Raw genomic sequence first — 142,712 nt, forward strand, 5'->3', positions numbered from 1 at the left:
GAACATCTGGAGGACCACAGGTTGACTACCCCTGTCCTAACCAACTCAGCTGAACCCCACTGAAAGTGGGAAGTACCATGTCCTTCAAGGCCTCTATCTTGTTGAGACTCACCAGGAGATTTGGATACAGAGACGAAGAACTCGGGAAGGTCACAGGTCGAATAGCTCAGACAGGACCCGGAAATCCTCTGAGAGCTTGTTCCACCAGGTGGGGGCCAGGACAGAGAACAACCAATATCAAACACATGAAAAGGGCATAGGTTTCATCTGTAAAGAAAGTGGAAGGTGTGGGGGTATCTTCGGGAACAGGAACAATCACGGAGAAGGGGATTCTTTGGGGGCTGGACTGCACCTCATACTGTGCAGGGGGTTGGACTAGATGGCCTGTATGGCCCCTTCCAACTCTAGGATTCTCTGATTTCCTATGCGATGTCTGTTCATGTCTCTTTTAAAAGCCCGACAAAGGTTCCATGCTGCATAAAAGCCCACGCTCACATGTATATATTAATAAGGCATTTGGGGGCTTGTTTTCAGGATGAAATGTACCAATGAATGTCATGTATTCCGGCTTTGCACCATTAAACTCCGCCACATGTTGTCTCTCCGTTACTTCAAAAGTCTCTGGTCCAAAGGGAGCTATTTACTTGCAAAGCATTCTGATATACGCTTGACTACAGCCGACGGCAGGCTGCTGGCTGCTGCTTCAAAGGCTTGATGGTTTGGAAATTCCAGACAGATAAATTGCTAAAAAACACCTCACATTTTCTGAAACCCACCCAGCGCTGCTCACAGGAATTTTTAATTTATCCAGAGCAAAAATGAGCAAACAGATTTTGTAAACCTTTATACTGTCATCGTTTCCTCCTCCTTTTTTTCTTTTTCTCTGTGTGTGCTTTTAATCTTTTTTTTTTCCTTTTTAAAGATGTGTCAGCCTTATGCATAAGAGGTGGTTTAGTCACTTTGCCTGTCAGGTGTTATGGAACACTGGCCTTTGATCAAATGTGTTGTCTTTTATATTTAATGCCTATCAGTTATCACCTTCCTATTTACCACCCTTCTCAACATGGGTGGATAAACTGAGGGTCTCTATCAAAGGAAGAGAACTTCAAGGCTCATCCGAGCATAGTAGGGGGTCTAAATTAACCCCTCACTCCAAATCCAAAGGGTGTGAGCACTCAACATGCGATGAGGATGAAGATTAATACCCACCTTTCCTCAGAGGCTCAAGACGGTGTACCTGAGGATATCACAGTTCGTCTTCACAACCTTGTTCAATCTGAGATAAGAGGAGCTCAGAGACAATTGTGTGTGTGTTTATTTTTGCTGGAATATCTGTATCTGGACCGTCTCTGCAGGCCCAGTGTGGCCAACAATGTGCTAACAGACAAATCATATTAAAATCAATGGGAAGGGAGTCATAAGATTTATTGTAAACAAAAAAGAAAGATCTGCTTGAAAATATGCCCAGGTTCCCACTGTCCCCTCAATTTACTTCTTTATCGCCATTGTCACAGCTGATTTCTGGTGTGGTCTGTGGTGTTTTCAAGGCTAAAGACTTCAGGGGTGATTTGTTAGATATCCCAACCCAGGTATTCGTTGCTGGACTCCCTTCCAAATACAGACCACAGCTGACCCTGCTTAGCTTTTGTGTTCTGATGGGGCTAGCTTGGGCTATCCAGCTTAGCCTGTGGAAATCGAACCAGTTTGGTGCAGTGGTTAGGAGCGTGGATTTCTAATCTGGCAAGATGGGTTTGATTCTGCACTCCCCACATGCAGCCAACTGGGTGACCTTGGGCTCGCCACAGCACTGATAAAGGTCTTCTGACCGAGAAATAATATCAGGGCTCTCTCAGCCTCACCCACCTCACAGGGTGTCTGTTATGGGGAAAGGAAAGGGAAGGCGAATGTAAGCCACTTTAAGACTCCTTTGGATAAGAAAAGTGGCATATAAGAACCAACACTACTTCTTTCTTTCTTTCTTTCTTTCTTTCTTTCTTTCTTTCTTTCTTTCTTTCTTTCTTTCTTTCTTTCTTTCTTTCTTTCTTTCTTTCTTCTTTTCATGCAGGAATGACATAGCAACACAGCCAACGTTGTACATCACTCCATGTCCATGCCTCTAACCTTCCCGTTGGTTGCCAGTACCTTAAATTGAACCCAGCCAGTGATGAGTAGCCAATGGAGTGATTGCAGAACAAGATGCATACTTTGCTTAGCTGCTTATATAACCCAGCTACAACATTCTGTACCAGCTGGAGTCTCCGAGCTGATTGCAAAGGCAGATGTGAGCTGCCAAGGAATTTTGTCTCGTCTGTTTTCCTACCACCTTGTGGGTCAAAGAATCCTTTCCCTGAAATCTCTAGAAAGATACAGGGTAGCCACGCTCCCAAGTCTCTATCAACGTCTAGGGGTCAAACTCCAGCTAAGGTGCAAACTGGCCTTTTCATTGTCCATGCCTAAAATGGGCGGCAGCATTTCCAAAATGTTGACGGTTGGGTGTCCTTGGGCTTGCCATGGCACTGATAAAGCTGGTCTGACCGAACAGTGATATTAGGGCTCTCAGCCTCACCTCCCTCACAGGGTGTCTGTTGTGGGGAGAGGAAAGGGAAGGTGACTGTAAGCCGCTTTGTGCCTCCTTCAGGTAGAGAAAAGCGTATAAGAACCAACTCTTATAAGAAAAGCATATAAGAACCAACTCTTCTTCTTCTTCTTGTACCCTCAAGGGCACAGTGAGGAACAACTGATTGGTGAACTTTGTATATGAGAAAGGGTTTAATTCCAGGCCACCTGAATTTGAATCCAATTAGTATTGTCAAATTCCCAGTAGGGCCTGGGGTTCTCCCAGGGTTACAGCCCAATCTTCAGACAAAGACCACTTTCCCTGAAGGAAATGACAGATTTGGAGGGTGGACGCTACAGCATCACATCCCCTGCAGACCTCTCTTTCCCAACCACTGCCTCCCCTCAGGGTCTGCCCCCAAATTTCCAGGAATCTCTGAATCTAGATCTGGGAACCCTACATCTACATGCACCTCACCACAGTGATTATCATGGACTTCGGGGTGGCACCCCCGATATGGTATTGCTGCCAGAGCAAGCAGGAAGTTGACTCTCAGTATGTTTTTAAGCAACCCATGTGACCAGGAAAAGGAAAAAAAGATTCGTCTTACAGGTGGCAGACATAGGATGCTTAGGGCTGATCCTGCGTTGAGCAGGGGGTTGGACTAGATCAGGGGTAGTCAAACTGTGGCCCTCCAGATGTCCATGGACTACAATTGCCAGGAGCCCCCTGCCAGCGAACGCTGGCAGGGGCTCCTGGCAATTGTAGTCCATGGACATCTGGAGGGCCGCAGTTTGACTACCCCTGGACTAGATGGCCTGTATGGCCCCTTCAAACTCTATGATTCTATGATTCTATAGCCATGTCTGGAATTGTTCCTGATGACCAGAGGAACATCATCATCGGCTCCCTCCTTCCCTTTGGCAACATGCCAAACACGCCAAACATGCCAAACACGGATCAGAGGGGTGAGCAAACGTGTTACTCTTCTAAATCCAGCTTGTACCATTTGACACTGTGATTCCCCCTCCCCGGAAAGAAATATGGTATTATTTGACCTAAAGTGACCACATATGGTAAATCTTTTTTTTCCCCCCCTTTTACTCTTAACATGTGTTTAATACCTCCGTGGCCTTCTTCCCCATAACTCATTACATCGTGTGCTCTCTCTCTTTCTCTCCTTCTCATTTTCTGCCGGTGCAACCAGTGTTTCCACATTCCTGCCAAGCCGCTTCAAAGACGGCTGTGAAGTTTTTTTGCACTTGAATTTTATTATTGCTCTCCTCCGGTATCTCCGGCGTTACGGCGATAAGAGCTTTCCTGCGCCAAAGGCACGAAACTGTACAAAGCGTCCCATGCTAACCTGGTTAGGTAACATGTCGAAAAAGGGAGGATGTTATCTATGGAAAACAGCCCTCCAGATTCTATCGGCCCATGTTTGGCAGGGAGAGAACTTCCTATGGTAATGCTTCTCACACTTTCCCAGACTTTTCCCAGGACCAATGAAGGCTTCAGCCCCCTTTCTGTTGTTAATGAATCATCTTAATGGACTTCTGTAGCAGAAACATCCATTACCTTTTGTGCAGCAATGATTTTTTTTTTTAAAGAAAAAAAAAATTAAATGTTTAAGTAGGCCATAAATGCCTATCAGACCAACCACTGTGGGCTGGTAATCTATAACTATAAATCACTGGTAAATCATTATTGTCCTGCTTAATTAACACCCTTAGGGACTTCATCCTTAGGGAGCCTACAAGGGGCATTCATGCTCACCATATGGGTTAAGTGTAATTATGCGAAAAGCATTAATCATTAAGAACTTCGAAAGGATTGGAGAAGGGCTATCCCCGGTTGGTTTTTCACAGGAAAGTCAAAGTTCATACTTTAAAAAAACAGGAATCTGGTGGCAACTTAAAAACTAATGATTTTTTTTTTAATTCATGCATAAGCTTTAGTGACCAGTGTCCACTTTATCCTCTGATGATTTATTCTAGTTCATGAGAGTTTACACTAGAATATAGAAACAAGCATGGTGTCCTGCTTAAATCATTACGATCTGAGATCTCCAGGTTCAAATCCCCACTCTGCTGTGGAAGCTTGCTGGATGACCTGGTGCTAGGCACATACACTAAGCCTAACCTACCTCACAGGGTTGTTGTGAAGATAAAATGGAGAACGTTGTGAGCCACTTTGGGTCCCCATGAGGGAGAAATGTGGAATGTAAACAAACAAAGTATATAAATTAAAAAAAAACATAAAGTCTTGTTAGTCTTTAAGGTATGACAAGGCTCCTGCTTATTTTTGCTTGACAATCAGCAGGCGACTGGTGTATGTGTGGGTGTGTGGGTGTGGAGTGTGCAGGTTAGCTGTCAATGGCTTCCCTTCTAGAAAACCTCATGTGATCTCATACCCCTCTGGAAATTGCTGGAAATTTTATCATTACCATAGAGTTCTGAGCAGTTCCTAGAGAAGCATGGCATTGCTCCCAGCTTCTCCCAGAAGTGACATCATGCCTTCAGCCTGATGGCTTGTTTGTTTGTTTTTACTTTTATTTTTCTTCTGCCATCTTGAAATCCAGTGCCCCATCTAGTGGGCTAGCAACTCTAAATCTGGGCTTTTGCCCAAACATGACATCAACAGGTACTCGTTACCATCTTTAATTAAACTGCTTTGGAAGTAATATACGTTTCCATGATAAACAATTTCTGAGCCTGAGTACACAGAAGCACACTTGCCAGAGCTGAGGAGTTCTCTTCACATGGCGAACAGAACCGGGAAAGCCACCAGACAAAAGAGACCCATAGCTTCAGACAGGGCAAATCCCAAAATCGCATATGAGAACAACAGCTGCTTCTGGTGTAGCCTATGATTTGGCTCCCAAAGACTGTTCCAGCACCAGCACCAGAACCTGCCACTCCTCCTGTGGCAGCACCAGCACCAATAAACTTGGCAGCCGTATCTATGTGCCTGCTGACTGCACTAGTTTGGAGCTTCCCTGGTGCTAACTGGCTGCTGGTCTTCCAAGGTCCAGTAAGGAAAGTCTTGTTGCCCTTGCCAGCCCTGCTTTCCGACCTAGACAACACTCAGGCAGAAATTGGTCCGTACAGGATGTTTGAATCTGTACGCATCAACACAGGTGAGCTGGCGGCAAGCTTGACACAGGTGAACGTGGTTGGTGCGGTCCTTGCTGGGTGCTGCCGGCCGGCCGGCCGCGGGAGCTCTGTGGGTGCGAGTTGGGCCTCCTGGTTTGTTGCGGGAAGACTGACACCAAAATGTAAAGCAATGCAATTCCCCCTCCCCCAATTCCCATGGTGGTAAGGGTCAGGACAGTGGGAGGAGACACTTTGTACACCCCCCAAAGATCCTTATGCTCTACAACCTCCAACTTCCTGGTGATCCCTGGCCCTAAGGAAGCCCGCTTGACCTCAACCAGGGCCAGAGCTTACTCCATCCTGGCCCCCACCTGGCGGAACAAGATCCCAGAGGAGATCAGGGCCCCGATGGAATTTGAACAGTTCCGCAGGGCCTGCAAAAGGGAGCTGCTCCACCAGGCATTTGGTTGAGGTCGACCTGAGCCACCGCTTCCAATCGGCTCCACTCAGCCTCCCTCCTACAACTGTCACTGCAGATTCGCCCACCCACTGGGCCAGGGGTAGTCAAACTGTGGCCCTCCAGATGTCCATGGACTACAATTCCTTCGCTAGCAGGGGCTCATGGGAATTGTAGTCCATGGACATCTGGAGGGCCGCACTTTGACTACCCCTGCACTGGGCCATCAGTACACATCAGCTTGTTCTCTCCAGTGTTCTATTGTTCCATAATGTTTTCCATTGTTATTAATGTATTGTTATAAACTGAGCTACTTGTATCGTTCCTGTTTGATGTAAACTGCCCTGAGCCTTAGGGGAGGGCGGTATATAAACAAACAAATAAATGTAAAGCAATGTAAACCCACCCACCCCAAATTCCCTTGACAACCCTAGAGGCAAGGGTGGGGACAGTGGGAGGAGAATGCCCACCCAAAGAGGCAAATTGACATACTTATGCAATCCTGAGCACAGCTTCAGCCTTATAAGCCATTTTATCGTATGGACTGCAATTCCCATGAGCCCCTGCAAATGCTGGCAGAGGCTCATGGGAATTGTAGTCCATGGACATCTGGAGGGCCACAGTTTGACTACCTCTAGCTCGTGTTTAGGATTACACCATGGCATGGTTATCTCTGGGGGATAGAGATACAAAGATTCTTTGCTCCTGTTCACGGTCTAGCTATATCATGGGCTCCATGCATTTAATTATTTGGTCATTTTGTCTCTGAAGCAGAACATAAACATTATCGGCAGGGGAGGTTGTACTGGGTCTGGAATCTGCTGCTGAAGCGACATCAGCTTCTCAATGGTTTCTTAATTGCTGCTCTGCTGATCAGGGAGGAAAGTGGGATATAAATAAAAATAAGCCAGCAATGGAAAGGCCTGCCATGTACTAGCAATCTTGAGATTGCTAATTTTCAGTGCATGAAACTGCAGGGCCGTTAGTCCTTGGACAGAGGATCCAAATGCCTTTCCTCATTGCTCAAGAATCAAGGTAGCGTGAAGCTCTGACCTAGGAAATGGGTTATCCCCTGTTCTGGATAGAATGGCATCCCCCCTAAAGCAGTAGGTCTGCAGCTTGGGGGTGCTCCTGGACCCAAACTTTCTGTTGTGTGAATGAGTGGCAGCAATGGCCAGGGGTGCCTTTCACCAGCTTGGGCTGGTGAGCTAGCAACGACCCTTCCCAGACAGAAATGGTCTTGCCACTGTGGGGAATGCTCTGGTAACATCAAGATTAGATTGCTGCAATGCCCTCTCCATAAGGCTGCACTTGAAGACTGTCATTGCCTGATTCTGTATCACAACCCAGGACTCCTCAATCTCTCTCTCTCTCTCTCTCTCTCTCTCTCTCTCTCTCTCTCTCTCTCTCTCTCCAAGAATGGTCCTGGGAAAGGCCTGATAAATACACTATATTGCTTCAAAACTTGCTGCATTTCAGAAAGCCGCATGAGCTGGTTCTGCCACCGCTACGAAGACAGCCTATTGGCTTTAATTAGTAAGAAAATAGGTCACCATTTCCAGTGGTAAAGCTATTCCTGAGAAAGCACACATGGAGTGGTATGTTTCCTTATTTCATAAGCTCGATTTGCATTATGCTGAATCTCATTTGCTTGAATGGCCTGGGCGACATTAAAGAGAAAACCAGATGAACTGGCGTGCTATATAAGACAGGGTTTTGGCTGACAGGGACTTGCGCCACCAACATAAAACTCAGTCCTAGATTGTCATCCCCCCCATACCCACCGCTGCTCAGTATATATATATGAGATGTGCATCTTTGTTCAAATAACGTATACCAATTAAAATCTAGGTCCCTCTTGAGAGATCGTGTAGTCTAGAGCAGGGGGTTTGCTGGCAGGGACTCATGGGAATTGTAGTCCATGAACATCTGGAGGACCACAGGTTGACTACCTCTGGTTTAGGGGGTTGGTGTGTCAGATTAGGATCTGCCAGGGAAGCTCATTGCCAGACCTTGGATCAGTCATATACTCTCAGCTTTTCGTGAGTCACTGCTCACTTCTTCAGCGAAAGCCAGAAGTAAAATAGGAAACCCCAAGTCTCTCCACACCCTCCACCTCTTAAAAGATGCCTGTCGTTCAAACCCACGCAAACAGGAAGGTCTTGCTGTGTCTCCGGAAGATTTCTAAGGAGGGAGAAGTGACTCAGGGAAGTTTCTGCCCTGCCACAAATTTTGATCGTCCTTATGGTGCTCCTGGACTCTCGCTTTTTTTCTGCTTCTACAGATGGACGAACATGTTTGCCCTGTCTTGATCTATCACACTGGAGCAGAATTAATTTTTGCTATATATTCCGTCATGTAAGGAGTTCATAGTCTGAGGAAGAGTGCTTGCCCTCGAAAAACCATGCCCTGAATAAATCTTTGTTGGTCTTAAAGGTGCCACTGGACTCTGATTTTACTGGAACAGGGTTTAAAAAAACAAAAAAAGATTTCAAACGATCCAGACCGGGCTTTGAAATAAATGGATTTATTTAATTATGGAATTGAACTCGGAAGGAATGCTTAGCCAAGGTGCCTGCATGATAACAAAAAAGGTAGTCAGCCCACTGGTAGAATAGGGGAGAAGTCCAGAGGAAATGGTCCTTGAATTTGACACAGGTGCAGATGGGATTCCAAACTTCCTGAGAAAAGCTGGAGTGAAGCCAATCTCATAGTGCACCAGGAAAGCAACAACAACAACAACAACATCGACCTTTGTTCTGCACACAATCCTAGCCCCCATACTGCCATGCGAGTTGAACACCCCCCCCTATAGAAGTCCATGGAGATTCTCACACCTCTTTTGGTATTCCTGAAGCAACACAGGAGGAGCTCCCATAAAATTTAGAGGCAGTCCCCTTCTTTTGTCTTCCACAGAAGGACATAAACACGGCTGACGGAACCTGTTCAGTGGCTTGCCATAGAATTTAATGTAAGGGGAAATTTCTATGCAGATGCAACTTGCTGTAATCTCTTCCATCTTGATCACACCCAAATTGTTTTCTTCAAGCTCAGGCACAGAATTCTTCCACCTGCAATAATGAGAAAAATCTGGGAGGAAAACACACACACACACACACGAGGGTCATCCATTGGATCAATTTGCTTTGTACGATTCCCTTGACTTTATTTTAGAGAGCTAAACTTTCATCACGGTAAGAAAGGAGCCAGAATCCAGGAGCACCTTACACACTTGGTGGAGTTGTTAAGAGTGGCAGCTTCTAATCTGGTGAGTCAGGTTTGATTCCCTGCTCCTTCTCCACATGCAGCCAGATGGGTGACCTTGGGCTTCTCACGGCCCGTGATATAGTTGATATCAGGGCTCTCTCAGCCTCACCTCCCTCACAGGGTATCTGTTGTGGGGAGAGGAAAGGGAAGGTGATGTAAGCCACTTTGAGACTCCTGGTAGAGAAAAGCAGCATATAAAAACCAACTCTTCATCTTCTAACAACAGTTGTGGCAGAGGAGGAGCTTTCGTGAGTCACTGCTCACTACTTCAGATACAGTAGAAAAGAGTGAGGGTCCCATAACACCTTAAAGACGAACATTTGTGGCGGCATTGGAGCTTTTGCCAGTCGCTGCTCACTTTTCTCTCCTTGGAGATCTTCAGGAGGCACTGCAAGGCCTGTCTGCTTGCCTGGATTCCAAGGGCAGGCATCTTTTAAGGGGCGGAGTGTGTGGATTTAGGGTTTCCTATTCTAATTTGGAAATTTAAATGGACTCCGGGGAATGGTAGAGGACAGGAAGGCCTGGAGGATCATTGTCCATGGGGTCGCGATGTGTCGGACACGACTTCGCACCTAACAACAACAAATTCTAATTTGGATTTCTCTGAAGAAGTGAGCAGTGACTCAGGAAAAGCTGAGAGTGTGTGACCGGTCGAAGGACATGCAGTGAGTTTCCCTGGCAAAGCGGGGGGGCTGATCCAAAGGGAATGCAGGAGAAACTAGAGGTGAATGGTCCCAAGCTGTTGGAAATGGCCTTTGTGTGCAGCTCCCATTCTTGTATTCCGGCTTAGCCGACGATTCATCAGCATTAAACCCTGGTTTAGAATCCCAGTTCCTAGGACAGAAACCAACCTCCAGTTCGTTAAGATGGTCACATGAATACATCAGAGCTAATTGGAAATGTAATTTACTGGGGTGGAGTGAGGAAGGGAAAGCAGAACAGATCTATTTCTAAATCAAATGTACTTTAGAGCTGAAGTTGATTTTCCGTTGGTTTTATGTGAGACATGCACAAACCAGTGTAGGCTATGAAACAGACAATCCAGGACATTGGTGGCAGCTTGTTCTGTTCTAGAGTTTTTTGTTTTGATTTGTTCTTGTTTTGTGCTCCACATCTTCATTTCATGGAATCCTAGAGTCGGAAGGGGCCATCCAGGCCATCTAGTCCAACCCCCTGCTCAATGCAGGATCAGCCTCACTGATAGTCTTCAAGCAAAGGTTGGATACACACTTTTCCTGGATGTTTTAGGATGCTTTGGACTGATCCTGCATTGAGCACAGGGGGTTGGACTAGATGGCCTGTGTGGCCCCTTCCAACTCTATGATTCTATAATTCTATAATTCTAAACTGAAAATGGAGCTGAAATAAAAGTTAACATGACAGGCTAAATCAGTGGTCCCCAACCCCTGAGCTGCAGCCTGGCGCTGGGCCGTGAAGGCCTTGGTGCCGGGCCGTGGCTCCCTCTTCCCGCGTCCCCCAGCAGCGAGAAGCTCGCCAGGCCGCAAGCAAATCGGCTGCCAAAGGGTGGTGGATTCAAATCTGGAGAGCTGGGTTTGATTCCCTGCTCCTCCACATGCAGCCAACTGGGTGACCTTGGGCTTATTACAGCCCTGATAGTGCTGTTCTTATAGAGCAGTCCTATCAGGGCTCTCCCAGCCTCACCTATCTTACAGGGTGTCTGTTGTGGGAGACAAAAGGGAAGACGATTGTAAGCCACTTTGAGACTCACTTGGGGAGTGAAAAGCAGGGTATGAAAACCAACTCTTCTTCCGACCTCCTCAGACTGGCCATTCTACATGCTGGGGGCCTCAACGGAGAAGACCTGTACACGGACAGTTGTTGATTTTCCTCATTTGCAGAGCTCTATACTCAGGAAACCCTGCTCGGATGAGTAAAGCCCTCATGGCAGAACAAAACAGGAGTGGCAGTGCTGCAGACATGCAGGACAAAAGCCATGAAGGGCTTTCTGTGTGGTAGCCATAAGAAGGATTCTCCGGCTTGTAGGAACTGTGGAAAGTAAGAGGCCAAAAGAGGGATTCTTGGGATCTGCGTGAGAACCATGGGAAGCATTTTATGACCTCACCTTCACTTGTATGTCGATAGAAGAAGAGTTGGTTTTTATACCCCGCTTTTCACTATTTGAAGGAATCTCAACGCGGCTTAGTGGCTTTCCCTTCCTCTCCCTGCAACAGAGGTAGTTGGGGCTGAGAGAGCTCTGAGAGGAACTGCTCTGTGAGAACAGCTCTATGAGGACTGTAACTAGCCTAAGGTCACCCAGTTGGCTGCATGAGTTAAATGGGACATCCAGATTAGAGGCCATCACTCTTAACCACTATACTACACCGTACAGATTAATGTGAGCCATGTATTCACCCCTGCACTGCTATTTTATATGGTCTTGGGAGCTTTCAATAGCAAGACAAATGTATAAAACCTCCCGTGAGTGTCCTAATCATTGTGTCTATGTACTGCCTAGGAAGTTCACAAACTAGGAGCAACTGAAAGAAAGAGAGAGAGAGAGAGAGAGACATTTGACTATTTTGAAAGCCTGTTGAACTTTCCCCTTTTTTAATTTGTGATAAAAGAGAAGGTCAGTGCTTTGGTCTCTTGTCTTCGTATCACTTTCATTGAGGGAACACTTAATAATTCAAGAGCCGAGATGCTGCTTGAAAGAAGAATGCACATTGCCAAACAGCCCAGGTCACTCACAGTTTCCCTTGCCAGCCACAAAACCATAAGTCATGCGCTCTTGCAAGTCCAAATATGGCATGTGATTTACAACGATGACATAATTCTGAATCATATGGGCTTGTTCAAAGCTTGGAGAAAAGGATGACTTACATATATGGAGGAAAGAGTCCTATTCTTTAAAAAAAAATGAAGGAACATATTTTCTTTAGCTTTCGGGGTGGAGAACAAGCAGTCAAGGCAGCACTTCGGGGACTTCTCAACCAACGTGACAGAGGTTTGTAAAATTATGTGCAGAGTGGAGAAAGTTGACAAAGAGAAATTTTTCTCCTCCGCAAAAACTAGAACTTTAGGACATTCAACAAAGCAGATGGGCAGCAGATTTGGGCCAGGCAATAGGAAATATTTCTTTGCATAGCTAGAGGTTAGCATGTGGAACTGTCAGAGCATGTAGCGATGGCTACAGGCATAGATAGCTTTAAGAGGATAGGTAACCTCCATGTTCAGGGGCAGTCAGCCTCTGAATTCCAGAGCCAGGAAGCAACATTGGGGAAGGCCTAGGCCTCTATACACAGGTGTTAGACCTCCAGAGGACCTGTTGGCCGATGTGTGAGACAGGATGCTGGACTAGATAGACAATTGATTTGATCCAACAGGGCTCTTCTTATGTTCTTAACCATATTAAGAGCACTAAACCTCTGAGTACCAGAGCCAGGAGGCAGCATCAGTGGAAGGCCTTGGCCTTTGTGCCCTGTTATTGGACCTTCAGAGGACCAGTTGGTCACTGCTTGAGATATGATGCTGGACTAGATGGGACCCCTGGTCTCAGCTACCAGGGGTCTTCTTATGTTATGTTCTTAACAGAAGAGAAGAAATCTATAGCTAGATTCAAGTTTCTCAAGGTATAGCTTGCTAGTCAAAGCTTATACCCCATGAATCTTACTAGTCTCTAAATCTAGTGATTTGAATCTAGCTTTTCTAGTGCAGACACACATGGCTACACTCACGACGTATCTAGGTACATAATGCCATGAGTTCTTTAGTTTCTTATACCATGGCAATAAAAATAGGAGGAAATTATACCAACAAATTTCCTCTTTTCTTTAAAGAACACCGGGGGGGGGGGCACAGGGGGATGAACCATCTGCAGCATTTAAATTAAAATTATGGCACAATTTCATAAAAATCAGCGACCACATCCTAAAACATTGCCAAATTCTTTGCAGTATGTAGTACCTCTGCTTGCAAGAGCAGACTTACGCACATATTGTCTAACCACAAATGGCTAAGATCCAAAATATTTCAAGGAACAATTCCACTCAACTCAGTATGTCTGGATCTTGAGGTCCTTGCATGGTGCCTTCCTGTGAGACCCAGCCTTGGCCGAGGTTCAGATGAATAGCCATGTAATCCGTAATAGTAGAATAAAATATGAATCTGGTAGTCCCTTAAAGACCAATGAGGTTTAGTTGGTGGGGGTACATGGGGTGGGGGCAGTTGAGCTGTTCCCCACCCCCCCCCCAGCCCCGATCATGGAACTCCCTCCCTCAAGATGCGGAGATGGTAGTATCCCTGGCTCTCTACATAAAATTAAAGACTTTTCTTTTCCAGAATGTATACCATTTATAACTTGTTGGTCTTACAAGGTGCTACTGGACTCTGATTTTACTGTTGTACCGACCACAGTCCCCAATAATTAATCTATGCAGCTTTGTGAAAGATTTTGTACACTGCTACACTACCCTGTAGCCTGGGTAGGAACGTCCTCTTGAATAATTCACTTTTGCACAGTTTGTGGAAAGCCAGGAGAGCAGGAGGCTTGTGGCTGTTCCACAAGGCTGGATCCACAGCAGAGAAGGCAGAGAGCTCCAAATTCACATCGTCTTCCAATCCCAACTCAACACAGAGCCTTTTCTTGGGCCAGGTGTAACACTTTAGCCTCAGCCATTCTTTTAGGCAGAGTTTAAAAAGCAGCATATTCAGACAGATGCTGCCCATGTAAAACAAGCCACACTGTGCTTTTTATTGCCCCTTCTTACACAGATATCTTTACAAAACAATTACGCTCTGCTTAGTTAAATAAGGTGGGATTTCCCAATCTCTGTAAGGTTTCCTTCCTTTTGAATAATGACAACTCTGAAATAACAGGAAAGTTGGCAGAATAGTAGATGACTTTAGTTAGTTTGGGAGGGGACCACCTAGAGACTGTTTTAGCTGTTGTTTCTATTTTTAAAAATGTTTAAAGACATTTCCTCAATCTGTTAGTCTATCTATGGGTCCAGGAATTTACAGCCGGTTTTTGAGCAGGATTAAAAGAAAGACAGCACCTGCTATTTTACCTCAGAATGGTTTGGGGACCTTTGGGTTAAGTTTATGAGACCTTTCCAGTGATCTTGTTTTATGCTTGTGTCGGTTGTGAGCCAGCTCTAAGGACCTTCAGGTGGAAAAGGCAGTAGATGAATACTGGAAATAATTACATACGGCCGATACAGATCTGGATTTGCAAAGATATCTGATGTCACACTTATTTGCTGTAAGAACCAGAAAGTGCTGGTATCAATTGGCAGAGGTGTGCTTGTCACCCTTGGGGGGATCTAGAGCTAGTCAAGTCATCTGTTTTGCTTTCATATGATGTTTTAGTTGGGTTGGGGTTAATCTGAGGGATTCTTTGTTTCAGGGGCCCTGGTGGCTCTTGGCAAGCTGTTGCTTCATCTTTTTTATCTCGTTTCCCCCAGGCCATTTCTCTGTGGTTAGCCATGGAAGTCTGTATGCCACCCTTCACTCTCGGTGCTGAAAGGGTGACACACCCTCTCTTTCAGTGGTTTGATACAAGAATAATTGCAAGCAGATTCATGCCTGAATTGCTCTTATGCCAGCTGTTTGGAGATTTCTGAAGTAAAACTAATCTTAAATGGCTACATGTTGTTATGCTAACCTCTGGAGAACTGGCAAAGAATGCGAGATCCTAGGTTAGATAAAGAAATAAGACAATGTAAGAGGGCCAGTGCGGTTTAGTGATTAAGACTAGGATCTCTAGGAGATGCAGGATAAAATCTCCTCTCCTGCCATGGAAGCTCCTGGAGTGACCTTGGGCTAGTCACACATCTCTCAGCCTAACCTACCTCACAGGGTGGTTGTGAGGATAAAATGGAGGAGAGAGGAATGAGGTAAACCACTTTGGTTCACCAGTGGGGAGAAAGGCAGGGTACAGATGAAGTAAATAAATAAATTACTTGAAGACAGGAGTGGCTCTCCAGATGTCCATGGACTACAGTTCCCATGAGCCCCTGTCAGCATTCTCATGGGAACTGTAGTCCATGGACATCTGGAGAGCCATAGTTTTGGCCACCCCTGCTTTAAGAGAAGCTTCAGTGAATGTCTTCATTGAACATAAAGGTATGCCTATATGGGAGAGATATGAGGGAAAGCAGTCAAATTTTTCTTTTATACAACCCCCCACTTCAAACCCTATAGTGTTCTATAACAGTGCTGAGTAATGCTGTAACTTTCCTGACTGGTATTGAAATTCAACTGATATGCTAGAAAACAGGACATTACATGGAAAAAGTATATATAAAACAAGTTTCTGTTGGGGGGCCGTGCTAACGTGACTGCTAAGTTAAGAAGCAGGGACTTTTTGGTGACAGTGTCTTTGTTGTTCAGCTCCCTACCCAAAAAAGGCCCAGCAAGCAACCTCTCTTCTTGTGTTTTGGTGACTTTAAAAAACATTACTTCAGAAAGCATTTGATGATCTAAACTGAATGTTCTTTTAAAGGACTCGCTTGTCTTATACCTATGGCTTAATGCTGATTTCATTGCTATTTGCATAATTTGTAAACCATTAGAGGGCTGGGGTTGTGCCTAAGGCATGGTAAAACACCAAGAATTAAAAACAAACATGCCTAAAAAAAATATTGAGTGGGAGAAGCGCAATATCAGCTTCAAAGAGACATTTAGTGACTAAAGGCTATAAAGCTGAGTCCCTTAAGGCTCAAAACTGTTGAAACTAGATTTAATGTGCCTGCAATATTTCAATATTAACCATTAAATAAAAACCCTGGAAGTAAATCCCTTTGGTTTCAAAGAGACTATCTGGAAATAAGTGTGTTTAGTACTGCAACCCTAATCAAATGGCACTGGAGCCAAAGGAACTATGCTTTCCTGGAAGATAGTGGAAGATAGCCAGAGTTCAAGGCCAAAGCTAGACATAACGGGCATATGTGGGTACCACTGGTCTATGTGAAACGAAGACCTATCGCATGATCTCATCATACTAAGAGTTTACTCCGCCTCCTACAACCAACAGATAATGTAGTGTAGTGGGAGAAAGGGAAAATTGAACGTAATGACATCACTTCACACTTCTCTGTTCACTAAATTTTATTGGAAGAATGGTGAGAAGACATCTGAATCAGCAGTAGCCATGTAATGGCTGGAAGAGGAGGAGGAGGAGGAAGAGCTGGGTTTTTGTACCCCGCTTTTCACAACTTTAAAGTTACCAACAAGATAGTTTTAGAGAGGAGCAAACCAACTATGTCATTAGAAGGGAAGATATTATGGCTGAAGCTCACTTACTTTGGACACATCATGCAATCAAACTCGCTAGAAAAATCATTAATGCTCGGCATGGTCAGTGGCAAAAGGAAACGTGGTCGCCAAAGGATCCGCTGGCTCGACACGATCAAAGACGATACATGGATGACCATGAAGCAACTAAAAGAAGCAATCAGAGACAGGGGCGCGTGGCGAAGACTTTCCTATAGAATCGCCGAAGATCGGACACGACTGAACGGATAACATCATCATCATTGCATCATTTCACAACCTGAAGGAGTCTCAAAGTGGCTTACAATCGCCTTCCCTGTCTCTCTCCAAAACAGGCACCCTGTGAGGTAAGTGGGGCTGAGAGAGCTCTGAAAACTGTGACTAGCCCAAGTTCACCTAGCTGGCTGCATGTGGAGGACTGGGGGATCAAACCTGGTTCTCCAGATCAGAAGCTGGTGCTCTTTACCATGACACCACACTGGCTCTCATGGTCCTCAACATTCTTTTCAGCTTCTATGAGCTCAACATTTTGTTTTACTAATCTTCTCTTTTATAACATAAAAATTGGAATATTTTTGATTGACAGGTGGACTCTTCTAGGCATGATTCTAAATTACTTCGCCATTTTCAAGCTTTCTTGGAAAATGTTCAGGAAAAGAGCATTCGCTTCTGAGAGTCCGCTACATCCCCCTTTCATAACAATGGCACATGGGCAAATGGCCTTATGACACAGTTTGCAGCATTTGGTGAGAGTTTCATCTAGGACGGGGGTGGCTGAACTGTAGCTCTCCAGTCCATGGACTACAATTATCATGAGCCTCTGGCTGCATTCACAATTACATATGTACTGTTCATCTGCTTATGAGACAAACCACATTCAGTTCATTTATTTATCTGCAGAATGTATATCCCACCCTTCTGCTCAATCAGAGCCACAGAAGGCAATAATTAAAACCAGAACTTTAGAAAGCATATCATAGAAACATTTAAAACCAAAAATAAAAAGCATATATTAAAAACAGAGAGCCAGTAATTTACTGTTACTGCTCAGTTATCCAATCTTCTCTGTACACTCCCATATCCTAAAGGACAAAATTGTTTAAGTATCTCAAGTGTAAGATTCCAGAGTTGTCATGACAGAGATTAGGCATAAGCTTCCTTACCACTAAAGAAAGGATCTGTCAGACCTATAAGTGACTAAAAGATTCAAAACAAAGAAGAATGGTTAGCAAACAAAAACCCTCTATTGTACTGGCAAGGCTGCCATACTAAATTACCTGCAGGTGTTTCTAATTCCAAAGTCATAGAAGCTAAAAATGTATTAGATTTGATTTTTAAACAAGGCATGTCAAAGGATACGTCTTCTTTATGCCCTTTCCTGGGAATGACTTTTCATCTCCTGTTTCTGTACTAGAGGCCCTCTTCATAAAAAAAGAAAAGAAAATCAGCATTTTCCCATGTAAGCAGCAGGTGATAGTTCTGGCTTCCATACCCAGCTAACTTGTTCACAGTCAAATCTGCTGTGTGGGCTAGTGGAAGGTGGTTTTGTTCTGCATTTTTTCACAGCCATGAGAAAATGACAAATTATTTGATTACAAGGCCTGGAATTCCCAGTTTCTTCCCCTACCCGCAACTTTTGAATACCTGTAACCGGACACGACTGTAAATGCATTTCAGTAGTATTTTTTCGTATCAGTTTCCTGGGGGGGAAATGGCAGAAAAATAGTATGTTACTGTTTTGATGAAGGAAAACAAGATCTAGTGGATGCCCAGTATGGGGTTTGATAGTAGACTAATATGAAGCAGTAATATTAACGATATCAACACCCATAAAGTGGACACAGGAATTATTTTCATAATTCCATGCTATCAAGTCACAATTTATGTATTTATTTATGTATTTATTTATTTATTTACTTACTTCTTTATTTAGATTTTTATACCGCCCTTCCCTACGGCTCTGGGCAGTTTACATAAAACATTTTGAAACATTTACATAGAACACTCTCAAAATCAATATAACAATATAGCAATAACAATAACATACCAACTAGAACAGTATTTTAACAATAACGTTGACACTCCCTCAGTAAGTTCGGTCCTTCAGTCTGGGGGGTGGGGGTGGGACCTGTAGATGTTATTGAGTCAGTCGGCCTCACCAAATGCCTTGTGGAGCAGCTCCCTTTTGCAGGCGCTGCTGAATACTGGAAGTTCTGGCAGGGCCCTGATCTCTTTGGGGAGCTCATTCCATCAGGTGGGGGCCAGGACTGAGAAGGCCCTGGCCCTTGTTAAGGTCCGACATGCCTCTTTAGGGCCAGGGATCCACATGGGGCAACCCCACAAGGGGTTTTCAACACAGGAGATGAACAAAGATGGTTTTCCATTGCCTTCTTCTGCATAGCAACCCACCCGTCTTGCTAGTCTCCCATCCAAGTATTAAACATAGTCCAACTTGCTTAGATTCCAAGCTCAGATGATCTCAGGGAAGTCTGAAGCATTCAAACTATTGTTATCTTCATGGGGATTTTGAAATAATTATGAACATTGTAACAATTCTACAAGTGTGTGACTTTCCTGTACACATCTTAGTATATATGTGCTGGTAAGTAGTAACTGTTAATTAATTAATTATATATATATTGTATTGTATGAGCCTCTTGTGGCGCAGGGTGGTAAGGCAGCTGACATGCTGTCTGAAGCTCTGACCATGAGGCTGGGAGTTCGATCCCAGCAGCCGGCTCAAGGTTGACTCAGCCTTCCATCCTTCCAAGGTCGGTAAAATGAGCTTGCTGGGGGGGGGGGTAAAATGGTAATGACTGGGGAAGGGAATGGCAAACCACCCTGTATTGAGTCTGCCAAGAAAATGCTAGAGGACATCACTCCAAGGGTCAGACATGACTCGGTGCTTGCACAGGCGATACCTTTACCTTTATATTGTATTGTATTGTATTTATACACCGCCCTCCCCCTTGCAGCTCAGGGTGGTTTACATATAATACAGGAAATAAGAAGTACATTATAATTCAGAGTAATATCAAATGAACAACAGTAGTAACAGTGGTTGCATAATAATTAATAACTGATATAACACAGTTAACATAGCAACATTAATATTTTAACTGTTGGTCAGTTCAGGATTCAGTTGGTCAGTTCAGGAAGAAGACAAGTTCTGGGGGACCCAGTAGGTGACTGTTGGTTCAACTGGCCTCAACCAAATGCCTGGCGGAAGAGTACCCTTTTGCAGGCCCTGTGGAACTGAACTAGTTCTGGCAGGGCCCTTATCTCTTCTGGGAGCTCATTCCACCAGTTGGGGGCCAGGATAGAGAAGCATCTGGCACTAGTTGAGGTCAAGCGTGCTTCTTTGGGGCCAAGGATCACTAGCCAGTTGGAAGTGGCGGTATGTTGAGCTGTTATGGGAGTATAGACAGTGAGGTGGTCCCTCAGGGACACTGGACCAAGACCGTGTGTGGCCTTAACTGGCCAGTTTGGTGTAGTGGTTAGGAGTGTGGACTTCTAATCTGGCATGCCGGGTTCGATTCTGCACTCCCCCAGATGCAGCCAGCTGGGTGACCTTGGGCTCGCCACAGCACTGATAAAACTGTTCTGACCGAGCAGTGATATCAGGGCTCTCTCAGCCTCACCCACCCCACAGGGTGTCTGTTGTGGGGAGAGGAATGGGAAGGTGACTGTAAGCCGCTTTGAGCCTCCTTTGGGTAGGGAAAAGCGGCATATAAGAACCAGCTCTTCTTCTTCTTCTTAAAGGTGATTACCAAGACCTTAAGCCTGATTCATCATTAAACTGATCATTTGTTATAAAATTATAGGATTCAGTATATTCACTGAATCAATAACTTTCCTTCTAATATACATATTACCTAAAAGTGTAATTTTTTAAAAAAATCCTGAGTACAGGTTATATTTTTTGGCCAATATTTTGTTGTCCGGTTTACCAAAAACCTGCTAGTTTGACTTATGTATTTTAAGGCGCAGTTGAAAGAACAATTTAAAGACATATTATAAATATCCTCTTCAATAAAAGAAATTATATTTGGTTTTAGAGTCTCACCTGGCTGCAATTCACATTTACCCCTATACTGAAATAAAAGTGTTTTTTTTTTAAACCTCCCTGGAGTGTGCAGCTTCATCTAGCAATGTTATTTAAAATGACATACCCTTATGAATCAAACAAACCCTGAATGTTTGATATGAAGTTCTTAAACAAGAGCTGCAGGGGTTTTGCATAAGTATTTCCTGTGTGATCTGAAGATTACCTAAAGGCCAAAAGAAAGGTGTATGAATTTGAAAGGCTTTGTTAATTCCCTCTCCTTTTGTTGTTTCTTCCTTAATGACAGTACTTTCTTTCATGTAATCAAAGCTCATCAAAGCCCAAGGCTCTACTGGCTCTCAAATACTAGGTCCCTGTATTACCACGGACCTGGTGGGCTTTTTAATAACGCTGGGACAACTGCAGAAAGCAATAGTGCACTCCATATCTTTTCAGAAAGGGGGGATTCAGCAGGAAATTCTTCTCAGTTCCCATTGAGAGTCAATGTGCAGCACTCAGATTATAAGGCATCAGGTCCCATATATTACTATGAATATATATATATATATATATATATATATATATATATATATATATATATATATATATATATATATATATATATATATATATATATATATATATATATATATATATTGTATTTAGGGTATATATATATACCCTAAATACAACACATACAGATCAGGGCAACCTTTGATTTACAAATCAGCCTAATAAAAGCCCAGGTCACAAAAACAAGGTGCATTTCAAAGGCTAGTCGCCCAATCCAGCACACCCTTCCTTGAACACCCCCCCCCCGGCATGTGCGCGTGCGCGTGCGCGCGCGCCTTGTAGAATCCCATCTCTCCCCTGATCTGATTGGCTGCCTGGCTCAGTCAGCGGCCCAAACTGATGTAAAACGGCCGGCGAGGGGCAGGTGCTTGCGTCTTGGGACGCCTTTCAAATTGTGCCGCGGAAGGCGGGAAAAGCGGTTGGCTGGAGTGGCGGTTTTCGCTGTTGCTTCGTCGCGCGGCAAGAGGGACGCGGGATGGATGGAGGGATATTCTCGCACCCTTCACTCCCATTTTGAATACACGCGCGCGCGCAGCCCCCCACCACACACACATACTCTGCCTTTGGCCACGCCATGAGTTTCCTCAGAGAAACGGATTGGTCCGTCTTTACTTTATTGCACCAGCACCGATCTGAGCTCCGTGAAGCTTCGAAAAAAGCTCTTGGGAGTAAAGACGACCCCCTTGCTTCCATTCATCGCGGTGAAATCTCTAGGTAACGACAACAAAAGCAATTCTAATCGCATTTGCTTCGGAGTAAGTCCCATTAATAAGCTTCATGGCGCTCACTACTGAGTAAGAATGCCAAGAATTGTGCTGGGAATGGGAAGATGCCCTAGACTTAAAGCATCAGGAGTGAGAGGCGTGGATGTTCTTTCTACAGCCTTTTCTATTGCTGTGCTGTGGTGTGCAAAACGGTTGACCTTGTGGTCACCTGCACTTTTATGCACTTCAGCTCCTCCATCCTGGGGTAAACACCTCACAAAAGAGGGGGGAAATAAACTCCCATCAGAATTCCATTTATATCTCATCTAAAGCTGTTAAGAGGCACAGACTCCCTTCAATCTCTCATCAATATAGGGGATATGAGAATCCCTCCTTTAAAAATATCAGGAAATCCTGGTAATCCACAGGGCTAGCCTTCTGTGCACACAAAAGCGGTAAATGCAAATATTCCCCTGTTGGAAATGATTTGTAAATTTATGAGCTTCAATTCTTTGTTCACTGCCTCCGTCACATGGAGTATCTGAATTGATCCTCCATTGTGAGCATTTTTGTAGTACCCAAGCAGGACTCAGTCATTTTCATATTCATCTGCTAGACCATGTATGGCGAACTCTGCATTTTGGATATCCCCGCTGGGCGAAAAGGCTTTGGGGATGTACTCCATGGTGTAAGCTGTTGGGTGGACCTTTCTCTAAAGGCAGAACACCAGAGGCCCCCACGAACCTTCAAATGCCCAGCAATTTCCGGGGAATATATATAAACACACAGACACACCATCCTCCCCTGAGATTCCCCTGAAGGGGACCCCAGAGAGGCTATTTACTCCTGCCTGAGCCTCATAGGTGTCAGAGCATTGGTTGATTAGGCTGCTGCCACCTCTGGATTCTGGTGTGAAATCAGCTGCCCACCTTGTCCTTGGCATGGACCCTGAGGATGTTGTTGAGAATATTATGATCTTGATCAGAGTTTTCAGGCAAGCTGGTCCAGAAAGTTTTCAATGGCCATGAGGCACCACTCATGTTCTTTCATTAGAATGTCTGATTCAGGGGTACATTGGGATTCCTTGAGTATGTTACATTCTATAAGTTTGTTCATACGGCTTATTAGCTAAGTTGCTACTTGCCAGTTCCGGGCTAATTCCCTGGAGATTTGAGTGTCAAGCATGGGGAAGCACTCACCATATCATATAGCCATAGTATCCACCTTCCACAGCAACCATTTCCTCCGGATAAACTATTACTGTAGTCTGGATATCAGCTGTAATTCTAGGAGATCTTCAGGCCCCACCTGGAATTTAGCAGTCCTATTACTAACATACAGTTGCACCTTGTTTTGCTGCATAGAAACACAATTCACTTCCGATCTCAGGCCCAGGTATGCTAACAGACTAAATGAATAGTTGTCAGTGTGCTTCAGTCCCAGGGGAGTCGTATGCCCAATTTTTAATTTAAAATGCCACATGAATAGACAACATGATTGCCAAAAAGCGACTGCAAAAGCATTAGTATTTTAAACATACAGTGTTGCTGATTCTATGGTGTCAGACTACACCTGGAATACTGTGTGCAGTTCTGGAGCCCTCACTTCAAACACCATATGGACAAAATTGAGAGTGCAGAGGAAAAGAGTGAGGATGATCTGGGTTGAGAGACTTGGGAATGTTCAGCCTGGAGAAAAGGAGGTTGAGAAGGGACATGATTGCTCTCCTTAAGTATTTGAAAGGTTGTCACATGAAGGAGGGTAGGGAGGGTTCCTGTTGGCAGCAGATGATAGGACTTAAATTATGTGTAGAACATTACTGGCTAGATGGAGGGGGGGGGGAGAGAATTCAAAGGCAGAGTCGTTCAGCAGTGGAATAGGATGCCTAAGGAGGTGGTGAGCTCCCACTCACTGGTAGTCTTTAAGCAGCAGCTGGACAGATACTTATGGATGCTTTAGGCTGATCCTGAATTGAGCAAGTGGTTGGACTAGACAGTTGGAAGGGCCCCCTCCAACTCTAGAAATTCTATGATTCAATTCTGACTGGCAGCCTGTATGGCCCCTTCCAACTCCAGAGATTCTATGATTCTATTCTGACTGGCAGCAGGTTTCCAGGGTCTCTGGCTGAGGTTCTGCCAGCTCTGCCATCTGACACACTTTATATGGTTGCCAACTCTGTGGGTGAAGTCTGAAAGGGTAGGATTTTGTATACCTATGTGGGGTATAATGCCATAGAGCTGAAAGCAGGGAAACTGACCTCTTCTGAAGGTTAGCTGTAATTTTGGGAGTTCTTCAGATTCCAAATGGAGGTTGGTTACTCGACATTTTTAAAACTTAGAGCTACCACTGACCAAATTGGAATCTTCCGGTACTGAACCATTGCCTTTTCTTTTAGACCAGTTTATTCACTCCGCAGGAATTTGGCCATCTCATAATACTAGGGTTTCCAATTTCTAAGTGGCACCTGGAGATCTCCCACTATTACAATTGATCTCCAAATGACCAAGATCAATTTCCCTGAAGAAAATGGCTGCTTTGGAGGATGGATTTAATGCTATTATATCCTACTTAGATCCCTCCATCCTTAAACCCCACCCTTCCCAGGATCCACTCCCAACGTCTCCAGATACTTCCCAACTCTACAAAATACATTTCTTACATATACAACTTGCATGCAAAATAAATATTTCTCCACAATAGTCAGCAAAGGAAGATGAATAGGAAGGCGACTGTAAGCCGCTTTGAGCCTCCTTCGGCTAGGGAAAAGTGGCATATAAGAAACAATTCTTCTTCAAACACACTCAGCTTAAATACTGTTATAGAAACCAGCATCTGCTCCATTTCTTTAACAAATGTCATCGAAATCACCTCTATTCATACGTCCAATCAATCAGAAACGAGCAAAAATAGGTATCTCAATTCATTCCAAATGTATCAGAGGCAACGGTGTTTAGAATTAAACTGGGAAAGGAGGGAACATTTCATGGCATTACATGAAATCTTATTCTTATTCTGCTCATTTGTCAAGGCTATCCTGAGCCCTCAGGATAGGTGGAATATAAATAGGTATCATCAAATACCTAAATAAATCCGCACAGCAAAAAATTATTTCAGTAATACCAAAGAAGAGGCAATTACAAGTGTTGGAGCACAAAGTTATAAGAAGCTCATGTTCTTAGCTCTGCTCTCTGCTTAACTCAGAAACAAATTATGTACAGATATATATTTTCCAAAAGTAGCATCAGTAGCACTCTGATTTTCTAAACTGTGAGTCTACAAATTTGAACTCCCAGCTACTTTATTGGGCTTTTTCATATAACAGGGTATTGAAGCATAGGTTATCAGCACAACTAATTCTGAATGCATTCTACTGAATACAAACAATATAAAAGATTGCCATTTTAATATATTTGGTTTAAGCAATTTATTTTCATAATTTAATTTAACATAATTTTGATCTCTGTATTCTCTGTATTCAAATGCCATGCTGGGGTTAATTTGGTAACTGGGTTCTCTCCCCCCCACCACCCCTTGTTGTGAAATAATGATTTAAGTGCATTTCTGTTTGTGCTGCCAAAAAAAAAAAATGCTCATGCTGTGACCTGTTGGAAATGAGCTGACAGGCTTTATCCTTGTGTGATACATCTGTAGTGTCTTGCTGTTCCCAGCTTAGATTTCTCTGTAATTAATGCCGAGTGCTTTTTAAGTTGGCATGTTTGGCCAGTAATGTATCTTTTTTCCGTCTTAAAGGTTACTTCATCTTCAAGGAGCTAAACTGAAATAAAGAGCATATGTGATATGTTCTTTTGAGCATGCCGTTCATATCCTTGCCTTTCTCCTTTAAAGTACTCTCAACTACTGTTGGCCTCAAACCCCAGAAATTAAGCTTGGATGTGAAATCTGGATCTGTTATTTGGCACTGATTACTTAGCCATACATTTCTAAAGATGAAACAGAAACTGTCTGGCTAAATTATCTGACTAATGTAGAACTGTGATAAAATTCAATACACATGGGGCAGAAACAATCATTACAACTGCAGAAACTGAAGCAATCAGAAGGAATTTATGTTCTTAACTCAGCGAACAGGACCAACAGGAAATCGGGCAAATCATCAGTCCAATGGACCCCATCTGTTGAATCTATCCTTTTCTGTTTAATTTTCAGCCTTTTCAACCTAAAGCATAGCTTTTCTTTCAGTTTTCATGTGAAGACTGAACATCAGTTGTTTAAGCTCTTTATTCCTTCTTCTAATAAATACTAGCCCTCAAATAAAAATCATTCCCAATATCCTCCTTGGTATCATATGAAAAAAATACAATCATCTTCAAAAAGGACTCTGTGATTCTTTAATTAGGTGGAACGTATTCTGTGTCTGAGATTCATTGTGATACATGCCACCAATGTGCTCCTGTTTAAGAAAGTACCATATTCTTATCCACAATAGAATGTGAGCATTCAGGGTTAGAACAGCCATGATCCAAAGAACCACACAACTAATTCTTGCCAAAAGGGGCTTTGGACTTAATATTCTTTGAACTGCAGCCAGACTCCCTTTTTCCACTGTCACATTTTCATGAGAAACCATTTTTGATACTGAAATCTCTTAAGTGGTTTGTAATATGGAATGGGTGTGTGCTGTACAAGTAAAAACATTCCCTGAGCTCAAGAAAGGAGTCTTTAAAAGTTTTCTGTGTTTCTTAGGCTAAAAATGGAATCTATACCTGAATTAATATAAATTACCGCAGCATCTGTGGACTGAGAGCACTCTTTGCAGCATAGTCTTCCAAAAGTAGAAGGCAGGAAAAGTGGAATTTAGGAGGGAAATCTATTTTGCTCATAGGAAGATCAACCTGCTTTTTTTGTTATATGAGGAGTGCTACCAGTGTTCTTAGTTCATTTCATGACACATTTTATCTCCCCGTCACACACACACATACACACACACAATGTTGCTATCCAGCCAAAACCTTCATATAATTAAAAACCACAGGCACTCATTCAAAGTGTCAGATCAAAAGGTTAATGTGCTGTGGTAGAGAGGAAGTACTTATATTATACCCTTGAACATTTTTTGAAGTTTGCAGCATTTAAAAACAAGTTAAGTCAAACTCTGGCCAAAGCTAATATTACATCATTTGATTTAAAACATTAATCATAGTTGTTTTAAACCAGTTGATCCAACTGTTTGGCTGGCTAGGGGGAAAAAACAACAACTCATGAGGAGTGGCTTATAATATACTTTATAGTGCTAAAGCTCAAACATACAAAATGGCAACTAGGGGCAATTAAAGCAAGACAAAGTCCAGTATGGCGTTTCTTGCAGTGTCAATTAATTAAGACAGTTATGCATATCAGAGTTTCATTGTAGATTTTGGCACCGATTACATGCTGGATATTCAAACTGAAATTATATCTCATAATTTATTTCAGCTCTGAGGTTCTTAGAGCAATTGAAAATGTTATTGAAGATGTTATCACAAATCTGTCCAGAAATGAAGCACCTGTTCTCTTGTTGAACAACAGATCAGATTGGGATAACATTCAGTAAGTATTTTTCAATATCCTTCATAAATCTGATCAATTTCACAAATTTATCTTGTCTCTTTATACAAACTAAGTCATTGTGCAGTTACCCCTCTTTTCACTTCATTTTCATTTTTTTGTAATGAATCTGCAAAAAACATAGATCTGTCAGACATTGCAAACTTTGACTTGTTTGTGAAGAGAGCAAACCCAGTTTATCCTTGGCCTTGTGCATTTCCTTTGCCTTTGCATCTTGAGCAAGAAGCTGATTTTGAAGCTGTTGTGGTTTGGAACAGAATCAAAGTTTTTTGTGATTCTGAAATTGGAATGCTTTTAACTCACTGCATTTTGTTTGTGTCTGAAAATTGATTCATGGGTTTCCGAATAGGAAGTCTTCAATCTGAGTCCATATGTGTGTGCGTGGGTGTGGGTGTGCGTGGGTCTGCGTGCGTGTGGGCAGGGAGGAATCACACACAATTTAGGATAATCCAAGTTCATACTTGTCACAAACTGGAGTTGGTTCATGACATCCAAATTCAAACTTGCTCTTTTTAGTGAGTGCATAGTGGTTAGTTAATGCATAATATTGACATTCATTCACACAACTGGCTTAGCACATGATATTATGACTAAAAGTCACCATGGGTTCACTAAAAAAAATCATGAGGATATGTCCTGAAGGTAAAAATACAAATCTTGAAATAGTAGCTCAGAAGCTCAGTCATATAGAAGCCACAGAGACACAAATGAATAGCCAGCCCCTCTCAGGGTCATTCAATCAGAATTAGGGAAGCCAGACCACCTGGTCTGGGTTGGAGTTCCCCACTCAGTGAACACCTCCCCTCCAATTAACCCTTCCCAGGGAAGAATCCCAGAAATTAACCTGATATACCTACATAACCCAGAAGTGATGTAGGCTTTAATTTTGGAGCAAAATTCTATGATGGAAGCTAATTCTACCACAGAGTTTTTTGCCCCAAAGCCAAAGAACATTGGGATAATTCCTGGCTTTCCTACCCCCCCCCCCATTCCCCAGTAGCTGCTCCAATGGACCTGCAACCCTAGGATATTTCTATGGAAGTTTGAGGGGACGATCTTCAGCCAATCAGAATCCATAAGACAGCAGACTAGGTAGAAACCTAATGAAAGAGTGAGGTTGGAGGTAATAAGTGGGTTGGTCTTCATGAATCAGAATGCTGAAGAGCTGCTGTAAGGCATAAAGATAAGAGTTGCTGATTTTTCATCATTACTGACAATTTCAAATTGCAGTTATAGTTACACAATTATTGATAGCTATGGCGTATAGAAATCTGAAAAGGAGAATGTCAGTATATGTAGTATCCTCATCTTTAAACCGCCCGTGGCGCCACGGGCGCCACGGACTAAATAATTCGGTAAGGGGTGTAGAGGTGGGATTAGTCCGTGATGAGGAAGGGTCCGGATTGGACCCTTCCTCACGACAGACAATCGGAGGGACCAATTGGCAGGCGGAAGCGCCTGCCGATTGGTCCCTCTGATTCCCAGCTCCAGGAACTGTGAGCCGCGCTGCGCGCGGCTCGCAGTTCCTCCCGGCCTGACGCGGCTCGCTGCGTCAGGCCGCCGACCCAGGGAGCCCCTGGCAGTCGCGCGAAGCGCGCCTGCCGGGGGTTCCCTGCCTAGCGGGCTGACGCGGCGAGAGGCGCAAAGCGCCTCTCGCCGCGTCAGCCCGCCGCCAACAAAAGAAGCTCGGCGCCGCCGACCAGCCCGCCACCGCCGACCAGCCTGCCGCCGACCAGCGCGCCGACGACTACTGTAAGGCCCTAGCGCCCGCTGCATTCCCCTGCAGCGGGCTTGATTACTAGTTATACCATAAAGTGACAAGCTGTGAATACTGTTAAGGATATACATCTTATGCATTAGAGTCTGTAGAAAACAGTCAGGAATAGGGATTTGTTTATTTTATACTTATTTAAAATAATTTAAGCCTACTTTTCATTCAATAGAGTTAGGACCCAGAAAGGGTATGACAACATAATATAGAAATTCCAATAAAATAATTAAATCAGCATAATGTTTAAAACAGCAGACTGAATGGCCCAGACTAGCCAGGCCCAGACTAGCCTGAGCTTGTTAGAGCTCAGAAGCTAAGCCATAGGAGACCACCAAGAAAGATCAAGGCTGCTATGCAGAGGAAGGCAATGGCAAACCACTTCTGTTCATCTCTTGCCTTGAAAACCCCATGAAGAGTCACCATAAGTCAGTTGCAGCTTTATAATACTGAATTGTTTTTACTAATATCAATTGCAGATAGGTTATACTGATAATCTCAGCTGAAGACTTTTGTAGACTAACTGATATTATAGTTTTGCTGTTTTATTTTAGGAACGTTGTTTATTTGCAAGTTTACATAGAAAGACAGATTTAAAGAATTGGATAAGTAAAAAAATACAGCTAGCAAAAAACATTGTCCACAACAAGGACACTACTTCACCTGCCCCAAATGCCCTACTAAATCTTTTACAGAATATCCAGGAGGATATAATTACCTGAAATGACCCTGAATTTAAGATGACCTCCCAAAAATGTTATTGTCCCAAAACATTTTTATGAGACATTAACTTGCACAGGAATGTAAAACAACCCTATTCTTGTACTAGAATAAATATTGTATTATTAAAGTTATTTGCCTTTTATTGATCAGTAAAATTTAGAGGCTTAGGGCCTAACTTTTGATTCCTGATAGGCATTCATTCATTCATTCAATTTATATACCATCCTCCCTGGAGGCTCAGGTTAAGCTGCCCATCCATCCCGCATATCTCAGGACAGCCACGCATTCTCGGAAAATGTCCCGTGTCCGAGAGCTTTTTTCAAAAGTCCCGCTTGGCCTCGGGCCAGCGTTAGGACTGGCGGCCAGCATGGAGGGAGGTGCCCCGGGCGCATCTGCAAGCAGGAACTGGCCGGGTCTGCAAGCGGGAACTCACTGTGTTCCTAAAGGCTGGCGGATGGCGGGGCAAGCGAACCAGCTTTTCAGGCCCCCGCCGATCCGGATGTTTGCGGGAGAGCGGCGGTGACGGGGCAGAGGGTGCACGCAGGGACGGCCTAAGGGCTCCTGCCCTTCTGACAAAAGGCAGCGCAGCCCCGGCGGCGGCAGGAGACGATGGACGCGGCAGCGGCGGCCAAGGAGAAGGGCATGCCAAGCCCGTCCAGCAGCGGCGGCTTCCAGGTGTACTGGTGGTGCTGGCCGCTGTCTGCCTGCTCAACTGCCACGGTAAGGGCGGGGTGGGGTTTCCTTCTGGGCACCATCCCTCCGCCAAAACGAGGCTGGGGGACGCAGCTCATCCTGCACACGCCTCGGCCAAGGGCCGTCCGCAACGGGTTTGCACTGGAGTTAGGCTGCATAGGATTGCACGCTGCTTGATTGCTGAAATCAGTGGAGGTCCTCCAGGAAATGTCTGGTGGTGCTTGCATTGGCTGGGGATCGGAGGTTGCAGCACCCGCTCTGTCCAGCCCCCCCCCCCTCTGGACACCAAAGTGTCCCGCTTTACAAATCTTATAATCTGGTCACCTTACTCAGGGCGGTTTACATAGAACGTAGAAACTATACAGGAAACAATCCATAACATATAAATAACCATAACATTAATACTACTAAGTGATAATTGTAACAGTATAAACAGTACAAACAGGTCCAGGCGTAGAACGCATTCATGCATTTCTAGGCGGGAGGGAGCACTCATTAAGTGTGAAGTGATGTCACACCATTGCTGGCAGCTTGCCCTCCACTCACCATCTTTCCCTTCCCAGGATTCTTGCTGGATTCTAGGCACTAATTTCTGACTGTAGAAGAGAGGGGAGGATAATTTCACAGGTACATCCTCTCACTGTAACCCCCTACTTGGACCCCATGATATTCCTGAAGGTCACTGGCCAACGGGGAATACAGGGGAAGTGGCATAAATAACTGCAGTGGAGAAGGGAAGTCAAAGAAGCCAGTTTACATGCAGCCCTGTTTATGCTGCATAGAATCCAAGACAAAGTCTTGAGTCCTAGTACATTGAGAAATAACATGACTCATCTTGGTGTGTTGTCCCCTCGACCCTTTTCTTATTCTTCTTGGCTTATTAATTGGCTTATTAATGGTGTTAAACTAAAGACAAGATGCTAGGTGATCCATGATTTTGTTTTCCCAGCATTTAAAACATTAGAAATATCAGCTTGATGGCATCCTGATTTAAATTGGTTTAATTATTCAACTCTCATATGATTTTCCAATCCAAATTGTAGATGGCATACTCTGCGCACAAATCTCTCCCCTACAGGCTATTAATCTTGGAAGGAAAAAAGAGGGTTGCTGCCTTTTTTTCCTTCCAGAGTTATAATGCCAATGAGGCAGGAGGTAGGAAGTTGATTTCAAGTGGCAAAACAGCGTGAAAAAAGAATTAAACCAATCTGAATTGAGGCCCAATACAACTTTTTCTGTTTAAAAAACAGCTGGGAAAGGCAGCATGTGGTCTGATTTTAGGCACTTACTGACATGAGAGTTCATCACTGCAAATAATGCTTAGCATTTATACAGTGCTTTTAAAACATTCAAAGTATAGTTAATAGTTCGAAGTATAGTTAACCTTAGTGAGTATTACAGCAGGCCATATTCACATTGGGGCACTGACAAAATAAATAGGTTAATGCCCGACCCACTATTTTGAACTCCTCTTATGCTAGTTATATTACTTATTTGCATATGAGACATATATATTATACTAATTGTGTTTATATTTCGATATGATGCTTGTGATAATAGTCAGATGTTTTATTTGATTACTTTATTGGTTACAAGCTTCCTCTGAAGGCTGAGTAGCAGAAAGATTAAATCGAAAGGACTTAAATAAGTGAGCCCTGATTACTGTCGATTGGATCTGGCCTAGTTTTTCACTCACTTTACTAAATTTCCCTCTTAGGGTTGCGAAATGCCTGCTGAGGGCAGAGGATTTCCCACCCCCATCAGCCATTGCCTGTTGGTACACTAAAGGCTGCAGAAGAAGAAAAAATAAATTGCCACCTGTGATGATATGACATCACTCTCTTGAATAATCCAAAAATGATGTCAGTACTCTCTAGGAATAGCTGGAAACTCTAGTAAAACTGGGAAAACCTGGAAGTGATGTCACACGATTGCTGGCAGCTTGCCCTCCACTCACCATCTCCATCCTTTCCCAGGATTCTTGCTGGATTCTACGCATAATCAGGCAACACTACCTTAGCCTCATATGAGCTTTGTTTCCTAGCATAGTTTTATTGATGGTTAAAGCAGATCCTACCTTCCTTTTTCTCCAATGAAAAAATTGGTTGAATCCAAATGATAGAGCACCAAGCCTAAACCTAAGGAACTATCTGAATATTTCTCTTTTTGGGACTGCGTTACAAATGGTAAACAAATGCTTCTTATTATGAGAACAATATCAGATTTAAAGATATATAACAGATTTAAAGATATATAGCAAAGAATAGAGTGACATAGGAATTGAAATAAATAAATGTATTGGCTCTTGTGCAGTTTTATGGTGTGTGGTGTCTTCTGCCACCTTAAGGATATAAAAAGAAATGCATTTTAAAAGTGAAAATGTAAATGTGATCATGTAAAACAGAAAACAATATAAGACATAATAGCATCAAGAAATGTTTTGTTGTGATTATATTAGGGTTGTCGGACTGTCCCCAAAAACCACTGGGAATCTGGGAGTAGAGAGAGAGCACATGGGGGTGCCATTGGTGATGGTGTAAGGTCCCTTCCAAGAGATACCCAGAAGTAGCATCAGTTGTGCCAGGGATCACCAAAAATGCTACCATAGATTTTCCAATGATTCCTAAACAGGACTGACATCACTTTCAGGGTTTTTTTCAGAAATTATTTCACACCATTACCAACAGAGACTTAAAAAAGAAATGTATCTTACCAACCACTAGAGTACCTATTGATAATGGTTGCTGGAGGCCAGGAAATATCCCACCTCCTGTGGGATATTTGATCATCCTAGTTACACCTATCACTAGCCCCAGAGATTTCCTAAACATATATTTAGGGTTGCCAGATACTCTGGTATGGGCAAATGTCCCCATTTTCCCTTCAACTTCTGCTCAGACTGGACGGATGCCATGACGTGCTCATGTCACCTGAAAATGACACAGGCATATCAAGATCGCTGGAGAGTGTGTGTGTGGTTTTGAGGCAAAACTCTACGGTTAGAAGCTAATTCTGTCTACAAGAAAAAGGAGAAAAATCTTAACCCAAACAAGAATCCAGGAATCAAAAAAGGTTAACAAAAAGGAAAACGTCGGCCTAATGAGGGTGCACCATAGAGTTTCTAAAATATGAAGCAGTTATAAAAATGCCAGTATAATACAATATAAATTAAAAAAAAACAAAGGCTTTATTTATTTATATACTGCCCTCCCCTGAGGCTCACTGACTAATAAGCATTTTGGCGCCACCTTTATCAATGGTCTGGCATATATATATAAGTAACAGCATGGAAGAAATGTATAATGAAAATAGACAATGGACACTATGTGGACTGCTGAAAGAAATATAATGGAGGACTCAAATTTCTCAAAAATAGGCCCAGGTCAAGGCAAGCTGGACTTATATATATGCCAGATCATTGACAACAGTGGCAGTGCTCAAATGCATTTGGTCAGTGACATTAAGGCACTAGTATATTCATAGGACTGGATTTTATTTGAGGCTTTGTATAAAGCCTTTGGGAGTTTTAAATTTACATTATTAATAAATAATGGTATTTTTATGACTGCATTGTATTTTAGAAACTCTATTTTTTCAATTCACCATAGATATTGACTATTTAAAATATTACTGCCAGGCAGGCTTCTTTGCCACTTTTGATCACGTTGTTTATTAAATGGCTGTTAATAGTTATATAATTTGAAATGCAAAAGGAATAAAGAAAATAAATTAAGGAAATTATATTTCCGTGGTGCATGCAAGTCTAGCATTATATGCCATATCCTTCAGAGTTTGTTGTTATCTTACAGGCCACATTTTGTGTTTTGCATGATAATGGGGATTCTAGCGTATAAGACAAAGAATATTATCTTTAAAATTGATTTACAAAATCACAGGTTTAAAGATTCTGTAGGTTTGCAGATGACATCTAATTGTACCACAAGGAAAATGAGAAGTGACTGTCCCAAATCAGCCCCAAAGTTCGGTATGTAAAAAAAAAAAAATTCCTTCTAGATATCGATGTAATTTACCATGTTGTAAAGAGCCTCTTGTGGCGCAGAGTGGTAAGGCAGCAGACATGCTGTCTGAAAGCTCTGCCCGTGAGGCTGGGAGTTCAATTCCAGCAGCTGGCTCAAGGTTGACTCAGCCTTCCATCCTTCTGAGGTTGGTAAAATGAGTACCCAGCTTGCTGGGGGGTAAATGGTAATGACAGGAGAAGGCAGTGGCAAACCACCCCGTATTGAGTCTGCCATGAAAACACTAGAGGGCGTCACCCCAAGGGTCAGACATGACCCAGTGCTTTACCTTTTTTATGTTCTCTGCAATACACTAATTTGTATCCTCTCTATATATAAATGTTACATGAACCAATTTAAAACTGCAGTGTGTGTCTGTGTATTTGTACACATATTCCAGAGGGGTAGTGACGGTAGTCTCTTGTAGCAAAATAAAGCAGAAGTCCAGTGGCACATTAGAGATTAATAAGGTTTATGCCAGTATGAACTGCTGTGAGTCAGAGCTCATTTCCTTAGATGTTATGGGAAGGAAACCATTCTGGAAACCTTTATAAGAAAAATGACACAGACAGGGAGAACAAGGAAGAGTTGGAGCAAAGAGAGGCTTGGTAAAAATCCTCTCATAAATCTTTTGTGATTCCCTGTGTAAGAGACTGGAACAGATCTGGTTATTACACAATGATGCTGAGAGAGATCTGGCCTCTCAGATAAGTAAGCTATATCAAACACAACTAATCAAGGAAGAAGCAGTCTGGAGCTTAAGAAAAATAACTAACGCTAGTGAAGTGTTACAGAACAATACCGTATGTAAAGCCAATTAAAGTCTCTAAAAGGTGGGTCCAGATGAACTATTAGAAAAATATAGTGAATAATTTGCTTTATATATATATAGCATCCCTACTTCCAGATATATTATATATAGCATCCCTACTTCCAGATATAGCATCCCTACTTCCAGATCATCCAGAATCATAACATTTTATTCATATTTAGAGTCCAGTGGCAACTTTAAGACCAACAAATTTTTATTTCAGATACAAGCTTTCGTGTCCACACACACTTCTGAGGATATGTGAGTGCACACTGCATTCTAAATTTGTTCTGCTGCTCTAGACCAACACGCCTACCCACTTGAATCTATTTTGTTCATATGTAGCACATGATGTTCTAGCCATAGCCCATTGAATGAGATCTTGTTATGTGAACAGGCTTCCATATGTATACCACATGCTAGATTTAGGACCTATAAGCATAAACTTCATTTTTTCTCTCTGTGTGCACGAATATTTTAAAGTAAAGTATTTTAAAAGAGTTATCTATTTGAAAATGCACTTAACAGCAAGCCAATGTTTTTAACAAGATGGATATTTATAAATTATGTTTTACATTTCAGCACTATTCCTTAAAATATTATCTGTCATCTATAAGATGGTGCAGACCAATATTTATGCAACTAAAAGGTAACAATAATATTTGGGATATTTAGATATCAAAATAAAATATATACTTTAAATTAGCGATCCCCAACCTGTGGGCCGTGGACCACATGTGGTCCTTTGACTAATTGGTGGGCCCCGAAGGACGCCTTCTCCCCCCCCCCCCGGCCCTTTACTTCATCCCCCCCGGCCCTTTACAACACACTTCGGGTGTCATTGTCTCCCATCGCTCCCAGATGGGACTATCTCGTTGCAGAGAAACAAGCTCAGGGTTCCCATTGATTTGTCATTGTCATGAGTTAAAATTTCCATGAAAATAAAATATTCCTTATGTTCATTGCTGTGGTGTGTCTGTATCTTATTTTGAAGGGATGTTTAAACATTACCATAGCGATCAGAGAGCGTTAGGGCAGTGGTTGAGAGTAGAGGAGTAAACTACCCCCCCCCCACTGGGCCTCAGTAAAAGGCGTTGAGTGGTCCCCGGTGAGTGGTCCCTGACGTTGAGTGGTCCCCGGTGATAAAAAGGTTGGGGACCACTGCTTTAAATTACATTACATTAAGCATGCTAAGCTTTACAATACACTACTGATAAATCAAGTATTCCAAACTGTTTGAACATTACTTTACATTACTAATCCAAAAGAGGAACCTGTTCCTATTTAATGGATATGCACCAATAAGTGTTGTTTTAACAGTGCAACAACCTAACTTTTATTACCTACTTTGCAAAACTTGCTTGTGGGCTTTGGAATATAGATTTAAATGATCCTTCAGTGTAGGGACTAATGTTGGGACTAATGGTCTTTATGACAAAGCTGAGCAGATTTCTGTTTTAAATGGTCCGTATAATAATCTGCATATTTTACTTAGGTGCTTTTTATCTGTTCTGTGATTATTCCATTCTCTAGGTAGGGAGGGCAGGACAGAGTTCAGACGGAGACAGGCAGATAGCACTGGAAATCTGATAAAACTCAAGACCAGTACTTTCTTTAGAGGCAACATCGGAATGGGTCCACTAAAATTTTGTTTATTTATTTACATTTTATCTTGACAGAGATATATTTTATACTGATACACAATGTTTTGGCAACCAAAGAGTTGTGGACAACATTATCAATGATATTTCTTGTATGCTCAAGATACCAAGGAGGAGTCTACATATTGTTAAGTATTACATAGCTATGATTTGAAAAAGTTTAAAATGTTTGGGAAAGGGCAACAAATAAATCTTTCCTTACTCTACACTTTCTGATTTTTCCTGCATTATTTTATCTGCTGTTTCAAGCTGGGAATAGGATCAAATGAATGAATAAAGGTGGAAGCTTAGGAGTTAGTTATTAACAATTCTTATGCAGGTTGCTGATGCCCACAATAGCCATTTTGATAGTGAAAGGGTTAGAGGTAGTGGAAAACCTGATTGGATCTGCAATATTTTTCTGAGACAACCTCCTTAATTTCTTATGATGAGTTTCCTTCCACATTGAGAATTTTTATTTTCTTGTTTCATGGTTCTGGATGATTATTGATTTTATTTTGCAAGCCATCTCGAACTCCTTGGCTATGAATTGGTATAAAAATAATATAAATAATCACATCAACATGCCCTACATCTTCTACGTGTACGACGGTTATTTACAGAGCTTGTAGTTCCAAGGCTGCCTAGTAGTTGTTTTAAGAGAAATCTGATCATAGGAAGCAAAGAATCATTATAGAATTAATGTTGAATTTATGGCTGTGTAAACATTCTCTCCCCCCTTTATAATATACTGTAAAAGTAATATAAATTTTTATGTCAGTACACCAGGAGCTTACTTAGAGATGTCTGCAGAAGGGAAGGAAGAACCATGTTTCCCATGTTGAACTCCTTGAATGATATATCCCCATGTATCCCCCATGTTGTATGTAAACCGCCCTGAGCCAAATGGAAGGGTGGTATAGAAATCAAATAAATAAATATAGGAAGAACCCTACTGGATCAGATCAGAACCATGGCCCATCTCATCCAGCATTCAATCTCACAGAGTAACCTACCAGTTGTGCTGGAGGAAAGGGAACTAGAAGAAGAGTTGGTTCTTATATGCCACTTTTCTCTACCCGAAGGAGGCTCAAAGTGGCCTACAGTTGCCTTCCCTTTCCTCTCCCCACAACAGACACCCTGTGCGGGAGGTGAGGCTGAGAGAGTCCTGATATCACTGCTCGGTCAGAACAGTTTTATCAGTGCTCTGGCGAGCCCAAGGTCACCCAGCTGGCTGCATGTGGGGGAGTGCAGAATCAAACCCAGCATGCCAAATTAGAAGCCCGCACTCCTAACCACTACACCAAACTGCCTCTCCATACTAGATAGATAGTCTAACAATTTGGAATGTATAATATTTGTGGAGTATATTAATGATTGAATTGATGCTTTCTGTGTTCCAGCTGTCGACCAGCAAAGGATGTATTGCTGGTAATTTAAGTTATGTTGAGGAAGATGGCACAAAAGTTAATTGTACCTGCAATACAATGGTATGTATTGCTGATTCAGTGAATTTGATAGAAGCATGTTGCATTCAGGGCTAAGCCTGGCACTGTTGCTCTACCTGGGGTTTTCAGTATACCAAAGAGAATAAAGTATATGCAGGATCCAGAAGCAAGGTCTATAAACCAGTACATGGTCAGAGATCCAAATGTCCAGGTGAACGGTCAGGCCTGGGAACAGGTGTAGGATACAGGGCCTGGGTCCCAGGGTTCAGGAGCAAGCACAGATCACCAGAGTCAAAAGTACAATACAGAAGTGTCAGGGTAGAGCTGTTTGTTAAGCACATCAGTGCACAGAGGGATAGTAAGCAAGGTTGCTTACATGCCAAGCCTAACTCAGTGTGTTCCTTTTATCTTCCTTCTTTGATTGATGCCGTCCCCTGAGGCCCAGGTGCTGCTCCTTCTATTTACGTTCGCCTTCTTACAGCTGCACATCTTTTACTTTCCCTATCAGCCTGTCAGTCCTAGCCCTGCAAGGACTCTGCTCCAGGAATTAATGCTGATCATTGCTGAGCAATCAGGTGGGAGCTTGGTAATCCCTCCTGCTTCTATACTCTTTTGCAGGGATTCCCAACCAGGGGTCCATGGACCCCTGGGGGGTCTCTGGGAGCTTCAGAGTGGGTCTGCAGCCTTTCCCCTCCTACCTTAATGGACTTGGCCACAAGCTAGGGAACTAACTCCCTCTGCCCAGAGAGTTTGGTGGGTAGGCCATGGGTGTATAAATCAAAGTGGAGAGGTTGATTGTATTGTGGTATCGTGGGGTCTAGAATCATAGAGTTGGAAGGGGCCATACAGGCCAACCTCCTGCGCAACGCAGGATCAGCCCAAAGCATCCTAAAGCATCCAAGAAAAGTGTGTATCCAACCTTTGCTTGAAGACTGCCAGTGAGGGGGAGCTCACCACCTCCTTAGGCAGCCTATTCTACTGCTGAACTACTCTGACTGTGAAATTTTTTTCCTGATATCTAGCCTATATCGTTGTACTTGAAGTTTAAACCCATTACTGCGTGTCCTCTCCTCTGCAGCCAACAGAAACAGCATCCTGCCCTCCTCCAAGTGACAACCTTTCAAATACTTAAAGAGGGCTATCATGTCCCCTCTCAACCTCCTTTTCTCCAGGCTGAACATTCCCAAGTCCCTCAACCTATCTTCATAGGGCTTGGTCCCTTGGCCGTCTTCTCAGCTCCTGCCATTCTTTCAAGCCAGCATGAGGCAGAGCTGTGATAGTAATAGTAAAAGGAGGGAATGAAGGGAGGGTGAAAGGTGTTGGTGGTGATGTTACTTCCAGTGACATCTTACTTCCAGGGGGCATAACAATGGGGGGGGGGCAGCTGACATCACTTCCGGGGGTCCTTGAAGCTTGAACATTTATTTCAGGGGCTCCTCCCCAGTCAAAAGGTAGAAAAAGGCTGCTCTACTGGCTCCGGAGAGGCTGGTGGGGATGTTGGCCTCAGTGGCGTCTCTTTCTTCGGACGAAAGAGCAGCCTGGCCATAACTAGAAAGTGATCTTGCTTCCCAGTGCTTCCCCCGTTGGGTCTACTGTCAGATCTGGCTACTCAGGTGGGGATTCTGTTGGTGTGGAGTCTGATTCTGCCAATTCCTCTGAGAAAGAGGTGGTGGCAGCTGACTGGCCCATGGCACAGCATGTGGATTTGAACACAAGAGTTCTGACAATCTAATGTGTGTACCACAACTTCAAAAAGCCCCTGTTCATTTGAAATCAATCAGGTTTTCTCTTTGCCTTCAGTTAAGCAGAATCAAATGATAACATTTTTTTCAATATAATGTACTGATGCTAATGCTACTTCATGGCTAGAAAAATCTTTCAGATTGTTAGGCTTCAATACTAATTTATTCAAAATACAGGGAAATGATACTTTATGGCACAAACTTCAGCAATCTGAGTGCTGTCATCTTAATTTGAATATTTTGTGGACCCCCTGAACCCTCCTCCTCCTTCCTCATTGGTGCATACCATGTGCCAGACAGCCACCTTTTGAAGCATGGGGCAAGATGTATATGCCATGTTGAGGCCTCATGGTTCATAACTTTTAGCCAGTGGCTGACTGAACAGCAGAAAGGGGCCCGAATCCTCTGGAGGGGCTCATAATAACAGTTGTCCTTCTTGCCCTGACATGTAGAGCCCAGGCTAGTCTGATCTTGTCAGATCTCAGAAGCTAAGCAGGGTGGGCCCTGGTTAATATTTGAATGGAAGACCACCAAGGAAGTCCAGGATCATGATGCAGAGGCAGGCAATGCTGAAACCACCTACAAATGTCTCTTGCCCAGAGAATACTATGGGGTCACCATAAGTCAGCTGCGACTTGACAGTTTAAAAAAAGAGCCTCTTTTAGAACTAAAACAGAACATCTGCCTAAGTACATACAGTTTTCACAGAATTACTGTAAACATAAAAGACTTCAAACTAGTTATTGTAGACATTATTTCTTCTGGAATCCTCATATTTAAGCATGTTCAATTGTTCTATCACACGCACCTGCAATGATACTGTAGTTAAACATTAAGACCACACACTTCAATTTACTGTGCCAATTTCTTCTTCTGGCCTGTTCCCCCCCCCCCATATGTTTGCCATATTGAAGTGAATTCCTGTATGACATATGAAATGTTAACAAAGATTTTCATAACTCTAAATATCAGCTGAAGAACAGTAAAGCAAATGGAAAATACAGCATAGCTAAAATTTCTGTAAACATCTGTCTTCAGGATATTTAACTTTTAGCACTACTGACCATATGAGTGTTCCACCATAAAATATGGCTGTAATATTTGGAAGAGTATCTAGTAGTACAAGATTAATAACATTTTCCTGGGAATAAGCCCCACTTGAGTAGGATTCTGAATAGGCTTATTTAGGCTGTGATCTTTAGAATGGCTAATTTAAGCAACCTTGAGTTCAGTGGGACAAACTTCTGAGCATACATTTTTAGAATCGGGCACAAACCAGGAAAATACTGTGTTGCCAACACTGTTGCTGATGTAGGTGGGCCCATCTTCTTTCTAATGACCAAATGAACATATGGCCAACCACCTCTGCCCTGGCCTGAGAGTCATTTGCACAGTAGGTATCTGTAGAGCAGCACAGTGCTGTACAGAGTGGGGGAAACCCTCCCACTTTTCCCAGGTCCAGGATCCAACTGCATGGCAGATGGCTGACTCCCTAAGCCCAACTTTCCTCCACAATCAAAGGCAAAGCAATTATATCATCATGCCCAGGCTAGGATTCACCCATGCATTAGGAGGCTTACTTCCCAGGCTTTCTTCCTGGGCCCACCCAACCTTTATGGACGGACAACGTGACTTCAGCGCAGAGCCTGCTGCCCTGCCTGAGTCCCAGGAACCATTGCAGGGTTATGGGTGGCTGTGTGTACCCAGGTCCATCCTTCTTCCTACCACAGACAAAGGCAGGGCCAACCCTGTACATAAATAAACAATGTAGAAAACTATTCTGGTTATTAAGGATTGGAAGAGAGATTTCATCCCATTCCCTATTATTACATTATTTTAAATGTATATGTTTTTCCAGTTGTAATTATTCCTTTCACTCTTGTCATTTCAGACAGCCGTACCATCTAATGTTGAAGGAATGAGAAGTATCCTTTAGACAAAATGTCTGCTTGCACCCATCAAGGGTTATAGTGTTAATTTTTCTTTAACGTATGATATATATAATGAATTGTGAGAGAAGATACATGGATTATAGTATTTATCATTTCATTATATGCTGCAATGAAGTTTGACTAATATTAGGTTTAGAGCCTTAACAGTATAGATTTGAGCACCGATGCAGAATTTATTCTAATTGTAGAAAAAGATGCAACATTTCAGAGACTCTTGGATGACAACTTCTGCAATAAATTATCCCCAAGTATAATGATTACGGTATGAAATTAAATTTTGCCCTTATTTGCATGACATTAAGATTTTTTCTAAAAGTATATTCATTTTGTTGTTGTTAGGTGCGAAGTCGTGTCCGACCCATCGCGACCCCATGGACAATGATCCTCCAGGCCTTCCTGTCCTCTGCCATTCCCCGGAGTCCATTTAAGTTTGCACCTACTGCTTCTGGGACTCCATCCAGCCACCTCATTCTCTGTCGTCCCCTTCTTCTTTTGCCCTCGATCGCTCCCAGGATTAGGCTCTTCTCCAGGGAGTCCTTCCTTCTCATGAGGTGGCCAAAGTATTTGAGTTTCATCTTCAGGATCTGGCCTTCTAAAGAGCAGTCAGGGCTGATCTCCTCTGGGACTGACCGGTTTGTTCGCCTTGTAGTCCGAGGGACTCGCAAGAGTCTTCTCCAGCACCAGAGTTCAAAAGCCTCAATTCTTTGACGCTCGACCTTCCTTATGTCCCAACTTTCGCAGCCATATATTGCAACTGGGAATACCATAGCTTTGACTAAATGCACTTTTGTTGGCAGGGTGATGTCTCTGCTTTTTAGGATGCTGTCTAGATTTGCCATAGCTTTCCTCCCCAGGAGCAAGCGTCTTTTAATTTCTTTGCTGCAGTCCCCATCTGCAGTGATCTTGGAGCCCAGAAAAATAAAATCTGTCACTATCTCCATTTCTTCCCCATCTATTTGCCAGGAAAAGTATATTCATAATCAGGCTTATTACATGCATCTTAATTGAACATTGTTTCTTTAGGGAAAAGGTGTGCCAGATATAAACACAAGGCTTCTAGTAAAAAAATTATGGGATTCATGCCATGTACCTATCTTTGCTCTCATGGATGCTGATCCACATGGTGAGTGTAGGAACCACTATAATAGAATATCAGTTTTGAGGATGTTAGAGAAAAGGGAATGGAGACAGTCTATTTAATTGTCATCCCATCATTATATCTAATTGTCAACATGGTCTCATTTGTAGATAATTAAAGCTGGAGAAAAGACAGATCTTTATACAAACCAGGAAAAAACACAGGTTTGCAGAAAAACCTAAAATCTAAAGGAACAAAAATGTGTTTGCGGGGGCTAGGGGATTAAAACTCCTACGAAATACAAGCAGTGCCTGTAGGAAGAATGCCTTATCGGTGATCATTATGTGCATAGCTAGGGAACCACAACAATATTGGCAGCCTACAGGAACACCGTAGGTTGGGGCCAAGTGGGCCGAAAGGCCTGGCGCTGTCAATTATGCACAGCACCGGCCTGCCCTAACCCCTGCTGGTGCCCGAAGTATCCCGGGGACCGCAGAAGTTCCCGTGTTCCAATAACATGGACCTTCCATGTCCCTGGGCCCGGCCATGCCCACGCTGGTGGCGGGGGCATAATCAGGGATTTTCCCTGATGTCCTTCCGCCGCCAGCGTGGGCATTCTGGCCCATGCATAATGGGTCACATAGAGAGAATAGCATCTAGAGGTGGGAACAGGTAAGACTAGAAAAACAAAATGTTGAGCACTGTTGTAATAAAAGATATATCTTTTCAGCTCTAAGGTCATGTATTTATTTATTTTCCTATTTTCTTACATTTGTAGTTGTACAGATAAACAATTAAATAAACTGTTATGGGCATATTGTTTTAAAAAATGTTTTAGAGATGGTTGTGAAACAAAACAAATAATGACTTGTTATTATTTATGTTCAGTTTTATACTAGTAAATATGGGGAAGCGGAGTTGCATAATGTATCATGCTTTAAAAGCAGACAAAGCCTCATCAATTCTGTTTCTTTTTTTCCAACTAGGTATCGAAATAATGTGTGTCTACAAGTATGGATCTGTGGTAATTTTTTTTCTCAGTTTTAAATTGAAACTATTCACTGTTTGACCTTCTACCTGAAATATGGAACCTGCTGCTACCTGATCTTTATTAATGCACTCTTTTTGGATTAGGAATGTGGGTATACCTGGGACCAAGCCTTGTATATGTTTTAATTAAAACAAGCATATATTTCCCTTCCCATTGTATGTCTGCTCAAAACCCCCGGAGCAAGCTGCTTTTCTTGCCCTGCCAGTCGAAAAGCAGTATGTGTATTGGGAGAAGGAGAAGTGGACATACAACAGCAAGAAAAAGGGTTGAATATTATTCTTTTATTTCTGATCACAGTTTTTGAGTTGCTTTTTAGTTGTTTTATTGGTTTTTTAAAAGCATCCGGGAAGAGTCCTCGTGCTTTTTCTGATTGATCACGTAGAATAAACACTTCTTTTCTCTTTCTTTTGTACATCAGTGAGAAACACAAGATTCCAAATATAATGTTTGCTGTCAAATGTGTTACTTTCCCCTCAGTTTAAATTCAGCACTGGTTATAATAAAGTAGGTGTGGGTGTTTGTGTGCTTACATTTGTTTTGTTAGATTTGTTTAACTGCAGAAGCATAAAAACATATAATGGATGGATGTAACTATAAAAAAGCAGGAAAATCAAGTGGAAGTCAGTGAACTATTATAGCAAAGTGAAACCAGTCAGAATTATATACCACAACACTGAACAAATACAATTCAGGGAAGGGCCATAGCTCAATGGCAGAGCATTTGCTCACCAAGCAGGTGAATAAGGGAATAACAGGTGATGTGAAAGACCTTTGCAGAAGACCCACCTAGAGTTCTACTCAGACTTTTAGTCTGAGTAGAAAATACTGACCTGTATGGACCCAGGGTTTGATTCAGTACAATCCAACTTAATGTCTTCAGATGTACAATTCATCCATTGTATGTTCCCATAACACAGTTTTATCTCAAATAAGCTGCTTCATAAATATAGTCAGTAATAATACTACTTGAAACCCTGATTTTCAATTAAATAACAGCAAATATAAACAGAATTAAGCACAATTTTGTTATTATATACTTTAGTCAATGGCATTTGAAGCCCATCACCTCACAGTTCCAGCTATAAGATGGCTTGGGCTCCTTCCATCAGATTTTGACAGGTTAGTTGGTTATTTTCCTGAAGAAAGTCATCATTAACCAGCAAGGAATCTGCTTTAGATCCCAGAAACTGAAAAAATTCTGCTTTTATTTTTTTAAACACACATTGGTAGATGTTAAGATCAAACTGTTAAAACTCTCAGTGCCAGAAATTAACTGAAGATCCTGTTCTGTCATAGCATACTATGTTCTGTAATTTTTAACCGCTGTTTACAACTTGTTCTCCAATCACAGGTGACACTCGAAACGATATATCTATGACTAGGCCAATGCGAATATAATTAACATAGAATTCAGCATTATGAAAATTATAGCGGCTGTTTGTTCCCCAGAAGCGAGTTTAAAATTCCTAAGAATACAATGAAAAACTGACGAGTGCATGGCAATGTCTGGTGAGATCTAAAAAGCTAGAACGAAGCAGGGATTGAAGTTTCAGAGCTCTGCAAAACTATTTTCTCCTCCCCATATCAATAAAATACATAATGTCCAGACAAATAATGTCCAGACAGATAATGGTGTGAGACGGAGGAGGTCTTAGGCTTCCCCACATGCTGTTCTGCGGATGGGAAATAGCCTTGGGATGTATAATTTGACATGTTGGAAAACTATATATTAGGGCTGCAAACCACCAGGTGGGGCTGTGATCTTTTGGGATATGCAAGATCTGCAGAGTGAATGATTTCAAAGCATTTAAAAAATGTCCTACAGATAGTATCAGAGGAGATATGTACTTAACATATTTAGATTAGGAACTTCCTGATATTTTCAAATAATCTCCTCCTATGTCCTAATTGGCTCAATTGGAAACTTTCTGCTCATTTGAGTATGCTTCCTGCCTATTTTCTCTTGAGAACATTAGTCAGTTAGATTAAGACTCACACTCTTTTCTCAAAAATTATTTTAATCAGCTGGTAGAATCACAGAATAATAGAGTTGGAAGGAACCTCATGGGTCATCTAGTCCAACCCCCTGCACTATGCAGGACACTCACATCCCAATCACTCATCTACTGTAACCTGCCACCCCTTTGCCTTCACAGAATCAGCCTCTGTTTAAAAATTTCCAAAGATCTAGAACTCACCACCTCCCGAGGAAGCCTGTTCCACTGAGAAACTGCTCTGTCAGGAACTTCTTCCAGATGGTGCTGTACAGTCTTGCATATTTATACTCTGCAGACATAAGACTACAGTGATCAGTTCCCCTGGCGAAAATGGCATCATGTTCCTACTGACTTCCCTCCCCTTCTCAAATTCTGTCCATCCTAGGCTCCACCTTGAAGTGTTTGAGTGTTTCCCAAATCAGAGTTGGGCTGTATATTATTCTGCTAACTACATATTCCCTACAATGTGTAATATGTCCCCTTAATCTCTCTGGATTTCTTTTACGAAGCAATGTCTCACTATTCTTATTTGAATATGTTGCAGTTCTCAACATTAGTATTTTAAAACAGTTTTGAAAAATAAACAATCTGCTTTTTTAGGCTGAATATTCCTAAGAGTGCACTGATTCAATTGACTAAACGAGACCAAAGTAAACTAGCCAGTCTGCAGATGAGACCTTACATTTCTTATCACCCAGCCTGGAAAAAAGAAGTATGTATAAATCATGTTTTGTTCTTTTTCTTTTATCTTGAATACTCCAATGAGCCTCTTGTGGCGCAGAGTGGTAAGGCAGCCATCTGAAAGCTTTGCCCATGAGGTTGGGAGTTCAATCCCAGCAGCCAGCTCAAGGTTGACTCAGCCTTCCATCCTTCTGAGGTCGGTAAAATGAGTACCCAGCTTGCTGGGGGGTAAATGGTAATGACTGGGGAAGGCACTGGGAAACCACCCCGTATTGAGTCTGCCATGAAAACGCTGGAGGGCGTCACCCCAAGGGTCAGACATGACCTGGTGCTTTACCTTTACCTGAATACTCCAAGATATTATCTTATGCTCATAGAAAGCTCTGCAGATATACAGAGAGGTTTTGTGTGTGTGTGTGGGGGGGGTGCCTTATAGTGTCTCTGGGCAGACCAGTATGCCTTCACACCCTTGGCAACCCATTCTGCCTCTTATAGCCTCTTATAGCCTAGTGCTGTTTGATGTCCTGTCCTTCTGTGCAAATGATTGCATCCCTGAGGAGCTTGACTTCACATAGAGTATGGTTGACTAATTTCTGCCATGCAAAGTGTCCTGAATAGCCATATCTTGGTCTGACCTCTGCTGATTTTAGTGAACCAGAAATAGATGGAAGCTGGAGATCTCCTGGAATTACAACTGATCTCCAGAGGGCCTGCCATGGAGAAAGAAGTAGCCAGCTTAGTAAATTTCTAAAAGCTCCCAAGAGTGCTCACCCCTCCCCTCATGGGGACTTTCCTGCCCGAAGTCAGGTGAAGCGGGAGGGGTTAGCATTCTTTCCTCAGTCCTTTCTATGCCGCCTTCAGGGAAGGATGCCTAAAAAAAAAAAAGTGAGAGAGAAAAGGATAGGAGAGAAATAGGAATTAAGCCAGTTTGGTGTAGTGGTTAGGACTTCTAATCTGGCATGCCAGGTTCGATTCTGCGCTCCTCCACATGCAACCAGCTGGGTGACCTTGGGCTCGCCACAGCACTGATAAAACTGTTCTGACCGGGCAGTGATATCAGCTCTCTCTCAGCCTCACCCACCCCACAGGGTGTCTGTTGTGGGGAGAGGAATGGGAAGGCGACTGTAAGCTGCTTTGAGCCTCCTTTGGGTAGAGAAAAGCGGCATATAAGAACCAACTCTTCTAATAATAATAATAATCCTAATAAGAACAAGGTGAAGTCCTTAATGCTCTTACTCTTTTCATGGCTTTGTTCAAAAATGTGCCCAGTGAATTTTAACTTTCAATGCTTTTATTTTCAGTTAGATATTATGGCGGTATCTAAAATGAAGGCTGAAATCCAAGCGTTGACTTCTTTTTCATCAGATTACCTATCCAAAGTATATTTGCCAAACAAATTGCAGTTTGGGGGGTGGATATGAATATTTAAACAACCTTTCAAAAGGCAGGTTTTGCTCAGAGCTGTTAAAACAGGCTTCATAAAAATGACTGTCATTCTGGATGAAACACTATGAAGATATTCAGTTAAAAATTGTGAAAATGTTTTTGAAAATTTCTTCTTGTACATCTTTAATTTTTTTACCCATGTCCTCACCTGTGTTTCCTGTACTTCAGAGGTGTTTTAAGTTTAACAGGTATTGATCACATGGTGTAAAACAAATAAATACCTTACATTTTTGAAGTCAAACTTTGATTAGGTCTCATGACGTAAACATGAAATAAAATGGGGTTACTTGTCCAAACTCTGGATATCCAATCTTTATTTTTAGCAAATTAAGCTCCGTTTCAATGTGAAATAAGAATAACAATACCATACATTTGATCCCTTAACAATTAGATGCAAAGGAATTTTCAGCTGCCCTGTTAAAAAAACAATTCGACTGATTTCATCTGTAGAATTATTAAATTACTTACCACAAAAAGAATAAAGAAAAACCAAGTGTATGCAGTTATATCTTTATTATTTGGTTGGGTGCATGTGGCTTCAAGCATTATCCTCTATCTAGTCTTTATCTGCTTGGGTGCTGCTGGTCCCTGCATTAACATATACAAAGAAAGTGGGAAAGTCCAGTGAGCAAGAAATGGGAGAAAGGCACGAAACCTCCCACAGACTCAGGGCACAGGGCAATGTGGTAGCAGCCATTCTCTGCATCTCCCTCACATGATCCCCACAACTTTCTGAGGAAGCATCTTCATACCTCAGTGCCAGAGCACACACTGTGAATGCAGAAGGCCCCAGCTTCAATGCCAGTCAATCCTGGCATTTGCTGTCTGCAGGTACCCGGGACAAGCCCTTTCACACGAGTACCCAGAGGGAACTCACCGGCAGGGGCAGCTCTCGTGCAGCAGGGATCTGCAGCCTTGGAGGGACATGGAAGGAAGAAGGTGTGGTCAGGGGTGGGGGATGGAAGTTGATTGGCTGACTGCTGGACAGACAGGCAAGCTGGTTGGAGGAAGAGGCACTCAGGGGCAGGACAGCCACTCTGAGTGGGTGTTAAGCACTGAGTGGCACTTAAGCCATGAGACATGCTCCTCCTCCATGGCCTTACCAGAAATATATTATGTGGAACATAAGCTTTAATTTCAATGCATACTTCTTCAGATACTAAATGCACATAAAAGCTTATATCTTGAATAGAAATTGGCCTTAAAGGTACCCCTGGATTCAAACTTTGTTCTGCTGCTTCACCAGCATGGCTGTCTACCTCAATCCAGGTTATAGGATGTTACTGATGGTGTGAAATCAGCAGTGGTTTAAATTTGTCACTGTTGGACTTCAAATGGAATTTCCCATCCATATAATTGGCAAGCCCTGCAATTTTCTGCTAGTCCTTATATACAATGGGAATATGTATCTCTCTAAAGACACCATTTGAGCCTCTTGTGGCGCAGAGTGGTAAGGCAGCCGTCTGAAAGCTTTGCCCATGAGGCTGGGAGTTCGATCCCAGCGGCTCAAGGTTGACTCAGCCTTCCATCCTTCCGAGGTCGGTAAAATGAGTACCCAGCTTGCTGGGGGGTAAACGGTAATGACTGGGGAAGGCACTAGCAAACCACCCCGTATTGAGTCTGCCATGAAAACGCTAGAGGGCGTCACCTCAAGGGTCAGACATGACCCGGTGCTTGCACAGGGGATACCTTTACCTTAAAGACACCATTATATTTTCTGCAGGAAGCCAAGCTACATAGTCTTAACAGCCTACTACAGTCCTTCCACATATTGGATCTGTAAGGGGACTACATAAATGGGGACCTGTTTTATCCTGTTGGCTGCCTCTTATGGGCAGAATGGGCACATCCAGCCCCTCAAAGAATCAGAAGCATCTAGCAGAGTCCTCAGCATCGTTTTGAAGCCATGTTTGAGTCTGTGGTGGAGTGAAACAGTGTGCATGGCTTGCTCAAGCTCTAATATGAGGAAATCAATTATTAGATTCTGTATTTTTAAATGATTGATTCCTTCTTAAATTTTGGTACTTCGCATGGCAGGAAACAGTAAGAGTCCAGTAGCACCTTGAAGACTAACAAAATTTGTGGCAGGGTATGAGTTTCGTGAGTCACTTCACTGCCCACTTCAGATACAGCTAGAATGTGAGTCCATCAGTCCTATATATTGGAGAGTGGCGCGATTTCAGATGCTGAATGACAACAGCAGGTTTGATATGCAGAGGGGAGGTAGGCGTGGATACATCAGCATTGATGAGCCAAGAAACCTAGGTCTCCATTTAGCCCAGGAGGATGTGCTGTATCAGTTGCAACTGAGCAGTCTCTTTCTAACTCCCCTTTGAAATGCCTTTGTAAGAGAATTGCCTCTTGGGTCAGCAACTGAATTCCTTTGAAGGTACTGACTTAGGCTGATTCTTTAACTGCCATCATTAAAGAAACACTATTGAAGTACCTCTCACTACAAAGGTGTTTTTTCCTCTAAAAGCAGTGGTTATATATTTGAAAGGAAAAGGGGGGGGGGAGGAATCATATATTCATGGCACTCTCCCCCATTTTGGCTAATCCAAGGCAATTATTGACTATTCTATATAAAGCTTTGTAACAAAGTATCAATGTATTTTGAATATTTTAATGATGTTCACTGCCCTATGTGGGAAGGCAGCATGCAAATCCAATCATTATAATTAACTATATAATTACTTATTTTATACACTACCCTCCCATGTAGCTCAGCACGGTGGACAACATTCACATCCATGAAACATGGATATGAAGAACCTTCAAACACTAAACAAACCAGTGTTAAAATCTCAACATCTCACCACAGCCCATCAGCTTTGCAGTATAACCTATCAGAGGACATATAGAACCCTAGAGTTGGAAGGACCCATCCGGGCCCTCAATGCAGGGTCGGCCTAAAATGTAACCTATCAGAGGACATTCTCCGTGGGGGGGGGGGCTGTCCAAAAGAGGGCCATGTGATGTCAATAATGTCAATATCAATAATAACATTGTTGATGATGATAACAATAAACCCGCCAACCAACACCTGAGATTATGCTGTTTTCCAGCAAGAACAGAAACTCCCAAATTCCGCTGTCGAGGCCTCCCAAGCCTCCCTTTCCAATCGCAGGGGCAGTCAACCTGCGGCCCTCCAGATGTTCATGGACTACAATTCCCATGAGCCCCTGGGGCTCATGGGGATTGTAGTCCATGGGCATCTGGAGGGCTGCAATTAGACTGCCGCTGCTGTTTCTCCGCTGCTGCAAATCCACTTCTCCCCTTCCCGGTTCGCGCCTCCCGGCAGGCCCCGCCCACCGCTCCGAGCCACGCCCGCTTTTATGCCGTGAGGGCCGCTGGTTACCTTCGGCGAGGGCGGGTCGGCGCGGCGCATGCGCAGTGGAGAGCGGCCTGCGCGTCTCCGGGCCGGTCGGTTTGTGGCGAGCGGCGTGAGGCGTCCGAGGGCCGAGCCTGGGTTGCCGCTGCATCGCGCTTCTCCCTTGGGCCGTTTCCTTCCGAGGCCTCGGGACAGCTTCGCGGGTAAGCGGGAGAGCCGAGCGCGCCGCGTGTCTGCCTGCCTGCCTGCCGCCGGTGGCCTCTCCGGGGACTCCCTTCTCTCCCTGGCGCTCGCCCGGAAAGCGCTCCCGCCTGGGCTGGCTCTTGCATGCCTGGCAGGGGGGACCCGAGGGTAGCCGTCTCGCTTTGTCCCTTAAAGCAGGGGTAGTCAACCTGTGGTCCTCCAGATGCCCATGGACTACAATACCCATGAGCCCCCGCCAGCAGGGGCTCATGGGTATTGTAGTCCATTGGGCATCTGGAGGACCACAGGTTGACTACCCCTGCCTTAAAGGCTAAACCAGCTTTAGTGCAGCATGAGCCTCCCTGGACTACAGCCCGCTTCTGGAGATGCTATGAGCGGGGTTAATTCTGCGGGTGGTAGTGGTGGTGGTGGTATTTTGCTGTCGCAGGGGTGGCCCAGCCGTGGCTCACCAGATATCCAAATCTGGAGCGCAGTGGAACCTTTAGGACAACAGTTTTATTCAAGGTAAGAGCTTTTGTGTGCATGCATAGCTCCTACATTGAATGAAACTTTGTTGGTTTTAAAGGTAGCTTGGGGTAGTGGTTAGGAGCGTGGATTTATAACCTGGCGAGCTGGATTTGATTCCCCCACTCCTCAAGCTGGGTGACCTTGGGCTCGCCACAACCCTGAGAAAGCTGTTCTGACCTAGCTCTCTCAGCCTCACCTCCCTCACAGGATGCCTTTTGTGGGGAGGGGAAAGGGAAGGGATTGTAAGCTGCTTTGAGTGGCATATAAGAACCAACTCTTCTTAAAGGTGCTACTGGCCTCTAAATTTGTTCTGCTGCTTAAGACCAACGTGGCTACCCACTTGAAGCTAGATGTCTGTGGGCTTCAATTACCATGGGCCCCTGCCTGCACGTACTTGCAAGCACTCATGTTAACTGTAGTCCATGGTCAATTGGATAGCCATGCTTTGGCTGCCCCTGCACTGTTTCCTTTTGCAAACGTTAAGCTTGCATGCGCAGCAAGGAAGTAGAGCGGCTGTATGTGTTGTAAGTAGGGATGCCAATGCCAAATTGGTGCTTGAAGTTACCTTTCATTTCTAGACAACAGAATTCAGTTTCCCTGGAGACATGTCCTAAAGTGTTGTGACAATTGAGCATCCTCCCCACATTCTGCCTTCTCTGGACCTCACACCCAAAATCTCAAGAAATTTCCCAAACTGGTTTGCATGGGTGCATGCAATCTGATCATCAGATTTCCCAGCATTAAGACAATATGACTTAGAGAAGCACATGCTCATCTTTGGTCTTGAAAGGGTTTGTAAACGTTAAACCAGAAGGCTGGTGGTACCTTCAAGACTGACAGCATGAGCTCAGATCAGATACACAAAAGCTCATATGGAAATAAATGTTAGTCTTCTAAGGCAGGGGTAGTCAACCTGTGGTCCTCCAGATGTTCATGGACTACAATGTCCATGGATTGTAGTCCATGGACATCTAGAGGACCACAGGTTGACTACCCCTGTTCTAAAGTTCCACTGGACTTGTGGTTTTAATTAGCCATAATAAACTAACATGATTATATCTCCAAAATGTAGTGTTAGCCACATATTACCAGTTTATACTCATTTTATTTATGTCGCTAGTGAATAATCTTTGTATTTTGCTTGGTTAGATTTGAATTTTACATAATTATGATCTAGCTGGTACATCCTGTGTTTTCTGTCTCATTGTAGCCTGACCTGGCTAGCCCAGACGGGCCTGATCCCATCGAGCTCAGAACCTAAGCAGGGCTGGCCCTGGCTAGCACTTGGAAGGGTGATCTCCAAGGAATATCAGGGTCGTGTCGTGGGATCAGGCAATGGCAAACCAACTCCGAACATCTCTTACCTGGCAGCCAGATAACCTTAGGATATCCTGGCTGTATGACACACAAGCCATATGATAATGACAAATTGTGCTTGGTTTATTTCTCAGTATTCTGACTGTCCAGTGAGAATCAGCTCACTGCATCTGAAGCAGTGGCTTGTAGTCCATGAAAGTTCATGCTGGATTTTGTTTGTTTTTAAGGTGCCACTAGGTTCCTGCAAGAGCCTCTTGTGGCGCAGGGAGGTAAGGCGGCCGACATGCTGTCAGAAGCTCTGACCATGAGGCTGGGAGTTCAATCCCAGCAGCCGGCTCAAGGTTGACTCAGCCTTCCATCCTTCCGAGGTCGGTAAAATGAGTACCCAGCTTGCTGCTGGGGGGGTAAAACGGTAATGACTGGGGAAGGCACTGGCAAACCACCCCGTATTGAGTCTGCCATGAAAACGCTGGAGGGCGTCACCCCAAGGGTCAGACATGACTCAGTTCTTGCACAGGGGATACCTTTACCTTTAGGTTCCTGCAACACACTATGGAACTGTGACCCTAAAGGTGTGAACTTCTGGGGGAAAGTTTTTTGTTTTCTTTTTTCTGAGGACCCTGGCTTTTTTCAGTAGAGAAACCAAACTTATTTGGGGGAGTACAGAAAAATAATCCCGATTCCTCCCTTTTTAGTTTGTGTGAAATGGGTTAAAGCAGCGAAAGATGCAGCAGTTTGCAGCTCTCTCTTTAGTATTTGCAATTTTGCTTGGAGGCCTTTATGGAATTTAAAAGTATTTAACAGTATAAATGTGTCCGTTAATACATCTTCATATGTGAGCTATAAATGATGCATTTTACATTGCTAAAGACCCAAATATGCACAGGTTTGAGAAGAAAATCATTGTGGCATATATTTAAACCCCACCCCCACCTCAAGTTTGTTTTTCCCTATTAAAAAATGGGGGAAAGTAGGTCTTCTCCTGCCATGGCTTCAATGTTTTTGAAAATTTAACACTCTGTATGGCCCTTTCCTCAAAGAGTAATTGGTTACTTTCTGTCTCTGTCTCTGTTATCCGCAGGGCCAATATGAGTTTGTTTGGGTCAACGTCAGGGTTTGGAACTGGGGGCACCAGCATGTTCGGCAGCACCGCTACAGATAACCACAACCCAATGAAGGTATTTAGGCGTTCCTTGCCTGGGAAGAGACATCTCCCTTTTCCATAGAGTCCTGGGCACAAACATTGAAATAGTATCTCCGTGTTTAGAAGATAATGTCAAGGAAAATGGGGCCACTTAGTGATTTGATGCATTTCTTCCTGTTGGAAATTTTGAACCTCTGTCATTGTCAGAATGACACTTTCAGTCGCTGTGCATATTCTGACTTGTGTTCCAGGACATTGAAGTTACTTCGCCTCCTGATGACAGCGTTGGTTGCTTGGCTTTCAGTCCACCAACATTGCCGGGTAATTTCCTTATTGCAGGATCGTGGGCAAATGATGTGAGTAACAAATGAAAGAAGGTATCGAAGCTAGTGATGTACCCTTCTTTACACAGCATGTTCCAAGTACAGATGGATTCTTGTTGGGGGAGTCGAGGGGTAACCGATTTAACTGAGTGAGAGCAGAGGGTGTACCTCCAACCACATCTGCTGGAGAAACTGAGTTTGTAATGTTGCATGGACGGTCTAGGAATGCAGACACTTAAAACTTGATACTAATGGCATTGTTACTTGCTATTTTAAAGAACTTATTAAAGATGAGACAAAAACTGTACACGGGGAGAAAATTTGAGTGCAAACTAAATGGAACGTAAAGAGAATACTTTTATCCTCAACTCACAGATTCTAATAGTTGGAGCAGGAGGTCACCTACACTACTGAATGTACTTGTCTGTTGAAATTGTATAAGTTGGGACATTTCAGAAGAGTAGTCATGTCTAGCAGCAGCCCATGCTTAACCTGGGAAGAAAAATCTTTTCCATCACTGTAGGACTATCTTCTGAGTAAGAATGCATGGAGTCAGGTAGCCCAACATTTGTAACACAATCGACTCTTTCACTATCTTTTGAGATAAGACATTTATTGCTGTGTGACTTTCATTGGCCTGAGTTTACTTCATTACAAGCTGCTTTAATGTTGTGTTTTTGAGACACCTGATTCTATCCTGGCATCCATAAGAATATTGCTGTGAGAACCACCGTGGCCCAGTGAATAAGGTTCAACACTCTAGCTTTTGGGCCACAGTGGTTCTTATGGTGAAAGTTAATAGTGGGCCTCCCCTGTTGTAATCCAACAGGTCTTGCTCATCTCAACGAGAAGAACCATAGGGATGTCACCAACTGTCTGTCTGATGGAACTTATTTATTCATTTTAATTGTTTCAGTGATTTTAATTGTATTTAAACAACGTTGTAAACTGCCCAGCGATGGCAGTGCCAATAGGGGCAGTCTAGAAATCTATTAATTCTATTAATAAATAAAATTCCATCTAGAGCAGGGATTTGCTCAGAGGCCAGCGTTGACTCTGTTGACCTTGTGCAAAAGGAAAGTCATCAAGGATGTTTAATGCAAACACTTGTATATATTAAAGTGGTACATTGATGATTCAGACATAAACTTTTTCCCCCTTTCATTTTAGGTTCGTTGTTGGGAAGTCCAGGATAATGGGCAGACTATTCCAAAAGCCCAGCAGATGCACACAGGGCCTGTGCTAGACGTCTGTTGGAGTGACGTACGTACCTTTATTTCACAAGGAGTGTATTGGAAATGTTGAATCATAAAACCATAGAGTTGGAAGGGGCTGTGCAGGCAATCTAGTCCGACCTGGCAGTCTCCAAGCAGAGGTTGGATACACACTTTTCTTGGATGCTTTAGGGTGCTTTGGGCTGATCCTGCGTTGAGCAGGGGGTTGGACTAGATGGCCTGTATAGCCCCTTCCAACTCTATGATTCTAACCTGAATATACTGGGGTGGGGATTCAAAACAATTGACCTAAAAATTGGGCTTTCTGGTTGCCGTTCCCTCTCCCTTTCTGTTAAGCATGTGTCCGTTTAAAATTAGAAGCATACCTTGCAAGCCAAGAAGGTTAATAAGTACCCCTTCTCAGTGCTGTCACCAGTTTGAGTGCCCCCCAGTGGTTATATGATATTTTTCAAGATTTGAGACCAGCAAGATTTTTGGAGTATAAGTTTCTGAGAGTCAAAGCTCCCTTCATCAGATGTCTCATACCTGACAAAGCAAGCTTCGACTCCTGAAAGCTGCTACCCCGAAAACCTCAATGGTGTCTGAGGTGCTACTGGACTCGAATAGCTGTTCCACTTCAGATTAACATGGCTGCCCTTTGAAATGGTATTAATTCCTCCGTTATTTGTGCAAGCATTCACGTTCTGCTTGTGGATTTCCTGGAGCCATCTGGTTGGCCACTATGAGAAATGGGAAACTGAACAAGACGGACCTTTTCACCTGATCCATCGCAGATTTTCTTACCCGTTTTGTTTTTCCCCTCCTTTCTTCAGGATGGGAGTAAAGTGTTTACAGCCTCTTGTGATAAAACTGCCAAGATGTGGGACCTCAACAGTAACCAGGCCATACAAATTGCACAGGTATGATGCACAAGGATCAACTTTTTATCCAGGTGCTGTATAGAGAATTTTATCCTTAAAACACAGTACTGCAGAATTGCATAAGTGAAACATGTGTTTTTTTCTTCAAAACCTATGAAAGATTGGCACTGACCCAAAAAAAGGGTTTTGTTTGGTTTTTGCTTTCCCATCTCCCAATTATACCAATTCTGTCAGTTTGAGTGGTTTCACCAGCAGCCAGATGTTCATAATCCAGTCTTTGCTTTTCGGTCCTCGGGAAGATTTCCAGTGACGTGCTAATCTCCTTTCGAAACTTTCTTTTTGTTCAGCATGAAGCTCCTGTTAAGACTGTCCACTGGATCAAAGCACCAAATTATAGCTGCGTAATGACTGGAAGCTGGGATAAAACACTCAAGGTAAACTGTGCCGACGAGGATATTTGTATCTCAGGCCAGATTGCAGATATGTCCTGCATTGCATCTGGTGTAGTATAGCGGGACTAAGTCTTCGGGGCCTCCACTTCAGATCCCCACTCACCAAAGAAAACACGGTGCTGTCTTTGGGCCAGTCATTCTCTCTCTGCCTGATTTACCTCCTTTGGGTTGTAGGGGGTAAAATGAAGGAGGAGGGAAGAACCAGTATGTGCCATCCTGAGCTCTTTGAAGGCAGGGTGAGACAAAGGTAATTAATAAATCAGAGCCAGCATGGTGTGGTTAAGAGCAGCAGTGTCTAATCCAGCAATCTGGGTTTGATCCCCCGCTCCTCTACCTCAGTGGTCCGCAACCCGCGGCCCGGTGCCAGACCGCAAAGGCCTTGGCACCGGGCCGCGGCTCCCACTCCCCGCCCCCCCCACAGTAAAACTTACTGCGGGGGGTGGAGAGGGAATCAGGGCCGTGCATGCACAGCCCGGCCACGCATGCGCACATGCGCCATGCGCGGCCGAAATCGCGCATGCGCGGCACTTTCTCAACCTCAAAAAGGTTGGGGGCCACTGCTCTACATGCAGCCAGTTGGGTGACCTTAGGCCAGGCACAGTTCTCAGCCCCACCTCCCTCACAGGGTGTCTGTTGTGGGGAGAGGAAAGGGAAGGAGATTGTAAGCCACTTTGAGACTCCTTTGGGTAGAGGAAAGCGGCATATAAGAACCAACTCTTCTTCTTCTTCAGTAATATCAGGGCTCTCTCAGCCCCAACTCCTTCACATGGTGTTTGTTGTGGGGAGAGGAAAGGGAAGGCGACTGAAAGCCGCTTTGAGACTCCTTCAGGGAGAGAAAAGCGGCATATAAGAGAAAAGCGGCATATAAGAACCAACTCTTCTTCCTCTTCAGTAATATCAGGGCTCTCTCATCCTCACCTCCCTCACAGGGTGTCTGTTGTGCGGAAAGGAAGGAAAGGGGATTGTAAGCTCAGACTCCTTTGGCCAGTGAAAAACAGGGTATAAAAACCAACTCTTCTTTTTCATCAAAACTTGGGGGGCTATGTAACGCTAAGATGACGAAATCTGGAAATCTCTTGTTCAGAGCACAGTTGAGCCATGTGCTTGCTCAAGCAAGGCACTGCCCTACCCTCCTGGCCCCTTGCCCCTCATTCAGTGACAGGATGATTCCGGTCTCCCTTATTTCTGGAACAAAGGGCGTAATATGAGCTGTGTATGGAATGATCTGTGAAAACTGTGTTATAAATGCGAAGGCTGAGAATGGCGTTTTTGAGTCGCTCATTGAGATTATCTCGAAGAGGTGACAGTGGAGCTAAAATCTACCAAGTCCAAATACTTGGGCTTCGAGAAGCTGATCTGCATTAAGGTTACAGAGCCATTCACAGCCGTGTCGATGCAGCCACTTACTTTTAAATTTTTTTTTTTAATTTACTTGATTTTTAGGCTGCTCCTAATCAGTTCAGAAAGTAGTGCTTCCATCAATAAGTTAGTGGATTGGGTCAGTTCTTTCTGCCAGGTTTATGGTTGAGGACAGGGCATGGAAGACCATCTGGGCCTCCTGGAAGAGAGCATCACTGGGCCAGGCCATTGCCACTGGTGGTTGCCGGCATTGTAGTCCCCTATGGCGCACTGAGAGACAGCCTACAGCAGTTGGGGAGGGGGGAGATCATTTTGCCACTGGGGGGAGATCTATAATTTTAATGGGGATATTACCGATTTTTTTTATTGTGGGGTTTTAATATGTAACCTGCTGGCTTGCCAGGAGTGGCGTGAAATAAATCAAGTAATAATAATATTTCCCCTGGGGAGAAGAGGGAAAGAGGGACCCGATTCGATTATTTTGCTTGCTAGGTTTGTCCTCAGCCATGGGGTTGTTGATACTGGATTCACGGGGGAGAGTCATACCCATATTTTTAATTTTGTGTTCTGTTTTGTCCAAGTTTTGGGATACACGATCGCCAACTCCAATGATGACCCTGCAGTTGCCTGAGCGGTGCTACTGTGCTGATGTAGTAAGTAAATTAGCTTTTGAGACCTTCCACTTCGGATTTGGTAGGAAATGTGCTGCGTGCCGTTAGAACAGCATTTTACTTTCTTCCTTTGTATTCAGTGTGGCTGTTGTGAAAAGGAAATGCATCATCCACAGCTCAGTGCGAGAGAATGTCATGAAATCAGTTGTCTGTAGAGAGGGAGTTTTCCCTTTCTGCAATAAAACAGTTGTGAAGTTGCCTTTTCAAGTTGTGTTAATGTTTGGTTCAGGCGATTATCTAAACTGTTCTCTCCACTGGAATCTTTTTTTTCTCTAGGTATACCCCATGGCTGTAGTGGCTACTGCAGAGAGAGGCTTGATAGTTTATCAGTTAGAGAATCAACCTTCAGAATTTAGAAGAATAGAATCACCGCTTAAACATCAGGTAATACCTGAATTTAAGAATTAGTCTCCTTTGTGTTTGGAGAACTGGACCTTTTATTTTTTTTGTAATGGAACAGGAAATCATGGAGGGAGTCATATGATTTTGTTAATGCTCAAATATGTTATCGATCTTTCTTTGCAATAGAAATATTTTGACCTATTTTTGCACTTGAATTATTTTAAGATAATAGGCCACATTCTAAAAGCTGTCAGCACAAATAATTTTGCCAGACGGCAGAGACTAATCACAGGAACGCATCAGTTGCTGTCTTCTTTTTGACTTTAGAGAATCCCAAGTCCCTTGTGAGAGGGATTTGAGAGATTTGATATTTTGAACACGGTCAGCAGAATTCTTCATTAGAAGAAAATTCTGTTTCTTCCCTTTATCTCATTTACCACAAGGTGGTGTAAATCAGATGCCTTAACTATCATGAAAACTGTACTCCTGCAATAACGTCTTTCCACCTGGTCGGTGTGTCTTGAGCTGGCTTTGATGGGAGCTACGGTATATAAATCAAATCAAATATAAATAATAAGCTGAACATTTGACCAGCCACTCATTAGCATAGGGAGTCCTGCTCAGCAGTGTGGAAGCTGCCCAGTCTTGCACTGCCCATAGCCCATCTTAAGATGACAGCAGTTCTATTTTGCTCAGAATGTGAATTGCTCCACTGAAGAAGGGGAAAAGATTAGAGCAGGGGTCATCAACCCCCGGTCTGCGGCCCGCTGGCGGGCCGCAAAGGCCACGGTACCGGGCCGCAGCCAGCCACGCCTGCCTTCCCCCGCCGGCAGCAAGAAGGAAGGGAAGAGGCAGGCGCAGCTGCCGGCATGGCGGTGATACAAATGTGCATGCGCATTAGCGCCCCCTAGTGGCGAAAATGCGCATGTGCGTTAGTGCCACCTGGTGGTAAAAACACGCATACGCGGCAATTGCGCGTGCGCGTTTTCGCAGCACCCGGGCCGTCGGCTCTTCCCTCACTCCGGAGGCAGTCCCTGACCTGAGAAAGGTTGGGGACCGCTAGATTAGAGGGAACATTGTACTTGGTTCTTTGCTTTAAGATGCTTAGGGCTGATCCTGCGTTGAGCAACGGGTTGGACTAGATGGCCTGGATGGTCCCTTCTAGCTCTATGATTCCTATGAAACAACTGCTGAATGCTCATACTGTCCATTGAGACACACATGCCTCAGATGAATGTTTCAGTTGTTTCGTTTCTTTCCCACTTTAGCATCCAGGTAGCATTATGCTTTCCAAGAAGCCGAGTAAAACAATCAGATTTCAGGCTCTGACAGCCATTCCAATGAGCTATAAGTTAGTCTAAAAGCATTAAACAACATTGGTTCTCAGAGGGTCTGACCAGAACCAGTGGGTTTAAATTAATTTAAAAGAATTTTCGGCTAAACATCTGGAAGAAGTTCCTGACAGAGCGGTTCCTCAGTGGAACAGGCTTCTTTGGGAGGTGGTGGGTTCTCCTCCTTTGGAAGTTTTTAAGCAGAGACTAGAGCACTATCCGGAAAAAATGTTGACTCTGAACTTAGGCAGTTTATAAGTGGGTAGGCAGAAGGGATTGTGTCAGTGTTTGGCTCTTTGGCTCTTCCTTAAATGCCCAGAGTAATGCCGATCACCACTGGGATGGTAGGTGAATTCCCTCCAGGCCAGGCTGAATTCTGGAGATTTTTGATGGGGGAAGAAACTGGGCATGAAACTGGGGTCACTGTGGGGAGGCAGGTAGTTGTGAATTCCTGCATTGTGCAGCAGGTTGGACTAGATGTCCCTGGAGGTCCCTTCCATCTCTGATTCTAACTAGCAAATGTTCTCTGAGGCCTTAACAATTCAGTCTCTTTCGTGCTGTACTGATCATACTGCAGATCAGGAGCTTTCTTGTACTGACCTGTCTAAAATGCACTCTCTTTCATCTAGCATCGCTGTGTGGCGATTTTCAAAGACAAAGTGAACAAGCCGACTGGGTTCGCCCTCGGAAGCATCGAAGGGAGAGTAGCCATTCATTACATTAACCCACCAAATCCGTAAGTGTCTTGCAACTCATTGCGAGCCGCTTCCTTTTGTCTTGCAGGAAGCGTGGTGATTTTTTGCAAAAGAACTTCATTGTTGTAGTGTTATTCAGTATGAAATTGGAGAACTTACATGTTTTCTTTCAGTGCCAAAGACAACTTCACTTTCAAGTGTCACCGTTCCAACGGCACAAACACCTCTGCACCTCAGGACATCTACGCCGTAAGTATCTTCTCGTGCTGGCCGTCCTCATTGTGAAGAAAGCGGGTATCTGTAATTGAAATGTGCTCAGCAGAGCCAGACCCCCAGGGTATTTTTGAATGCAAACTGTGACCGTTCCCATACTATTGACAGAGAACTCTCCATAAAAATACCCCGTTTCTATGGTTGGTCCTTTTATGATTAGCCTGTTTTAATGAATGGGATGTGTTGAGCTTTGCGGATACAACTCCACTTGAATCTCAGTTCTATGGGGCTCAGTATCTAGAACAGGGGTAGTCAAACTGCGGCCCTCCAGATGTCCATGGATTACAATTCCCATGAGCCCCTGCCAGCTTATGGCAGGGGCTCATGGAAATTTTAGTCCATGGACATCTGGAGGGCCGCAGTTTGACTACCCCTGATCTAGAACACTGTTGGTGGTGGATGGTACTCGCAGGTTGCAGCTGGTTTACAGCAACCCCATGAAGTTTTCAAGGCAAGAGCTGTTCAGAGGTGATTTGCCACTGGCTGCCTCTGTATCACAACCCTGGTATTCCTTGGAGGCTTTTCCCCTCCATTTACTAGCCAGGGCTTGACCGTACTTGGCTTCCGAGATCTGAAGCCAGCAGGCTAGCCTGGAACAATGTCCTTAGAACACTGTTGGCAGTCTCTAAAAGTCATTAGGATCACTGGAGCAGATCTTGCTGTTGCCTGAGTGTATTTCCGGGGGCTTGCCTCCACTTTATATTGGAGCATGAGTGACTTCCAAGCAGTCCTGTGGAGGAAAAATCAACAACACTGCAGTTAGGGGGGTTATATTCTGTGGGTGCAGCATGTTCACTACCACCGGCCTGTGTGCACCCCAGCCCCCACCCCTGGCCCCATGCGACAGCAGAGGGAAAATGGAAAGGAGCTCAAAGAACAGTGGACAGAGGGGCTGCCTGTCTTTGATGGACTCCTCCCTCTGCCAAGAAGAAGCAAGTTTAAGGGCAGGAAGGGGCTTCTGGGAGGGGGTGGGGAGCAACTATTCCTTTCTCTGGTGTTGGAGACCATGGTTGGTTTGGTTGGAGCCATGTCAGAAGAACAGGCCTGACCCCCATTTGTGCTCTGCCGGCTGCCTCCGCAATGGAGTGCTGCAGATGGGCAAGTACAGCAGTTCCCCCTGGACCCTTATCTCCTTTGACTATCTCAGCTGTAGAGCTAGTGGTGGTGCCAGGCCTACTGTTTTGCAGGAGGACTCAGATATTTCAGGAGAGGAAGGACAGCAGTCCTCCATCCTGGCCTTATTTTTTCCTGCTAGCTGTCTTGTTTGTTGGCTGTGGCTCCTTAAATTGTGAGAAACTTTAAAATGTTCATATGTAAACATGTATGCAACACTTCTTGTTTAATGCGACAATTTGTGTCACTTCAAAGGTAAATGAAATAGCTTTTCATCCCGTCCATGGCACTCTGGCGACCGTAGGGTCTGATGGTAGATTCAGCTTTTGGGATAAAGATGCGCGGACCAAGCTGAAAACATCGGAGCAGCTGGACCAGCCCATATCTGCCTGCTGCTTTAACCATAACGGCAACATCTTTGCATACGCTTCCAGTTACGACTGGTCGAAGGTAAGCTAGCTGTAGCTAAAGTCAGGGAGTTACACGGCCCTTCCCAGAAGCTTGGATGGCTGCTGACAATCAGTACACGTCACTGGAGCCTACTTCCCCTTTTCCTGAACAGACAGAGTCTCTTTCTCCGCAATAGAAGAATGAGAAATGATTGATTTGATTGGCTGGCTCCTGCGTATTACTTCTGTGCCCACTTCTGAGGTTCCTTGAAGCCTGAAAAACATTTCAGGAGATCTCCTACGGCCCAAAGATTGAAAACTGCTGGCTAAAGTGTAAAGAGCGGCTTTGGAAACATCCAGTGTCACTGACGGACTAAAGTAGCCAGTAGGAGAAAGGACGTTTCCAGTTCTGTAGCTCTGTGGGCCATTGCACGTCTGCAACCAGGCTGACCATGTAGCCTTACTTTGTTTTGAAATAAGCAGGCTTCTGTGTTCTCTGTTGTTATCGAACTGAGAACATCTGCAGAGTGTAGTGAGTTCAGTAACATTCCAAATTGGGGGTTGGGGAGATTTTGAGGTTTTAAAAAAATTTCTCTTAAATGTTTCTATTCATAATTATTATTTTTCCCCGCCCTATCTCCTGAGACGGGGGGGGGGGTTGGATTTTGGGGGGGGGGGTTCCATCGCAATAAAATCACATCCAGTTTAAAATACAGCTAAAATATAAAATTCCTAAATTAAATACAGCTAAAATGGGGAACGGAATGCATTGCATACTGGCACCCAGCTATTGGTGGGGAACTTGACACTGGGTTGCCATTTTCTGTAGCAGCCCTGTGTTGATTGTTAGGAAACACAGGGGCTGCTTGTTGTTGTGGTTAAGACTGGAGGCTTCTAATCTAGAAAACCGGGTTTGATTCCCCCATTCCTTCACATGGAGCCAACTGGATGACCTTGAGCCAGGCACAGTTCTCTCAGAGCTTCTTAGCCTCACCTCCCTCACAGGGTGTCTGTTGAAGGGTAGGCAATTGGAGGCCACTTTGAGACTCCTCCGGGAAGTGAAAAGCGGGGTGTAACAACCAACTCTTCATCAGTCAGCACTGTGGCTTGGCCTTAATGGGCTGTTTCCTTTAGCCTTGCTCAGTTTGGGTTGTGCTGCGTCCACCAGCAACCTCATAACTCTGCACAAAACTGTTCTGAACCAATTGTGGATTTACTCGGGGGGGGGGGTTACCAAGCCCCAGGGCAGCTGATTTTTCATAACAAAGTCATCTAGTGCAGGGTAGTCAACCTGTGGTCCTCCAGATGTCCATGGACTACAATTCCCATGAGCCCCTGCCAGCGTTTGCTGGCAGGGGCTCATGGGAACTGTAGTCCATGGACATCTGGAGGACCACAGGTTGACCACCCCTGTCTAGTGTATCGGGACAAGTTCCACAGTACACAAGTGACTGCCTCCTTCTCCCTTTTGCTTTTGCATGAAAAATCTAATGCAATGAGCCAACCGTCTATCCTGATAGAAGTCAACCAAAGTTTCCATGGTACTAGTGAATGTCTAGTAACTATACAGTTAGGGAAGGGCATCAGGAAGGTTGTGCGACTCAGTGTACATTCTATTTGCAAAAATTATCCTGTCAGTTCTGTGCTGATGATGTTCCACTGGACTCCCTTTGCAGGGACACGAGTTCTATAATCCGCAGAAGAAGAACTATATTTTTCTGCGTAACGCCGCTGAAGAGTTAAAACCCAGAAACAAGAAGTAGTGAGTATCATTCGGAGCATCCATTTCAGCACTATCTTTTTTGCCGTGTGCTGCCGTTTGGGTCTTCAGGTTGCCTGTTCTGGATTGGTAGCTTGCTGCTCAGCAGGGACTCTGCAACTAATAACCAGGCACTTCCTTGTAGGCTGGAAAAAGATTTTTTTTTTTTGCTGCACCAGCTCTGCCTGACGCGGGCATGAAGACGTGTTGATTTCTTTAACCGTTGAGGTAGCCCTGCGTTGGACCAGGAAGAACTGCTTGCATCCTCAGTAACTTTGACAATAAAATATATATTTTACAAACACTTCAGGGGAGAAATGTGTGTTGCCGTCATTGTGGGCAAACTTGATTTTTCCCCCCTCGCTTGAGAAGCTCCACCAGGGACGGGCAAATAACCTGAAGGGGGCTTTGTCTGTTTCACAGAAATATGTTTCATTTTGACCTGCAGGCCACCTGGATGAAAACGTGTGCTTAAAACGTGTTGTGTCGTTTGTATTTTACATCGCACCTTCACTCGTGCGAGCGTGCCGGGGCAAAAACCCCAGGCGGAGACAGAGTATGCCTCTAGAATGATGCATTCCAATAGTTTCAGTTATTCTTTTCACAGTGGCCTCCCCTTTGACTTAAAATGCCAGGGGGCATGATTTTGAAATGTGAGTGAACCACTAGGAACTTAGGGCATTCTTGCTAACCCTGTCTCAACAGGGGGAATGTCCTTAGAACTGTTCCGTGATTCCAACCCTTGAGGCCTCGGTGTCAACGTAGATCTTCTGCGTCTGCTGTTGATTTCCTCTGGTCCTGCTGTATGGGTCCCTGAGCATGCAGTGCAAAATCTGCTGCCTCTTGGGCCTTGTGGTATCGAGGCCAAGGAAAACTGTAGCTTCTAGAATGTTTGGTGTGAATGTGCCACATAATGCAACTAGTATGGTGACCCATTTCGAGCCCTGCAGGGCTGCCTGTGCAGCTATTTCCAGAGGCCCTTCCACAAAGGAAGAGCTCTCCCAGTCCAGCTATGCCAATTCCAGTAGCTTAAGACAGGCAGACAGCTTCAGATGACCATAGACTCATAGAGTTGGAACCAGTGTGGGAGAGATTGTGTGGAGGCTTCCGTAACGGTCCTTTAGGCCAGGTTTGTTCTAGTTAGAAATGCCAAAAGATTGTATTTTGGGGGGGGAAATAAAACCAGGTGCCTATTTGTGTTCATAAGGAGTGGAAGGGAAAATAAGGAGGACTGGAACATATACTGAGTTGCTTCTTGCTGTCCAAAATCTCTGTAAAACTCGTATGCTGTATGAGTTGCTACAAATGAAATAAAACTGTTAATTAAATGCTTTTGCATGTGAAAAGCTGTTGATATGTTTAGTAAGCTTTAAAAAATGTGTTGGGGGTCAGACAATGGAGACAGTCGAATTTAAGCCAATTGTTTGAATGTGAATGAAGTCATTCATTGGTATCTCTTATTTAACAGTATCTTTTATTTAATGCCAAGTGCTCATTCTGGGCTGTCATTTGGGCAACTCCACTGTCATAGCCAGGTAACCATGCTGCATGCTCAAGAGCACATGAATTAATAGTCCTCTCCCATTTGTCAATATGGAATGACACAACGCAGCAAAATAAATCAAAAGCGATCTTCAGAAAGCCTTCCAAAGAAGGATCTCCCTGTGGGAGATGCAAATTGCACTTCCGTACATTGGGCTCCATGTGGGTTGTTGTGGTAAAGGGTTCTTCAACCCTTTCATGTGCCAGCACAACATCCCTCTGGGCCCATAGATCCCTGATACTGCACATGAGCAGGCTAATGGCTCAAACAAGCGTCTGACCCATGTGGAATGGTATACATGCCTACAGGTTTTTGTTTGCTTCATATCTCACAAGCTAGTCCAAAGGTATGCTGGTGACTGTCGTATTTTGGAAGATGCACACATTACCTGTGCATACACTGCACTGCTGACAATTACGGGGAATATTGTGTCACAAAGGTCTGAGACTAAATTGATCTTTATTAGCTAATTTTGGTTGCCTTCTGCCCAGGGGCTCACCAGTATGTCTGCCCTGCACACTCAAGCATTGGTGTCAGACAGACTTGGTGGGGAGCTGCTGTCACCTTAAGGCCAGAAGACACTCCTAAGTACACCCATCAGTGCATGTGGGCTTATCTGAAACAGGTGGGAGTAGTATTTATAATTGATTAAGGCCTAAGTGGGCGGGGCCAGTCCGGGTGATTAGCCCCTCACCCGGACTGACAAGAATTCCAGCCATTCGGGTGAGTGGCCAATCGGAAGGTGCAAAGCACCTTCCGATTAGCCCATTACCCGAATGGCTGGAGTTTGGCGGGGAGTGGCTTGGGCAGGCCCACAGGGAAACCAGGGACTCAGTGGGCGACGGAGGCTTCTCTGCGGCCCTCAGAGAAGACCCGCCGCATCTGAAAGCTGGGGACTCAGCGGGGAGGGGGGTGGGTGGGCGGCCACCCCCCCTTTCAAAGCCCGCTCGTAAGTAAAAGAGAAAAGGCACCCAGCTTCTCAGCAGGGCAGGCTAGAGTAGAATGACAGGCTTCCCGTCCAAGTTGCAAATCTGTCCAATTTGTTCCCCAAGGCAAGGCTTCTAACTTATGAGCTAAACTGCTACTGCACTGGGAGCTGTTCTTTTAAAAATGTTACATCGCTGAGCTTTGCAGACCCATATTTCTGTTCTGACTATTAAAAAGGCATTTTTCATTTTTGCAGTTAACTCTTACGGGGATCAATCACATAGCAGGTAAAGAGTGTACGTGTGTGTGTGTGTCTGTGTGTGACCCATGCAGAGCAAAATTCTTGGCTTTAATAGAGCTCTTCCCCGCTTATCTGTTTTAACAAAGCTGACCAGGTACATATTTCCCTTTTTACCGAGTGGTGTTACATTTACCTTTAATGCACAGTGAAATCCACAAGCCGTGTCCTGCTGGCTGTTTTTGGGGACATACGGTACGGCAAAAGTTCTGGGGTAGCAAAATGGATGTTCCCTGGTGTTTCTGGAAGTTCTCTTACCAATACATGAGCTAGATTTGGGTTCATTTGCACCTCAGAGACCCAACACAAACATACGGAGCTGAGGTCCACTGGTGGCCATTAATCACAAGGTATAGGTGGAGTGCTATATCTGGGGCTGTGATGCTCTGTATTCTTGGTGCTTGGAGGCAAGAGTGGGAGGGCTTCTGGAGTTCTGGCCCTGCTGGTGGACCTTCTGATGGCACCTGGGTTTTGGCCACTGTATGGCACAGAGTGTTGCACTGGGTGGGCCATTAGCATCCGACATGGCTTCTTTTTACATTGTCAACAAGCTGTGAAGGGGACTTTTGGAAGGCTTATACCCTAAAACTGTTGTTGGTCTCCAAGGTGATATTGGACTCAAATTTAGCTCTTCTATTGCAGACCAACACAGCTACTCTTTGACATTTACCAGTGTCTGTGTCTTAGGCATATTTAATGGCTAGACTTCTTTGGCGAGTGGTGCTGACGTGTCATTCAGGGGCTCACACACATTCATTCATGTATTCATACACCACAAGATCTTGCTTGTCCTTTATACATTGGTTCTCCTTGTGACCAAGTCCTCCAAAGCTGTCTTGTGAATCTGTAGTGAAGGTGACACTTGGCCCAGCTTGCATTTGGCTTGAAAAACAGGTTTTCCTTTTGCCTCTGTTGACAAACAAGGACAGCGTACAGAAAATCCAATATTAGCCTGCTAGCTTATAACTGAAAAGCAGATTAAGGGGCTATCTCAGGTTTACAAATTACATTTATGTACGGTATTAAAACCCTTTGTGCAAAATGTTTTCTTGGCAGGGGTAGTCTTATATTCAGGGTGTTCTTTATTTTGGTAAATACAGGATCTTCTTGTGTGCTTCATGCATCAGAATGTAAATCTGAGTTTGCAAAATGCTAAATAGTTTGATAATTGAGTGAACTGGAATTTGGTTAGCTGGAGTGCATAAAAGAGCAGTCCTGATGATATAGGAGATGATGGCACAACATCCACTTCAAGTCCACATCACAAAGATAGTCTTAAAAAAAAAAAACCTTTTGTAGGCTTGTAGCCTGTGACAAATCACTGAGATCTTTTATTTGCCTTAGTAATCATTTTGCCTGGGTGTTTCACATGGAGTTCTTTACAAGCTTTCTCCTTTGTATGATTCCTTGGGCTTTTCCTTTACAGGCCTCTTTAATACAGAATCATAGAATTCTAGAATCATAGAGTTGGAAGGTACCTCCTGGGTCATCTAGTCCAACCCCCTGCACTATGCAGGCACTCACATCCCTATCGCTCATCTACTGTAACCTGCCACCCCCTTGAGCCTTCACAGAATCAGCCTCTCCGTCAGGTGGCTATCTAGACTCTGTTTACAAATCTCCAACGATGGAGAACACACCACCTCCCAAGGAAGCCTGTTCCACTGAGAAACCAGTCTGACTGTCAGGAACTTCTTCCGGATGTTTAGATGAAATTTCTTTTGAATTAATTTCATCTCATTCGTTCTGGTCTGTCCCTCTGGGAGACAAGAGAGAACAATTCTGCTCCATCCTCCATATGGCACCCTTTTAAATACCTGAAGATGTATTATAATACCTTCATTATTTAATCACCCTTTCCACAATTAACTAGTCAGCACCTTAAACATTCTTATTGGGTTCTAGAATGTGCTGTCCCAGTCCATTCTGCTCACATAGACCACTGACCAGGCACTATGGGGGTTTCACCAATGTTGTACATCAACACAGGATGCGCACCAAAATTGTCTTGCAGTTCAACATAAAGGGCAGCAGTGGGAGGCAAACAGGACCATTTCCTTCATTATGGACCTCTGTGTGGTTGTTAAAAACATTCCAAGGGACAAAGTCCTGAACTGAATTGACAAACGAGGTGTTAGAATTCTAGTATACCTGCAGTCATCCATTTCACCCACTGCTTGGTGATGTGAACAGTTTCTAGCTGAAGGTCTGTGCCTGATAGTGCACTTTTTGCTGTAATGTTACCTACATGTGCTCTATGTTCTAAAACAAGTTCCTGCCAATATATCTATTCTATCACGTATTTTGAAAAAAGAACAATATGCTGCAGTGCCCATGATCCCATGCAATATCTCATAATCGTGTCAGCCGGTGGGAATTTGGGGAGGGGGACACATGCAATCCAGTTCAGTAAAAGTGCTCTCCGACTGATCTTCAGTCAAGGCAGGCTCGCTTGCGTGGCTTTCTCAAACAGCGGTCTTGCTACTTATTTTGTCTGTGCGAAGCTTAATGCTGACAGCTCGTAGCAGCCCCTTCTCCATCTGCTCAGCCACTAGTTGCGCAAGCTTGAATGAGCTAACCTCTTGGACTGTTCCACGTTCCTGGCAGCCTTGCGGGGCTGGAGATGCTGAGTTTTCTGAATAGCCAACCAGTCTCAGGTTACGAACTTTAGATCAGGGGTCCCCAACCCCCGGTCCGCGGCCCGGTACCGGGCCACAAAGGCCATCGTACTGGGCCGCCAGCAGCCGCGCCTGCCTCCCCCCCCCTGCAGCGAGAGGGGGGGAAAGAGGCCGGCCGGTGGCCGGCGCGGCAGCAACGCTAACGCGCACGTGCGGAACTGCCAGGCATGCGCGTTTGCGCCCCCTGGTGGCCAAAACGTGCATGCGCGGCAACTCTGCGCATGCGTGTTAGCGCCACCTGGTGGCCAAAACGCGCGTGCGCGTTTATGAGCAACTGCGGCAGCCAGGCCGCTGGCTCTTCCCCACCCCCGGAGGCGATCCCCGATCAGATGAAGGTTGGGGACCACTGCTTTAGATGCAAGAATCTGCAGCTCACAAGTTCATCTGTTTTGTGAAGGATAGAATTGAGGTTGAGTTTTAAGACTGAGTACGGAATTTATTCTCCTGGTTTTGCTTCCTGACTCTGGGATTCAGAGGAGGTGAGATCATAGAGGTTTATGGAGACAAAATGTGTAAGGGACAGTCACAAGTGTGTGAAAACAAATTGCTCTTGAGTCCAAAATCCTTGCAACCTTCTTTTTTCAGTTCTAAAGTTTCTTTATTGTTTAAAATAAAAGCAGATTATCCACAAAAATTAGTTAGCAACTACATAAATCAAATATATATATCATAATAATATCCTCCTCACTCTTCCCTCGCTAATAATACATGTTGCACATCTAACTAGCTTCCTTGAGATAGTCCAGGTAGTAAGACCATTGTTCTTCAAATTCTTCTATCCGTCTTTGATTAACCATGCAGGTAAGTCTAGCCATTATGCAGGTAAGTCTAGCCATTTTGGACGGTTCCGTTACTTTATCTAGCCACTGAGCAATGGATGGAGCCTCCATTGACTTGCAATTCTTCGCCCATCCTTGCAACCTTTTAACAATATCTAGGATCAGGATTGTGTTTTCATGGGTAATTCTGTAGATCCGCTTCTGCAAGGCTTAAATGGAGTCTTTCCGAAAGAAACGCCTCATGTTGGTATGTGTAAGGCTCAAGCGTAAGGCTCAAAAAGGAAAAGTGACATTTTGATGATGACACCTACAGTATAATAGGAGGTAATGGAACTTAGAGCCTCTTGTGGCGCAGAGTGGTAAGGCAGCAGACATGCAGTCTGAAAGCTCTGCCCATGAGGCTGGGAGTTCAATCCCAGCAGCCGCCTCAGGGTTGACTCAGCCTTCCATCCTTCTGAGGTGGATAAAATGAGTACCCAGCTTGCTGGGGGGTAAAATGGTAATGAATGGGGAAGGGAATGGCAAACCACCCCGTATTGAGTCTGCCATGAAAACACTGGAGGGCATCACCCCAAGGATCAGACATGACTCGGTGCTTGCACAGGGGATACCTTTACCTTTTTAATGGAACTCAGATACCTCCAGCCCTTACAAAGAGTCTGTTCCGTATGTGCTGACAGCTCCAAGGCTAGCATCATTTAGGCGTACCGCCACCTAACCTGCTTTCTGAAATACAATCCCTTTTTTCTTTTGTCCCTTTTTTATTTTTCAAGGTGCCACAAGAAGCTTGTTGAGGAAGATAACTCTACCAGGAAGTCAGTTAACCTTGCTTGCCTGTCGGGCTTCTTGCTCACGTTTTTTTTAATTGCTGCAACCAAAGGAAGTGCTGAAGTCACCCGCTTCCCCCCACCCCTTTTATTATTTTCCCCTTAAAGCTGTCTACAGCACCTATGTATATTTAAGGGTGCACAGAGCTGGTCAGCCTGAATACTGTCCTCAGGCTTTAAATTGAATGGTGGGACAATTTCACAACAGGGGTTAAGTGCAACAAAGTCTTTTTTTTTCTGAATCCATTTAAGGCTAGGTATAAAACCACGAATGGCGTCCCGGATATTCATGGGAGAAGCTGTGGTTCAGCGCTGCATTTGCCCAAATCCCCACGTTCAGTTCCTGCCATCTCCAGTTACAAGGATCAGGTTGAAGCGGATGGGAGAAACCTCTTCTCCAGACCCTTGCGAAGTTCTGACAGTCCGAGAAAACAATCCTGACCTCCATGGACCAATGATCTTAATTAACTTCCGTGCATTTGGAAAACCCTTTCAGGGCCATCAAGAACCCCGTGGTGTAGAGTCCCCAGAAGATCTTATGATCGTCTGGCAGCCAGACTTTCCAGCTCTCTTGTATTATCCAGGCACACCCCAAGGAGGCAAAACAGAATTGCAGCCCTCAACTCTGGGTCTTCTGTTCTTGCAGACGACAAAAAACATTCTGCTGTTTTGCTCCTCTCATGCGACTTTCCAACCTAGTGGCAAGTCCTGCCTCCCTTGGAAGATAGTCTGGTGTGTGTGTGTTCTCATTGCAAAGACAATTGCCAGGCAAGGACTGCTTCTCCACCTCTTTCCTGGTGTTAGGTATAATCCAGATTCAAAACACACTATATTGCCTTCACTCCTTTTTGGTGGTTGTGGAGCGGCCATATCTTGGACTGGAAAAAAATATATATAAGTTCTTTGTGAAAGTCATTTGCAAAAGCCACTTTGGGTTCTCATGGGGGGGGGGAACGGGTGGGAAAAAGAGAGAGAAGTAAGAAGTAGCAAATCCTGTGATCAGGAGCAAGCAGGAGAAGGTGTTTCCAGTTTCCCAAAGATGGAGACTTTTGGGAAAGAGTTGCCGACCCTGGGTTAATAAATTCCTGGAAATCTGGGGTGGAGCCTGGGAAAGACAGAGTCGGAAGAGGAGAAGGAGCTCAGCAGGAATAGGAACCCCTCCAGCCCACCTTGTGAAGCTGTTGGTCTCTTCAGGAAGTCAACCAGAGTTGGCCGTGGTCAGCATTGGGATGGGAGACCACCAAGGAAGTCCAGGGTCGCTACTCCCCAGAGGATCTGGCTAGGAAAATTGCAGCCACAACATGAAGAGTCATACTGCAGCCCCCCTACTCCCCCCAAAATTCTTCACTGGCCTCCTGGATCCTTCAACTCCCCCCTGGTGGGGCCTACCCCGAGGCTATAGTATACTAGTAGAGTCCCCCTCTTTTCCATTACTCATTTTTTGGACATGCATGCATGTAGGTTCTAGAGCAAACTTTCCATTGGGGCTTTGGTGAAGGACTGATGGACCGTGATGTACACACCAGTGGTTTGGGACACAGTAAGTCCCTACAGTGTATAGAGGTCTGTGGCAAACAGCGAGGAGTTCCCTGACAAATCGATGTGGAAAAGTTTCCAAACAGCAGCCTGGAAGACCATTGCCCTACAATGCTTCTCAGCTGTTGAAGCCTACATTTACTTTTCATAAAACAGCATAGATATCTGCGGTATCAACTTTTATGGCTTGGGATGCATTGTTTGCAAGCAAAGAGGTTCGCCCCAGTGTTCACAAGGAACGGTCATGCCACCTGACCGGGGGAGGGGGGTGTATGTGTTAAGCCCAGTCAACTTGACTTCCGTCATCATGTAGATCCTCTTTCCTGACTGTGAGTCAGCTTGTTACAAGACAGAAAAATAACCCATTTATTCAAGTCCTCTGGTTGTTTGCTGATTCAAAGGAGCTCTCTCCCCAGTCTCTGCAGGATCACATGAAACGTGGGCTTGGTGTTCTAAGGCCTTATTCATACCCAGACAAAACAAATGCTATTCACTTGGGCCAGGCTTATGGCCAGTTGCTTGCATTCCCTTGACTGACATTAACACTGATGTGCCAGTGGCAATAGTTACCAGCACATGCCATGTCTGAGATCTAATTGAGTTCTTGGTGACAAGATACACAACACCAGTGTGGATGCATCTAAAGCACCTTACCTGTAACTACAGGCTGGGACATGAAATGCCCTTTAGTGAGGGGACTGTGGCTCCATGGTAGAGCATTTGCTTGGCATGCAGAAGGTCCCAGGTTCAAACCCCAGCATCTCCAGCTAAAAGGACCAAGCTGTAGGTAATACGAAAGAGAGACCTGAGAAAAATGCTGCCAGTTTGAGTAGACAATACTGACTTCAATGGACCAATGGTCAGATTGAGTATAATACAGCTCCATGAAGAGGAAGAGTTGGTTTTTATGCCCCACTTTTCAAAGCAGCTTACAATCGCAGTTCAAATTGTGTGCAGACGACTCACTCCCACCTGATTAGCCCATCCTGGAGTGTGTGGCCAATAGGGAGAGAGCACTCTGCCAGTGAGGGCCAGTCAGTTCAAACTGCGTGCAGACAGCTTAATCCCTACCTGATTGGCCTTCCCTGGGGGTGTGCCACCAATATGGAAAGAGCACTCTGCCAATGAGGGCCAATCAGTTCAAATTTTATTCTGGAGGGTCACAGTTTGGCCACCCCTGGACTGGATAGTCACTTTGATCCATAGATAGTAAATATATCCCATTGGATCTGACCAAGTGTGCTTATATCTTAAATAAAGCTTATACCTTAAATAAATATTTGTTGGTTTTAAAGGTGCCTCTGGACTCAAACTTGGTTCCCTTTTAATGCTGTTCAGCATGTCAGATCTGCTGCTCCCTTGATCTGGGCCAGAAGATGGCAGCATTTCTATCTGCTGCATTCATGACTTGGGACATCTTTTCGCTTTTGAAGTGTTAGATTGTACTAGGCCTGATGATCCCTCCGTTCAAGTCCCTCATGTCTTTTCCAAAGAAGAATACACGTTCTAATTTTATAAAATAAAGCCATGAAGGTTCCAGCAATGCACAAGTAGACTGTGAGAGAAAAGCCTGGCAAAACAATACATTGATTTCCCCCACCCTTTCTTTTCCTTGAGACCATCTTCTGTGTGCCAAAACCCCCTCCTGAGTGGGCTTGTTGTTGTTGTTATGTGCGAAGTCGTGTCCGACCCATCGCGACCCCATGGACAATGATCCTCCAGGCCTTCCTGTCCTCTACCATTCCCCGTAGTCCATTTAAGTTTGCACCTACTGCTTCAGTGACTCCATCCAGCCACCTCATTCTCTGTCGCCCCCTTCTTCTTTTGCCCTCGATCGCTCCCAGCATCAGGCTCTTCTCCAGGGAGTCCTTCCTTCTCATGAGGTGGCCAAAGTATTTGAGTTTCATCTTCAGGATCTGGCCTTCTAAAGAGCAGTCAGGGCTGATCTCCTCTAGGACTGACCGGTTTGTTCGCCTTGCAGTCCAAGGGATTCGCAAGAGTCTTCTCCAGCACCAGAGTTCAAAAGTCTCAATTCTTTGACGCTCGGTCTTCCTTATAGTCCAACTTTCGCAGCCATACATTGCAACTGGGAAGACCATAGCCTTGACTAAACGCACTTTTGTTGGCAGGGTGATGTCTCTGCTTTTTAGGATGCTGTCTAGATTTGCCATAGCTTTCCTCCCCAGGAGCAAGCGTCTTTTAATTTCTTTGCTGCAGTCCCCATCTGCAGTGATCTTGGAGCCCAGGAAAATAAAATCTGTCACTATCTCCATTTCTTCCCCATCTATTTGCCAGGATGAGTGGGCTAAAACCCCTCTTTCTCCAAATATAGCCCTGTTTAATTATGCATATAGCCCTGCCACTGAATTTGTGCATGGAAAGTTACATAGATAGGCAGACGGAGTCGTCAAATATCCCAACACTTAATTTCTTTTGATCCTCACAATGGTTTCCTAAGGGGCTCGTGCTTGGTGGGCAGCAGTTTGACAATTGGGTCATATCCAGGATTCCTTTCTTCTCAGGCCCCCGAGTCAGCTGTGACTTGACGGTAGCCCCCTTCCCCCCAAACAACAACAACTGCAAAAACTGGTTCTGCCAAAATGTCTTATCTAGAATGTGTTTGCTATTTACTTCATCTACACCATGCCTCTCTTCCTCATAAGGACCCAACTAGGCTTGCAATGTTCTCCTCTCCTCCGTTTTATCCTCACAACAACCCTGTTAGGTGGGCTAGGCAGAGAGTTCATGGCTGGCCCATGGTCACCTAGGCAGCTTCCAAAACAGAGTGAGGATTTGAAGCTGGGTCTCTTCCAGGTCCTAGCCCGACATTTGAACCACTACTCCATTGGGTGAGGGAGAGCCTCGCTAAAGCCAGGGAACCAGTTGTGCATTTTCATATATTTACAGAAATTAAACACAGAACGAAAATCTGCCTGCGTCCTCTTCAGTGCTTTGTCGTTCTTGCTGGGGCGTGTGCTGCAAACGGAGCCATGACAGTGGCGTACCAAATTGTCAGGGCTTCGTGGGCCCAGAGCAACCGTTCATTTCAAAGGCCATCAAGACATGCAAAAGCACAGCGCTGTAACGTGACTTCGGCATATTCTATCTGGGTCTCGTCTCTAGCGGGGTGGGGTCCGGGGAGCACAGCCGTCCCTGCACATTTCCAGGAACATACAAAACCAGCGTTTTGGTTTCACGTCACCTTAGATCTGGGTGACTCGGGGAACAAAAACGCCCTTCTATGCCATTCGCAGCAGGCCTTGAATAATTAAAGGGTCTCCTCAAGCTGAAAGTATTCACTGAGTAATTAATCAGTCAGTAGGAGAAAATTTGCTCCCTTTAGGAAGCCGTCCCTGCCAGCTGTTCGCTCTTTTGTTTGACTTAAAACAAATGAGATTATAGGGACGATAGTGCAGATCGGACGTTTTGGGATACATGCAGTTCTGGAGCAGCAAGGATTTCCGATCGGCACCAAATACATTTACCATCAGAACAGATTGAACCAGCCTTTATGTGTATGTCCATGACACGGTTTGGGTGCTTATCTAAAATGTATATGTCTTTGTTTATGTGTGAGTGTGTGTGTTCCTAAAAATTGAAAACATATATATGAGAGCCAGCTTGAAATAGTAGTGAAGAGAGGCAGTTTCTAATCTGGCAAGGCGTGTTTGATTCCCCATTCCTCTGCATGCAGCCAGCTGGATGATCTTGGGTTAGTCACAGTCCTGTTAGTGCTCTTCTCAGAGCAGTTCTATAAGAGCTCACTCAGGCTCACTTACCTCATTGGGTGTCTGTTGTGGGGAGACGAAGGGAAGGTGTTTGCAAGCTGCTTTGAGACTCCTTCGGGGAGAGAAAAATAGGGTATAAGACCCAGCTCTTCCTCTTCTAAGCTGCTTGTGTGAGCTGCTTCTCTCCATTAACACAGGGATCCCCGCTCAGCAGCAGTCCAGAAATGGGCAATATCTTGCACTGCTCATTTCCCATCTGAAGATAACAGCAGTTATAAGCAGCTCTGAGACTCCTGCGGATAGTAAAAAGCAACATTTAAAAAAAGCCAGCTTTTCTCCTTGCACAGAAGTACCCATTCAGGAAGCTGTGTTGATACTCTGTGGTAAAACCAGGTGTGCTTCTATGTAATAAATAACACGCCTTCTGCTGTATTTCATAGTGAAAATTTCATGTTTCATGGGCACACAAGTGGGGAGATAAATGTGAGACATTTATTATGGAGGGTAGCCCTGGATTCCTTGAAATGCAAAAACGACTTTGTGCTGATTTGTACCTTACATACAGAAACATGACAGCCAGATTGGTGTAGTGGTTAGGAGTGTTTGACTTCTAATCTGGCAAACTGGGTTCGACTCCATGCTCCCACTGACAAAACTGTTCTGACTGAGCAGTAATCTCAGGGCTCTCTCAGCCTCGCCTCCCTCACAGGGTGTCTGTTGTGCGGAGAGGAAAGGGAAGGCGAATGTAAGCCGCTTTGAGATTCCTTCTGGTAAAGAAAAGCGGCATATAAGTACCAACACTTTTTATTCTTCAGTAATCTCAGGACTCTCTCAGCCTCACCTCCCTCACAGGGTGTCTGTTGTGGGGAGGGGAAAGGGAAGGCAACTGTAAGCTGCTTTGAGATTCCTTCTGGTAAAGAAAAGCGGCATATAAGTACCAACACTTCTTCTTCTTCAGTAATCTCAGGGCTCTCTCAGCCTCACCTCCCTCACAGGGTGTCTGTTGTGGGGAGAGGAAAGGGAAGGCGAATGTAAGCCGCTTTGAGATTCCTTCTGGTAAAGAAAAGCGGCATATAAGTACCAACACTTCTTCTTCTTCAGTAATCTCAGGGCTCTCTCAGCCTCACCTCCCTCACAGGGTGTCTGTTATGGGGAGAGGAAAGGGAAGGCGACTGTAAGCCGCTTTGAGACACCTTTGGGTAGAGAAAAGCAGCATAGAAGAACCAACTCTTCTTCAGTAATATCAGGGCTCTCTCAGCCTCACCCACCTCACAGGATGTCTGTTGTGGGGAGAGGAAAGGGAAGGCGACTGTAAGGTGCTTTGAAACTCCTTCAGGGAGAGAAAAGCGGCATATAAGAACCAATCCTTCTTCTGATTGTGCTTGGTGGTAACAGGAAGTGCCTTCAAGATGCACTCATCTTATGGTGACCCCGTAGGGTTTTCAAGGCAAGAGATTGTCAGAGGTGGTTTGCCATTGCCTGCCTCTAATTTAAAAAGAGGCAAATCAATATGTGGAGAAACAAAACACTTGCGTGCATCCTCTCAAAGGAGCTTGGCTACTGCATCTCTGCATGATTTGGTGATTGCTTTCTTCCAACTGGCCTATTGTGGCAGTGGAGTTTTTGAACCACATCTCTGCATAAAATGTGATCAGAGAAGTCCTTTATTCATCAAACAGCATTACAGAAAAATCAGAGGAGTCTCCCTCTTTCAGAGGAGTCCAGCGAGTCTCTGTATGAGTCTCCGTTCTGAGCTTGCCTCCTCCCAGTCAGGGAGCAGCAGCAGATCACAGCGCTTCATGAAGAAATTCAAAAGATTGTCTTCTGCACTTTAGGAATGAAACAAGCCCCAGTTTCTAATCTGATGTTTGTAGAACATTCACACAAGCTGTGGGTAACGTTACTGAACTGCTGCATCCAGAAGTCCGTCTCAATCTACGAAGGAATTGTAGGAGGACCCCTTTCACGACTCCTCCAGGCTAGCCTTTGGTTGGTGCCCTGCCCCTCAAAGGTGAGCTCCTGATTGGTCCACCTAAGACAATGCAGCCTGCTTCCCACGTGATCCATGACACAGGATCGTTGTCACAAAGGGCCTACCCTGACACCTTCAGTCCCTGTAGCACTTTGCGGGGCTGCAGGTGGGGCTTGCTGATGCTTTGGCCGGCAAAGGCGTAGGAAGAGAAGAAAGATGCTGCAGTAGCTTCCGGATCCCCTTTTCTCGCTCCAGCCATGGCTGTCCTGGGGGACAAGGTCTACAACAGCTGCCTCCCTTTCGGCGAGCCCCACCAGAAGCTGCTGGCCGCCATCCTGATCTTGTTGGGCTTTTTGGCTTTACTGGACAATACCATTAAACTGGTCACTTGGGTAAGCTGACCGGGGGATGGATACGTCTCTCCTGCTAATAGAGACTGGACACTTGGAGCCCCACTCCACGCGAGTCTGATTTCTGTCCACCTTCTTGAGCCTATTTCAAGGGGCTGGCTGTAGCCAGATGTCCCAAAGGAACCCCCCCCCCTCCAAGATTTAGGAAACCCTACAGAATGTGCTTCCCTCTGTGTCCAGTTCCAATCAATGAGATTTGTGAGGGATCTCTGTTTAATGATTCTTGGTGTAGGGGTTAAGCGTGGCGGCCTCTAATCTGGAGGACCAGGTTTGATTTCCCACTCCTCCACATGCAGCCAGCCGAGTGACCTTGGATCAGTCACGGTTCTCTTAGAGCTCTCTCAGCCCAACCCTACCTGACCGGGTGTCTGTTGTGAGGTGAGGAAGGGAAGGCAATTGCAAGCTCTTTTGAGACTCCTTAGAATAGAGAAAAGCAGCAGACTCTAATCTGGAGGATTGGGTAATTCCCCGCTCCGCCACATGAAGCTTGCTGGATGGCCTTGGGAATTATAGTCCATGGACATCTGGAGAGCCAGCTTGGCCACCCTGAAAAATGCCTTATGTTGGTATGTGTAAGGCTCAAGCGTAAGGCTCAAAATGGAAAAGTGACATTTTGATGATGGCACCTACAATTTAATAGGAGGTAATGGAACTTAGAGCCTCTTGTGGCACAGAGTGGTAAGGCAGCAGACATGCAGTCTGAAAGCTCTGCCCATGAGGCTGGGAGTTCAATCCCAGCAGCCAGCTCAAGGTCGACTCAGCCTCCCATCCTTCCGAGGTTGGTAAAATGAGTACCCAGCTTGCTGGGGGGTAAACGGTAATGACTGGGGAAGGCACTGGCAAACCACCCCGTATTGAGTCTGCCATGAAAACACTAGAGGGCATCACCCCAAGGGTCAGACATGACCCGGTGCTTGCACAGACATGACCCGGTGCTTGCACAGGGGATACCTTTACCTTTTGATGCTGCCTCTTTAGGAGCCCTAAGCAGACCGACACTCTTCCAAGCCCATTTGACCCCAATGGATTCAAAAGAGTGTAACTGTGCTAAGAACGGCACCATCAGTAAATCAGATCTCTTTGCCAAAGGCTTGCTGGTGGTCTATATAATCTGGAAGCTCTCATGATTTTTCTTCCTTCTCTGTAGTCTTGGAGGATCTTCGCTCCTTTCCTGAGTACAATATATGGGTCTTGCTTCAAAAAAGGTAAGCCTTTTAAGTAAGCAGGGAAAGAAAAACCCCTGGTCCCTTTTCAGTTCCGCCTTCTTAGGAACCCATGTTGGGTTCTGCTGAAAATTTCTGCAGACAGGATTTTCATCAGCAGAGCAGGACTTCTTTATTTTCTTCCTTTCCCTGCAGTCCCCATGGTGTTCTTGGGAGAGAAAGAACCCCCAGGAATAGCAGTAAGGGGGGGGGGGGAGAACTCTCTGTCAGCAGAAATGCCGTACTACAGGATCCTATTGTGCCTCTTTCTGCAATGCTTCCACCTTCCTGTCCTGTATAGCAGGCGTAGTCCACCTGTGGTCCTCCAGATGTCCATGGACTACAGTTCCCATGAGCCCCTGCCAGTGTTTGCTGGCAGGGGCTCATGGGAATTGTAGTCCATGGACATCTGGAGGACCACAGGTTGACTACCCCTGCTGTAGGGGGTTCTGCCCCCTTCAGGTCGGCCGCAACATTAGGGCTGGGAAATATTTTTATTTAATGTGGGTAGTGCTATCCCATCCTGTGACACCCCCAAAGACAATTCTCCGTCAGCCATGCTGTTGCCAAAAATTACGCATCTGCAGATAGTAAGTACATGCAAGGACAAATTTAAAAAGCGGTATTTATTTTATTCATTTTATGATTTTATAGACCGCCCCTCCCCACAAGCAGGTTCGGGGCTGTTCAAGTCCTACATCGTGCATGCAGTGTTTTATTAAGAGAGAAAAGCCGCAGGGACCAAATTCCCCAACGATGTGGCTGAAAAGCCAACAGGTGTGACAGGAAGGGTGAGAAAAAGGACAGAAGTGCTGCTTTTCTCTCTGCAAAGAACAGAAAGAGGCCAGCCACCACTTATAATTAAAGAGCCAAAGCACGGCAAGAGCTCAACAGACAGGATAAAAAAAAAACTTTGCATAACTGAACCTATTCAACTTTGCCTCCCTGATGACTGGCATGGCGATTAATAATCCGTGACGTTTCCACAGCTCAGCCTGATTGTTGCAAGTCCTTTACTACGGGGGCCCCCAAGATGGTGTCATGACACCCTAGTAAAGGACTTGCAACCATCAGGTTTAGCATTTTCAGTGTACTTTCAATGTACTTGCAAAGTGCATTGAAAGTGCATTAACCAATGTGTGCAGAATGGGGCAAGCACTTGCTATAGGTGGGGGATCTCCTTCCCCTACCATTTCCTTTTTCCCATCCCTAGCACCTCCCTAGCCTCTCCTCTTTTCTTCCTCCTTCTGTGTCCTTCCCACCCACCAGCCAACTATATCTGCCCACCACTTTCAGCTTTCCTCTTTCACTCCTGGAAAAATCTGCATATTGTCAGCCGCTGAGCCAGGCCCAGTTGTGCACTGAGAAACACAAAAAGACTTGTTGGCACAACAGATTCCGCTGTATCCCCCTCCAGATATTATTTCCTCTTTTCTTACTCTAAGCTGCCCACGTATTCTTGCCTTTCCCCTTCTTTATCTCTCCTTCCTTCCTTCCCACCAATCTACCTTTTATCTGCCTTCCCACCAATCTATCTTTTATTTGCCTTCATCTTCAGCTATATTTACTATTTGTTTCTTTCCCCACAAAGTGGACACAAAGCGGCTTGCATCATCTCCTCTCCTCTAGTTGGAATTCTAGCTACTACACTATATTAGCTTTTGAGCTTTGGCTACTGTTAACAGCAGTAAGCAACCGGCCTGGCATAGTAACGATAGTTGTGCAATATCTAGTTGTTGTTGGTTGCTAAGAGGGCTAACCCTTCTGAATCCTCCCTCAAAGGCCAAAACAGTCCTGGAAAGGCCCTCCCCCTGCCTTTTACTGACAGGAACCAAGGCTTGCTGGCTGGCAATACTGTTGTGATTGCCTAGCAATGGCCACTGAAACCTACAAGCACTGCTTCTATTATTTAGGGTCATTTAACCCATATGTGTGTTTGTGTGTTTAGGTCTGCAGATAGATCCGTATTACCTTTTCATGGTGCCAATCTCCAGATTTACGTATCCACAGATGAGGCCAGGTGGTGAATATACTGATGATATATTAAGCAATGCAAAAAAAAAGGATATTACAGAAGTAGAAAACAGTGCAGAGTGTGCCGGATAATAACTACAGCATAGAGCTAATGCTATAAACAGTGGCATTGTTCACAGTCCCCTTTACAGAAGCATCTTCCTGGGCCATTTCGCTATAATAATTTTCTTTATAAAAACACCCTCTTCAGCAAAGTCACCTTTGTCTCTGGAACTGTAGGCTGCAAACTCCTACAAAGGCATCCCAATCCTGGAGCATTGTCCCAGTGCGAAATATATCAGTTTAGGTGTCATGGCTCCTTGCAAAGAATTCTGGGGATTGTGAGGGGCCAAATGTATGGCCAACTGCCATTTTGGTCCCGTGAAATCTCCTTGGGCGTTTGGCTGACTAACCACCACAAGATCTAGATCAAGGGTGGCCAAAGTGGCTCTCCAGATGTCCATGGACTGCAATTCCCATGAGCCCCTAACAGGGCAACTGAAGAGCCATCGTTTGGTCACCCTATATCTAGATCAGGGGTAGTCAAACTGCGGCCCTCCAGATGTCCATGGACTACAATTCCCATGAGCCCCTGCCAGCGAATGCTGGCAGGGGCTCATGGGAATTGTAGTCCATGGACATCTGGAGGGCCACAGTTTTGACTACCCCTGATCTAGATAGATCACTGAGCCATTTATTGGTCTGACTCAAATGGCAGCCCTTAAATCCCCTCCATTACCCTACTCTCTTTTGCTCTCGTTTATTTACTCTATATCTTGCCTTTCTCCCCAGTGGGGGCCCAAAGCAGCTCACATATTCCCCTCTCGCCTTGCTTTATCTTCACAACAACCCTGTTGAGGTATCTTCACCTGAGGCTGTGTGACTGGCTCAAGGTCACCTAGCAAGCTTCCATAGGAGAGTGGCAGATCCAGGTCCAAGACTGTAACCGCTACCCTAAATTTGAATCTCTCTGCACCTTCTACCTGACAGTCTGCTCAGGATAAAGATACAGGAGAACGAACCAGCTTGTGATTCACTGGGAATTCCCCAAACTAATCGGTACCGTTTAGAAAGGAGTTTGTGACCCAGGCATCCCCTTCCTCAAGAATTCTTTTATATCTATGGTTATTCTCCTCCTCTGTCACAAGGCAGCACATGGCTCAAGACGATTAAGGCCTTCTCCAGCAGGAAGAGATTGTGGAGAGATTCAGGGCTGAGCAAAGGGCGGAAGAAATTGCCCGGCCTTCGCTTCCGGTGCATCGTTGACCCTGTGAAGGTAACCGTGCAGATGGGGAACGCCAACGAGGCAAAGGTCAGCTGGCCACGGGAAGGTAAGAAGAAAAAGACCTGCTACTACAGCGAAGGGTCGAGCCATCAGGACACGGACGACAAGAAGGCCAGCTGGTACAGGAACCAGCAACAGCTCCGGAACAGTCAGTGCAGTTCCCACGCCTCAGACACCGAAACGCCCCAGCCGGCGTGCCCGGCCGGATCCGTCGCCTCCTGGGTGCGTTTCAGCTTCAGCTCCCCGGAGCGGGCGACGGAGCCGGGAAGCAGCTCGGCCCGCTACGGGACTCTTGCGCGCAACCACCAAAGGGCCACAGGAGATAAGCCGCATAACTCGGAGGTGGCCGGCGAAGGCGCCCAAGGGCAGAGGTTCCTGCAGCGATCTGGTGTTCCCAACGCCGAGCAAGCCACCGCCCACCATCCGGATCACCCGCACTGCAACCGTCAGTCCAGCGAGACGAACTTCATCCCTAGCCCCATTCTACCGGGCCCCAGGCGCGTGGTCTATTCCGCCCTGGCTTCTGACACCGTCTCCAGGACGCACCTCAACAGCGAGGAGTACGCCTACCCGCACTCCCCCAGGGGTCCCCAGAACCGTCTGGGGCTAGAGTGGCACCAGCGCTGGCCAGCTGCCCAGCAAGCGGAAGTGTATGTCTACCTCGTCAGCCCGCCGCCCCCTAGCCCGGAACACAACCCCGAGCAGCCTCACCACCCCTTCTCCCAGGCTGTCTCCGGCAAGGAGATGCTGACCAACCGGAACTCCTTTAGCCACAGCAGAGGCAGTTCCAGCCAAGGGCCGGCGGGCCAGGGCAGCTCTGACATCCACAAGCAACGCAAGAGCATCTGGGAGAGGAAGCACCAACAAAGGTCCCTCCAGCCCAACTTGGATTTCGAGAAGCTGACGGGAAGCAGCGGGGGGGCCAGCCTGGGCCACCGGGGAGGGCTCGATTTGGCACCCCCCACCCTTGCCAACTGAAGGTACTTTCCGGTGAGGAGAGCCACACACTGAGCTTCTTACCCTGAGAAAGTGGGTCAACTCCATTGGAGGAGGGTGGAGGAAGGACATCCTCGGCAATTTCTTTGACAACCTCTGGGCACGCGTGGGTCAAATAAAACCAAGGCAAAGCAGAAACATTTCTGGGTTTCACTCAGAGGTCTTTCACATCACCTGCTGCCTTTAACTGGAGAAGCCGGGGATTGAACCTGGGACCTTCTCCATGCCAAGCAGATGCTCTTCCCTTGAGCCACCGCCCCTCCGCAGCTTGAGATGTTGAACCCCAAACCTGTGCTGTGGAATCAGGGAGTCCAGGCTTCCTCCAAAGCAGGGAAGGCAGCTTGAGGTTTTCTTTTTAAGAGAAAACATGCAAAATTTTAACATACCTTGATGAAGGTGGAGAGGAGCTCTCAGGTTGGGGGCCAGGGAGAGAAAGTGCCTAAAGAAATTTGGGTTTGGGAGCCAGAGAGAGAGCAGGCCTAAAGAAATTTGCCCTGGGAACCAAATAATCCTTGATCTGAAGCATCTGAAAATGAATCCTTTCCATGTCAGACACCTCAACCACCCGTGACTTTCCATGGCTCTTGTCCTGTTTCTGTTGGGGGGAATTGGCGATGTGCTATCAAAAGGTCAGGGTTTACGCATTTATAGCAGATTTGTTTTGGCTAATGGTAGAATCATGCACTCCACACCACCAGCAGGAACGTCCTGTTGGGACCCACCCACTGACAGACTCAGGAAAAGGTTTCTCGTATTGAACCATACTCGGCCTCCCAATCACTTGTACTCTGAACTATCAGCGCTAAATGCTCCATGCTAGGATATGCAAACAGGCTGGTTAATTTGGAAGCGGCACTGCTGCAGAAAAGGTTTCAAAATGTTTTCTGCATTCGTCGTTCACCGACGTCTTTCTGCGTTCATCGTTCACTAACCACATTTTTTGAAAAAAACCAAAAGTTCATTACTGAGAGCAGCAGTGTGATTTTAAAGGCCACGGAGTGGTGCATTCAGGGTAATCAGGAAGGCGGCTTGGGGGGATGGGGAGGAGAGGAAGAGGGCTTTGGAAACTACACGATTCTTGATACCAAAAAGGGATTTAGGACTTCTCCTTTGCAGCGTAGAGAGTGGCAGCCTTCCAGGGCCGGTCTTAGCAAAACCAACAAGCCCATCCGTTCCCACAGTGCTGTACAAGCTTGTGGAGAAGTGACGTGAACCGCAGGTCCTAAACCCCATTTAAAAAAGGCCGCCTTGTCTCATATAAAAACTCTTCCAGTTTTTACCTCCCCCTTCCTTCAAGGGGTTCCGTCGGCCTACATGGTTCTTTTTTCCTCACCCCATAAGGTCAGGCTGAGAGAGGGAGACAGCACACAACCCAGTCAGCCTGATGGCCCTGCGGGGATTAGAACCCAGACCCTGGCCCAAAATTCTAACCACTTGGCTTTCGTTCGTAGTCCTGCGACTTCAGATCCTTTTCAGATGGAGATACATGAAACTGCTCTTGTCTACTCAGGCTGGCAGCTGCTTTCCATGGTCTTAGGCAGAGGTCTTTGCACATCACCTACTGCCAGTTATTTTAACCGGGACACCAGGGATTGAACCTGGGACCTCCTGCATGCCAAGCAGATGTTCTGCCACCGAGCCACAGCCCTTCTCCACTTATTTACTTCATTTATACCTCGCCGTTCTCACCAACAGCGACCCAGAACACCTTACATAATTCTTCTGTCCTCCATTATATCCTCACAACCAGGGGTAGTCAACCTGTGGTCCTCCAGATGTCCATGGACTACAATTCCCATGAGCCCCTGCCAGCGTTTGCTGGCAGGGGCTCATGGGAATTGTAATCCATGGACATCTGGAGGACCACAGGTTGACTACCCCTATTGTGTTGGACAGCATTACCCAGGAAGAAGTCTCTGAAGAGGTTACCAGTGACCCTGCTACCATAAGACTCTTGTTCGTTACATTACCCAGGATGCACTGCATGACACACTTTGGACTGAACGGGGACTTTACAGGAAAACAGAGCCAGGGAAAGTTCCCATCTCCCCACGTGCTGACCTGCTGAGCTTTGGCTGCAAGCATCATATAAGGTTGCCATCCTCCAGGTGAGGCCTGGAGTTCTCCCGTAATTGCAACTGATATTCAGGCTACAGAGATCAGTTCCTCTCCAGAGAAAGGCTGTTTTAGAGGGTGGATTTTACCCCCTACTCGGACCCCCCCCCCACTCCTCCAAACACCAATTTCCCCCTGGCTCATCCCATTCCCCCTGGCTCATCCCAATCTTAAGGAGGCCAGTCCTGGGTGGGATTTGGGGATCCCCCAGGTTTACAGCTCATCTCCAAGTGACCAGAGAGCAGTTCCCCTGGAGAAAATGGCTGCTCTGGAGGGTGGACTCCATAGGATTATGCTCCACTGAGGTCCCTCCCTGCCCCAAATCTCTCCCACTCTCAGCTCCACACACAAAGTATCCAGGTATTTCCAAGCCCAGAGTTGGCAACCAACGAATCTGGCGTTGGCTCCACTGATTCCTTACTAGGTCGGGGGACCCTTAGACAACCCCCTGCGTGCATGCAAGTGTGCTCATGACCCCCGGGCCCCAGGATCTCCCGTTTTTAAAACGGAGTCAAACTATTTTTTAAAATAAACTTCCAAAAAACAAGCCTCCCACCGCACCCCACCCCACCGCGCGCGCTTCGGTGCGCCCCAGATGCCTTCCCGCCTCCAGCTCGAAGCAGCCCCCACCCCCCCTTTCTCCAAAGGCCAGGCCCGGCCAGCAGCTGCAACTATTTGCAAACGTTAGTCCTGCCAAGTTTGACAAGCTTCCCCCGCAAAAAAAACCCAACACCCCATTCTCTGCTCGGCGGCGTTCTCCGGCGGGCTTCTGCAGGCAAATATTTGCCTTGCAAACTCTCATTTCTTAGTCAAATACGCCCCGTCCCCGCCCCTAGGCAAATCGGCCGCCTGCAAGAGGCCACGCCCTCAGGGACGAATTGGAAGGGGGTATCGCAGTGTCTTCTGGGAAAGGTAGTTTTTCCCTCCCCTTCCGAAAGGGCCCCGCATTTTGGCGCAGGTCGCTCAGCTCCGGGTCCAGATCCTGGACTCACGACTGATCTTCCGACTACAGAGATAGCTTATTTATTAAAAACGTTGGAATAAGGTTTTTTTGGGGGGGGCTGCTTTGGAAAGTGGGTCTCCTCACAGGTTGCCAACTTCCAGGCGGTGACTGGAGATTCCCTGGGACTGCAAAGCGTCTCTAGACGACAGATCAATTAACTTGGAGAAGGTAGTCTCTATAGCAGGGGTGGCCAAATTGTGGCTCTCCAGCTGCCCATGGACTACAATTCCCATGAGCTCCTGGGGCTCATGGGAATTGTAGTCCATGGGCAGCTGGAGAGCCACAGTTTGGCCACCCCTGCATGTCCTCCCCAAAACCCACTCTCTAGGCTCCACCCCTAATATCGGCAGGTATTTCCGGAGCCAAAGCAGCAGCCCTAATTACATGGGACTATACCCTACATAGCGTTGGCAGCTGCAGTTTGGAAAATACCTTGGGGGTGGAGCCAAGGAGTGTGGGGATTGGGAAGGGGCGGGCCTTCAATGGGATATAATGCCGTAGAGTCCGCCTTCTGAAGCAGCCATTTCCTCCAGGAAAACTCATGGGTTGTCATATAAACGACGGAGCACAGTTGTTTTCTGTTCCCCAGAGGGTCGGACCAGAATGAGTGGGATGAAATTAATGCAAAAGAATTTTCAGCTAAACATCCGGAAGAAGTTCCCGACAGAGCAGTTCCTCAGAGGAACAGGCTTCCTCAGGAGGTGGTAGGTTCTCCTTCCTTGGAAGTTTTTAAGCAGAGGCTGGATAGCCATCTGACAGAAATGCTAATTCTGTGAATTTAGGCAGATTGTAAGCGGGTGGACAGGAAGGGATGTGCCAGTGTTTGTCTCTTGTGGCCATTGGGGAACCATCTGAGGGCCAGTTGCTGTTTTTTTCTGATCTAGTTGAGACCCTGTGGGTTTTATCCCCAAGACCCCCCAAACAACCAACCATCAGACTTCAGGAAATATATTGATGGGCACCATAGCACCATTGGGCACCATACCGAGGAACACTAGTTTTACTTGTGAGCAAGGACAGGCTGAGCATTCTGCTCCCTGCTTCCCCACATTAACTTATTTTTAATGTATACCCAGCCTTTTAAATGAAACGGGCCCCTTAAGGCAAATTGTCAGCTTGCACAACTGGAAGAGGTAATGTTCCAAAGCTAAATGGCCCCCAACTTGTTCCTTAGACATGGATTCATGCACCAGCACATTAGACCACGCTCCAGTAAAGGGGAGGGTATCTCACAGCCCACCAGCAGTCACTGCAAGTTTGTTGTCTCCCCCCATCCCCTGGAGGTTGCAGACCCACAGACATTTTCCTGGGAATCAGCCCCACCTGAACCAAATGGGATTTATGTCCAAGCCGCCGAGTTTAAGATTGCTTCACCAATGGAAACTCGGGCTGCTTTCCAAAGATCACCCTTGCTTTCCTCCAATGTTTTTTCCAGATCTGTTCTGAGATGATCTTGCCTGAAACACAAAAGTCCAAGCAGGTTTTCATGCCGTGTGGATGGGAAGATGCACATTTTCATACTTCCTGCTCTCATGAGAGCCATTTGCCGCCAGCATGCCAACCAACTTATAAAAAAAAGAAAGTTGCTATAGTATTATAATGCTATACCGTTATAGGAGCTACCAAAGTTTTTGATAGCTAGCAAAAGGGGTGGGGGAAGCAGGCAGAAGAAGAGTTGGTTCTTATATGCAACTTTTCTTTCCCCAAAGGAGTCTCAAAGCAGCTTACATTCGCCTTCCCTTTCCTCTCCTCACAACAGACACCCTGTGAGGGAGGTGAGGCTGAGAGAGCCCTGATATCACTGAAGAAGAGTATGCCGCTTTTCTCTACCCGAAGGAGTTTCAAAGAGGCTTAAAATCGCCTTCCCTTACTCTCCCCACAACAGACACCCTGTGAGGGAGGCGAGGCTGAGAGAGCCCTGAGATTACTGAAGAAGAGTTGATTCTTATATGCTGCTTTTCTCTTCCCGAAGGAGTTTCAAATTGGCTTAAAATCGCCTTCCCTTACTCTCCCCCCAACAGACACCCTGTGAGGGAGGTGAGGCTAAGAGAGTCCTGATATCACTGCTTGGTCAGAACAGCTCTATCAGTGCTGTGGCGAGCCCAAGGTCACCCAGCTGGCTGCATGTGGGGGAGCAGGGAATCAACCCCAGCTCACCAGATTAGGAGTCCAGATCCCTAACTACTACACCAAGTTGGCAGGGGAAAGTGACTGGCAGGGGATGAGAAATCCTTACATGGGAATATTTTTATTCATTCACTGTGCACTTAAAGTCTGCATAGATTTTGAATTCACTGTTGTCCTTGAGTGGGCTAACAGTGGGTGACTCCCAGTGGGCACAGGGCATAGGCTTGACAGTGCCTTGTTTGATGAGCCAGTATAGCTCCACATCAGTCTTTGGCTTGGGGAGAGGAAGGGAAGCTGCTTTGAGACCCCTTCAGGTACAGAGAAGTGGCATATAAGAACCAACTCTTCTTCTTCAGTAATATCAGGGCTCTCTCAGCCTCCCCTCCCTCACAGGGTGTCTGTTGTGAGGAGAGGAAAGGGAAGGCAACTGTGAGCCCCTCTCAGACTCCTTCGGTTAGAGAAAAGCGGCATATAAGAACCAATTCTTCTTCTTCTTAAGAATGTGTTGTGCTGGGTTTGCTGGTCCATGATGGAATTAGCATGGAAGTGAAACTTCGGCATTTGGATGGAAGCCTTCCCCTTGACTGGTTGGCTCAGGCCCAAGTGTACCAGGCGGCCCTCGGTGGCCATGCTGATTTCCACGGGACTGAGTCTGCTCTCTGGGCAGTCGGTCGACAGCCCCTTCCCTGGGTCAGGCATTAAACAGGAAGTGACCTGCGTCTTTGTCCCTCCTGCAGGGATTCCAGGGGAAGGATGCTTAGTACGGCAGCCTACCCAGCAGTGTAATCCCAGGCTCCTCAACAGGGTTAGATCTGTGGGTTCAGGAACACCCCGACACTGTAATCACTGCAGCTCTTCATGGGGGCCAGAACCCGATGCAAGACTGTCCTGAGAAGCCCCTCAGGAAACCTCACCTGCTATACACAAAACAGACAATAGGTCTTCCCTCCCTGCGCTCGCAATTGGCTAGATTAGCATTGATTAGTTGGATTGGCTAATTAGCATTAATCGATTTAAACCGATGGGATCAGGCAGACGGGATCCTCACTGCATCCTGTTACGCCTCTGCTTGGATCCTGCCTCTGCCACCCCAAAGGCAGCTATGCCTCCCCATTTTTGCAATTTGTAATTTGAATGGAGGTTTTAATGGGAATTATATCACATTTTATATGAGCCTCTTGTGGCGCAGAGTGGTAAGGCAGCAGACATGCAGTCTGAAAGCTCTGCCCATCAGGCTGGGAGTTCGATCCCAGCAGCTGGCTCAAAGTTGACTCAGCCTTCCATCCTTGCTGGGGGGTATCCGGTAATGACTGGGAAGGGAATGACAAACCACCCCTTATTGAGTCTGCCAAGAAAACGCTAGAGGGCGTCACCCCAAGGGTCAGACATCACTTAATGCTTGCACAGGGGATACCTTTACCTTTTATATTGCATTATAATTTTCGTCCGTAACCCGCTTGCCGAGAGTGGTGGGGAATTAATTCATAAATAAATACCCCACAACCCCCCTTGGCAGCAAGCCCGCCGGAAAGTCCTAGCGGCCGAGCTGCCCAGCTTGCAAACCCGCTGCGACCTTTCCCCGCCGCTCCCGACTCCTTCCCCTTGCAGGGCGGCCGGCTGCGGACTACAAACCCCGTGGGCCTCTGCGGGCCGACTCCCTCCCCCCCGCCCCCCCCCAGCTCCAGAGGGAGGCGTGCCGGGCGCCTGAGCCTGGAAGGGGGCGGAGGGAAAGGATGGGTACAAAGCGCGCTGCGCGCTCCGGGGAGCGGCTCCAGGCTGGGCGGCCGCAAGCGGGAGGTGATTTTGCACGAGGGGGCGGCGGTTGCCGGCGCGCTCGGAGCCCTCCCGGAGGTGGTGCGGCGGCGGCGGCTGCTGCTACCGCTGCATGGGTGACGCCGCGGCTGCTGTCCGTGCTGCGTGGGCGCTGTCCCTCGGGGGGCCTCCCCGCCGCGCCCCCTGCAAGGCGATGCCCCGCGGCGACTAGGACGGCTCCCGCGCTCCGCCCTGGACGTTTCGCCTGCCCGCTTCCTCCTCTTGGATGCTTTGCCCGGCCGCTCCCCGCCGGCCGCCGCCTCGTCCCGCTCGTCCTCGCCCGGCCGTGCCCGCAGCAGCGGCGGCCGTCGGGGCTGCCCGGGCGGCGCCATGCACACGGTGCAGAAGGACACCACCTTCACCAAGATCTTCGTCGGCGGCCTGCCCTACCACACCACGGACGCCTCGCTGAGGAAGTACTTCGAGGGCTTCGGCGACATCGAGGAAGCCGTCGTCATCACCGACCGGCAGACGGGCAAGTCCCGCGGCTACGGCTTCGTAAGTGCGGAAGGGGCTGGCGGGGGGTAGCGGGGGAGAGAAAGGATCCGACCGCCGGGGGATGCGCCGCTTGCGTTGCGCCCAAGTAGACGCCTTAGCCGTCGGGGTCCCCGGTGCTCCGTCGGGCGTGCGGGCTTGGCTGCTTCAATCCTGCAGGGACCGGGTTAAAAAGGGACGCGGTCCGCAAAGCGTGGCCGGCTTGAACAATCGAATAAAAAAAAAACTTCGGACTCCCCTTTTCCCCTCCCGGTTTGTTCCGTTTCAGCCACTGCGCCGCACCCTCGATGCGTGGCATCCTTTATGGAGCCTCTGTAGCCGACCCTTGCAGACCACGGGGTAGGGCTTAGAGCAGGGGCAGTCAATTGCGCCCCTCCAGATGTCCATGGACTACAATTCCCATGAGCCCCTGCCGCTGGCAGGGGCTCATGGGAATTGTAGTCCATGGACATCTGGAGGGGCGCAGTTTGACTACCCCTGGCTTAGAGCGACGGGCTGTAGGAAATTGCGCCTGTTTGCCGGGGCTCGTGGGGGCGTGCGGTGTAGGGGTTAGACACGGCGGGTGGGGAGAGGATTGGAGAGACCCAGGCTCAGATCTCCCGCACTGGCACGAAGCTGCCCCGATGCCCGTGGGTTTCTCGCGTCCCCTTGCCTCCCTCGCAGGGTTGTGGTGAGATAAAAGTAGGGGGAGAAGAGGTGTATGATGCCCTAGAAAGATGGGATAAAAATGCATGAGATGGGGAGAAATAGTCAAGGGATTTCCCCTCCCCCAGATTTTTTTTTTTTGCAGTGGTGGAAGACAGAATAAGCAATGAATGAAGTTTGCAAAATTGGGCTTTATAGCCAAGGGGGAGAAAAAGCACTTTCAGAAGTCTTTGGAAACAGGTGCATGTGCAGGGGATGTTTTGTGGCCCATATGTGCATGTGCATGCAAGTTTCAGGGGATTGGCTGCTTGTTTGTGACTCAAACAAACGGGAGACCTGGAGTCATGGAGGCCTTTCCAGAAGGTTCCCCAGAGGCTGGGGGGGGGGCATTTCTGTGGGTGTTCTCTGACGCTTGGGTTTTGAGAGCCATCTTGCACATATAGCCCTGTGAGATGCATGCTGTGTTCAAGTTAGGATTGGAGTTGCACGATATTCGTAAATAGCTGCTTAGTTTTAATACACAGAGTCTGAGCCGACTTGTAAGATGTTGGGTCGTTCTGTGACTTCAGACATGGCCTGTTCCATTGCCTCTGCAAAGTGGAATTCGAGGCCTGTGTTCCCAGAAGGGGATCGCTTGGCCCTGAGAGTGTGCATCTCTGCCCCATGAAATTCTGGGGTTTGGGGGACTGCCCCCTAGAATTCTGTCCCTGCCAGCAGTCAGCTTTGTAGTTCTGTAGTGGGTGGGCCTGAACCCCAGGAGATATATTTTTAAAATTGTGTGCTTTTCTCTTTAACGTGCTGCTTTCCTTGATGGGGATCTCGCCCACTCAAAAGTTTTCAATCTTTATGGAGCAGCAACTGTTCTCCGGAGGGTCTTTTTTTGTTTCTGACTCTTCCCCGACATGGTGGAATGACTTCCATTATCTCAGTGTATTGTTATTTTAAGCTGTCCCCTGGGAGCTGGTGCCTTGTAACTCTCCCCAGATTTATAGAGTCTTCTTCTCCCCTCTCTGCAACATTTATGGGTCTCTTCCTCTTGGGGGACCACACCAGCTCTCAGATTTGCCCCATACTCAGTCCACCAAAATGTTCGCAGAGCGTTTTTGGAGGGACTTTTCTTATACGAAATTGTAAAACATAGTCTAGCTCAGGGGTAATCAAATTGCAGCCTTCCAGATGTCCATGGACTACAATTCCCATGAGCCCCTGCCAGCAAATGCTGGCAGGGGCTCATGGGAATTGTAGTCCATGGACACCTGGAGGGCCGCAGTTTGACTACCCCTGGTCTAGACCGCATCTTGGACACTAAGCAGGGTCAGCCCTGATTTATATTTGGATGGGAGACCTCCAGAGAATCTCAGAGTCGTGGTGACGAGACAGGCAATGGCAAACCCACCTCTGAATGCCTTTTTGCCTTGATTGGTTGCCATAAGCTGGCTCCCGACTGACAGCGTTTTGCATCTCTACCGCATGGGCCAAACTTTGCCATCGGGATAAAGATCTGATCTATCTTGTTTCCATCTGCCCTCCCCTGAGATATGGCAGAACTCGCATATGGTGGAAGCCTTTGAGCTCATAAGCTCTTGCTACGCTGGGCCTCCAGAGGAAATGTTTGCCTCTGTGTTCAGAGTAAAAAGTCAAGCGGTGGCAACTTGCAGGAAAAGAACTAATTCTTTCCGGGGGGGCGGCAGGGGGGGGGTTGCCCCAGCACTGTCAAATCAATGGAAGCAAATTTCAGCAATTATTGTCTGCCTTTCAGCCAAGTAATTGAAAAATTTAAATACATTTGCTTTTTACTCAGGCAACATAATGACCGTTTACGCACTGGAGGTTTCATGCCAGGCTGCAGGCTGGAGTTTTAGTCGTGGCAGGTTGCCCCACCTCTTCCTGCACCCACAAAGGGGAGCATTTGGCCTGGTGCACCTCATCCGCCCCTGATTTGTGCTCCTGCACGGGAGCCGGGGCAGTGAAGTTCCCAGTGCGTAAACGGTCAATGACAGACATTTGCAATGAGTCCCAAAAAAACCTATTTACTCTCAGGAGGGAAAGCAGTTTTTATTTTCGTTTTATTGGGGATCCTGGGAACCTACTAGAAATGAAATTGCCTTTCCCCCTTTTTTTAAAGGACATAGTTTCTACATCTTGTCACAGCAATCAAACACAGCTTTTGTTTTGACCTTTAAACAAAGGGGGGGGGGACTCCCCACTGCCTATCAGTTAGATTGGGGTCCAAAGCTTCCTTCCTTTGGCAAGAGTTGTAAAAGGAGTCTACCAAGATCGGTCTTCTCTGCACCATGACTGGTCTGTGACTCTCGAGAATCTTTTGCTGGCCAAAATAGAAGTTTTGCCATGGAACTACGACCCCTCCTCCACCGAAGATAAACGAACCAGGCTCCCTAGTGCATGCATGCACAGCGATTTATATTTCTGTCAGCTGATTGTATTTATCTTCTACAGCAGGGGTAGTCAAACTGCGGCCCTCCAGATGTCCATGGACTACAATTCCCAGGAGCCCCTGCCAGCGTACGCTGGCAGGGGCTCCTGGGAATTGTAGTCCATGGACATCTGGAGGGCCGCAGTTTGACTACCCCTGTTCTACAGCATTCATATTTAGGTTTCCAGACGTGCTGCATGTCTTTGTACGGGGGGGGGGTTGCCTGACCCATAGGCTCCGTGTTGTGAATTGTGTGTGTTAAGCTACAGCCTATTTATAACGAACCCATAGGGCAGGGGTGGCCAAACCGTGGCTCTCCAGATGTCCATGGACTACAATTCCCATGAGCCCCTGCTATTGCATCTGAGGAGATCAGGCTAGCCTGGGCTACCCAGGTCAGGGTGTTGTGCATTGAGTTCTCTCTCTCCTCCCCCCCCCTCTCCCAACTGCATAGTGTGGATTTTCAACAGGGAAGTTTGTGGCTTTTATTCTGTTTGCTGCTCACTCAGCTCAGGTGAAAAACTTTTGTTCCTTTTGCCCCAAGAAACAGCTTCCTTCCCTTGGCAAAGCCTACATGGAGGTCCTCCTTTTCGACAGAAAGGAAACAAAAAGTGTTCACGGCTCAGATCAGCTTCGGCACCTGCCCCTAGTTCGCACACACACGCACACAAAAACACACACACATATGCTACTTCTCTTGCGCACACATACACACACTCCTTCTGCTGCGGTTTCCCTGGGGATGTGTCTGTCAACCTCTGCTCATGCTAGTGTAAATCATTACCAAACCACCACTGCTGAAGAGCAAACTAGGGGAGGAGGCAGGTGGGCCAGAGTTCAAGGAGTCTTTGAGAGTTGTGTGTTGGCACACCTTCGCTTTGAGGAGACCGGGGGCTGTGTGGTATTCAGCTTTGCCAGCCTCCTCCTTTCCTGTAATGTCACCCACAAAACAAAACGCCACCCAGGTGGGGATGGAAGCCTTGCTCTCTGGGCTCTACACGAAAGATTACTCCCTCCTTCAGCTTTTGCAGCAAGGTTTCAGGTAGAGGAACACCAGAGCTCCTCACCTGCGTGGTTTCAGGACAGGGGCTCTCCAGAGAAGAGTAAGGGGGTGTTCAGACACTACAGAACATGGCCTGTGCTTCTTTTTAGGTGACCATGGCCGACCGAGCTGCTGCTGAGAGAGCCTGCAAGGATCCCAATCCCATCATCGACGGCCGGAAAGCGAATGTCAACCTTGCGTATCTGGGAGCGAAACCGAGGAGTATTCAGACTGGTGAGCATTCAGACATTTCTTTCCAGTTAATCGTGCTTGCTTAAATGGATTCAGTGCTTGAATAGGGCAGTATAAATAAAACCCGGGGTTTTATTGTGTGCATCCAGGAAGCTCAGATTCTGCCGTCAAAGCAAATTCTTGCGTTCCGCAGCCGAGCATGGAGTTCTCAAAGCACTGGCAGCCTCATGGGTGGGGGCGACGAAGCAGGAAAGGGTGGGCAGTTCAGCCACACACACCCGTGCACCAAGTGGCTGAGGAGGGCGGGGCAGTGTCCATAGCAGCAGTGTCTGCTGAGTGATGACATCATCAGCCTGCACCCGTCTCTGTTGCTATGGTAGCTGGCAATTGTGGCGTATAAACAGAAGGTGGAAAGGCAGGGCTAAGAAGAGGGGGAAGTGACTGGTCTTTTCTTGAGTGATTCTGCCACTCTGCTCAAACTTTGATACGTCCCTTGACCGAGTAAGGCTTCAACTTTGCTGAATAGAGTATATAGGATACTTTTTAAAATTTATTCACAGAATTTATATACCACCTTTCCGTCCTCACAAGGGTCACCAAGGCGGCTAACAAATTTAAAACATGCATAGTGCAGTCCTATTTTAAAACCATGAAAATCAACCCCACAAGCTGGCTGACGTGAGAGCGGCAGTTAATAAATGCAGTTAATTGTTAATAAATAATAAAAATCATATACAAATACAGAATTTCTCGGGTGATATGATCATGGTCATATCGACCCGCCTCCTCCTCCTCCCAAATTGGCCAGTGATGGGCCTGGAGGGGGTGGGAAGGGGAGGGTCCCCAGATGGGCATGTACACAGCTATGCTTTTTCACCATATTCTGCACAGTCGTGTTTCAGGGGGTTCTCAATGGTAAAAAGGTCGAGAAGGGCTGATGTAGTCCGACACCCTGTCTCATAGAGGACAAACAGTTCCTCTGGATGGCTAATAAGAGGACATAGAGACATTCCCTTGTTGTTGCCTCCTGACCCTGTGATTCAGAGGTTTAGTGCTTCTGAACATGGAGGTTCCCTTGAGTTGCCATGGCTAGCCGCCACTGATAGACCGATCTTCCATGAAACTACCTAATCCCGCTTTAACACTGTTTAATCTTGTGAGCCTCACTACATCCTCTGGCTGCGAATTCCACCACATTTTAATCACTCTCTGTGTAAAGTAGTACTTCCTTGAGTCCATCCTGAACTGGTAAAGTGTAAAGTAGTACTTCCTTGAGTCCATCCTGAACTGGCTGCCAATCTGCTTCATCGGATGCCCTCAAGTTCTAGCGTTTATCAACCTTCTCTGGCCCATGCAAGACTTTACAAACTTCTACTAACTTTTCTAAACTGAGAAGTTCCAGAGTCTTCAGCCTCTCATAGGGAAAGTGTTCCGGCCCCCTAACCACCTTGGTTGCCCTCTGCTGTCCTTTTTCCATCTCTGCAATATCCTTTCCACGGTAACAGAACTGTACATAGAATTCCAAGTGAGGCTGTACCATAGATCTATACTGTAATGTAATGTAAGGCCCCTATACAGGGCCTTACATTATCAGCCATTTTGTTCTCTATCAGCCTAATGTTCCCTAACATAGAGATTGCCTTTCTCACGGATGCAGCAAAACTGGGTTTACACTTCCATGGAGTTATTCACGATGCCCTCCCCCCAAGCTCTTTCAGACCCCGTTATCCTATCTTTGGCCTCATGTACCTAGTTGGTGGAGGTCCTCATGAAGCTCCTTTCAGTCAGCCTTGGTTTTCACCATCCTAAATAATTTGGCATCATCTGCAGACTTCGCCACCTGTTGCTTTATTACCTGGCTTGAGCCCACTGGGAAGGGCAGGCTATAAAATTATTATTAGATTATGAATTATATATTATGAATAAATTAGAGTACGGACCTCAATATCAATCTGTCTAGGACCCACTGCTTACTTCCCTCCATTGTGAGAACTGTTAATTGATTCCTGCTCATTTAACAAATCTTGAATCTGTAAGAGAAACTATCCCCTTATCTCATGACTGCTAAGTTTACTCAGGAGGAGAGGAAAACCATCTCATCTGCTTCGGATTTCCATTGGGGAGATAAAAGGGGCATAAATGAAGTAAATAAATCCTTTTGAATCACTGGGGATGGTGTGAAATGAAGATTTCATTCTCCCTGTAAGTTTGTAAAAATGCTAAGTAAGGTAACTAAATTGGAAGGCTGGAGACTGCAGCCCTGTTCATATTTACTTGGAAGTCCTGCTGACTCGGATGGGAATCCCCAATGGACTCATTTTTGAGAAGAATGCTTGGGACTGGGCCATAGTTTCCATAAGTAATGGCTTCAATTACTGAGTGGAATTATCTTCATGACACAAAGTGAAAATTTCATGCTGTTTTGGCTGGTAAAATCATGAATATTCATAATTCTGAGAACTGGGCAGATAGATCTGGAGTAACTTGAGAGTAAAAAACTGGAGTACAAGATTACCCAGATGGATTCTTGGAAAGATCCTGCTGAGAGACAGAATAGCACCTCCTGCATCCTAGAGTGGGTAATTAATTGCCTGCATCCCATTGGAAACTGATAACAATATCTATGTAATTTGGAGTGTAAGAGCCTCTTGTGGCGCAGCATTTGCTGGCAGGGGCTCATGGGAATTGTAGTCCATGGACATCTGGACGACCACAGGTTGACTACCCCAGCTCTAGATAACAGAATAAACGGCTGGAAATTAAATAACAAGAAACTGAAGTTCTGCATATGAATAAATCTGGGGTGTGTGTGAATGACACAGACAGCGATGCAAACATTGCATGACAGAATTAAGGCCAGTGGGTTGTTTCTAAAAGGGTCCAAGGGAAAAAAGATGACCTATTTTGTGTGTGCTGTAAACTGAAGGAATTACTGCTAAGACACGCCCAGCATAACTGTTCTTAAGAGGAGACAGTTCCAAGAGTGGCTTTCCAGGGTGCGCATGTATGCATGTGCGTGCACACAGATATTAAGGGTAGAACAGAAGATGCGGGCGGTGTAAAAGAAAACAGGATTTTGGGGTGGACACAGAGACCCTTCCAAACAAATAACATAAAAAGAGAATGTCTTTGGAATGTGAAGGTCCCAGGTGGCCCATTAGAAAATCCTTAAAACCTAGTTGACGACACAAACACATGAAGCTGCCTTAAACTGGACCAGCTTAGAAGCTAGACATGTTGAAGAGGAGGAACAATGGGTTCAAATGACGGGAAAGGGAAATTCCAGTTAAATATTAGAAAGTGAGGGTGGTTTGTGGACAGAATATGCTGCCTGGGAGGGTGGTGGAGTATCCTTTTTTGGAAGTTTCTAGGAGGAGATTGGAGGAGCACATGTCTGGCGTGTGTGATTTTTAAGTCCCCAAGAAAATGGGGGACTGGAGGGCCCTTTGTGGCCTTCTCTGTGATTCTGTTTCAGACCAATGATCCATTAAGGTTGGTACTGTCTACCCAGTCTGGCAATGGCTATTCGGGGGTCTCAGACAGAGGTCTTTCACGTCACCTGCTACCTGATCCCTTTAACTTGAGACATAGGGGGATTGAAACTTGGCGCCTTCTGCATGCCAATCAGCTGCTCTACCACTGAGCCACTGCCATTCCCTTAAAACAAGCCATGCGATATCTTTCTAAGAAGACCCATCAAAATGGCACTAAACAACGGGCAAGCTTTCGGGTTTTCTGGTACTCTTCATTAGGATGCTTAACAAGAAAGGAGTGGGGAGGAGTGGGATATTTGCATCCTGTTTTTAGTACAAATAATTTGTGTGCGTGTTTTCCCTTCTTGCAATATCTGCTACAAAGGAATTTTAAATGCTTTCGTCAAAAGAGTAAGCTATATTGAAAGTTCCAAAGCAGTTTTTGAAAATGCTGGAGAAATTCATTCATTCATTCATTCATTCATTCATTCATTCATTCATTCATTCATTCATTCATTCATTCATTCATTCATTCATGTAATTTATATACTGCCCCTCACTGTGACATCTTAGATAGTGTAATTATACAGCAGTGAACTGTAATGCAGGAATACAAGACAAACAATGAACATTTCCCATTGGTCTTCAATTGTATCATCTGTTTGGATGTATGTAGCCTGTAATTTGCTTTTGGTGTAGAACATGTTACAATCGTCTTCTCACTGTAGTTTTGGGGGCCCAGCAACATGAATAGCAGCACCTGGTTCTGAGTGTCCTGTAGAAAGTGCATAGTTATGCTGGCCTTTGAATTTGGACTATCACTAAATTATCATTGGATCACTTTCTTCATCAGTTGGGTTGCCAGTTCCAGGTCGGGAAATAACCTGGAGATTTGGAGAACAGAGCCTATGGAGGGTGGGGTTTGGAGCATAATGCCATTAAGTCCAACTCCTAAAGGGGCCATATTAGCCAGGTGAACTGATATCTGTTGCCCGGAGAGGAGTTGTAATAGTGGGAGACTCCCACTGCTACCACCTGGAGGTTGGCAACCCTCTAAATAATCAGTACGATGCAGCATGGAGTAACCTAATGTCGTGCTTACCAATTTCTTCCCTTTAGGTTTTGCTTTGGGGGTACAGCAGTTACACCCAGCGCTCATTCAGAGACCGTTCGGGTAAGTGGAATTTTTTGTTAATGCTCCGAATGGTTGGTTTGAAATAAATTGCTTTAAAAAACATCCCCCACATTGTCAAATTCAGGCCGTAAGCAAAGTTCTTGTAGTCATGCCAAGGTTTTCTGGTACTTTTTTATTTTTCTCGATAGAGCCTTTCTATGGTCCTCGGTTCGTTGTGAATTAGACCGTGTCACACCATCAGCCAACTGTCATTGTGGCCCATAATCCCTTGCAATGTTCACTTGTGCCCAGAAATGCCTGGTGGAGCAGTTTCTCTGTTGATTTCTCTCCTCTCTGGCCTCTCACAACATGGCTGCTACAGGGAAGGGAGGCCTGCCTGGGACCGCCCATAAGGTCGCAGGTTTGGGGGTGAAACCTTTCCACTGAGCCCACATGGAACATGGCGTTGCTATATTTACTATTTTTATTTCTTCATTTTTTTGTATAGCCCAACTTGTCTCCCAGGGACTCAAAGGGGATTATGTATTGTATTATGTCAGTAGAATTGACAACATGGGGCATTCAGTAACCAGCGCATTGAGATTTTAGAACCAGGGAGAAGGAAAGCGCAGCATAAATTGCATAATAGAATCCTGCTTACAGGAAGCTATACATCAGTATGAACCGCAGTCACAGTCCTTTTACCAAATAAGCTTGTGAATTCTTTTGTACAGTGCAACCCTATTACCTGCACAGAGAAGTCTTCTGTTTTGCATACTTCACAGGAGGCCGGGAGAGTGGGAAGTTTCCTGCCACAGTTCATTTGTGCAAATGAGATGGGGGTTTGGTGGGTTGGACCTTGGACAGTGTCTGGTGGCTCCTCTTAGAACAGCCTTTCTCAACTTTTTCACCGTTGAGAAATCCCTGAAACATTCTTCGGGCTTTGAGAAACCCCAGAAGTGGCATGATATGGTTAGAAAGTATAGCCTTGTGCACGCCCATCCAAGGGCCCTGCCCTTCCAATTCCATCCAGGCCCACCATTGGCCATTGGGGGTGGGGTGTGTGTGTGTTTTGACATGACCGTATAAATGTTTAACAAACCCAATAAATGTTTAACAAACTTTTAAAATATATTGACTGCCACCCATTTGGGAGACCCTTCCAGGGCTGTTGAGAAAACCCGTGTTAGAAGTTTTGTCCCAATTATTCAGAACCGTCTTCTTTAGAATCATAGAATCATAGAGTTTGAAGGGGCCATGCAGGCCATCTAGTCCAACCCCCTGCTCAACGCAGGATCAGCCCAAAGCATCCAAGAAAAGTGTGCATCCAACCTTTGCTTGAAGACTGCCAGTGAGGGGGAGCTCACCACCTCCTTAGGCAGCCTATTCCACTGCTGAACTACTCTGACTGTGAACATTTTTTCCTGATATGTAGCCTATATCGTTGTACTTGTAGTTTAAACCCATTACTGCGTGTCCTCTCCTCTGCAGCCAACGGAAACAGCATCCTGCCCTCCTCCAAGTGACAACCTTTCAAATACTTAAAGAAGGCTATCATGTCCCCTCTCAACCTCCCTTTCTCCAGGCTGAACATTCCCAAGTCCCTCAACCTATCTTCATAGGGCCTGGTCCCTTTGAACCATGGTTCTTTTGGAAGCTTCTTTTTCCCGTTCTGAATGCGTCCAGGCCAGAGAGTCCGTGCGTAACTACGAAGGGCCTCTGTGAGCACCGCCCCTCCTAAAAAATCTCGAGCATGGCAAGACTTCTGCACAGCTCTTGTACATTTCCAGAGGGCCTCTGTCCGAGTCGTGGGGCACCCTCTGCTTTGTCCTCCTCCCCATGTAAGAAAATCCCAGCCGCTAACAGCAAGCTGCCAAGCCTAATATTCGATGAAAGAAACATTAGGTCAAAAATTGATTCTGGACAGATGTTAGATGGAGCTCGAGAGGGCCACAAAAGTGAGCCATTGTCTTCCCCTTTCAATAGCGGAAACCGTCCCCTCCCTCGTCCCCTTTTTCTGCGTCTAATACGACCTGGCAGCTGCCCTGGAAAAGACAAGTGTTCCCTCCCTGAACAATAGGCACTGTCATGCTACCTTCATTTAACTATTTAATGATTGATGCCGTTCCTTCTTCTTCTTCTCCCTTTCTTTTTTTGAAGTAGCCTTTTTTTGACGCGGACGTTGGTCGGGTTTTGTTTGAAACATTTGCAAGAAAGAAATGGGTCTCTCTCTTTTTGGGGGGCGGGGGGAGCTCTTTTCCACGAGAAAGCTCCGGAAGGCCGCTGGTTTTGAAGGGACGACTCGTGGGCGTCTTGCAAGCCCCCACCCCACCCCCGAGAAGAATGAATATTTCATGTCTTCTCTGGCACGCCACGCACAAACCGGCCTTTCTTTGCCAGCCGTCCTGCTCCGGCTCACGCAGAGGCGTTGAGTTTGCGCTTCCAGAGGTCTAACAAGGTGGTGTTGTCTAAACAGCGAGCCCCACTGCCTTGGTGGGGTGTGGTGTTGCAGACGCATTGTTTTCCTTACAGCTAACTTATTTTGCATTCTGGGGAGGGGGGGGGGGAAAGACTTGGAAAAGCTCATTAATGTGCATGGGGGGGGGTGGAGCAGGGGCTTCTTCATTGTTTAGAAAGCCTGTTAGGTCTTGTTGAAACCAGTAACACAAACCCTGCTGATTAAGGTGTGATTGTTGCGTCTGCTGTTTTTTTGGCCGACTCCTGTGGCTGCTCCTGCAATCCCACATTAACTGCATGGGTGTGCAGAGGCAGGCTGTTTTGAGAAACGAACTACCATTAAGAAAAAATTGGAAGGAGGGCTGGCTTGTTACACCCTGCTTTTCACTACCCAAAGGAGTCCCAGGAGCAGCATAAAAACACCCTTCCCTTCCTCTCCCCCCCCCTTGTGAGGTAGGTGGGGCTGAGGGAGGGAGCTCTAAGAGAACTGTTCTATAAGAACAGCTCTGTGACTAGCTCAGGGTCACCCAGCTGGCTGCAGACAGGGGAGTGGGGAATCAAACCCAGTTCTCTTGAGTAGAGCCTCCACTTTTAACTACTACTCCATGTTGGCTCCTCCCCCTCCCCACACACAAAAGGATTCTTAGTAGTGCTATGGACATCAGGCTTGCTGTTGTATAAGTGAAAACCTCTGTGCATTATTTGATTTACTGTGCTAGCTGGTGTCCAGGACTGACTTAGTCCAGTTCAGAGAGCTAGAAGGCTTTAGTTTATTTTATTATTATTATTATTATTATTATTATTATTATTATTATTATTATTATTATTATTATTATTATTATTATTATTATTATTATTATTATTATTATTTCGATTTATTTCCCGCCAGTCCCAAATGGCTGTGGCCTCTTACAGTGTCCTAAAACCCCATTAAAACTCCCATTAAAAGAGGCTCCTGGTAGAGCAGTCTGTGTGCAGAAAGCAACCACTGAATGTGTGATGTGATAGATAGAGAGGACCCCACCCCCCAGCAGTTTTTATCTGAAGTTCACTGTCAAATATACAGGCCAGAAACAGGCTGCTGCCTTTCTGGCAGAATCCCAAGCCGGCTAACTCTTCTGTTACGATGTCATGGAATGTTCATGAATATTCCAACTGGGGGAGTAGAAAGGAGTCCTTGCAAGTGCGAGGTCACACAGGACGTAAGAAAAGATATCTGTGCGCAGCTGCAGGCGGAGAAGGGGTTGCAATTGTGCAAGTCCTTACAGTGCGATAACTTGGTGAGTTTAGGTCAGGGACTCTCGTCCAGGTTTCTTCAAAGACCGTGCCACTTAGCTAACTTTCTTGAGCAACCTGCGTTTTCACAGCGCTTCTGCCCACGCCTAGGACAGACTGCATGCCCGAGGGGACTGTCTGCTTCCATTGTGAACAGATGACATTGCGATCTGCACAATACTGTCGAGAGCAGACTGGCCTGCAGCGGGGAGGGCTTTGCAGCTTGTTGAATGCGAATGCAAGCCTGCTGACAAGGAATCCCCCCCCCCCAACCATGTGAGGCTGAAAGGGAGAAGGCAGAAGAAGGAAGGAAACGAAAGGCCACTGACAAAATTACCTCCCTGGAGTGGGGCTTGGCGCCGGTCCCCATGTGGCGCTCATTGTGTGGGTATCATTACTAGCAACATCCCAGTAGTTTTCACTCCCAGCTTTAATGTCTGTTTCTGCCGCGTGGTGCAAGTTGCCGATGCACGCTCCAGGGGTGGAGTCCCCTGCACTGGTACCCCACAGTGTGCAGAAGGCAATCTGGTATTTGGACGGATAAGCTATGAGGTGGGGAGCCCGCTGCAAGGTGCACATTTCAGCAGTGTCTTTACATCAAATGCCAGGCACACGCCAGCCACATGTGGCCCTTCGAACGTGACTTTAATTCAGTGGCTTTCAGCCTTCAATGCTGTGAGCCTTAAACACAGTTCCTCATGTTGTGGGGACCCCCAAACATGAAATTATGCAAGGGTTCTTTCGCAGAAATTAAACCAAAACTGACCAATGGCATGAAGATCCGTTGTTCGTGACTGTGTATAAATTGGTTGTTTCCCCAGTGTTTCTCAGTTCAGTTCTGCCTCTTGTCCCACCATGCCGATCTTGCTGTTTTCCGCTGCTCCAAACAAACGAACCCTCTATTTTGATCTACCCTGCAAGGCTGTTGTCTGGATAGCGCCCCCCCCCCCCGCCAAGCTGCTTGCTCTGCTGCGACCCGTGTGAAAGGGTTGTTCGACTGCCAAAGGGGTCCCGACCCCCCGGTTGAGAACCACTGCTTTAATTAGACGCCATCTCTACCTGCCTCTCTCAACTTAGTTATTGTTCAGAAGCCCCTGAAACGTTCTTCAGGCTTTGAGAAACCCCAGAAGTGGCACTATGTGGAATAGGACTCCAAATAAAACCTGGGTGTGTTTAAATTTGAGGGACGGGCAGCGACACGGGTCCACGTGCGTCCGTGAATTGCTGCTTTCCCTCCATGTATTAGAGACAGAATGCACCGCCCACGTTAAAAGCAACTTTGTTTGAGCTTTGTAAAGGAAAGAAGCCATTTACACATGAAGTTGCTTCCTTGGCAGGCAACGCATTCCACAGTTCAGCACAGTTTACCGTCCTGGAGCTCAGCCGTCACTTGAAGTCCCCCCCCACAAAAAAAAAAGTTCCTGCAGGAAGAAAACTGTCTCTGGGCCCTTGCAGTCTGTCATTCAGCTTAAATGCAAGAAAATCACCTTTTAATGCGCCCTTCCCGAGGGGGGGTGCGTTTACAACTCACCAGGTGGGTTTTCGGGCAGGTCCCCCCCCCCTCCCCCAGCCTCCTGGAGCTCAAGCGACACGCTGCGCTCTCTGGCCAAAAGCAAATAGTGACTTCGCCCTGGCCTGTCTCCAGGCTGTTGGCTCCTCACAGAGACGCCTTTTGAAATGGGCAGAGCAAGCCCAGCCGTTTCCCCGGATCGGCGAGGACAATGCTCGCCTGTGAAGGCAGCGTGCCGGCCAACAGCCTGCCTCGTGGTGATAAAACTGGTTTGGGGCCTTGCAAAGGTCAGGGGGAAGGAGGGCAGGGGAGAGCGCCGTGTGACGGACAAGCAGGTGCTGTCTGCAAGCGCAGGTGCCAGGTTGGGGGTGGAAGGAAGGAGCGTCATCTGCCAAAATAGCCCCAGCCTCGGCCTGGGCGGGCAGGAAACTGGGAAATGGCTGAGTCAATCCCAAGCCAGCCCCAAAGGGAGCTTGAAAAAGCCAAGCAGGGAAGGTGGTTGAGCTAATTGCCGGGGAAGGATGGGGCTTAGTAAATGTACTGTTCGGGACAACCTGTTTCCTTTTTTGCAGGTGAAGAACCGGCTCTGTTGCTGAACTACAACCCCTCCCCAATCCCCTGCAACACTCAGATGTATTTATTTAGATAGATAGATAGATAGATAGATAGATAGATAGATAGATAGATAGATAGATAGATAGATAGATAGATAGATAGATAGATAGATAGATAGATAGATAGATAGATAGATAGATAGATAGATTTATAAAGTTCCCTTTCCTCCAGATCAGACTCAGAGCGGTAAACAGCATAGGACCGGCAGCACGTTAAATCAGAGTTAAAGCCGTTCTAAAACCGTTCTGAAAATTCAGCCCCTGGGTGTAAAACCAGGACCCAGGATAAGGGGGTGCAGTGCAGGAGGGAGGCCAGCTCGTTGTTGATGTTTTGATATTGTACTGGCCTCAGTGGAAAGCCTGGTGGAAGAGCTCTGTTTGGTAGGCCCCGTGGAATTCAGTAAGCTCCGACAGGGCCATGGTGTTTTCCGGGATCTCATTCCACCAGGCAGGAGCCAGGGCCGAAAGGCTCTGATTCAAGCCAGTTGAATTTCAGAAGGATTCTGGGGCAGATCCCCTGATGGGATTTCAGCAGACATTCCAGAAATCCGACAAACACCCAGCACACACTGCAAGTGTAATTTTCAGACACATGCCCCATTTCCATGGGACACAGCCCATGCATGTTGGGCACCGCATGTGACCCCAAATGAATGGGAGCACATACTCTCTCTCTCATGCACACTCTCATTTCAGTCCCATGCAGTGGGTTAAGACCACAGCGGGTATTCATCTGCAGTGCATGCTCCAAACGCATCCCTGTAATGGTGGGGAAGAACCGGTCTGTCAAGATCTCTCTTCCCAGTGAGGAACCTTCAGGGGTTTCCAAGAACCAAACCAGAGTTTTCCAAACCTGGCCCAATCCATGAACTGTTTTCCTCTGTTAGCAACTGAGATGCAAATGGGTCACCATCGATACTCCCATCTGCTCAGTCCTTGAGAAGACTCACTGGAAAAGACAGCCATGCATGGAAAAGAGGAACGTTTTCCTGCAGTCAGAGTAGTTCAGCAGTAGAATTGACTGCCTAAGGAGGAGGTGAGCAGTCTTTGAGTAGCAGTGAGGCTTTAGGCCAGCCTTTCTCAGCTTCTTTACTGCTGAGAAACCCCTGAAGCATTCTTACGGCTTCGAAACACCCCAGAAACGGGGCAGTTGTGCAGAATACGGCTGGGAAGCATGACTGTGGACACGCCCACCCTGGCCCCTCCCCTTCCCACCCCCTCCAGGCCCAGCATTGGCCGTTTTGGGAGGGAGGGGCAGGTTGACATGACCGTATATAGTCATACCACCCAATAAACGTTTTAACAAATGTAAATATATATATTAAAAAATTAACTCCCACCCATTCAGGAAACCCTTCCAGGGCCCTCAAGAAGTCCCAGGATTTCACGAAAGCCTGGTTGAGAAAACTTGCTTCAGGATAATCCTGCCTTGAGCAGAAGGTCGGAGCAGATGCCCTGGATGGCCCCTTCCAACTCTATGAGATGCGTTGATTCAGCCATGGCTCTAAGTTTACAAGACAGGAGCAAGGCTATTAGCAAGAAGCCATTGTTACTTCATGGGTTTGCCATAAGTCGGAAGTGCCTTGACACCTCTTCTCTCTCATGCACACTGTCCTTTCAGTCCCATGCAGTGGTTAAGAGCAGCAACCTCTAATCTGGAGAACCGGGTTTGATTCCCCACTCCTCCACATGCACCAAGCTGGGTGACGTTGGGACAATCCCAGTTCTTTCAGAGCTTTTTCGGCCTCACCTCCCTCACAGGGTGTCTGTTGTGGGGAGCGGAAGGGAAAGGGATTCTAAGCCAGTTTGAGACTCCTCCGGGTAGTGAATATGGGGTAGGAAAAACCAGCTCTTCTTCTTTCTTTAAAATCATGTGCAGGAGATAGATCGTCCGCACTTCATGTTTGACCAGTGGTTTCGACTTCTCCTGATCTAGAAACCTGCGTAACAAAGGAACAGGAGTTTCATTCTGAGCTGCAAATTTCTGTAAGCGCAGCCATGAAAACAGGAACTTGCAAGGGAAGCTTTCTATTGTATTTGCATCTTTATGGCAGCTGTCCTCTGACTGGGCCCCAGCTTGCGTTTTGTAGGCACTAGCTCATTCCTGCCTCATGCGCCTTCCTCCACAGATCTTCTTGGTGCTTTGTTGTGGGGCGACCGTTGGGCTCGAATGAAAACTTGTTACCACCGCAGTAATCCCAGCCATTTGTGTGGGAGCTCTCAGCAACTTGCATGCGGGTTTGTTCTTCCCCTTTATCCTAAGACCAACCTTTGGTGATAGGGACGGTCTGAGAAGTACAATTTAATAATAACAGCAGTCTGGGCCTTTTTTGTTGTACAGCAGGGGTCGCCAGCATTTTGGGGGCTGCAGGCACCTTTGGAATTCTGAAACTGGGACAAAATGGCCGCTGCATGGGGTGGAGCCGGCCACAAGAATGCCAGGGTTGTATATGACTCTAATAGTACCTCTTTGGCCTGAGGTGTTGAAACTTAAGGTCCTCCGCAGTCTGGGCCCCACATACCTTAGGGACCGCCTTTCGCCCTGTGTCCCTTGCAGGGCGTTGCGCTCTGCGGGGACAAATCTGTTGGCCCCCGGGAAGTGCAGTTGGTCTCAACCAAGGGCCATCTCGGTCCTGGCCCCTACCTGGTGGAATGAGCTCCCGGAAGAGCTACAGGCCCTGCGGGAGTTTTCGGCATTCTGCAGGGCCTCTTCCACTAGGTCTACGGTTGAGGCCGACACATGGAAGAAGATCTGGACCTCTCTTGCCATATTAGTAGCAGATTAAAAAAAAAGAGGAAGAGTAGGCCCTCCGTCCACCCTGAGGTTTTTATGATGTTTTTTGCCGCCAATTGGAGGATTTTAAGGGGATGGTTGAGTTGTGTTTTATAATGTTATGGGTTTTATGGGGTTTTTATATGTATTGGGGCTTTTATCATTGTTAGCTGCTGCGAGCCCTTGTGGGAGTGGCGGGATAGAAATACAATGATAAATAAACAGGATGCCTTTTAGTCTACGCAGCCAATCAAAAGCCCTGCTGAGCAAAGGCCCCATTTAGCCCGCCTACTTTCTAAAAGCACTTGGTGTGTGCCAGCAATGGTGCTGGAAGGAGTCGTGGTGCCCAGGGGCGCCACGTTGGGGACTTCTGCTTTACAACAACACCCATGAAAATGAAAAGCCATCATTTGAATTTGACTTCCACTTTGTTTTTCCCGTGATCAGTAAAAAGGATTCACATGAATCCGGTTGCTTGCTCTGAGATCTTGTTCCTAACTTCTCATGGGAGCCTTGGAATTCATCTTTCTGACCCCACCCTGTTGAGGTATCTGCAGAAGAGGAAAAGTGAACCCTGGTCTTGACCTGAGAAATACATGTCTGGGTAGTTGAAGCAAAAGTGTTATGGTCAGGCATGCCGGACACATTCTTCTTCATCCAGTATCTGCAGAGGACACATTCTTCTACGGTCGCACTTGCATAATTCTTGCCAACGTGAGTCAGAAGACCTGAGAAGATCCATTCAAGATTTCTGAAGAAAGCTTGAATGGATCTTCTCAGGTCTTCTGGCTCACGTTGACAAGAATTATGCAAGTGGCTAAAATTCCAGTAAACTTCTAAGGCAGCCTTTCTCAACCTTTTTACCATTGAGAAACCCTTGAAACATTCTTCAGGCTTCGAGAAACCAGCAAAGTGGCATGTTCATGCAGAATATGGTTGGGAAGTCTATAATCTTAAATGGAGAGAAGAGGGTTTGTAAGATTGAAACAGGGAACCAAAATGTTTTTCCACAGCGCTTCCTAACCCACATACAGAGCTTCTTCTACTATGCGACGACGGCAACAAAACTAGAATTGGCCAAGAAATGGAAAACGTAAGAACTACCCTCGACAGAAGACTGGGTGAATAAACTAGCTGATCTTACCAAGATAGTCAAACTGACACTAAGAGGCCTTTCAAGAATAACGGGGCCCTTACCTGAACTATTTACAAAAGGGATTAAAAATGGGGAACCAAGTGTATCAAATGAAGAGTATAGCTCTCCTTTTCTGTATTAACAATGTAGATTGCATGTATCTCACTGTTTTCAACTCTGGAAAATAAAATAAAAACTTTCTACTTAAAAAAAAAAAAAAAGAATATGGTTGGGAAGCAGAGCCGTGTACATGCCCCCCCGGGGGCCCTCCCCTTCCTGCCCCCTCCAGGCCCATCATTGGCCATTTTAGGAGGGGGGAGAGGCAGATTGACATAATCACATATGGTTATATCATCTGATAAATACAGGAAACCCTTCCAGGGTTATTAGAGAAACCCCAGGGTTTCACAAAACCCTAGTTGAGAAAGCCTGTTCTTAGGGGAGCCCCAGAGGCTAGAAACTTGAGTCTGCTTGCTGTAATTCAGTACCAATATCTCCGTAACCGAGTTGCAAGGAAAGGGTCGTGTCTCAGTGGCAGAACAATTGCTTGGCATGCAGAAGGTCCCAGGTTCAGTCCCCGGCATCTCCAGTTGGAAAGAATCAGGTAGTACTTAGGAACGTTTATGTGAGACCGTAGATAGCTGCTGCCAGTCTGGTTGGACAATTCTGACCTTGAGGACCAGTATAAAGGAACTTCATGTGCTTTTGTGGTGCATGCCTACCTGCAGGATTGAGAATAAGGTTCTATAGGTCCTACTCACCTATACACATGAAGCTGCCTTATACTGAATCAGGTTCTTGGTCCATCAAGGTCAACATCGTCAACTCAGACTGGAAGCAGCTCTGGTGGTAGAATGGGGATTAGAACCTGGATCTCTTAGTCTTGGCACTCCCAACTTCTGGGCTCCACTTGTAGTACCTTAAATTCCCCCCCCCCCCGATTCATTCCAGGATAAACTTTACTAGGATGAAGTTTTGTTGGTCTCTAAGGTGTCATAAGCCACCGGCTTACTTTTCCCTAAAAAAATTATATCCCACGAAAGTTTTGTGCTGGATTGAAATGTTGTTTGTCTTTACGGTGGCGACGAGACTTCTGCTTCTTTGTGCGGAAACGGTGGATCATCTGCATACCTACTGGCCAGGGTACATTGGAGGAAATACTTTTAAGTACTGCCTGGACTAGGAAGGGATCACTAGTCAGTCCTAAATAACCGTACGTAAGAACAATAGAAACAGAAAAGAAAGTCAACTTCTGAAAGTTTCTTCTGAGAAAAGAAAGTTAACTTTTGTCTTTCCCCTGCGGTTATATAGCTTCTACTGTACCGTGTCCCACCCTCTGTTTCGGCTCCCTCTGTCAGTGTTTCCCTTCTCTGTCTCTCCCCCCCCCCCAAATGCACTTCCTGCATTACAGGGTTTTTAAAAACAACCACCTCAAACCAAACAGGCCTCCAGGTTGCCCTTTCGGTTTCTGTGCCACTCTTCCAAAGTCTGTTGCATGCCAACTCATGGTGGTAGTGAGTAAGAACAATGAACAAGAACATGGTGAATCATGAACATGCCATTAGTAGGTAGGGGTAACCCAGTCTGTGAACGTTACAAAGAAGAAGAAGAGTTGGTGCTTATATGCCACTTTTCTCTACTCAAAGGAGTCTCAAAGTGGGTTACAATCGCTTTCCCTTTCCTATCCCCACAACAGACACCCTGTGAGGGAGGTGAGGCTGAGAGAGCCCTGATATTACTGAAGATGGAGATTTGGTTCTTATATGCCACTTTCTCTACCTGAAGGAGGCTCAAAGCGGCTTACAATTGCCTTCCCTTTCCTCTCCCCACCACAGACACCCTGTGAGGGAGGTGAGGCTGAGAGAGCCCTGATATCACTGAAGAAGAGTTGGTTCTTATATGCCACTTTCTCTATCTGAAGGAGGCTCAAAGCGGCTTACAATTGCCTTCCCTTTCCTCTCCCCACCACAGACACCCTGTGAGGGAGGTGAGGCTGAGAGAGCCCTGATATTACTGCTCTGTGAGAACAGCACTATCAGGGCTGTGACGAGCCCAAGGTCACCCAAACTGGTTGCATGTGGAGGAGCTGGGGAATCAAACCTGGCTCATCAGATTAGAAGCCACTGCTCTTAACCTGTATCATCAAGCTTGTATACCAGTAAAGGTTCTTCAGAAGTCTAAGGTCATCTCTGTGTGATTCTTGAATGTCAGATCACTTGATTTTCACAGGAGAGAAGACTCAAGCAACAAAACAATATTACTTATCACCACCTTGGGATCTTGGGAGCTTTTTGCAACCCCGATTAAGTTGCACGGTAGAACCTATTTGAGGCTTGGCCAGCTTTTTTTGGCTCTAAGAGCTCATGATGATAAATTGAATTGTAATGACAACTGATAAAGTTCTGTATGAAACTGACAATACCGGATATGTGTTTTGTCTTTTGAGTCTTCTCTTCCTGGAAAATTTTGTGACCTGACATTAAAGAATCACAGATGACCCTGAACTTCTGAAGAATCCTTATTTATTTTTGTAACATTCATGGATTGGGTTACTCCTTCCTACTAATTCTGGTGGTGGGTGAGAGACAGGGAATTCTAAAGTTAACCTTCCCTCCACATACAATAATTTTCTCTGTTTCTGGTGAAACGTGCCCAGCTGGCAAAGTGAAATTAACTTGGCAGCTGTGAAGCACTGACACCTCAGAACACAAAGGGTTAAAGGACTTCCCAGCTTCACCATAACATGATGTAGAAAAGTAGTTCCCAATTTTTTTCGGGCTGCTGCCCCCCGTGGCTCTCAGCCTATAGCCCTGGTCTCTCCCCCCCCCTCATATACCTCTTTCCTGGTGTTAGGTCTACTCCAGATTCAAAACACACTATATTGCCTACAATTCTTTCTGGGTTGTTGTGCAGTGGCCATATTTTAGTCTGGAAAAAAATATGCACGTTCTTTGTAAAAGCCACTTTGGTTCCTCATTGTGGAGAAAGACAGACAGGGAAAGCAAGAGAGAGAGAAGCAAGCAGTGACAAATCCCAGTTTGAGAGCCAATTTGGTGTAGTGGTTAGGAGTGCGGACTTCTAATCTGGCATGCTGAGTTTGATTCCCTGCTCCTCCCCCACATGCAGCCAGCTGGGTGACCTTGGGCTCCCCACAGCACTGATAAAGCTGTTCTGACCGAGCAGTGATATCAGCGCTCTCTCAGCCTCACCCACCTCACAGGGTGTCTGTTGTGGGGAGAGGAAAGGGAAGGCGACTGTAAGCCGCTTTGAGACTCCTTCGGGTAGGGAAAAGTGGCATATAAGAACCAACTCTTCTTCTTCCTCCTCCTTCATAGCCAGGAGCAAGCAGGAGAAGGCTTTTCCAGCCCCCCAAAGATGGAGACATATGGGGAAGGGTGGCCAACCCCTGGTTAAGTAATTCCTGGGGCTCTGAGGTAGAGCTTGGGAAGGACAGAGTCTCAGCAGGAAGATGAACCCCTCCAACCCATCTGAAGCTGTCTTTTTCTTCAGGAACCTAAGCAGGGTTGATCCTGGTCAACACTGGGATGGCAGACCACCAAGGAAGTCCAGGGTCGCTACTACCTAGGCCATGGCAAGTCACCCTGGAATGTCTCTGGCTAGGAAAACGCAGCCACAGCAGGAAGAGTCTGTTTGCCCCCCTACTGCCCCAAGATTCCTGACCGCCCCCTAGATCTTTCCACCACCCTGGAGGGGTACCACCCACTTTGGGATCTCCTAATGTAGAAAAACCAGGGGCAGCTGAGTCCAGTGGTCCCATCGCACCCTGTTCTTTGTCACTTTGAGTGGCCCTATTAAAATGTGTTTACATGGAGTCTGGTTTTTGTTCTGGATTTTGCAGGAACCAGCATAGCTGTTTGCAACTGTTTATTTTTGAGAGCCTGGACCAGATCTTGGAAGCTAAAGAGGGTCAGCCCTGTCTAGTATGGGGATGAGAGACCTCCAAGAATTGTGATGCTGGCAATGGCAGCCCAACTTTCCACATCTGTGGCCTTAAAGATTCTGTGGGGTTGCCATAGGTCAGCTGTGACTTTCCAGTACATTTCAGCACCACCAGCTTGGCATGCTAGCCAATATGGAGCCAAATGCAAGGAATATGTACCAGGTTCCACCCACCCACATTTCAAGCAGATGTTGTTGTGGTTCCTTAGATCCCAATTTAAAAACTGTAAAATAAGACAGGCTTGGTTCAGATATCACGCACAAAAACCTAATTCAAGTAAATTGGGTGTGGTTAGCGTGATCCTCAAAATGCAGGCTCATCTGCCCTGTGGCTTGTTGGGTCAAGCTAGGAGTTGGAAGCATGGTTTGAAGTTGGCTCATTTCACACATTTGGTCTTGTCTGTGGTTTAGTGGGACAAACAGAAGTGTAGGGTATCCCCCACCCCCAGGCTTCACCCCTACCACTGATCAGTTGGCCAGTGGGGAGACCCAGGCTGTTTCTTGAACACCATGGATATGTCACTTCCGGTTTGTGCCGAAAGTGACATCATCATGTTGGCAATGTCTGAGTGATGTTTTGGCATTTGGGCAAAAACTGTAAGGTAGAAGGTACTTTTGTCATTGAGGATGTGTCCAAATGTCATTGCATCACCAGTTCATCCCAGCATGAGGACATCCCATCCATTCCCTGTTGGAAGCGATGTTGCCACTTTGTAGTCTGGCCTGCCAGTTGCCATGAGGGGCAATACACCCCCACCCTGCTTGGCAAATTCCAGGAGAGAGGAAGGAAGGAAGGAAGGAAGGAAGGAAGGAAGGAAGGAAGGAAGGAAGGAAGGAAGGAAGGAAGGAAGGAAGGAAGGAAGGAAGGAAGGAAGGAAGGAAGGAAGGAAGGAAGGAAGGAAGGAAGGAAGGAAGGAAGGAAGGAAGGAAGGAAAGCCAACCGGGTGGGAAAAGAGAAATAACACTAAATAAAGGAAAAGATAAAGGCGGGCTTTAGAGCCACACACTGACTAAGGAGAGCACAGGTGTTAACTTGGATTTGATCTTCCAATGGACAATAATTCCATTGAAAGGCCAGCCAAAAATAAGTCCTGCCTTACAGTGGCTCCACCTACTTAGTGAAGGGTTTGGTGGGTGCCAGGGTGCCCACGGCCGCCACATTGGAAAACCTCGATTTGCACATCGTTCTCTCTCTTTGAGAGCTGGCGGAGTCTAACAGATAATCTCCAGCTACAGTTTCAGGATCCATCAGGGGATCCTTGGATTAAGAGGAAGTTGGTAGAGGCTGCCCCCTCTCCAGAACCCACCTCCTCCTTTTTGCTTGTTGTGTGTTAGTGCAGAACCCCACTGTGTGTTAGTGCAGAACCAAGGGGTACAAGTGTCTTCTCTGTTCACGTGTGCATGTGAAAACAGGCTTAGTTCTTCCAGACCAGGGGTAGCCAAACTGCGGCCCTCCAGATGTCCGTGGACTACAATTCCCATGAGCCCCTGCCAGCATTCGCTCGTGGGAATTGTAGTCCACGGACATCTGGAGGGCCGCAGTTTGGCTACCCCTGTTCCAGACTGTAGGCACATAACCTACCCACCACACACACACACACACGCACACAAGACAGCAAGAAAGTTTTTTTGTGTGAGTGTGAGAGAAAGAGATTGTGTCATTTTTCATTCTAATGAAGAAGAGTTGGTTCTTATATGCCGCTTTTCTCTACCCAAAGGAGTCTCAAAACGGCTTACAGTTGCCTTCCCTTTCCTCTCCCCACAACAGACACCCTGTGAGGGAAGTGAGATTGAGAGAGCCCTGAGATTACTGAAGAAGAAGAAGACGTTGGTTCTTATATGCTGCTTTTCTCTACCCAAAGGAGTCTCAAAGCGCCTTCCCTTTCCTCTCCCCACAACAGACACCCTGTGAGGTGGGTGAGGCTGAGAGAGCCCTGATATCACTGCTCAGTTAGAACTAGGGTTGTGCGATTCGGCTGGTTCGGCGGCCGTTCCCTCCGGGCGCAGCCAGCGCCACTCCGCGCGGGGGGGAGGGCGGTGCCGGCAGCGGCGTGACAGCGGGCGCAACCACACAGGCACGCCTGCGTGGTTGCGCCCGCTGTCACGCCGCTGCCGGCACCGCCCTCCCCCCCGCGCGGAGTGGCGCTGGCTGCGCCCGGAGGGAACGGCCGCCGAACCAGCCGAATCGCACAACCCTAGTTAGAACAGTTTTATCAGTGCTGTGGGGAGCCCAAGGTCACCCAGCTGGCTGCATGTGGGGAGTGCAGAATGGAACCCGGCTCGCCAGATTAGAAGTCCGCACTCCTAATCGCTACAACAAACTGGCTCTAAGCAAGATGCATGGGCGTCGTTCCCATGTGGTGGCGAAGTCTTTTGTCTTTGTTTTATGCAGATTGTATCTTGAATTCTTGTTGCCTAACAACCTTTCTGGCCTGTTTGCCAAAAGTATTTTGGTCTGTGCCAGCATTCTCTAGCAGTACCATTGGCCAGAATGGGGACACACACACAGACACAAACACAGAGGGAATCTGCTGATCTTTTCTGGATGGATCCCGTATAACCCGGCACACAAATATGTTAGCTTGCCCCGCAGATAATCTCGGCCCCTTCACCCGTCCCTGCCAGCCTCGATATCAGTTGTGGTAATTCTTGCTTGCAAAGGGGCTGCACTTAGAATCACAAAGTTGGACGGGACCTTCAAGGTCATCTAGTCCAACCCCCTGCAGAATGCAGGAAATTCACAACTACTGCTTGAAGGGCTGGGCAACCCGACAATTTCTGCTACAGGTTTCTGTTGCTTAGATTCCCTTTTCAAGTTTTGGTGAAATCTCAGAAGCCAAATTTCAGGAAGAAAACATATGACAACAATCCGAGGAGCAGAGTATAGCTTCTTTTGTGTAGAGTTGTATATAATATTGGCATATTTTTCAAAGACTGCAGGATTTGTGGTGGTGGTGGTGGTTGTATTAACTGACCTCGGTCCTACATTTTAATATTATTTTTAAAAGTACTAGAATCTATACTGCTTTGTCAATAAAGAATGCATCATTTTATACCACTGAGGGGATGCCCACTGCTGGTCTCAAGACAACTATGCTGGCAGGGGCTCATGGTAATTGTAGTCCATGGCCACCTGGAGAGCCACTAGTTGGCCCCTCCAGCAATAGTGGATTGCTGAATCACTGTGTGGTTTAAAAAATAACACACTCGGAGCACACAACACTGGTCTTGGATCGCGCAAAGTCCATTGTAGTGCTGCACAGCGTCTGGCATAAATGGTTCTCAGATGTAGATTCAAATTGAGCAAATAACGTGGTAAGGAAGACCTGGGCTTTTGTAGCCTTTCCAGCCCTTTATGGCCCAGGTTTGGCCACGGGAGCTCACAAGAGCTGGTGGAATGAGCTCCCGGGTCAGCTGCAGGCCCTGCGGGATTTGACATCTTTCCGCAGGGCCTGCAAAAAGGAGCTCTTCCACCGGGTTTATGGCTGAGGCTGGGACCAGCGGAGGAGATCGGCTGCCCCCCGGCAAAGGGAGGTTGCGGGCCTGTGGACATCATAGAATCATAGAGTTGGAAGGGGCCATACAGGCCATCTAGTCCAACCCCCTGCTCTACGCAGGATCAGCCCTAAGCATCGTGCCGCCCCATGCGCTCAACGCCACTAGTTGGGATGGGGAAGTAGGCTGGGAGATCATCCGCCATGTTATGGGTTTTTTAAGTCTTTTAATTGGGGTGTTTTAATAGGGTTTTTAGATCATGTTACCCGCCACGAGCCCATTGGGGAGTGGCGGGATACAAATCGAATGAATGAATGAATGAATGAATGAATGAATGAATGAATGAATGAATGAATGAATGAATGAATGAATGAATGAATGAATGAATGAATGAATGAATGAATGAATGAATGAAAAACAAACAAACAAACAACAGTGTTCTGTGAACTTGGTCGACCGGCATGATCCAAGATGGACAGGATATGTACTGCAGAATCGCATCTATTTTAGTCCTGCCTGTAAACCACATTATCCTGCTTATGGGTTGCTAGGTTTTTAATTCATATTTGCTGAATGCCATATTCTTCAGGGGACAGGAGAGGCAGTCCCTCAGGCATGCAGGGCCCAGGCCACATAAGGCCTTAAAGCAGACTCTCTCAACCAGGGTTTTGTTGAGAAAATGGCCAATGATGGGCCTGGAGGGGGTGGGAAGTGGAGGGGCTCTGGGTGGGCGTGTACACAGCTCTGCTTCCCAACTATATTCTGCACGATCACACCACCTGCGGTTCGCCAAAGTCTGAAGAAGTTTCAGGAGTTTCTCAACAGTGCAAAAATTGAGAAAGACTGCCATAAAGGGGTTAATACCAGCACCTTGATCCGGAACTCTCTTAGGTGACTCTGGACCTGTTCCACTTTCTTGTCTCAACTTTCCTGCAGGGCTTTCGTGAGAGTGGAATAGGGAAGGGACAATCATGTGGCACCCTGAGGAATTTGGGGGAAGAAGGGGAGTTGATGGAAAGTGTGATAGATGGCATAATAAAATGGGTCTCATAAATGCACTGGGTCTGATCATTAATTGCCTTGTTCTTGACAGGGTCTCGGTTAATTGCTCTACAGGGTTATGTAACGGTCCATTAATCTCCGTTCTTGACATATATATTTCCTTCACTATATTTGCCTTCCACAGTTGAACCCAAAGATAACCTCATAAATTTAGCTTATTCCTGTAGGGTCCTTGAATCTGTTAAACATTTTCATTCTGCTAATTTATTGCTCACCGTCTGCCTATATATGTGGACTGATAACTTCCCATTTCATTGTGTCTGCGGAAGTGTGCGTGCACACAAAGGTTTGCACCTTGACTAAACCTCTGTTGGTCTTAAAGGTGCCCCTGGACTCAGACTCTGTCCTGCCTTGTTCTGATGAGCGTTGTAAATCTGAACAGGGATACATTAAGTATTACCTTATAGCAGGGGTAGTCAAACTGCGGCCCTCCAGATGTCCATGAACTACAATTCCCAGAAGCCCCTGCCAGCGAATGCTGGCAGGGGCTTCTGGGAATTGTAGTCCATGGACATCTGGAGGGCCGCAGTTTGACTACCCCTGCCTTATAGCCTCAGTATGCAAGAACAGTGAAGGAAGCCCCACTTGTCCATCCTATGACTACACCCAGATCAGGCCAAAAATGTTGTCTTCTATTCTAACAGGGAGCTGTATAAACACGTCTTTGGATTAGAAACTTCTGTATAATGATACGATAGCTGTCTCCAAGTACTTGAGAGGATGTCATATAGAGCAGCAGTCCCCAACCCCCGGTCCAGAGACCGGTACTGGTCCGAAGATCAGTCAGTACCGGGCCGCAGCTCCTCCTCGTCCTCCCCGGCTGCTACCTTGGGGGCTGCCCTGCCACTCTGCCGCCCGCTCACCTTTGGTGCTCTCCAGCGGCTGCCACGGCTGGGGCTCCCCCTCGGCGTGGCACTGCGCAGCTGCTGCTGGCAGCGCCCCCCAGTGGGCGGCGGGAAGTCAGAGACACCGGCGGGAAAGCAAGCGGAGCAGGGGCTCAGGCGACGGTGACGTCCCTTGGCAAAAGTCTACCCCCCCCCCCAGGCCTCAGTAAAATTGTCAAGCGTTGACCGGTCCCCGGTGATAAAAAGGTTGGGGGCCACTGATATAGAGGATGGATTAGAGTTTTTTTCCATTGCCCCAAAGGATTCAGACTAGAACCAGTGGGCTGAAATTAATTCAAAAGAATTATCAGCTAAAGATCCAAAAGAAGTTCCTGACAGTCAGAGCAGTTCTTCAGTGGAACAGGCTTCCTTGGGAGGTGGTGGGTTCTCCATCTTTGGACGTTTTTAAGCAGAGGATAGATAGCCATTGTGTCTTGTGGCCCTTCCTTGCATGCCCAGGGAAATGCTAATTGCCACTTGTACACAATGGGTCACTATGCAGAGAAAGGCTAGGGCAAACCATCCTGGAACATCTCCTGCCTTCATAACCATTTTTGGTCACCATAAGACGGATGACATCACTTTCCACCATTCTTAAATGACTATATGCTCACTCTTCAGTCTTTATTTTCCTTTTTAGTTCCCCTTTCTCAAGGTGAAAACCAATAGGCAATGTTCAGTCCCTCAGTATGTTGACCGTGCAATTTATGTGGCCTTTAAATTTACATTTCGACCCAGTTTGGGCATTGGTTCAAGTGCCTGCAATATTAACTGACTACCAGCTATAACTTAGGTGTGCCCTCCTTACTTCATGAAGAGTTCACTGTTTATCTTTCTGTGGTAGGCTTCTACGTAAACAACCTGACCTGTTCTGCCTTGTGTCTCATTAATTTTGACACGGGCACTGTGCCACGCAGTTAGGATAACACCTTGATCCTGCCTGTGAGCCATCTTCCCCTGTCTTGGGGTCCGAGGTGCCAAGGGAGACCCAAGACGAAGCTCAACACCACAAGCGTCAGTAATTCTAATTTTAGGTTTGACCCTGTTCTTTGGTGTGTTCTCCAAGTGTTGGGTTTCAGGGGGGTGTTGGTGGTCTCAGCAAGTGATTAATCTGGAATGCCATGGAGCAACTTGTAAGTTGCCGTTCACAGGGTGAATTTGATGTGTGGTGACAGTTTGAAGATCACTTGATTGATGTTTTTATAATCACATTTTGAGATGAAGTTCTTTTCTGGCATTAAAATGTTATTCTTTCCGCCTTGTTTCGGATCGCCTTCTTTTAAACAGAAGAGCAGTGTGTATGGGGGGGGGGAGGGGTTTGCTTAAAATCTCATCTTTAAAGGGAAATTAGATTTTTTTTTGGCTTTGTTCAGCATCTTATGATCTATACAAATGTCCCAAAATTGGACAGTGGCATACATTCTTTCCCCATTTTTAATAAACACAAGCATGGTTTGTCAAACAATTTTTCAACTGTGGAAAAAGTAAACCTTTTAAACAAAACGAAACTGAACCGTTTTTAAACACAGAAATCCATCCAGGAGAGAACTTTGTCGCACTGCAATTGGTGTGTTTTTTCTTTAATAAAAATAATCAAAATTTAACCTACTTGGTATGAATTTGGGGGGGGTATTATAAATGAGTTTACTTTGTTCTGTTTGGTAATTAACATTCTGATTTTTTGTTATTATTATTTCCAGTAGCAAATCTTTTAGTAACTTAAGAAAAATGGAGCAGATTTGTGTGTGTGTGTGTGTGTGTGTGTGTGTGTGTCCATTTTGTTCTCTCCAGATTTCATGCACAGGCAGTTCTGGAGAAATATAGCATTATTCATTAGAATTTATGGAAATGATCTGTAATACTGTTGCTTTTCAGCTGAATCGCTGAAAGGCAGGGCATAGTCCCAGGGGATGAGGTTATATTCTGCATGTGTGGTATAAATTTGTAGCGGATGACAACCATGAATTGGTTAAAGGTAAAGGTAAAGGTATCCCCTGTGCAAGCACCGAGTCATGTCTGACCCTTGGGGTGACGCCCTCCAGCGTTTTCATGGCAGACTCAATACGGGGTGGTTTGCCAGTGCCTTCCCCAGTCATTACCGTTTACCCCCCAGCAAGCTGGGTACTCATTTTACCGACCTCGGAAGGATGGAAGGCTGAGTCAACCTTGAGCCGGCTGCTGGGATTGAACTCCCAGCCTCATGGGCAAAGCTTTCAGGCGGCTGCCTTACCACTCTGCGCCACAAGAGGCTCTTATGAAAAGAAACATGAATTGGTTAACCTTGGTTAAAGATTCAGTCTCTAGACTGAACATTCCTTCCTCCTCCTTTCTCATGGGAATACTTTCCCCTGGCCCCTAAATCACAATTATGTCTTACACTCCTGCCTCAGTTGTCTTGCTCTATCACAGGGGTAGTCAAACTGCGGCCCTCCAGATGTCCATGGACTACAATTCCCAGGAGCCCCCTGCCAGCGTTTGCTGGCAGGGGGCTCCTGGGAATTGTAGTCCATGGACATCGGGAGGGCCGCAGTTTGACTACCCCTGCTCTATCAGATCCAATTTTATGTGGGACAGTGACAAGGCAAAAAAAACCCCACACAGACTCAACACACTCACTCAGAGGGCTTGATGGCACACGAGTAATGCTGTGTGTTTCGGTTGGCCATCTACCCACATAAAGCAGCTAAACTTGACACAAGTTTTGCTGGCCCTTCAGTGGAGTATTAAGATAAGCTTTTCATAGGCTGGGGCTAAATGGGAATGCCAGAGAAGAAGAGTTAGTTTTTATATCCCGCTTTTTGCTACCTTAAGGTAACATGACTTCTTTGCACAGGTTGCTGCTCAGTTTAGGCCAGACACTGAGCCAGCCCACATGGGCAAATGATTTCATTTTGCGAGTGTAATGTTTGAACCAGGCTTAAGTACGGAATTAACACAGAGTTCTGATATCCCTGTTTGGAAGCCAGACCCTATATTGCCCAAACAGATCTCTTCCACTACCCCTCCCCAAAGCATGGGGAGGTGCTTAAGTGGAATTGGCCACTGCTGCTGGAAAGAAACATGCCTCCAAAGGTTGGTTTTTTTTGGGGGGGGTCATATAGGGTTGCCATATTTTGAAAAGCAAAAAAAGAGGACATAGTTCCTGACTATTTCAAACAAGTGATCACTCTGGCAGGTCTTATTTTAAACACCCCTACTGTTTAAGCTGTGATTATTGCTACTAACTAGGAATATTCCTAACCTTCCAGAGGACATTTTCATCAGGTTTTTTTTTTTTAAGAGCCCCAAAGAGGGCAGACACCAAAAGAAAAGAGGACATTTGGTAACCCTAGGTCAGGGTTAGTCAACCTGTGGTCTTCCAGATGTTCATGGACTACAATTCCCATGAGCCCCTGCCAGCAAACATGGGAATTGTAGTCCATGGAGGACCACAGGTTGACTACCCCTGCCCTAGGTGACAGAAGATTCTTCCATGGTTCAGCTTATTTCTAAGTTAGAACCCTACATACAGCTTACTCCGCCTCCGCCCACATTTCAGAATAGGTTTTCTCCCACCAAATTTACATTTCTAGATAGTTTATTTCTTTGTCAAACATAATTATCACGTTTGGAATATGTGCAGAAATAGTCTAGAACAGCTCGCGAGAGGATATAGCTTGTTTCTGCACTGTAGCTTATTAAAATGTCTGTCAGAGATGGCTTCGCTATAATTAAATTCCCTTTCGGTGCAGTGGGGAAAGTGACTTAGGTTCCAATTAGCAGCTTCCACTTTTGCCCGACTGTACGCGACGTAGAAGTAACCACAAAGAGTACATATAAAAATACCGCCAGGAGAGAACAAGGTGCCTGGGAGAAGGAGTGCATACAGATGAGGCCCGAGTGCAGCGGACTTAATAGATTTAGTTCTGCGAGTTTTTAATTGTTTGAAACTTCACACCTAAGAGCAGTAGCTTGAATCTTACAAGGTATCAGCCCATTGGTGAAATGCCATTTTAAAAGAAGCACTCTCTCCTAGAGCAGTAGGAAAGAGCAAGAGACCCGTAGCACCTTTAGGACTAGTGAGTTTTGTGGATTTAGTCGGGAGATGAGCAGAAATTCCAGGGGTTCCCCTGGTCCCATCTGAGGACTGGTGTCTACTCCCTGCCCCAAAATCCGCCCACCCCCAGCTCCACCGCCAAAGTCTCCAGGTGTTTCCCAACCCAGAGTTGACAACCCTATCTGGAGATGAGTTGTAATGCCACTGGGTCCCCAGGTCCTACCTGGAAGTTGGCATCCCTACCTGCAGTGCTGTCAGTGCTGCTGGGCTTGGCTTGTTCCAACCACCTCTGGCCAGGTACAATTCTCTGGTTCCCTTTCTCAGCATTGCCACCACTTTGGGTGTTGGCACACTGACATATTTACAGGAACGCTTTGCTTCCTTCTTTCCTCACACATTTGGGGCAAAAAAAGAAAGTTGACTACCCTTTTTCTCTAGAGCAGCCTTTCTTAACTTATTTCCAGTTGAGAAACCCCTGAAACATTCTTCAGGCTTCGAGAAACCCCAGAAGTGGTGTGATTGTGCAGAATGTGGTTGGGAAGCATCGCTGTGGACATGCCCACCAAGGGCCCCTCCCGTTCCCACCCCCTCTAGGCCCATCATTGGCCATTTTGGAAGGGGGGTCAAAGAAGAAGAAGAAGAAGAAGAGTTGGTTCTTATATGCCACTTTTCTCTACCTGAAGGAGGCTCAAAGCAGCTTACATTCACCTTCCCTTTCCTCTCCCCACAACAGGCACCCTGTGAGGTGGGTGAGGCTGAGGGAGCCCTGATATTCCTGCTTGGTCAGAACAGCTTTATCTGCACTGTGACGAGCCCAAGGTCACCCAGCTGGCTGCATGTGGGGGAGCGCAGAATCGAACCCGGCATGCCAGATTAGAAGTCCGCACTCCTAACCACTACACCAACTGGCTCTAAACCAACATGAGCATATAGGGTCACATCACCCAATAAATGTTTTAACAATTTTTAAAAAATATATTAAAAAATCAACTCCTCCCCATTTGGGAAAACCTTCCAGGGCTGTCAAGAAACGCCAGGGTTTCATGGAACCCTGGTTGAGGAGGAGCTTGAGCCCTCGTTCATTAAAACGGGGATAAATATGCATAAAGTAATAGGTAGATTTTGTCTCGGTGCCAAAGAGGATCTCTTGAACAAATGAAGCATGTTGACAATGCAAGCCAAACTGAAGCTGCAAGGATTGATACTTTTCCTATCCCTGTGTAAAAACCTTATGCTCCTAAGCGGTTAACTTTGGTCAGCCAGTGTCTCTTTTTTTTTGTCCAGCTTCCTCACAGGCTGAAACCAGAACAAGTTTCGGCCTGCGGACAGAATTGGGGAGGGTGTTTACATGGCAACTTCGGGGAAATACGGATAGGGAGCGGGAGAGGAGAATAAACAGAATAAGCTTTTTGTGTTTTACAACAAACGTCCCGTAGTTACTGGCCCCCAGAAACAAACAAACAGGAAAAAAAAGTCGCTGTATTGTGGCAATACAAGTTTAAACACAGAGTCGGTGACAACAAGCCGGAACGTCAAATAAACTTGAAAGGCTTTTTCGTTGACTGTAGCCAGAAGAAACCCATTCGTATGTAGCAGGATTCTCCCTGATAAGAACTTTAGAATAATAGAATCATAGAATCCTAGAGTTGGAAGGGGCCATACAGGCCATCTAGTCCAACCCCCTGCTCAACGCAGGATCAGCCCTAAGTTTGATGAAGTTGCCTTGCTGTCGACTTGAGGTGGGCAGATGGCTCCGTTTAGACAATAACTCTTGTCTCGTAGAGATGCCATGACTAGAAGTTGCCACGTGTATTTTTGCCAAGGCCCACTTGGAGAAGCTCTGGCCGCCTAAGAAAAATGAGGGGCACAGAGAGCCTGAAATGTGTTACACTATTGGTGTAATCCTGACATCGGCGTTGCCAAAAGCAGATGGAAAGTTTCTGCTGACTGGTCAGGGGCCGTAGTTTCCTGGACTTGTCACGGCAAAAGGGACGTCCTCTCTTAGGGCTGCCAGGCTGCGGCCATCCACCCCCTTGGGCCTGACAAGCCTGGTCGACATGTTACATTCACTGAAGCAGAAAATGGCTTCCCATGGACTCCTGGGACAGAATAGTTTCTCGATGCCAATATCGTAGCAATGACATATCTCTCTGGAAGGTTTCCATGGCAGCACCTCTTGTTTTGGGCTGTCGGCAGTGCTGGCATGAAACAGCAGCCCTTTCAAGTCATTATGTTTGACCGTGATCCTCCCAGTAGATGTGGTCGCCATTTTGTTTTTTCCCCCTAAAAGGGGCAATGTGTGTATTTTCAGCCAGGGTGCATGCATGCCTCTTTCAGGGAAAAAAATTAATTGTGCATAGTGTGTTATGTGGTAAACTAGAGATGCCAACCTCCAGGTGGGACCTGGGGATCCCCGAGAATTACAGCTCATTGCCAGACTAGAGAGATCAGGCGCCCTGGAGACAATGGATGCCTGGGAGGGTGGACACTTTGGCACTATATCCCACTGAAAGGCAAAAACAGAGAGTGGTGGTTTCTGGAAGTACATACTTTAGAGCTGTGGTTCTCAACCTTCCTAATGCCGCGACACTTTAATACAGTTCCTCATGTTGTGGTGACCCCCAGCCGTAAAATTATGCAAGGGTTCTTTCACAGAAATTAAACCGAAACAGACCAATGTCCTGAAGATCCATTGTTCATGATCTGCCTCTCTTAACCATAACATCAAGTTGGAGAGGTGATCCTGCATGTAGTTGGATCCATGGCCATTCAGAGCTTTGTAGGTGATAACCGGAAACTTGACTCGAACTCAGTAACTGAGCAGTAATAAATAGAGTATCTGCAGAACAGCCATGACATGCGTGTTTCTCCTGGTGGCTGATAGCAGCCAGGTTGCGATATTCTGCACCAACTGCAGTGTCCTGATTGTCTTCAAGGACAGACCCATGTAATCTAGCCTCATGGTAACGGTTCCCTCGATTCTCATGGCCAGGTCAGTTGAGTCACGGTAAAGGGCTGGTAGAATGCTTTTTAATGGAACTGCATTAAACTTGCTTCTCCAGTAGTCATGCTGAATCCAGTATAGGTTTCTGCTGCGCAGATATGGGTCGCTGTGAGTCCTTTGAAGAAGAAGAAGAGTTGGTTCTTATATGCCGCTTTTCCCTACCCGAAGGAGGCTCAAAGTGGCTTACAGTCGCCTTCCCATTCCTCTCCCCACAACAGACACTCTGTGGGGCGGGTGAGGCTGAGAGAGCCCTGATATCACTGCTTGGTCAGAACAGTTTTATCAGTGCCATGGCGAGCCCAAGGTCACCCAGCTGGCTGCACGTGGGGGAGCGCAGAATCGAACCTGGCATGCGAGATTAGAAGTCCGCACTCCTAACCACTACACCAAACTGGCTCTTTGTTAGGAAGCAGGTCCCATAATGTCTCAAGAATAAATATACATACCGTGGTTTATCGTTGCACTGATTTGTGAGTATTCAGAAAGCGTTTACTTTGGCAGGGCCAGTAACAGAACGCTGATCTTACACGAAGAATTTATAGTGAAGCGTTCCGCAGTTTCCGTAGCTGGATTTAAAACCTTGGGTGTTTGTTTTTGCTTTACAGTAAAACGATTTGGGATCTCGTTGCACAAACATGGCACAAAGCGTCCCAGCAGTTCTTCCATCTTTGGAAAAGTGATCTGACAACATCTTTCTTTTTAAAATAATCCTACAGGCTCACGCATCACTTCCTCTACCCTCAAGCGATCGTCCAGCCCAGCATGGTCATCCCGACGCCTGTCCAGTCCATCACGCCTCCGTACATAGACTACACGTCCGCGAGCCAGGCCTATACACAGTTCACCACAGCTGCCTACGACCAGTACCCGTACGCCGCGTCCCCCGCTGCTGGCTTCATGGGGTACGGCTACACGGGCGCAGTTCAACAACCTCTCACGGCTGCCAGCCCGACGGTAGGGGCCACAGCGGCCTTTTTGCAGTACCAACCTACGCAGCTTCAGCCAGATCGTATGCAGTAGAAAGATCCAGCCCCGTGCCATCCTTTCTGGGAAGACTGTACTTTTCTTTCCTTCTGCGATGGAAGGGGAAGATGTAAAAAAAAGAAAGAAAGAAAAAGAAATATCTGTGGAATAACAGAGGAAGCAAAAAAAAAAAAAACTGAAATAAAAAATAAAAAGCTTTTAAAAACCAACCTTATTAGGAATGCATATCAATACCTAAGCTATTTATAGTGTTACAGACAAGATTTTAAGTCCTTGCGGGAAGACTTACACATGCAGCCATGGACTTCCTTTTTATTTTATCGTCAAGACAAATAATGTTGCAAAGATGGACTGAAAGTGACTTCACGTTGTGAAAACTACAGGTTCTTGCACACTTAATAGCAACCTCCTTTCATTGCCTGTCTTTGTTCTCACTCCTGTTTTTAAAACTTCTCTGCGTATCCTTTAGCTCATCAAATTCTATCGTCCGGTCACTTAATCCTCAACACACAAGGTACTTGGAGAATACAGAAATATGGGAGGGGGGGTGCAAACCTTTTGTTGTTGTATTAAAGAAAACTTTGTAATACTCAGAGATGCCTTACAGAAAAAAAAAGAACCTATTTTAATATTTATTGTGATCTTTTTATTCGCACGAGCTGTGAACTGCAGACGGAACGTCTGACTTGTTTAATTTCTCAAGTAAATTATTGTATGTAGGCGGGGAGGGCGGGGGGAGTTCCTACGTAAGTGCTAAATCACTTTCGACACGCAAAAAAAGGGACTATTGGCTTTAAGGACAGCAGAATATTCCTTTAGTCAACGCACTGTTAATTTTTCTTATTGTAATTATTACTCTGTTATTCTCAAAGTTTAGGTATATTTTTAAATGCAAAAAAAAAGAAAAGAAAAAAAGAGGAATACTGAACATATTGTCTACTTTGATAGATTTTTGTTATAATGCTGCAAAGTCTAGAGAAATCCTACAGTATTTATACAAAAGCTAACCAGCGTGTGGAGTCACGGGCCCACGACGCTTAGGCGAACGTCAGAAGCAGATCAGAGTTTTAAAGCGGTGTTACACACTTGGAACAAAAAGGGTTTTAAAATGTGACGCCTTCCATGCCTAATGGTACGACAGTAAAAAATGAAAACAAGACCGTGTAAGTTTTAAGTAAATTTTTACAAACAAACAAAGAGAGCAATAAACTATTTTGATTTTTTAAAATAACTCAAAGTGCTGTGTTATCTGCTAGATGGCACATTTGCCCATGTGGAGTTTAATGTGGCTGCAGTTAAGTAATGGGGAAATGCCTTTCTGGAAACTGTGCTTACATACACACTGGGGGAATTCTTGTGTCTTTCAAGGAATCTGAGAATGTGGACCTCATGTGGAGTCAGTGAGGACAATTTGCCCACGTTGGAAGTTGGAAGGGCAGTTTTGTCATTATAATACTGTGTCTTCTCTCTCCCCCGCCCCAAGAATGAATGGCAGCCATGCACCTACATAAGAGGAACAGCTGAACTGGGCCATAGGAGCCACTGAATTGCACGCCTGTGACAGGAAGTCATGTTACTTTGTAGTCACATGACCGGAAGACGCTTGCTGTCGCTAAAATGGATTCTGCTCTGTGGAGTATCTTGGTATTTCTTTTCAGCTGCTCCTTTCTCAGGAAGAATACAAAAATAGGCAAGTTGTGTGGTGCCCCTGTTGTCTGCTGAAGCTCACTAGCAGCAAAGCCAGTTTGGTGTAGTGGTTAGGAGTGCGGACTTCTAATCTGGCATGCCGGGTTCGATTCTGCACTCCCCCACATACAACCAGCTGGGTGACCTTGGGCTCGCCACAGGACTGATAAAACTGTTCTGACCGAGCAGTGATATCAGGGCTCTCTCAGCCTCACCCACCCCACAGGGTGTCTGTTGTGGGGAGAGGAAAGGGAAGGTGACTGTAAGCCCTTTTGAGACTCCTTCAGGGAGAGAAAAGCGACATATAAGAACCAACTCTTCTTCTTCTTCTTCAAAACCTTCCAAAAGCAGGTGGGGGAAAAGAGAGAGAAGAAGAGCTGGTTTTTCATACCCTGGCTTTTTTCACTGCCCAAAGGAGTCCCTAAGTGGCTTCTAAACACCTTTTCCTTCCTCTTCACACAACAGACACCCTATGAGGTAGGTTGGCCTGAGAGAGCTCGGACAGAACTGTTCTGTGAGAACATCCTTAGGAGAACTCTGACTGGCCCAAGGTCACCCAGCTGGCTGCATGTGGAGGAGTGGGGGATCAAATCCTGTTCTCCAGATTGGAGGCCTCATCTCTTCACCACACCATGAAGGCACTTCGGGTGGTTCACGATCAAACTAAGGCAGCCAATCAGTGATCCGAAAGAAGAACCCTCTTCTGAAGCCAGACAGGCTGAGAGAGGTTTTTTTATTGAGATACAGTTTGATGCAGAATGGTGAATTGGTGCTTCATGTTCGGTGCTGACAACCACATCCTGTGGATCTTAGAAGTAACCCCAAGCATGGCACAGCCAGCTTGCTAAATGACCGGCAAGTCCTGATCATCACTCTGCCCACCTGCTTCCCAATAGGTGACATGAGGATCACCGTTGCCCTCCTTGCAGAGTTGTTGCGTGGATTCCTGAGATGAAAGACATTGCTTTCCCATAGCATGGGATTCCAGGCAAGTCTATCCTTCCAAATTAAGGTGACAGAGATGTGTATCACACGGGCCTGTGGCTTCCCCTGCACCTGTGCAACAATGTGTAGTTGAGAATTCTGAATAACAATATTTATTTACTTTATTTATAGCATGTTTTTCTCCCCAATGGAGACCTAAGGCAGCTTGCATTGTGTTCCTTTCACTTTTCCCACCTAGTTTGGTTGGCTTTTGGTTATGGAAAGTTAGGTAAGGTGAGGACGTCCTATCACTCCCTCCCATCTACCACGTAACTACCCATTGCTGAAGAGGGAGAGGTTTTTCAGGCCCAATTCCTGGGTTACAGAGACTCAGAGCAGTACTTTGAGCCATCTCAGTTATTTGTTGTTAGGTGCGAAGTCATGTCTGACCCATCGCGACCCCATGGACAATGATCCTCCAGGCCTTCCTGTCCTCTACCATTCCCCGGAGTCCATTTAAGTTTGCACCGACTGCTTCAGTGACTCCATCCAGCCACCTCATTCTCTGTGGTCCCCTTCTTCTTTTGCCCTCGATCGCTCCCAGCATTAGGCTCTTCTCCAGGGAGTCCTTCCTTCTCATGAGGTGGCCAAAGTATTTGAGTTTCATCTTCAGGATCTGGCCTTCTAAGGAGCAGTCAGGGCCTATCTCTAGGACTGACCGGTTTGTTCGCCTTGCAGTCTCAGTTCTGCTACCCTTCAACGCAGGGGCTGCATTCAGCTGAGAATATTTACGTCAAGCAAAGAGCTGCTTGTGCCAAGCAATGGTTCTCACTTTAATTTCTTGATCGGTTTGTCTTTAAATTTTGCCTTCCAAAAATCTTGACAGCTGAGGCATCATTTTTCTCAATTACATTTGGAAGGGTGCTTCCCCCCAGGCTGAGATGTTGCTTTCTGCATATGGGTGGCACATACCACCTGCATGGAAGCAGATAAGGCCTGGAATATTAACTCTTGTGCTGCCAGACCTGTGAAATGGAGATAGCTCTGGCCCACCTCACAAGGTGGTTGTGGAGCATCCATTATGTCCTTGTTTTAATTTTATTATTATTTAGATACCATCCTTCCATAGTGGCTCAGTAAGAATAACAAGCAAATCAGTTAACATTACAAGATTAAAAACAATTCGAAATTACATCTCATAATTAAATCTCCATTCAGCAGTGTTATCAGTGTAATCACAATTATTTCTAACGTAGAAACATTTTTGATGTTTTCCATGGAGGTTTTATATTGGGGGGGAGTTCGATATTGTTGAATCATTGGCTCCAACCAAAAGCTTGGTGGAAGAGGTCCATCTTGCAGGCCCTACAAAACTGTCAGTTCCAACAGGGCCTGGATCTCCGGTAGGTCTTTCCACCAAGCTAGGACCAGGACCCAAAATGTACTGGTTCTGATTGAGGCTAAATGTACCTCCCTGGGGCCGGCTGGTATTAACTGAGCGTAACGTTCTTTGGGGGGACATAGGCAGAGAGGCGGTCCCTTAGGTACGCGATCTCCAGACTGTGGCATTAAATATAACTTGATCTGGAATTCAGCCGGAAGTCATAGAATCATAGAATAATAAAGTTGGAAGGGATCTCATGGGTCATCTAGTCCAACCCCCTGCACTATGCAGGACACTCACATCCCAATTGCCCATCCACTGTAACCTGCCACCCTTTTGAGCCTTCACAGAATCAGCCTTTCTGTCTGATGGCTATCCAGGCTCTGTTTAAAAATTTCCAATGATGGAGAACCCACCATCTCCCGAGGAAGCCTGTTCCACTGAGAAACCGCTCTGTCAGGAACTTCTTCTGGATGTTTAGACGGAATTTCTTTTGAATTAATTTCATCCCATTGGTCCTGGTCTGTCCCTCTTGGGCAAGAGAGAACAATTCTGCTCCATCCTCCATATGGCACCCTTCTCTCTTGAGATCCAGGAGGACGTCTCGGTGGGTGTTTTCCCACCACTTTAACAGGGAGGCAGGACTTAAATACTTGAAGATGGTTATCAGATCCCCTCTCAGTTGTCTCCTCTCTAGGCTAAACAGACCAAGCTCCCCCAGCCTTTCTTCATATATCTTTGTCTCCAAACCCTTCTCCATCTTTGTTGCCCTTTGTTGCCCACATTCCAGTCAGTGCAGCTGTGGAAGGATAGGTCCATTGTGGGCCTTCTAGGAAGTTGCTGTAAGGACCTGGGTTACTGCATTCTGGACCAGTTGTTTCCAGGTCAAGGATAAGGGCAGGCCCACGTATAGTGAGTTACAGAAGTCCAGAGGTGACCATCTTTGGCTAGGGGCTCCAGGGCCAGGTAGGGCACTAGTAGCTTGGCTTGACAGAAGTGGAACATTTTTGTTACTAACTGTATGATGTACACCACCCTGAGCCGGTTCCCAGGAGGACGTCCTAGAAATTGAATTAATAATAATAATGACATGAAAAGTATCAGTAAGGCACAGGGCAGATTATATCCCCATATTTAGTCAGTTTGCCTTGGAGAGGGAGTAAACAGCATTTCTGTAATGGGGGCCATCAGCCCAATTAGCTACGCTCTGCATTCTCGGGTCATAGGAGAATTACCTACTCTCAGAGAAGCTCGATTTCAAACAGGCACAGCTATAATGATTGTTCTCGCTTTCCGAAGACGCCCTCGTGGGTTCCGACCCTGATTGAAATGCACAGCCCACGGTTTCTCCCAGGGCAGCAGGCGCTAAGAGCCCTTGAGAAAAACACAAATACTTTCACTTTAAATAAATGCCAATACTGCGGGATCAACGGAGCGGGGCAGATTGATACCCCGTTTATTAAAAAAGGCAACCCGCTTTTTGTTTAAGCCTCTGCGTTGCTTCGGTGGGCTTCAGGGAGTCCCCAGGGAAAGGCAGTCTTGCTGCTTGGGAGCCGTTAACAGGAATAGTTCCCTGGGTGCCTTGCTTCGGCAAGGAATGAGAAAGATGCCACATCGTTTGTGGCGAAGGGTAAAGATTGCATTGGAATGAAGGGAACGAGGCAGCAGAACAGGAATGCTTATTGGGCAACAAAAGGGCATTCTGGGAAGGCAACTGCAGGCAACTCCTTGGCAAAGGAGAGGTGTTTTGTCGTTTGGAAACCATAGAAGAGCATTGTCCCATGTCAACAGTAAAGGGGGACTGGAAAGGCTACGCTTGAAGACGGTCAATTTTACGTTCTTCCCACTGCGGTGCCTTCTATAACAAGCATCCTTAAGCCATCGCCGTCTCTTTCCCAAGTAAGGCATTCCCTTTCCAGGCAACGTCCATAAACTCATTCATTGCGTGGATCATAAACAAACCTGCCACGGAGGAGGAATTCCACAGGGCTAGTGTGTTAACTACCAGCGTACTTCCTGTGGCACAAACTGTCATGTCTTCGGTGCCTGCATGCATGTTAACACTCAGCAGATGCAGATCCAAAGAAAAACTAATAAGTTGGGCCAATGCCAAAACAACAGCATCCTGTTCTGTCCTATATCTAGAGGCAGTAGGCCTATCAGCTTCACTAGAAGGATCTGTTCATGCATTAGTGGGCTGGGGAAGCAGCGCTCTTTCCGAGTTAGGAGACTTTTTGTTGTTGTTTTTACACATTCACAATGGTTTAATATTTGGGGATGTCACTCAGACATTCCCTGACCTGGGTGGCCCAGGCTGGCCTGATCACAGCGGACCTCAGAAGCTAAGCAGGGTCAGCCGTGGTTAGTAACTGGATGGGGGCCCAGCAAGGAAATCTGGCCAGCTGGGTTTGATTCCCTGCTCCTCCACATGCTGGGTGACTTGGGGGCTCACAGTCCTGATAATGCTGTTCTCACAGAGTAGTCCTGGCCTCACCTCCCTCACAGAGTGTCTGTTGGGGGGGAGAGGAAGAGAAGTCCATTGTACGCTGCTTTGAGACTGTGAAAAGCGGGGTATAAAAACCAACTCTTCTTCTAAAGTTCCCACAATGATCTCTTCTGTGCTCATCATCAGGGCAAGGAAATCCCATTTCCCTTCATGCTGGGAAGACAATCATGTCATTGCCATAGTTTGCATACAGAAAGTTCTAGGTTTAATCCCCCCACATCTCCAGTATTGTAGGTGGCACAGGGGAAATATTGTCTCATTAAATATTTGAAGAATGGCCGCCAGTCAGATCAATTCAAGCAGGTAGCCGTGTTGGCCTGAAGCAGCAGAACCAATTTTGAGTCCGGGAGCTCCTTTAAGACCAACCCAGTTTTATCCAAGGTATGAGCTTTTCGTGTGCACGCACACTTCCTCAGATACAAGGCCAGACTACTAAACTAGGCAGCTGATTGGTCGGCTTCAGGAGAAAGGCCGCTTGATGGGACCACACATTTTAATTGCTCTTTTCCAACAATACTTTTCTTCATAGTTGAATCCATCCAGTATGCAGCTTTCTGCCAACGCTTCTGTCTCGGGTCAAAGCCAGGGATCACGTGGGTCTCTGTCAACCGGACAGCCGGGAAGGGGTGTGTGTGTGTGTGTGTGTGTGTGTGATGGAATGGAATGGAATGAAATTGTCATTCATCTCATGCTGGGATTGCGCCAGTTCTCACAGTATCCTGGATACATGTCAGGTGGCAAGCTTTCCGTCGTCCATCCTCTTTCATGCTGGGTTTCAGTTCTGAAGGCAACAGGCCGTTTTAAGCAACTTCTCCTTTTAAAGAACGACAGTATAGCTGCAGCTCTTATTTTCCCAGGGGCACTAGACTCTGAGCATTTCTCAAACCGGGGTCCAGGTGAACGGGAGCTGCAGGGGGAAGCTGTGGTTCAGTAGCAAAGCATCTATTTGGCACGTAAAGGTTCAATCCCAGCATCTCCAGTCAAAAAGGACCAGGTAACAGGTGATGTGAAAGACCTCTAACTGTGAACCCAAGGTCTGATTCAGGATCTTCCCAGGGGTTACACAGCCTTCCCCAGATGTTCGAATGGCCACTGACATCTGTTGGCATTGCTAGAACTCACTTCCCCCGTTGCTCTACAAAAGGCTTTCTCAACCAGGGTTTTGTGAAACCCTGGGGCTTCTTGGTGGCCCTGGAAAGGTTTCCCGAATGGGTGGGAGTTAATTATATCTGTTCTACATAATATATTTCTGGTAAGGGCTTGGAGGAGGAGCTGGTCTCATGGCTTAAGTGCCACTCAGCGCTTAACACCCACTTAGGGCGGCTGTCCCGCCCCTGAGTGCCTCCTCCTCCTCCAAGCAGCTTGCCTGTCTGTCCAGTGGCCAGCCAATCGCCTTATGTCCCCCAACCCTGACCACCCCCTCCTCCTTCCGCTTCCCTCTGAGGCTCGGAGGCTGCAGATCCCTGCTGAATGAGAGCTGCCCCTGCTGGTGAGTATCTTAACAGCTGCCTGCAGCTATTTCATGTCCTGGGGGGGTGGGGGGGAGAGGCCATCTGCAGAGTTCTTCCACCTGCACCCCCCCCCCCCAATCTAGCGCCCTTGTATTTCTGAATGCAACTGGCTTGGCTCCTAGTATATATATATAAGTTTGTTAAACATTAGGCTGCTTTACAGGCCTGGTCTCTTTCTCCACGATGGAAACAGTAAATGATCGATTGATTGACCAGCTCCTGCACCATACTTCCATGTCCACTTCTCTGTGAAGGGTCATGTAGCCACTTCTAGGCATCCTTCAAGCCTGAAAAATATTTCAGGGATTCCTCCAAGGTCAAGGTCAAAAGGCTGGTCTGATTCAAAACAAGGCAGTTTCATATCCCCAAGGATACTCCAGGGGTCTATAAGTCCTTTGCAAGGAAAGAGGGTGAGCTGTTCTCATTCCAAAAACTAATGTGAAGACAGTTCTTACTAGGCTAGGTTACCAACTCTAGGTTGGGAAATTCCTGGTGGAACCTGGAGAAGGCAAGTTTTGGGGATGGGAGTTTAATGTCATAGAGTCCATCTTCCAAAGCAGCCATTTTTCTCCAGGAGAACTGATCTCTGTGGTCTGAAGATCAGCTGTCATTCTGGGACATCTCCCAAGCCTTGCCTGGAGGTTGGCATCCTATTTCTTGTTCCAAGTAAACATTATGTGTAATACATGAAGTGCTGCATGGCCCCATTCAGATTAGGAGGAGGGGCTCCAGCTGTAACCCTCATTTTCATGACCCAAAATAGCCCTGGGGGGCTTCTAGGCCCACAGGCGAGGGGCACACATGCAAGTATTCAGTACATGAAAAGTTCCCCAATGTGGCATAAAGCCACAAACTGGGAGATTCTACTGCGCATCCTCAGACAATAATAGTCAATGGCAGTTCTCAGTTGACTACCAGAAGTCATTTCCTATTTCTGTGAAAAATTCTGGACATTTTTCTAGACCCCTTCCCATTTCTGTTCATAGAAGCGAGAAGCTTTTAACCAAAAAGGAAGTTTCTTTTCAGCATGAATCCCCATGCAATCAAAGGACGAGACGGATTAGAACTTGGGACGGGCTGTTTTGAGTGCTGGCCTTACAGAGTCAACTTCCTTCTCTAGAGGATAATCTAATCAGTTGCCTACTGATTCCTCATACTCACTTGATTGAGTTCCATTCCTCATACTCACTTGATTGAGAAGCAGAAGACAAATCGGGTAGAGAGACAATGATACAGATGCTGTGATGTCATTTCTGGATGCTCAGTAGGAAGTGACATCAAGGTGTCAATGACATTGCTTCTCCCCAGGTTAGAATCATAGAATCATAGAGCTGGAAGGGGCCATATAGGCCATCGTCCAACCCCCTGCTCGGGTTCTATCTCCTGAAATATTTCCACAGGATCTGTCTGTGCAAGTCTGCCTACCCTAATAGTTCACAGTGGCATCCAGATGGTAGCCATGCCTTGCCACGTTCCCTTTGGGAAGGGGCTGTCTGGAACATAGTGAATGCCATCAAAGGAGGGGTAAGCTGAGGAGAATCCACAAACATTTCATAATCAAAAAAGAGGCCCCCAGTTTGTTAACATTTGAGAGCCAACGGATTTGTACGCGAATTGACTTCTGGAGAGGACAGACACAACATTCTTGAGGGGCAGTACACTGTCTATTTTTTTAAAAAACTTTTATGTCTAGTCCTCCTTTCTCACTGGAATTCAAGGTGGAACACAGAGAAGAAGTCAATCAATAAGATGGAACATTCAATAAATAATAAAATAGGACTTGGGTTGTAGAACCAAGCAGAAGTCCAAAGCCAGAACTGAAGCCAAGCATAAATGTTAATGTGACACATTAAACGATGCAGAATTACACAACAGGATCCAACTCTCAGCCAACTATATGCCAGGGATTCCCACCCTGGCATCCTCAACAACTCTGGAGGGGGTCCACGGCCTTTCCCCTCCTGCCACGGCCTTCCCCTCAGCCACAAGCTAGGGAACACGTCACTTCCATTTTTCCCCCTTCCGAGTATGAGTGAGCTCTCTTGTAGTTTCTGCACCTTGGAGGGGGTGGAGCCTGCATGCCTACTCCCCCCATAAACCACCTCCTCTTTCTCCTCCCCTCAGTCCTCCTTGAACCTGTCTGTTACCATGGGTGATGATGTCACTTCCCGGGAGGGAGCATGGCAGGGAGGCGTGGCCAGCTGACATCACTTCCAGGGCTCCGCAAAGCCTGAAAAATTATTTCAGGGGCTCCTCCACAGTCAGAAGTTTTTCTAAAAGGCTGCTATGAGCTGTAGCACATAACATTTGTACTACACAATTTCCCTTCCTCCATGTGGAAGGTGCCCCAATTGAGTAGGAAATAATGAATATCAGCTCAAAGACCCAACGCCTTCAGAGAGAAATTCTCTGTCACAGGAATGTAATTGCCAAGCACAAGTTTTCTAAAACGCTGCGTGGTTGAGGCCAGAGAGGTTATCCAGCGACACAGAGAGGTTATCCAGCCAGTCATTAAACCATTTGCCATTGTTGATAACCAGGTGGGGAGGGCGAGGGGAGCTGTGCACTCCACTGTGCTTATCTAGTTCAGACACTTGTCGTAACCCTAATGCTTCCTGCTCGATAAAGTGGTGTTTGGGGAGGTGGGGGATGGGGCACGTTATCTGCAACCCATGCCAACAGCCAGAGTTGCAGGAAGACTGCCGAGGGTTACCAACTGGGTTGAGAAATCCCTGAAGATCTGGGGGAGGTGCCTGGGAAGAGCAATTAGAGGAGAGGCAGGTGCTACGGTTGACCGTCAGATGGCAGGAGGAATATGATGTGGGTGTGGTTAGCACTCCCAGTGTCATGATGCCACTGCTGGCACAACCTGGAAGTGACATCATCGTGTCGGGAGACACTCCGGCCTTTGCCCAGAACTCTATGCTCAAACCATAAGACTAGGAAATGTGAGACCCAGGATCAGAGCCTAACTCCTCCATAGAAGCTTGCTAAGTGACATTGGGATTTTGGCTTAAACTACCTCACAGGGTTGTTGCTGTGAGGGGAGAAAAATGGAGGAGTGGAGACGGATTTGTGCCGACCACCTTGAGCTCTTTGGAGGAAGGGTATGACCAATACATACTAAATTAAAATAACATATATTTTTGCAGAAATTTATTGACTATATGAGTGGTGTAGTGGTTAAGAGTGGCAGCCCTTCCCTATGGCTCAGGGCAGCTCACAAGATTTTAAGGCAGGGGTAGTCAACCTGTGGTCCTCCAGATGTCCATGGACTACAATTCCCATGAGCCCCTGCTAGCAAATGTCTGTCTGTCTAGGGTATTTATATGCTTTGTTGCATACAATAAATCCAGTACAAAAATAATTTTCTGCCGAAATTGTCAAAACCCATCCACTGCAATATGCTAAGATCTCTTGAACTGAGTGGCAGTCCTAATTTCCCCCTAGAATTCATGCCACTGACAAGAATAAATTTCATTCCTGCATTTTCAGTTGCACACCCTTTAACTATGCTTAGGTCTATTGCCTGAAAATGCTCCTGTAAAAATAACTCATTCTTGAGGATGAGGAATGGACCCTAAGTAGAATGGACAAGGAATGGACCCTAAGTCGATTCAAAATACATCAAGGTGTCTTAGGATGCAGTCCTGAAAATACTTAGGGTTGAGAGATGCTTGGAGGTTTTGTGGGTGGGGACTGGGGGTAACAGGTGCTGGGAATGGGGGGAGGAGAATGCTATGGAGTCCAACCTCCAAAACAACCATGTTCTCCAGGGGAACTGATCTCTGTAGTCTGGAGACCAATTATAATAGCAGGGGAATCTCCAGGTGCCACCTGGAGATTGGCAACCATACAGGAGGAAGCTTTGCTGCGCTCAGTGGGACTTATTTCTGAGTAAATATACTGAGACGTGCACTGTGCCTTATACTTGATAACAGAAGTTCCTGATTGGGAAGCTCATAGGAGTTAAGAATGAATCTGATTCCAAAGGCCTGCACTCTCTCACAAATACAGATGGGTTTCTCCTAATCCTTCACAATCAAATGAGAAGAAATAAAGGGCAACCTTTTCTCCTTGCTTTTTTAGAAACAAAAAGAGGATGCTAGTTTGCTCTTATAGAGTAGCCAGAACGATAAGCACCAACTTCCTAATCTCAGATTCCGGCAGCCTGACAGAGTGGTGCTTGATAAAAACCATGAATGTTGACGCTACATAGTAGAGAGCTGCCTGAAATTATTTCGAGCTACGGTTTACTTGGCATTAGAATTAGAAGTCCGTTTCACGTACATCCTCTCAACCAGCTTCCAGAACAAGAGGTACCCATAGGAATGCCAGTCCCCAGCCTTAGCAATTTAGATCAGTTCCCCTGGAGAAAATGGCTGCTTTGGGAGGGGGGCTCCATAGCATTATACTCCACTGAGGTTCCTCTGTGCCCCAAATCCCGCCCACTCCCGGATCCACCCCCAAAGTCTCCAGGCATTTCCCGATCCAGAGTTGGTAACCATAGTCTTTGTCCCTGATATAGTCTTTGTCATACCATGGACGAGAATGCTGGAAGGGAAGGGAGCATGTGAAGGGTGGGCGCTACTCAAACAAGAGCTATTGCATGCTCAATCAATGACTATTCCAGAAAGACGAAAACACTGCAGGAGCTCTAAGAAGCCTATTTGGATGAACAGAGAACTTCAAGAGGAACTAAGAAAGAAAAGGAAAATGTTCAGGAAATGGAGGGAAGGACAGAGCTCTAAAGAAGAGTACCTACAGGTTACTAGGCACTGTAGATCAATCATCAGAAAGGCCAAAGCTGAGAGTGAGCTAAGATTGGCCAGGGAAGCCCATTGTAACAAGAAAAGATTTTTCAGTTATGTGAGGAGCAAACGTAAAGTCAAGGAGGCAATAGGCCCACTGTTGGGTGCAGATGGACAAACTCTAACGAAAGATGCAGAGAAAGCAGAAAGGCTTAGTGCCTATTTTACATCAGTTTTTTCCCACAGGTCAAAGTGTTTAGGCACATCTAGA

General features: G+C 46.1%; 4 protein-coding genes, 1 long non-coding RNA gene and 1 pseudogene across 6 annotated transcripts; 4 read left to right on the plus strand and 2 right to left on the minus strand.

The window, feature by feature from the left end:
* Positions 1–5,311: 5,311 nt before the first annotated feature.
* Positions 5,312–6,942, minus strand: LOC143836687 (ATP synthase F(0) complex subunit C3, mitochondrial pseudogene; annotated as a pseudogene).
* A 2,309-nt stretch (positions 6,943–9,251) lies between these two features.
* LOC143836884 (uncharacterized) lies at positions 9,252–18,455 on the minus strand. Its single transcript, XR_013230811.1, has 3 exons — positions 16,637–18,455; positions 13,386–13,508; positions 9,252–9,498 (listed from the first exon to the last, which is right to left on the minus strand). It is a non-coding gene; the product is annotated as an uncharacterized LOC143836884 (long non-coding RNA).
* Positions 18,456–21,566: 3,111 nt separating this feature from the next.
* Positions 21,567–48,835, plus strand: SPO11 (SPO11 initiator of meiotic double strand breaks). Of its 2 annotated transcripts, XM_077335683.1 has the most exons (13): positions 21,567–21,938; positions 27,362–27,475; positions 34,574–34,662; positions 36,087–36,153; positions 37,184–37,292; positions 38,548–38,634; positions 42,226–42,259; positions 42,439–42,548; positions 43,310–43,409; positions 44,351–44,388; positions 45,458–45,534; positions 47,013–47,124; positions 48,395–48,835. In XM_077335683.1, exons 1-13 carry the CDS (start codon positions 21,799–21,801, stop codon positions 48,512–48,514), a joined length of 1,197 nt encoding a protein of 398 aa, XP_077191798.1. In that variant the 5' UTR covers positions 21,567–21,798; the 3' UTR covers positions 48,515–48,835. The 2 variants fall into 2 exon arrangements, with proteins under 2 accessions (XP_077191798.1, XP_077191799.1); XM_077335684.1 differs by lacking the exons at positions 34,574–34,662; positions 36,087–36,153.
* Positions 48,836–51,899: 3,064 nt separating this feature from the next.
* RAE1 (ribonucleic acid export 1) lies at positions 51,900–67,172 on the plus strand. The gene is made up of 12 exons (XM_077335686.1): positions 51,900–52,073; positions 54,980–55,076; positions 55,294–55,398; positions 56,536–56,628; positions 57,413–57,499; positions 57,808–57,894; positions 59,853–59,924; positions 60,219–60,326; positions 62,245–62,351; positions 62,484–62,559; positions 63,952–64,146; positions 65,762–67,172. The coding sequence occupies exons 2-12, from the start codon at positions 54,987–54,989 to the stop codon at positions 65,846–65,848; spliced, it is 1,107 nt and encodes a 368-aa protein (XP_077191801.1). The 5' UTR covers positions 51,900–52,073; positions 54,980–54,986; the 3' UTR covers positions 65,849–67,172.
* A 13,082-nt stretch (positions 67,173–80,254) lies between these two features.
* LOC143836415 (uncharacterized) lies at positions 80,255–86,176 on the plus strand. Its single transcript, XM_077335687.1, has 3 exons — positions 80,255–80,524; positions 81,690–81,747; positions 84,906–86,176. Exons 1-3 carry the CDS (start codon positions 80,390–80,392, stop codon positions 86,018–86,020), a joined length of 1,308 nt encoding a protein of 435 aa, XP_077191802.1. The 5' UTR covers positions 80,255–80,389; the 3' UTR covers positions 86,021–86,176.
* A 6,852-nt stretch (positions 86,177–93,028) lies between these two features.
* Positions 93,029–130,910, plus strand: RBM38 (RNA binding motif protein 38). The gene is made up of 4 exons (XM_077335688.1): positions 93,029–93,593; positions 97,822–97,945; positions 102,496–102,550; positions 129,412–130,910. Exons 1-4 carry the CDS (start codon positions 93,426–93,428, stop codon positions 129,713–129,715), a joined length of 651 nt encoding a protein of 216 aa, XP_077191803.1. The 5' UTR covers positions 93,029–93,425; the 3' UTR covers positions 129,716–130,910.
* Positions 130,911–142,712: the final 11,802 nt, after the last annotated feature.

This window comes from Paroedura picta, chromosome 4 (assembly GCF_049243985.1).
Source record: "Paroedura picta isolate Pp20150507F chromosome 4, Ppicta_v3.0, whole genome shotgun sequence".
In the NCBI taxonomy this organism is placed as follows: Eukaryota; Metazoa; Chordata; class Lepidosauria; order Squamata; family Gekkonidae; genus Paroedura; species Paroedura picta.

Coding starts and splice junctions, on each gene's coding strand:
- RAE1 (XM_077335686.1), top strand. CDS start 54,987: ATGAGTTTGTTTGGGTCAACGTCAGGGTTTGGAACTGGGGGCACCAGC. Junction 57,500..57,807: donor AGGCCATACAAATTGCACAG/GTATGATGCACA, acceptor CTTTTTGTTCAG/CATGAAGCTCCTGTTAAGAC. Junction 60,327..62,244: donor AATCACCGCTTAAACATCAG/GTAATACCTGAA, acceptor TCTTTCATCTAG/CATCGCTGTGTGGCGATTTT.
- LOC143836415 (XM_077335687.1), top strand. CDS start 80,390: ATGGCTGTCCTGGGGGACAAGGTCTACAACAGCTGCCTCCCTTTCGGC. Junction 80,525..81,689: donor CCATTAAACTGGTCACTTGG/GTAAGCTGACCG, acceptor CCTTCTCTGTAG/TCTTGGAGGATCTTCGCTCC. Junction 81,748..84,905: donor TGGGTCTTGCTTCAAAAAAG/GTAAGCCTTTTA, acceptor CTCTGTCACAAG/GCAGCACATGGCTCAAGACG.
- RBM38 (XM_077335688.1), top strand. CDS start 93,426: ATGCACACGGTGCAGAAGGACACCACCTTCACCAAGATCTTCGTCGGC. Junction 93,594..97,821: donor AGTCCCGCGGCTACGGCTTC/GTAAGTGCGGAA, acceptor GCTTCTTTTTAG/GTGACCATGGCCGACCGAGC. Junction 102,551..129,411: donor CTCATTCAGAGACCGTTCGG/GTAAGTGGAATT, acceptor ATAATCCTACAG/GCTCACGCATCACTTCCTCT.
- SPO11 (XM_077335683.1), top strand. CDS start 21,799: ATGAGTTTCCTCAGAGAAACGGATTGGTCCGTCTTTACTTTATTGCAC. Junction 37,293..38,547: donor CAAGGAGGAGTCTACATATT/GTTAAGTATTAC, acceptor TCTGTGTTCCAG/CTGTCGACCAGCAAAGGATG. Junction 45,535..47,012: donor CTTCCATCAGATTTTGACAG/GTTAGTTGGTTA, acceptor CTGCTTTTTTAG/GCTGAATATTCCTAAGAGTG.